This window comes from Erythrolamprus reginae, chromosome 8 (assembly GCF_031021105.1).
Source record: "Erythrolamprus reginae isolate rEryReg1 chromosome 8, rEryReg1.hap1, whole genome shotgun sequence".
NCBI classification, from domain to species: Eukaryota; Metazoa; Chordata; class Lepidosauria; order Squamata; family Dipsadidae; genus Erythrolamprus; species Erythrolamprus reginae.
Window position 1 is genome coordinate 14,254,718 of NC_091957.1, and position 126,945 is coordinate 14,381,662.

Here is a 126,945-nt window from a genome sequence, read left to right on the forward strand (position 1 = left end):
GGATGGATGGCCACACCACCAGACTGGTCCCCAGGTGGCCACTCATTCGCCCTGCCTCAGCAATGCTGGTGGCTTCGGGAGATCCTCCTCCTGTCCCCACCAGGCTATCATCTCCTGAAGCCATCAGGACAGGGAGGGGGTGAGGCCTGGTGTGGAGGGCCCAAGAAGCTGTGGCAAGCTGGAGGTGGTGGACTTGGGTCACTGCAAGCACCCCATGTGCTTCCGGTGCTCAGTGTGGATGCAAGAACTCTGCAGCATCTGCTACTATGCTGTCTGCTGAGAGGAGCTGGCCTAGGTGAGCATGGCCAGCTGGGGAGGAGTGTCGGGGAGCAGGGCCACCTGGATCATTGAGCCTCGGGGCCGCTGCCAAGGAGGCGACTGGGGCATAGAACCTCTTCCTCCTCCTCTGGGAGCAGTCAATCTAGGAGGCCTCTGGCCTGGTGGCCTCAGGAGCAGAGGGCATCCTGGAAGACCTTCCTGCACTTGCTGGTGGTGCTTCATGTGGCTGCACAGCTTGCTGGGCCCCTCCCCCTCCCCTCTGGACCAGCATCTCCCAAAGCCACCAGCATTGCATGCAGCCTCTGTGCTGAGTCTGAGATGGGCAGTAGCAGCCCTCTCCCATCTTTCTCCCACTGGGAGGGGGGAAAGGAGGGAGGATTCTCTATTTTTGGCATAGGAACCAAACCCAAAAGAAACTGGTGGGGAGAAAAAAGGGGTTGGGGATAGGAATGGGGGAAGGGCAATTTTCTTGTCATTTTAACTCCATAGCAACATCCTTCCCAGCTACTACTTTCTATGTTCAGTTGGCAGCACTTCTTTTTAAAGGTTAATAATAATAATAATAATAATAATAATAATAATAATAATAATAATTTATTGGATTTGTATGCTGCCCCTGTCCATAGTCCCCTTCTTCCTGGGAGAGAGTAGAGCAAGGGCAGGGAGATTAAAAGAAGACTTTGCCCAAGGTGGTGTTTCTCCACAATTTCACTTCCCTCCATCACACCACACAATATTGGACACTCAGCCATTTCACACTCTAGGAATCCCCAATTCTGGTATACCAAATTAATCTGAGAAAATATTCTCAATTTTCACACTCCCATCCAGGGGTGGGCTGCTGCCTTGACCAGGGGGGAGACACATGCAGTGGGGTAGTGAAAATGGAGCTCCACCCCAGAGCACTCAATTTACACTGAAAGATGTTGAAAGAAAATTCAGGGCGTCCTGCATATGCCACACCCACAGTATGGTAGTAAACATTTTTGTAGCCCTTCACTGCTCCCAGCCAATAAGAATTAAGGTGGGACTGGAACTCTCCTGGTGTTTGGCTCAGTGCCCCAGGAGGTTTTCATGCATAAAGCAGGCAGGACTAGAACTCAAGTCCCCTGATGATTGGTTACAAGTCGCCCATTTGGCTGTCATTTGATGGTGGCTGTCATGTCCCTAGCAACAGCAGGGGGCGATATTCGGCAGGAAAAGAGTACGATCCTGATTGGTAAGCAGGGCAGTATAAATAACCTGCCATTTTGTAAGTTGCTCTCTTTCTGTGGTAATTGTTCTCCCAATAAAGTTAGTTATTGCATCGGCTGTCTGCCTCTCTTGAATACACTACATTGGTGACGAGGATGTTCTTTGATATAGAGGCTCAGTTTTACAATCAGCATTTCTGAAATAGAAGAGAACTGTGGGGTAAATAACAATGTCTACTCAAATTACATTTCCCCCATTTGACCCTCAGGCCGAGTCGTGGGAGGCATACCTCACCCGTTTTGAATGTTTTTTGATTTCTAATGAATATAAAGACCTATCGGGGGATCGCAAGAGGAGCTATTTTCTAAGTTTCTGTGGCTCTGATATGTTGGAGAATGCTCTCTCCCTTTTTGCCTCTCATTGCATCCATGATATTCCTTGGGAATAATTCCTTTCCACATTAGAAAATCATTATCCCCCCCCCCCACCTTCTAGATGTGATAGACAGTATGCATTTTATCACCGGAATCAGGCGGAAGGGGAAACAATTAATCAATATGTGGCAGCCCTCTGCTGGGATGCAAAATCCTGTGAATTCCATAACTTAGATGATTACCTTTTGGACAGGCTTGTTTTTGGAGTCAGAGACACCCGCCTCCGTCGCCAGCTTTTGACAACGTCAGATTTAACATTTGCGGCAGCACTGAATGAGGCGAGAGCTGTTGAAATGTCTACTCAATTACTGGCTGAAATGGATCTACCAGTTGCTACAGCCTCCACCCACAATACAACAGCCACAGCCGTTTTGCCAGCAGACATAGAGCAAAGTTTGCTCTCTTTCTGTGGTAATTGTTCTCCCAATAAAGTTAGTTATTGCATCGGCTGTCTGCCTCTCTTGAATACACTACAATGGCATCAAATCTTCAGTGATTAGGCAAAATCCTTCATCGGGCTTTAATCCCCGACTGCCCAGGCATTCCTCGCCCCCTGTCAAAAGGCTCCTTTTGCAGTTGCCCCTCCACACTGCCCTCTTCCCCTCACACAAACAGACAGTTGTCACACATCTCTGCCCCACTGCCTTGCTTCCAGGTCAGGCAGGGCCAGCACTGGTAGGGGGTCTGTCTGAACCCACTCCCCTCCCCCTGCTGACTTTCTCCCCCCGCTCCTTGGGGCTGGCCGAAGAAAGTGGGGCTGAAAGGAGTGGAGAGGATGTGATGCCAGGGCAAGCGGGCAGGTGAAGGTTGTAGAGCCAGTTTTGGGAGGAGTGGATCAGCCCTGCTGGACTCCGTCCAAGATTTTTGTGGTTTGTTTTAAATTTGGATTAAGGGAAGAAGAGTCTGAAGCTCTATGTGATTTTTTATTTATTTTTCTTTGTTCTTTGTTCCTATTGATTTATTTTTTTGCTATTTCCTCTTTTTAGTTAAGAGGGGATTGGTCTCTTTTGGATGTTTTGTGGGGCTGGGCTGGTAAATTTTCTATTTTTCCTGATTTTCTTTTGTCTGTTTTTTTTTTTTTTTGCTTTTTGCTTTTGCTTTTTTTTACCCATTTTAATTGACCCATTCGGTGAATTAGACTTTTGGATTACAAATAAAAATCATTATTGTATTAAAAATTCGGGATTTACAATGCTAAGCAATGGAGAACTTTATAGCCCATCTGCATTCAACAGCCTTCTACAACAGAATCATCAAAAACATCAGAGTCTATGGCCTTAAACCCTTATAAAGTCACTCCATGATGATTTGAAAAAAAATTTAAAAGAAGTAAAGGAGATTATTGGGAAAATGAAGAAAGAATTCAGAGAAGAAAGTGGAAGAATTAAAGAAGAAATTGACATCAGTGGACAAAGTCTCCGGAGAGGGGCGGCATACAAATCCAATAAATAAATAAATAAATAAATAAACAAACAAACAAACAAACAAACAAACAAACAAACAAACAAAAAAATAAATAAAATAAATAAATAAATAAATAAATAAATAAAATGAAATGAATAAATAAATAAAATAAATAAAATAAATAAAATAAATAAAAAATAAATAAATAAACAAACAAACAAACAAACAAACAAACAAATAAATAAATAAATAAATAAATAAATAAAAACCAAGAGTGAACAATTATCTCCCTGGAGATGGAGTGATCTGATTACATTGGGAAACAATTTGTAACACAATTTCTGTTGAGTTTGATTTTTGAGCTTTTTTATAGTTATTTAGGCATGCTGATTTCAAAACTGTCACAGATTTAGGACAATGAAATTGCTGTTCCCCAGTGTTATTATTTAAGCTTTCAAAATATAGAGGAAGAGAAAGGTGAAAATTTGCCAGAGGTGGTGGCAGAGAGGTTGGCAGAAGCGATGGAACAATTCAAAGAGAAAATATTAAATGAGATAGATGAGGCCTTCACAGTTCACACAAGATATGCAATGAGAAACAAACTACTTTGAGAAGTTCATGTAAGATTTAAAAAGACAGAGATACTACAAATAACCAAAACATTGTACTGAAATGTGAAAATAAAGAGAAAATGGTGTTGAGGCAAATACTCAGAAGAGTAAGAGTTTTGAGAAGAGAATACAATTTTTAAAGAGAACTATTAATTATAAAAGAAAGAAAGAATATTGGTGACATAGCAAGAGCAAAGACACAGATTAGATTCCATTGAAAAAGCAACAACATTTTATGAACAATTTTGAGGACCATTGGATGAAGGGAAAGGGGGAGAGGCAAGAGGGACAGGATACCAAGAGGAAGATGCAAAGGAGAAAGAAGAAAGAACAGAAAAACAAGAGGAAAGAGCAATGGAAGAAAGGGCAAGATCGAAAGAGGCAAAGGATCAAAGAGAGACAAGAGCAACTGGATCAAAAAAGTAATAACTAAAATATGGAAGATGAAATTAAAACAATATCAATAAATACCTTTTATTCAAATAGACATTTATCATGGTCTGGGATTGATATGATATGGAATCCACACCTCAGCCCTAGGCCATAATGGGGCAGAGCCCCTCACCAGCCCTCACCAGCCCTGCAAGACCAGAGGGACCCCCCTCTATGGGGCACCCCACTTCCCAGAGTAGGAGGAAGAAGCACCTGGCTGCCACAGGAGGAATCGGACGCAGTGGTCCAGGCTGACTTCCCCTCCGCACTGACCTCACCTGACCTACCTGGCCTGTAGGTGCTCAAGGCTCATCTTGGAGGGCCACCTATCATCACCTGTGACATCAGAGCCCCTCTCCCTCCCAGCCAATTACTAGGAGGCCCCCTCCCTCAGAGGTGGGCTTTCTGACAGCACCTGAGCTGTCCAGATGAGATGGGGCTCCCCCTGCCTTCCTCTCCTCCAACACCCCTCCCTCCCTGCCCAGGGAGGAAGGAAGACCCCCTGCAGACCACTTGGCGCTGTTTGTCTCCTCCTCACCTGCAAAACTCTGTCCAAATTCAGCCCGTTGGAGGCTGCTGGGCCGGCAAGAAGGAAGCTAGACACGGGGAGTCCCCCAGTCTTGGCCATCTCGGTATGAAGGTTATCAGAAAGCCCCCAGGTAAAGCTGACCCAGAGACCTTGGCAACATTGTTCAGAAGAGGTTGCCATTGCCTCTTTCCCAGGGTTCTGAGAGAGTGGCTGGCCCAGAGTCTCCTAGCTGGCTTAACGCACAGGGCAGGACTAGGACTAAGGGTCCCCTGGGATTTAACAACCACGACACCCAACTGACTCTGGCGAGATCCACACAGCTCACTGAACCTGGTCCCTTCATCAGTGGCTGCATTTACCTTTCCAATTTTTAACCATGGTTTGTTTCCTGAGGTTGAACCTGTTGGCTGAAGAGTCAGTGGATTATGGTAACTCTGAAGTAGGTTAATTCATTGGAGAGAAGCTGAACAATAGTATGGACAGGTACACAGGCAATCCTCGACTTATAACAGTTCATTTAGTGATAGTGACCGACCAAAGTTATAACAGTACCAAAGGATAGGAGTTATTAAGGAGGGAGCAAGTCACCCTAAACAGGGCAGCTGGGCAGGATTCTGCAGACACAGTCAGGCCAACATTGTATGTATGTCTTGTCGACCTGATTACCACTTTGTAAATCTTAATATGAGCTTTTACAAGTGTTCGGTCAGATTTGGATCTGGTTTTCCTCCAACGCTTCTCTAGACTTCTGGCATTTCATTCCCCAGAGCTCCTTGGTGAACCAAGGATATCTCCAGGGTCTATTGCCTCAGAGAGGCCACAAAGGCGCAAAATGGTCTAGAGCCCCCATCGCAACGGTATTACCAGGCTGCAGCAAGGACTCTGCCGAACTGTGTACAAGAGAATCCGGTAAAACCCTAAGCGCCCTTTGAAAACCTTCTGAATCAGGGAGAGGGGCGGGGCCAATGGCCACGGCAACACGGAGCTGCCCTCGGTCTCTAGAGGGTAGCTCTGAATCCCCACCATCCGGGGGTCTCGGTTCTAATGAACCGGACCTGATCCTCCCTGGAGGGGAGATGACGTAGGGGATGCTATCGGGGGCCTGGTAGGGGGTCGGCAAACCCCCACCAGGTGAACTGACCTGGTCTCGTGCCGGCGGTAGTGCGAGGCCAGCCAGGCAGCCATGTCTGTGCCGGCACCAGCCACTGGAGACAACGCAACGCAGGTGATTGAAGAAGACCAGTAACATCTGGAAAGGGAATAAAAAGCAAGCATTGGCATGGTGAAGAAATTTTAAGCGGTGTGCTGCTGAGTTTGGAGTGCTAAGGAAGCTAATTGGATCTGTTCGAGAATTGGTTACGATCATGACAAGAGAAGCCGGAAATAGATAGAAGTATTCTGGTCCAATGCCATGTAGGGCTTTGATTCTATCCTTTTCATTTTTAATTTTTTATATGAAGCAATTAGTAATTAGGTTGGTAATTGGATTAATTAGGCAATATTTGGTAATATTTTTGGGTTTATTTTTTCCCCTTTGACTACGCTACTGTAAGAATTTTTCAAATGTTTTTTTAAGTGTATTTTATTAATAGACATTAATTATTTGTAAAGGGTATTGATTATATATGAAAATTCATATGGAAGTGATTAGGAGACACTTGAAACATTTCAGCCTATTCAATATGAGATACTAGAATTTGGAACAGCTTAAATGGGGTCTTAGCTAATAATATATTTCTATAGCATTAAAAAATTGGGCAGCTATTTTTATTCATATGTCAAAAGTGAAGGTGATAGCATTGTATTCTATAATTTCCTGAAATTGATTTATTGTAAAACAATTTGATGTTGTTGTTATAATTTTTATTGTACTGTGATTGGAGAGAAAAAAATAAAAATAAATCTTTGCCAAAAAAGAGAGAAAAACTTCTGGATCCATCAGGCATCTGGGGCGGAACCTCCTAATCAGTTCCGCCTCCCTGCGGGGAAGGATTGGAGCCTTAAAATCAAGACACAGTATAAAATGACCTGACCATGACAAAGGTAATATTTCTAAGCCCACTAATATCAGATCATAACTGCTCTGAGAGGAATACCATGTCGAGAGTGTGCCCCCTCTCATGGGTTGGCCCTGAACTACTTGGGCCAGGTCCATGGTTGCCATGGTGGCCATGAACTCCTGCGCCAGCCCAGAGGATTCACCAAGTGATGGTAGATTAAAAATCCCAAGACAATAAATCTGGGGGACTCCACCGCCAACCTGGCTACCTCCTGGAGTAGCACAGTGATTCAGTGGTCCACGACAAACTACTCCTAAAACTCAAATCCTATGGCATCTCAGGATCCTTCCACAGCTGGATTACAGCATTCCTGTCAAACAGACAACAAGTGGTCAAAATAGGAAGCACCATATCCACCCCCATCCCAGTTAAAAGCGGTTTTCCCCAAGGTAGTGTATTGGGACCAACGCTCTTCATTCTCTACATCAATAACCTTTGCGATTACATCACAAGCAACTGTGTCCTCTTCGCCGATGATGTAAAACTCTTCAACACCACCGATAACACAACTACTCTCCAAAAAGACCTGAACTCTGTTTCTGAGTGGTCTAACACGTGGGAATTCCAAATCTCAACTAGCAAATGCTCTTTCCTACACATTGGGAAAAAGAATCTGAACTCCAAATACGAACTGAATAATCAAATTATCACAGATAACCCCCACTCGGTTAAAGACCTCTGTATACTAATAACAAAAGATTTAAGTGCCAAAGCCCACTGCAACAACACAGCCAAGAAGGCTTCAAGAGTTGTAAACCTAATCCTATGTAGCTTCTGCTCCGGCAATCTCACACTACTTACCAGAGCTTACAAAACTTTTGCCAGACCCATCCTCCAATACAGCTCATCCATTTGGAACCCATATCGCATCTCAGACATTAACACCCTTGAAAATGTCCAAAGATACTTCACCAGAAGAGCCCTTCACTCCTCCACTCGAAACGGAATACCCTACGAGACTAGACTTTCAATACTGGGCCTAGAAAGCCTAAATCTAAGATGCCTTAAACAAGATCTAAGTATTGCCCACAAGATCATAGGCTGCAACTTCCTGCCTGTCGGCGACTACTTCAGCTTCAACCACAACAACACAAGAGCACACAACAGATTTAAACTTAATATTAACTGCTCCAAACTTTACTGTAAAAAATACGACTTCAGTAACTGAGTTGTCGAAGCATGGAACTCATTACCAGACTCCATAGTGTCATCCCCAAACCCCCAACACTTTACCCTTGGATTATCCACGGTTGACCTATCCAGATTCCTAAGAGGTCAGTAAGGGGCGAGTACAAGTGTACTAGAGTGCCTTCCGTCCCCTGTCCTATTGCTCTCCTATATCTCCTATACCTTACTTCTATTCCTATATCTCTTCTTCTATTTTTTCATTGATATGTTCTATTCCTATATCTTCTCTTCTCTTCTTTCTTAGATATATATTTACTATGACTATATCCTCTATAACCTTCATCATGTATTTTACTATGTGTATACCCAGTAAACCCTTATGGTGTATTGGACAAAATCAATCAATCAATAAGTTGGATTTTGCATATCAACTTTCCATCTCTGCAACACAAGGGTCCTGAGCTCCTCTTCCTTCCTTCCCTCCCTCCCCTCCCCACAGGGGGTGAGAGGCTTCCTTTGTTTCTCTATCTCTTTTCACTCATTTTTAATCCTCTCCCCCACCTCTCTCTCTCTGATTTTTTTAACTATGCAAAGTTCAAAAAACTTTTTTCATTAATGTTGATTTTGTTCTTGGTGTCTGGCCACACTATTGCATCAGCCCTTTTGTGGTGGTGCCCTTTACCATTTATTTATCCATTTATCCATTTATCCATTTATCCATTTATCCATTTATCCATTTATCCATTTATCCATTTATCCATTTATCCATTTATCCATTTATCCATTTATCCATTTATCCATTTATCCATTTATCCATTTATCCATTTATCCATTTATCCATTTATCTATCTATCTTTCAGAATAAAGTAAATTTTGGTTCCAACTCAGCTGGAAGCTATTTCAGATCTGTGGCATTAACTGGCCCAAAGAGTTTTGTCTTTAATCACTATGCAAACAAATATCAGATTTATTTGTTTCTTCAGCCACACGTGCTGTGTATTCCCTCCAGGGTTAGTTTTAAGCATGGAGCTCCCAAACCCCTCAATTCTAGATGACAGATTTAATTCCATCCGTTCCCCTGTTATTATGAACCACATGGGGATTGTTTCCCTCCAGAGAAATGCCCAACAACCTTTGAGTCCAAGAAGTAGTTGAATTATCCAGGGATTTCTCCTGAGAGGGAGAATTATGATAAAAGTTCTACTCTGCTCTTTGGCTGAATCCTCCAGGGAGAGTTTAGGCAGAGAAATATGGAGTTTTGGGACAGGCAAAGTCTTTGCTCTTGAATGTACATCTCTATCCTTTCCACATGAAGCTGAATGTTTCTCTATGTTTCAATCAGGAAAGGAACTGGATGTTCCATCCTGTGATAATCCTTTTGAATTCTTCTTTAGAAATAGGAAGGGGCTTGATTGTTTCACCCCATGAATTATGGATCTTCTGCTTATCCTTTGGATGCTGCTTTTGTTCCATCCAGTCTCTGGGAAGCTGAGAAGGAAATGCACACTGAGTTTGGAGCACCATGATGGAAAACAACCACAGAGCTTTTACAGGCCAGGAGACCATCTCATTGGTATAGTCATCACTGGAAAGGAAATATCGCATACTAAGTTGCTTTTCAATGTGGCTCCTTCTCTTCAGTTTGTTTTCCATGATCCGTAAGTCATAAAGGTGATGGAGTTGCACTCCTTCCATTTTAACATTCTTCCTCTTTTCTGTTTTTTGTTATTTTTCATTTATTCCTATATTGGAATGTGTTTAATTTCCTGAATTATACTGATTTCCACTGCTTCCTTCTTTTGTCTGATTTTGTGAAAGAGAACTCAAAAAGAGGTCTGAGAAAAAGCTGAAAGGGCTGCAGATTATTTTCCTCTCTCTGTTCAATCCTTAATTTATTACTTGAATAATGAATTTTATTTAAAATGGTGTTTGAACAACTTATAGTTGCCGTACCTCAGCCAACTTCCATATTTGTGTAACTGACCATTGCTTTTGGTTCAATGTTAGTTTAAGGCTCAGTAGCCTTGTGGAGGATTATAAATTAAAAGAAGTATTGTTGTTGCTTATTAATTATAATAACACTTTTTTTACAATAGGGATATTTATGGTTATTTATATGGCTTACGATTGATTTTCAACATTCAAGTCCTCAACAAGAATTCCCAGCTCCTGCACAATCTCACACTTGGCTACAACCTCCATGACAACTACTTGAGCACTTTCCATACTTCAGAAGCCTTGCTGGACATTCTCTCCACTGGAGAAACCAATGTCCCCAACTACAGCTGTGGAAAGAAGGAGAACCTTCTCACTCTTTTTGATAGAGCTGACAGGGACATCTCTATCCAGATGTCAATATTAGGAGGCACCTACAAAGTCCCACAGGTTTGTGTATTTTTCTCCATCTGATAAAAGTAAGTATTGAGTGACCAATCATGTCTTCTCTGTGGAATTCAAGAGTTGCTTTTCTCCAAATTAGCAAAAATGAAAATATTTTACCACATTATGTTCATCTTGAAATTAATCATAAAAGGCCTGAAATGCAAGCAATACATTCCCCAGAGAAGACATTCTACCAACTATTTAACTGATCAAAAAATATCCCTGAGGCCTCTATTGGGATCTTCATTTTCATATATAAATAAGACCTAACCTATCCACACAGAGTGAAGTTGACAATAGTAGCATTTTATGTATCTAAGATATGGAATAAAAAGGACTCCAGCAATTATGGGGCCAAATCGACTAGCAAATATTGTGTCTAAAATTTATGCCATGATCCTCTTAGTTAAACTTAAGAAAAATGCATTTCTTGCAGAAGAACCAGAATGTTTTAGGTAGAGTTAAAAGCTATATAGATTTTATAAGAAATAATGCATGTTAATAATCATATCGGTATAGATATGAATGATTTACTGGACTAAAATAGAATAAAACAGATAATAAATGTTATTTCATTTGTTGACAAAAATTGCTAAATTAGTGAACCAGGGAAATGCAATGCACATAGTATACAGCATTTGGATTTCAGAAAGGTTTTGACAAAATAAATCACAACCTATTTCTCGGTAAGCTAAAGTTATGTGGGATAGAAAGCACCATGCCCAGATGAAGTCAGCCTGTGGTCCTTAATGGAACTACATCTGCATAGAGAGAAACAAGCAGTTGGGGACCCCAAGCTTCCATTTTAGGCCCAGGATTCTTCAGCATCTTCATGAATGATTTAGGACATGGGAGAAATGGTGAAATCATCAAATTTGCAGACAACACTAAAGTGGCAGGAATAGCCAACAGCCCAGAAGGTAGGCTGAAGATCCAGATGGATCTAGATAGACTTGAACCCTGGGCCTATCTAACAAAATGTAATTCAATGTAGGGAAATGTAAAGTTTTACACTTAGTATCTTAGAGTCCTAGTGGGCAATCACTTAAAAATGGACCAGCAATGTGTGGCTGCAGCCAAAAAACCCAAGAACATTTACATTAACAGATGGATAAAATCAAGATCATGTGAAGTATTAGTACTGCTTTATAATGACTTGACAAGACCACACTTGGAATTCTGCAGCCAATTTTCATCACCATATTATAAAAAGGATGTAGAGACTAAGATGATTAAGGGACTGGGGACTAAAACATATGAAGAACAGTTGCAGGAATTGGGTACCAGTATGTCTAATTTAATGAAAAGGATTAGGGGTGACATAATAACAATGTACAATATTTCAGGGGCTGCCACAAAGTAGAGGGGGTGTTAACCTATTTTCCAAAAACCAGAAAGCAAGACAAGAAACAATGGATTGAAACTAATCATGGAAAGAAACAACTTAGAACTAAGAAGCCCTTTCCTGACCCTTAGAACAATTAATCAGTGGAATAACTCTCCAGAAGTTGTGGGTGCTCCAATACTGGAGGTTTTTAAGAAGAGACTAGACAGCTACTTGTCTGGAATAGTACAGGGTTCCCTGCTTGATCAGGAGATTAGATTAGAAGACCTCCAAGGTACATTCCATTATTTTATTCTGTTTTAAGTTCTGTTATGGGTACACATGTTTAACATGCTAAATACCCATTGGAACACACTAACAAAATGATATTATCATATGATATTATCATACTTACACATTGGATTGTATAGCCTGTGAACAAGACTTGGATTCTTTTGCCATAATAATTGTCTGATAATTAATAAATCAAGCTCAACGATTGAACATGGGAAATGACATTGTAGCCACATTTAATCAATCAATAGACAAAGTAAACTTTTCCTTACCTGGTCATTTTCTCTGAGATTGAATCTTGGATCCTCATCATCAAAGGAACTCAGTTAGAGAAAGGGCATGAATGAAAGTAGTGCTTAAATGAAAACCTCATACCTCTTCAGCTTCCTCAGTCCCAATTATCAAAGTATCTGAGGCCAAGGTTTTCCCCATATTCTCACATCAATCTGATATTTGGGGCTTCAGAGAGAAATCACTAGCAGAACCAGCCCAGTCACAGCCTCTGAGGAGTATCCTGGGGTGAGTAAAAGGACTTCAGAAAATATGGATATTGAAATAACATTTAATCTATAGAAACCAACAGACTCCGAAAACAGAAAAAGTTCAATTAAATCTTAGATTATACAACTGACAAATCGTATTAGAAACTGAGGTCTTCATGTTTTTTGTATAATTGGAGCTAAAATATATTTCCAGAAAAAAATTGGGATACAGAAACAGAAAAAAGATTTATTTATTTAATTATTTAATTGGATTTATATGCTGCCCCTCTCCGAGGACTCGGGGAGGCTTATAAGATGCATCAATCCTCAAAAATTGTAATAGGTCCTTTATTGGAATATAATACTTCAAATCAGCATTTCAATGTGTTAATCTAATTGTGTTAAATTGTAGAGGTGATACAGTAATATTATTCACATTGTTTAGCAAATGCACTTCAGCAAAGCCTTTGATATGGTTCCACATAAAGAGCTGATAGATAAATTAGTGAAGATTGGACTTAATCCCTGGATAGTTCAGTGGATTTCAAGCTGGCTGAAGCATAGACATCAGAGAGTTATTGTTAATGGCGAGTATTCTGAGCAGAGACAGGTTACAAGCGGTGTGCCACAAGGGTCTGTTCTGGGTCCTATTCTTTTTAATATGTTTGTGACTGACATAGGGGAAGGTTTGGTAGGGAAGGTTTGCCTATTTGCCGATGACTCTAAAGTGTGCAATAGGGTTGATATTCCTGGAGGGGTCTGTAATATGGTAAATGATTTAGTGTTACTAGATAAATGGTCAAAGCAATGGAAACTGCAGTTTAATGTTTCCAAATGTAAAATAATGCACTTGGGGAAAAGGAATCCTCAATCTGAGTATTGCATTGGCAGTTCTGTGTTAGCAAAAACTTCAGAAGAGAAGGATTTAGGGGTAGTGATTTCTGACAGTCTCAAAATGGGTGAGCAGTGTGGTCGGGTGGTAGGAAAGGCAAGTAGGAAACTTGGCTGCATAGCTAGAGGTATAACAAGCAGGAAGAGGGAGATTGTGATCCCCTTATATAGAGCGCTGGTGAGACCACATTTGGAGTACTGTGTTCAGTTCTGGAGACCTCACCTACAAAAAGATATTGACAAAATTGAACGGGTCCAAAGACGGGCTACAAGAATGGTGGAAGGTCTTAAGTATAAAACGTATCAGGAAAGACTTAATGAACTCAATCTGTATAGTCTGGAAGACAGAAGGAAAAGGGGGGACATGATCGAAACATTTAAATATGTTAAAGGGTTAAATAGGGTTCAGGAGGGAAGTGTTTTTAATAGGAAAGTGAACACAAGAACAAGGGGACACAATCTGAAGTTAGTTGGGGGAAAGATCAAAGGCAACATGAGAAAATATTATTTTACTGAAAGAGTAGTAGATCCTTGGAACAAACTTCCAGCAGACGTGGTTGGTAAATCCACAGTAACCGAATTTAAACATGCCTGGGATAAACATATATCCATTGTAAGATAAAATACAGGAAATAGTATAAGGGCAGACTAGATGGACCATGAGGTCTTTTTCTGCCGTCAGTCTTCTATGTTGCTATGTTTCTATAGTTTTTTAATTTGTTTATTATTTTTCATTTTTATTATACAATAAAAATTGAATGAAATGGTTAGCCAAGAACAAAACAGCCTTTCAACTAGAAAAATACCTGACAATGGGTCTGACCCAATACCATAGAACAGCACTCACTAGAGCAAGATTTGAGCAGTTAGATTCTATGGTCATTCTCGCCGCTTCCCAGCTGAGTCCTGAAGCGAATTGGCTTCAGGACTCAGCTGGGAAGCGGCGAGAATGAACGGCGTGGGTGGGCGAAGGGCGTGCGGGCAGGCAGGCGGTGGACAAGCCGTTCGCTCGCGCCGCTCGCTCGTGCCGCTTCCGAGGAGTTTACGTGGGCGGTGGGGAAACCCCAATCTTCGGCTCCTCGATGCTGCGGAAGTAAAAACACCATCTGCGCATGCGCAGATGGTGTTTTTACTTCCGCAGCACTACTTCGCGAAAAACCGGTCATTGCGAGGGGTCCTGGAACGGAACCCTCGCAATACCCGGGGGATCGCTGTATATGTAGTTTCTGGAACCACTAAATTTATAGTCAGGGCTGTTCAGATGAGAATACGTTTTATAGAACATATTGGGGTGGCATGCAAAGGAGATGAACTCACTTAAGAATATTTTATATCAGTATCTTAGATTTGTTTAATATAATCCTTTGCACGAGTTATATTCTCATGTTTTACTACTCAATTTTAGCATATTATACTACATTTTAACTTATTATTTGTTCAAATTCCCTCTATTTTAGCCAATTTTATTGTATTTTAACCAGTCACAGTTCTATGACGACCGATGTGGTCCTTTTCCTCGCTTTGATATGGTTGATTGACTAATCAAATAAAGTTGATATTGATTGATTGATTGATTGATTGATTGCTAATACCCTATCTTTAATATTTCAAATAATGTCTAATTAAAATTGTTCTAATACATTCATGAGAACCAGGTTGGATTTATTAAAATCTAATATTTTGGATTTGATCTGACCACCAATATAACACAGCATTCTTCATTGCTTTTTTTAGATCACTTATGATATTGCTTCAGAGGCTCAGATTGATAAAAGCAAATTCCCCTTTTTCCACCAGATGACTCCCAAAGAAGGATTCCAGTACCCAGTCATTGTGCAACTGCTCGTCCATTTCAGATGGACCCTGATTGGCCTCTTTGCTTCAGACACATCGAAGGGAGAGAATTTCATGAGGACTTTCACTACTACGTTTGTCAGGAATGGAATTTGTGTTGTTATATCACATCGATTCTCAAAAACTGAACACACAGCCCCCCTCGGGGATGCCCTCTCTAAGTGGAGACAAGTCAATGTCTTTGTTCACTTCATTGAATATGATTCCATTTGGGACAGATTTGTTCCTTTCCATGAAACATTTCTGCGCTTGCCAGGACCCATTGGAAAGAAAGTCTGGGTCCTCACAAATTTTGGAGGGTATACAGTATACAAGCCCAGACTTCTCAAATACATCCACAGTATTTTGAATTTTCGTTATTTGACCAAAAAAAGGCCAAAAGGTGATGCCTTTGAATCCGATTTCTTTGTGGAAGAAAAATTTCAAGATCATTATTTTCACTGTTCTCTTTCAAAGAACGTCTTTTCTGTCAAAGGCCGCAAAAGATGCACCCAGAAAGACCCCCTCGAGACCCAGGAGAAAAGGAACAGAGAAAGGATCAAAAATTATTATTACTATTACACTATCGTGAAAACTCTGGCCCATGCTTTGAATGCTGCATATTCCTCCAGATTGAGGAGGAGAAGGAAGGAGGGAGAAAAAAGATTGGGGTTTCCAAGGCTGCAGCCATGGCAGGTAGGGGGTCCCATTATGGATCCATAACCTTGTTTGGAGAAGGAATCCAGAGGAGAAGGAGGGGAACCAACTAAACAGTGTTTTAATAAGAAAGTGAACAAGGAAACACAATCTGCGGTTGGTTGGGGGAAAGATCAAAAGCAACGTGAGAAAATATTATTTTACTGAAAGAGTAGTAGATGCTTGGAACAAACTTCCAGCAGACATGGTTGGTAAATCCACAGTAACTGAATTTAAACATGCCTGACATAAACATATCCATCCTAAGATAAAATACAGGAAATAGTACAAGGATGGTCCATGAGGTCTTTTTCTGCCGTCAATCTTCTATGTTTCTATGGATCTGACCAATTTAATTACTCAGGGAATAATGGGTCCAAAGCAGTGGGGGCTTCCTGCATTTTTACTACCACTGTGGGCGTGGCTTATTTTGTGGATGTGGCTTGATGGTCATGTGACCGGGTGAGGGTGGCTTGGAAGTCCTGACTGGGTGGGAGTGGCTTCATGGTCATGTGATTCAGCAGGTGAGGCTTGGTAGTCATGTGACTGGGTGGGTGTGGCCAAATCAATGTCACTCATGTCAAGGGGTGCCTCGCCTGGCCCCTCCCCTCCCAGCCATTCCTTGTTACACCCAGCCACAATGAATCTACAGTACTGTAAACATGTTGTTCATCTTTTTTTCAAATTGATTATCTACATACTATTGATGTACTTTCATGGACCACTGAAAGGAGGAAATGGCTCATATGCTTTGCCCAAGAGTGTGATAGGCAACAGGCTTTAAGAGGCTGCCAGAAAGAGGGGGGGCAATTTTCCAAAGCACCAGAAGGCAAAACAAGAAGCAATGGATTGAACTAAACAAAGAAAGAAGCAACCTAAAATTAAGGAAAAATGTCTTGACAGTGAGAACCAATATAGGTGTCAGCTGCCACAGTCAGAACTTAAGATAAATAAAACTCAGAGTCCTTTTTAAAGGTTCAAAAGTGAATTTATCAAAATCAGAACTGGAAGCATCTTAGTCAAAGCAAAGACTGGAGAAAAAGGTGCGATACATGTGTATATCAAACCCCCTTTTCCACCCCCCTTGGGAAAATGGCCAATCCCTAGTGTCCATGACAGTCAGGTAGATGTATCTTCATCCCACATCACATTTATGGAATGTACTTCTAATGGTCTCCTTCAGGTCACCTGGTTTCGAGGAAAACGAAACTTATCTCTCTTCATAGGGCCTCCTGCTCTCTTTCCCCCCCTCACCATTACTGTTGACCCTTCCCTGTTACTATTGGCAACCAAGCGTAGAGATGCAGAAAACATAGCGAAGGTTGACAATAGGTGTACAAATATTTCGGTCATAATTTCGCATATAAAATAGCCATTTGTGTAATACATTGTTCAAAACAGTAATTTGTGTTATGGCTGATGTGGCTGATTATAGAATGGACTAGCATATTAAGTTGGACTCATGCAACCTGATGTACAGCAGCAGTAGGGGAAAAAAGGAGAGTCGCTCCATGCCAAAGTGGTCTGGGCTGCGATTTTTTTCCATTCATGAAGCCCTCACTCCACCCTCAGCTGATATGAAAAGGCGTCATGCGGCAATAATAACCTTGTAACTCTCCCTCGGCTTTCCAATATTTTTAAATCCCCCCTCCTGTCCTCCTCCTCCTTGGAAAGTAGCAGGGAGACCAGCACTGGCAGAAGTTGCGGGGGGGGCTTTTCCTCCCCCCCTTTTCTCAACAGCTGATTGGCTTGTGTTTGCCTAGCCTGAGGCGGGGGGGCAACCCAAGAAGAATAGCGTGGGGAACACGAAGCAAATTGTCACCCTGGTGAGTGACACTGGTGAAGTTGTAAGTTGAAGACTTAACAGCTCACTTGAATGATGATGATCGTTCAAGCCACACCCACCTGGTCACATGGCTAGCAAGCCACTCCTACCCAGTCACATGACCATCAAACCACACCCATAAAATAAGCCACACCCACAGTGTGGCAGTAAAAAATTTGGCTGCCCATTACTGGGTGTGCTTGGAAAAGGTTTCAAAACAATGATTTCTGCCTCGGAAAAAAGACATTCTCTGGTGGATAATTTTTGCCTGGGATTTCGGTGAGCTGATTCCAGTTCCAGCAGTCCTTGGAAGAAGCCAATTATCTAGGCCCTCAACAGTCAGGTTTCAGGACCAGCTACAGCACGGAAACTGCTTTGGTCACGTTGATAGATGATCTCTGGCGGGTCCGGGACAGGGGTTTATCCTCTGTCCTGCTGCTTCTTGACCTCTCAGCAGCTTTTGATACCATTGACCATGGTATCCTTCTGCGGCGGCTGGAGATGTTGTGAGTGGGAGGCACTATCCTTCAGTGGTTCTCCTCCTACTTCTCTGGTCAGCCGCAGTTGGTATTAGTGGGGGTCAGAGGTTGATCTCTAGGTCTCTCCCTTGTGTGGTGCCTCAGGGGTTGGTCCTCTCCCCCCTGCTATATAATATCTACATGAAACCACTGGGCGAGATCATCCAGGGACACGGGATGAGGTATCATCAGTACGCTGATGATACCCAGTTGTACATCTCCACCCCATGTCCTGTCAACGAAGCAGTGGAAGTTATGTGCCGGTGCCTGGAGGCTGTTAGGGTCTGTATGGGTGTCAACAGACTCAAACTCAACCCTGATAAGATGGAATGGCTGTGGGGTTTGCCTCCCAAGGACAACTCCATCTGTTCATCCATTACCCTGGGGGGGGATTATTGAACCCCTCAGAAAGGGTCTGCATCTTGGGCGTCCTCCTCAATCTGCAGCTAACATTAGAGAACCATCTTTCAGCTGTGGCGAGGGGGGCGTTTGCCCAGGTTCACCTGGTGCACCAGTTGCGGCCCTACCTGGACCAGGAATCACTGCTCACAGTCACTCATGCCCTCATCATCAAGATTTGACTACTGTAACGCTCTCTACATGGGGCTACCTTTGAAGAGTGTTCGGAAACTTCAGATTGTGCAGAATGCAGCTGTGCTTTCCCAGATATGCCCATGTCACACAAACACTCCGCAGTCTGCATTGGTTGCCGATCAGTTTCCGGTCACAATTCAAAGTGTTGGTTATGACCTATAAAGCCCTTCACGGCATCGGACCAGAATATCTCTGGGACCGCCTGCTGCCGCACGAATCCCAGCGACCGGTTAGGTCCCACAGAGTTGGCCTTCTCCGGGTCCCGTCGACAAAACAATGTCATCTGGCGGGACCCAGGGGAAGAGCCTTCTCTGTGGCGGCGCCAATCCTCTGGAATTAGGATTTCCCTCACCCTCCTTGCCTTTCGCAAACTCCTTAAAACCCACCTCTGCCATCAGGCATGTGGAAATTGATTCCCCTGGACTGTTTCCGCTTTATGTGTGGTTTGTCTGGGATGTATGACTGTTTTTATATTAAGGGTTTAAATGGTTTTTTAATCATTGGATTTGTATTATGTTTTGTTGTTGTGAGCTGCTCTGAGTCTTCGGAGAGGGGCGGCATACAAATCTAAATAATAATAATAATAATAATAATAATAATAATAATAATAATATTCTTGAATGATAAATGGACTTTGTTTTATTTAGGCCAAGTATGGTGCCTTTCCTAGACCTTGTTGATATTTCGGAGAAAAGAAGAGAAAAATAAATCCTTTTTTCCTTGCCATTTAAATTTGCTTTTCACTGGGTGTGCTTTTATCAGTAAAGAGTATAATTTTACCAAGCAATAAGGAACATTTTGAGTCGGGGTGTGTGTTTCTCTCTGAGTGGCGTGGATAGAACTGATAGCTCTCAATGTTCAAGTTTGTCAAGATCCTTCTGCATCTTAAGCCTATCTTTTAGAGTGTTGCCTATTCCTGCCAGCTTGGTGCCATCTGCAAATTTGATGAGTTCCCCATCTATCCCCTTGTCCAAGTCATTGATATTGAAATTGAAGACTACTGGGCTTAAAACAGAACACTTCCCTCCATGTAAATGCAATTCCATTGAGGACTACACATTGAGTGTGGTTGGTCAGCTAGTTTCAAATCCATCTGGCGGTGATGCTTTCAACCCACTTTTTTCTACTTCACCTAGTAGTAGGTTATGATCTACTTTATCAGATGCCTTACTGAAGTCAATGTAAATTATATTGACAGTATTTTTTCTCAAAATTTTTAATTCACCTTTCAAGATACTGGCAGTATTATTTAACCATATTTAGAGATTAGACAATTGTAGAAGTAAGATTCAATGTTGGATAAGAAATAAAGTTTTCTGTATGTTCCCATTCTAGTTTCATCCCTTTCTTGAGAAGAATGAATTTTGGAATATTTCAGACTTTAAAGTGCACTTGGACCAAAATGGAGAGATAACAGCAGAACTGGCCATTTACAGCTTCTTCGTTCTCTCCAGGGTCAGAAGAGAGATTCTGGGATATTTTATAAGACAGAGACTTTCTGTCAACCAAAATGCTCTTTCACTGCTAAAGTTGCTCAATAAGGTGGGAGAAATTTTGGTGTCTTTTCTGTTTTCCAAAGCTTGAGGTCCCATTTCAAGTGGGGAAAGCCCAGAGTTTCTGGGACAGTTGGCCTTTCATGCCATTTAGTGTCATCTAATGGGAATTCTTCAATAGACAGGATTTAAGTGGAGTAGCTTTACAATGTTTTATGGAAATCTTTCAAGATCTTACTGGTCAGAGGTTTCTTTCTTCATCATAGTTTTATTCTACATTAAAAAACTGAATGAAATAAAAATTCCCTAAACCTTTTACAGCAAATTTTATTCTCGGTTTTAATATGAATATATCATCATACTTAAATATTTTTCTGCAATTCCATCCCTTCAGACTTTATTAAATAGAAAAGTAATGTAATGTTAAATTCCAAAAACAAATGTGAGGAATTAAATGAAGAATCTGCCAGTTGTTGTACCTCCTGCATCTGTTTAGAAGGAGGCTACTTGTCTCCATCCATTTTTACCTCCCTTTTCTATGGATGGAGAGTCCTAATATCTTTCCTGTGACATTCCTTATTTTTCTGCTCAGTCTCTGCCTCAGTCCAAATGTGTGGAAAGTTGTCATCCTGGATTTGTCAAGAGGGCTCGAGAAGAAGAGCCGGTTTGTTGCTATGACTGTGTTCCTTGTCCAGAGGGGACCATCTCCATTCAGAAAGGTGAGTGACAATGAGGAAAATGGGAAGTTTTGTGGAACTGGATCCATTCAGAACGTTTTCATGAAAGTGCAAGTTAAAAGGCAGATTGAAGCTCCCTTGGTTTTTTTTTTAACCTGCACAATTTCTTATCTAAAAGGAAGTTAAGGAAAAAGACTTTGAAGGAGGGTTGGGAAGAGATGGGAGTAGGGTGTGGCAGACTGGGAACGCTTTACTAACAGCAGAGGAAATACCTCTTACCCTTTTAAGTTTAGATAACTGCTGCTAATTTACCTTTCTATGAACATCTGAAATCTTTGAAACTTGATGAATTCTTTCAGGTTCACCTTCTGAAAGACCTTGCAATTCACCTCCCCTTGAGGATCACTGAGAAGCTGTCACTTTTCCATAATGTAATGGGGGGAATTTATTACAAAAATATTCTTCCAGTCACATAGATCAATTGATCAGTCAAAATAGAGCAGGAAGGAACCCTGGAGGTCTTCTACTCCACCCCCCTGCTCAAACAGAAGAACTTATACCAGTGATGGCAAACCTTTTCGGCACCGAGTGCCCAAATCAGATCACACATGCAGGTGCGTGCAGATGGACATGCTGGAGCGCTGGACACCCAAAGTCCAGCTGGCCAGCATGCACATGCCTGTTTTGGCCATTTTTCGGGCCATTTTCAGGCTTTCAGATAATTGTTTGGACCATTTTTCTGGCTGTTGTAAAGCTTGAAAAATGGTCTGAAAACTATTTTTCTTTTGGCTATTTTCTGGACCATTCTTCAGGCTATTTTCAGGCTGTTTTCCAGTGTTCCAGTGCGTGCAAAGACTGGCATGTGCACTGGAAATCAATGGCACACGTGCCCATAGTGAGGGCTCTGCATGCCACCTCTGGCACCTATGCCATAGATTCACAATCACAGACCTATACCATTTCAGACAAGTGACTGTCCAGTCTCTTCTTTAAAACCTCCGATATTGAAGAACCCAAAACCTCTGGAGGCAAACTGTTCCACTGGTTAATTGTTCTCAGTGTTAGAAAGGTTCTCCTTAATTCCATATTGTTACAGGATACTGTAGGCTTCCTCCAAGTCCCTTTTAAAAACTGCCATGGGGCAGGACTCAGGATGTTCGCCTAAAAAGATCATATGATTCATTAATAACTTCTAATAATGTATGTTCTTATAAAGATTCTAAACATTACATAGGAAATAATTAACATCCTAGGACTTCCCTCAACTTCATATACCTAGATATATATTTAAAAATATCCTTCTTATTGGAATTGTTTAGAAATACTTCTCGGAAAATGTTCTTGGAATTAGGTGTTGTCCAAAAAAGGTATTTCTTTTAATGTAAACCCCACCCCAAAAATATTAAAGATATATTGTTCTTTACTTTTCAGATACTGAAAAATGCACCAAGTGTCTGGATGATAAATATCCCAATGATGAACGAATCCAATGTATCCCCAAAGTTATAACTTTCCTGTCTTATGAAGAACATCTGGGCATTATCCTGGTCCCATTTGCTCTATTCTTCTTCCTAATTACAGGCCTTGTTTTAATCATCTTCATTAAGTACCGAGAAACTCCTCTTGTCAAAGCCAACAACCGGGACCTTTCCTACACCCTCCTGATCTCCCTCCTGCTTTGTTTCTTGTCGTCCTTTCTCTTCATTGGTCAACCAAGGAAAGCCACCTGCCTTCTCCGACAAACAGTTTTTAGCATCATCTTCTCAGTTGCCATTTCTTCTCTCTTGGCCAAAACCATCACGGTGGTGCTGGTCTTCTTGGCCACAAAGCCAGGAAACCGAGTGAAGAGATGGTTGGGGAAGAGCTTGGCCAATTCGATCATCCTGTCTTGTTCTGCTGTCCAAATTTTCATCTGCTCCATCTGGCTGGGAGTTTCTACCCCCTTCCCTGACTCTGACCTACACTCCCAGCATGGAGAGATCATCCTGCAATGCAATGAAGGGAATGTTGTCATGTTCTACATTACCCTCAGCTACATGGGCTTCCTGGCTGCCATCTGCTTCGTAGTAGCTTTTCTCGCCAGAAATCTACCTGGAACCTTCAATGAAGCCAAGCTGATCACCTTCAGCATGCTGGTCTTCTGCAGTGTCTGGGTGACTTTTGTGCCTACCTACCTAAGCACCAAAGGGAAATATATGGTGGCTGTTCAGATCTTCTCCATCCTGGCCTCCAGTGCTGGTCTGTTAGGTTGCATCTTCATCCCCAAGTGCTATATTATCATTCTGAAGCCAGACCTGAACACAAAGGAGCAGCTTACATCCCGAACAAATGTAAAAGCATGAAATATAACAAAGCTATGATAGTGGAAGAATTATTAAGCTTTCTTTTATTTGAAAGAAAATATTAATTGCTTCTCCTTATATAGAATCCAAGAAGAATATATGTCTTGTTTCTTTAATCTCCTTCTCTTTCAGCTCAATAAATCCTAATAAAGAGAACTTTCTGAAGGCAATTCAAAAGAATTTGATGTTCAGCAACAACCAATGGACCTGATGCCTTATAAAAATAATTTGAGCAGGTTTTCCGACTGACAGAGCCTGAAAAATGTGTGAGAAAAGAGCCTGAATAGGAAAAATGAAAAATTGCAAGCTGTGGGAAACAAGCATACAAATCCAATTAAATAAATAAAACAAGCTCCAGTCATGTTATGCAATATTCTGTGTGACAACCCATGAAATACGCAAATGATGTGAAATGCAGGGTTTCACCTGCTCTCTGCTTGGGAGGAAAATCTGCACTATTAAGTGGTTCCTTCTTGATGTCCTGGTGAGACCTACTCTAGAGAAAGTGTGGATCACAAAAGGCAACTGGGATTTTATTTTGTGGTCATTGTCTAGCTCTGTATTTTTATTCCCCTATTCAAGAAATAAGAGAGCAATATCTGACTATGTTCATGTCCATTGATTGTTCACTCTACCACGTGTACATAAAGCATTTCTCAGTTCCTCTTCCATGCCTGGTTTATCTATGAAAGGTTGGACAATATGTCCAGAGACAGATGGAATTGAGGTCACAATGAGCATAGAGAGGCCTCTGGTTCTCCCACAAGCAGAAGAAAGAGACTCTGCCCAACACGCAAGGGGTATTTTCCCAGAACTGAAGTTTCCTCCATCACATCAGACAGTGTTGGACACTTAGCCATCCCTCCAACTAGGAATACCCAATTCTAGCATCAGAACATCTGAGATATCAGGATTTGGAATTCCTAGTTTGAGGGGTGTCTGATGTGATGGAGGAAAGTTTAGTTCTGGGGAAACTCCTGCTGAATGTTGGGCAAAGCAATAGTATGAAAACATTAATATGAGAATATTCATATGAGAAAATATTTCTAAGTTTCATTCTCCCAATCAAAAAGTACTAAGGCAGGACCCAGAACTCAGGAGTCTCCTGGTGATTGGCCCAAAGTCCCCCAGGAAGTGTTGATGCCTAAGCGAGGATTAGAATTCAGAGCCAGCTGGCTTTCATGGGTAAAGTAAGACTAGAACTCAAGTCCCCTGATGATTGGCTCCAAGTCCCCCATTTGGCTTTTGTTGGAAGGTTGGATTTAAACTCCCGGATTGGTACAAAGTCCCTCATGTGGCTTTAACCCTGCTGTTCTATTCGGGTCGTATGTGACCAGAAGCCAAGTTTGAGTCCCTGTAAAAAATTTTCCCTGCATATCTGAAACTTGAAATTCCATGAGTTTTCATCATTTCAGGGGTTCTCTCTATGAGAATTTTTTTGGGGGGGTGGGGGGTTTCTTTCTTGCTGAAAAAAAAAAACTCCCTAATGTTATGTTCCCGGGTCTATTTGACCCGGACTGCAAATTGATCATTTTAGGTACTTATATTTGGTCTTTTTGAAAGCTTTTTTCACCTGGAAACATGTTTGAACATTTCTGCACACAATGGAATGAAAATTGAATGGAAAAAATTAATCCTTATTGGTTTATTTTGCACATAAATGTGCCTCCCCCCCCGTTTTTGTGAATTTCTTTTAGGTTTATTGATAATTTTGCCTGCAAAATGCATTCTATTTTACTAAAGTTGGTGTGGGATTGGTAGCTTGAACATTTCTGCACATAATGATATGAAAATTGAACTGAAAAAATTGACCCTTATTTGTTTATTTTGTCACAAAAGCACCCCCCCCCGGCTGTGTGCAATTCTGTTCATTTATATCTTTATTATGCTGCCATTGCCAACATTTCTGAAAACTTTATGCATTATATTACAAGTCTGAACATTGCTAATCACAACAAAATCAAATTTGAAATGAAAAAATTATGTTTACTTGTTTATTTTGTTCACAAAAGCTCCTCCCCCCGGCTGTGTGAAATTATGATTGATTTATTGCATTCTGCACATAAACAACAAACATGCCAGTTTTAATTTACTATAGATTTATTGATAACAAATGGAACATATAAAATCACAAATGAAACAGAACAGAAACAGTTTCTTTTATATATACAAAACGTTTGAAAATATTTAATGCTTGCTGCAATGAATACAATAGTAACAGGTATGTGCTTTGCAAATGTATTTTTTACAATTAATACAAGTAAGATTAGTTTTATTGTCATTAGAAGATGGACATAAGCCACATCTCCTCCTTTTTGTGCTGGGAGTGCTGCTGGTGGAGGGTATGGGGTTTGTTTCCTCCTGAGCATGCTGCTGGGTAGCCTGCATTATGGCTAATGCTTCTTCACATCTGGGCTGATATTTTCTGGCTTCTAAATATGGCTGTATTAGAGACATACCTAATTCTTCCAGGAATAGTCTTCTCTTATGAAGCCTTTTTTTATTCCAATTTGGGTCTATGTCTGACCATAATACAAACGAATTATATGCTGAAACATCTATAATATTATAAAACATTATCATGGGCCACCGGTTTGTTTTTCGTTTGCATGTGTATGTGGATAATGCTTGGTCCAATGTATCCACTGCGCCTTTTGTGGCATTGTAAGATAATATCATTTCCGGCTTTTTGTCTGGCCTTCCGCTAATATTATCATCGTGATGCATGGTTCTCATCAAAATCACTTGTTTGGTTTTTTTTGGAACGTAAGACACAATAGATGTTTCATTACTGAAATAAAAAGTGGAACTAAATACCTCTCTTTTGGCAAGGATGCCTACTGGTAACTCTGGCTTGTTCTTCCTAACAGTGCCCAGCATGGTGAGTTTTCGTTTCAATAACAGTTGTGCCAAATTATATGATGTAAAAAAATTGTCACAGGTTACCTTTTGCCCTTGCAGGCCATAAGTCAAGTCTAAAACAACTTTCAAAGCCAAATGTTTTGTAGGACCTTCTCCAGGGATCCTACCAGTGTAAACCTGCGCATTATAAACATATGAGCTTTTACTATCACACAATGTCCATATTTTAATTCCGTATCTTGCTGGTTTACTTGGCAAATATTGCCGAAATGGGCACCTCCCTTTGAATCCCACCAGTTGCTCATCAACTGTTACACACTCACCTACATTGAATAGTGTTGGAAGAATTTCAACCCATTTGTTCCATAAATCTCTAATTGGCGCCAGTTTATCCACAGCCCTTCTTTGACTTCGGTCTTTTTTATCATCAAACCGCAACACTCTGGAAATATTGTAGAATCTTTCTACAGACATTGTAGCTCTGAATATGTGGCGGCCTGAATGTGCAGCCCATAAACTTCTGCACGATTCGCCGTATGATTTATACACCCCGGCTAAAAGAAGCAAGCCAATGTATGCATGTAGGGTGGCTGTATCTATTGGATCCCAATTAGCACCATAAATATTTTTTCCCTCAATGTTGGACATTTTGATTATCATATCTGTAATTGTAACATTTAGGAATAATAGAAAGGTTGATAATATATCAGATGCTCTAGAAATGGCAAATCTGGTGGGACCAGGAGTAGATGTAATTACATTTGCAGCAGACAGTTTTCTGGTGTGGTTATATTTTGAAAACCAAGTGACATCCCTGTTTTTGGAAGGGATTCCTTGCACATCTGGAACAGGTGTTTCTGGTTCTTCTGGTTCTTCTGCTTCAGAATCAGAGTTTTCAAATCTGCTGTCCCCATCACTGATGTGATCCTCCTCTTCAGAAAGGTTTTCCTGTGTGAAGTCATCCTCAGAAGAGGCGTTGGCAACCTCTTCAAGTTCTGCTTCTGTTAGTGGTCTTTTGTAAGGCATACTTTCTGTAATTTGTAAAAACATTAATTATAAGATCTGCCCCCACAAAAAGAGAACATGAATGATGCAAAAAAATCCACAGAAAGCAGGAAAAAATAGGTTTGTCACATACCAGATAAAGATGCAGTTTATTTCCAAGGTCAACTCTGTGAAACAGATGCAAAGTACTGAATCTAGGCAAAAAAAAAACATTTATGTCACATGCAGCAGAAGGTAACATCCCAAAGAAAAACATAGCTGTTTTACTTACCAGAGAAATAGACTTGGATGAATGACTGAAAACTGGTCACTCTGTTATATAGCTGTCCCTCTAATGGTTTGAAAGATTGACAAAGGATGTAGGATATTGCTTTCAGAAATATTTTAGCAGCCGAGGGGGGGGGGCTTATTTCTGATTTTAAAAAACCAGTAAGAATCATTTTTTTCAGTTCCTTTATATTTTTCTTATATTCAGAAATGTTCAAGCTACCAATCCCACACCAACTCCAGTAAAATAGAATGCATTTTGCAAGCAAAACTATCCATAAATTGAAAAAACTTTCACAAAAATGGGGGGGAGGCACATTTATGTGCAAAATAAACCAATAAGGATTAATTTTTTCAGTTCAATTTTCATATCATTATGTGCATAAATGTTCAAGCTACCAATCCCACACCAACTTTAGTAAAATAGAATGCATTTTGCAGGCAAAATTATCAATAAACCTAAAAACAATTCACAAAAACGGGGGGGCACATTTATGTGCAAAATAAACCAATAAGGATTAATTTTTTCCATTCAATTTTCATTCCATTGTGTGCAGAAATGTTCAAACATGTTTCCAGGTGAAAAAAGCTTTCAAAAAGACCAAATATAAGTACCTAAAATGATCAATTTGCAGTCCGGGTCAAATAGACCCGGGAACATAACATTAGGGAGGTGTTTTTTTTCAGCAAGAAAGAAACCCCCCACCCCCCCCAAAAAAATTCTCATAGAGAGAACCCCTGAAATGATGAAAACTCAAGGAATTTCAAGTTTCAGATATGCAGGGAAAATTTTTTACAGGGACTCAAACTTGGCTTCGGGTCACATACGACCCGAACAGAACAGCAGGGTTAATTTCCCAGATCGTCAGCAGGCACAACTTCTCCCTTCCCATTGACCAGTGATGGCAAACCTTTTTTGGTTCACATGCCAAAAGGGAGGGGTTGGGTGGCTAGCATGCATGGTGTGCCGACACCCCTTCCCTCCCCCTGCGCATGTGCAATCCCCCCATGGTGCCCCCTGTGCATGCTCATAGGTCTTTCTGAAGCCTGGTAGGTTAAAAAAGTCACCAAACTGACAAACCAGAAGTTTGGGGAAATGCACTTCCATTTTGCTGTAGTGTTGGTTTTTTCCCCATCCCCAATCCCATACGCATGTTATCACTAGAAAGTAGAACATTCAAAAAGGTTGACATTCAGAGAAACCAGCCCTCAATAGACACATAACGTTAACTTTATATCCGCTAACCTGATAGGCAGGTATCACGCTGGACAGTAAAATATATCAGAGAGAAAGTAAAAAGGAGCTTGTGAAACATCGCTGTGCCCAAGCATCCTTTCAGCACCCGGACACCTGTGGGCAAGGGTATAGTTCACATGGGTGCATTAACACCCCTCCAATCTTGGCAAGAAATGACAGCAGGCATGGAAATTCCACCTCACCTTGTCTGCAGTCACAGTGGATTCAATCAACCCAGATCCTGCCGTCCGGATTTCTGCAAAAGTTGGACTGGCCAGGCTGCAGCCGAAAAAGCCAGATTTAAAAAGAAGGGGAGGGGTGAGGAGGGCTCTGTGAGGGAGGGGGAACGCATCCAGCCCCAAAGTCCTCCGAAGAGGGCAATGTCTCTAAATGAGGGGTAGAGGGTAGGGGGGCCGGCCAGGAAGGACGTCTTTGTGACGTCAAAGCTCCCCCCATGGAATTCCCTATTGGGATTCCCCACCTCCTTTCCAGCCTCCCAACTGGCCCGACAGCTCCGCAGCTCTTTTGAAAAGCTAACAGCCGGGCGGCGGGGCTTCTCAGCATCTTCCTGAACCCAAACGCCACCCCCAAACTTTTGTCGAACTTCCGGGTTCGGCATTCAGGAGAACGCCAAGAAGCCCCCTGGCTGTTTCAAAAGGCGACAGCCAGGCGACGGGGCTTCTCGACGGCCACCCGAACCCGAACATTTGCCGAACTTCTGGGTTCAGCATTCGGGCGGCGGGTTTGTAAGACGGAAAAAGTTCGGAAGAAGAGGCAAAAAATTTTCGAACCCCGGGTTCGTATCTCGGATTGTTCGTATGGCGAGGTGTTCGTATCACGAGGTACCACTGTAGTTGTAAAAAAAGTATTCTGCTACAGTGATATTTTATTAAACAATATAATACTACACCATTTGGTTCAGAATATGTTTTTCCTTGTTTTCCTCCTCTAAAATATAGGTGTGTCTTATACACTAGTGCGTTTTATACACTGAAAAATAAGGTAAATAGAAAAAATAATTAAAGTTAAAAAGGAGCAAACAAAACAATACTCCAAGCTTAATCAACCCTTCTCAAACTCCAATTTCTTTAATCTGAGCAGAACTTTGAACTGAACGCTTTTATTTTTTATTTTCTTGTATTTCCTGGTCTGTCGGTATGATGGTGGCAATGTCCCAGGGTTATGGGAACATCTTTTGGGATCTTCTGACAAGCAATTGCAGGGATTCACTTAGTGACTGTGGCAAGAAACGTGGTAAAGTGAGGCAGAACTCATAATAACTGTCTTACTCAGAAGATAGAAACTTTGGCCTCCATTGGGGTCAGAACAGAAGTCAAGGATTATCTGTCTGACCAGTGCAGATCAGGGGTCCATTTTGAAGCTCCACAGAAAATATCTAGGGGGGAAGGCAATTTGTCCTTGACTTACAACGGTTCATTTATCGACGATTCGAAGTCACAAGGGTCCTGAAAAAAGTGACTAATGCCCCTTTTTCACACTTACGAGCTATGCAGCAGCCCTTCTAACCGATCCATGCTGAGGCATGAAAATGTGTCACTCAGACATTATACTTTTCTGCCCACACCAAAAAAAAAATTAGAGAGAACATTGATTGAGAGACCTTAAAGCTGCAGCTGATGGAAATCTCCAGGTAAGGCCGGTACTCTTGGAATCTTCCCTAGACACAGGTAAAAAAGAAGGGATGTTGACACCTTTATGTCCCCCCCAAGAGAAGTGACGCTTCCCTCCTGTGCCCCCCTTCCAAGAGCTTCAAACTTGGCGCTGTTGCTGCCGCTGCTCTTCGGTCCTCTTACCTCTGGCAGTTTCTGCCCTGTCCAACAGCTGCAACCCCAAAGGGAGAGAAATTCACCCCCAGAGTCCCGGGGTGGCTGACCCCTCCCAAGAAAGGCTCCCCCACTGCCCACCTTGCCTGCCTGCCTTGCAGACTTTTGTGGGGAGGGGCCGAATGCAGATGCTCCCCCCCAAGACCCCAAGAGGCAGCTTCGGTCTGTGGGAAGGGAGATGTTGTGCCTGGTGACAATGCAGGGACTCAAAGCCACATGAGGGACCGTGCCAATCCTGGAGTTTGAATCCCACCTTCCAACAAAAGCCAAATGGGGGACTTGGAGCCAATCATCAGGGGACTTCGAGTTCTAGTCGTATTTTAGCCAGCTGGGTCTGAGTTCTAATCCTCCCTTAAGCATGAAAACTTTCTGGGGGACTTTGGACCAATCAACAGGAGACTTCTCAGTTCCAGTGCTTTTTGATTGTAGGAGTGAAACTTGGAAATATTTTCTCCTTTGAATATCCTCATATTAATGTTCTTATATTATTGCTTTGCTGAACATTCAATAGGTGTTTCCACAGAATTAAACTTTCGTCCATCACATCAGACACTCAGGCATCCCTCAATCTAGGAATCCCCAATTCTGAGATCCCAGATGTTCTGATGCCAGAATTGGGGATTCCTAAATGGAGGGATATCTCAGTGTCCAATATTGTGTTGTGTGATGGAGGAAAGTTCAGTTGTGGGGAAACACCTGTTGCGTGTTGGGCAAAGTCGCTTCTTTCTGCTTGTGGCAGAACCAGAGGCCTCTCTGGGCTCATTGTGAATCTTAGACTGACCTCAGTTTCATCTATCAGAGCTTTTCTTATTTGCAAAGGGATTTGATTCTCAATGAGGAGCCATTCTAAAACATAAAAACTGGTTTCTAATTCATCAGCAACCTCTGTGGTTGGAGAGCAGAGCAGCTTCCATGGGTGGTTCTTCCTAGAAACCCAGGTGTTCCCATCCTTGCTCACCTCCTTCCTGGACCTGGATGAAGATTTATTTTATTTATTTATTTATTTATTGGATTTGTATGCTGCCCCTCTCTGTAGACTCGGGGCGGCTAACAACAGTGGTAAAAACAACATGTGACAATCCAATACTAAAACAGCTAAAAACCCTTATTTTAAAACCAAACATACATACAAACATACCATACATAAATTGTAGAAGCCTAGGGGGAAAGAATATCTCAGTTCCCCCATGCCTGACAAAAGAGGTGAGTTTTAAGAAGCTTACGAAAGGCAAGAAGGGTGGGGGCTATTCTAATCTCTGGGGGGAATTGGTCCCAGAGGGCCGGGGCCGCCACAGAGAAGGCTCTTCCACTGGGTCCCGCCAAACGACATGCAGCATTGAACGCTCCTGTCACAGTCTGTGATGTCTTTCACACATAAACCAGGCATGGTAAAGGAACAAAGAAATGCTTTGTGTACATGTGGCAGAGTGAACAATTAAAGGACCTGAACATTGTTAGATATTGCTCTTTTATTTATTTCTTAAATAAGCTAGATAATGACTCAAAGTGAAATCCCTGTTGGCTATTGTGTTCCACACTTTCTCTAAAGTAGGTCTCATCAGGACAGCAAGAAGGAACCATTTAATAGTGGTGCAGATCTGCTTCCCAAGCAGAGAGCAGGTGAAACCCTGCATTTCACAATATGACTGGAGCTTGTTTCCCACAGCTTTCATCTTGCCATTTTTCCTATTCTTTTTTCTCACACAGAAACACCTTTTGGCTCTGTCAGTAGGAAAACCTGCTCAAATTATTTTTGCAAGGTGTCTGGTTCATTGTCTGCTGATTAACATCAAATTCTTCTGAATGACATTCACAGAGTTCTCTTAATTAAGAGTTTCTGAAGTGAAAGGAAAGGGAATTAAACAAGCATATACATATATTCTTTGATTTCTACATACTAGCTAAGTAGAATTAATATTTTCTTTCAAATAAAAGAAAACAATTCTTCCAATATCATAGCGGTGTTATATCTCATGTTTGTACATTTGTTCTGGCTGTGAGATGCTCCTTTGTGTTCAGGTCTGGCCTCAGAAGGATAATGTAGCACTTGGGGATGAAGATGCAGAGCACCAGACCAGCACTGGAGGCCAGGATGGAGAAGACTTGAACAGTCACCATGTATTTCCCTTTGGTGCTCAGGTAGGTGGGCACAAAAGTCACCCAGACACTGCAAAAGACCAGCATGCTGAAGGTGATCAGCTTGGCTTCATTGAAGGCCCCAGGCAGATTCCTGGCCAGGAAAGCCACTGTGAAGCAGATGGCAGCCAGGAAGCCCATGTAGCTGAGGGTGATGTAGAACATGACAACAGCCCCTTCATTGCATTGCAGGATGATCTCTCCATGCTGAGAGTGGAGGTCAGAGTCAGGGAAGGGGGGAGAAACTCCCAGCCAGATGGTGCAGATGACCATTTGGACAGTAGAAGAAGAGAGGATGATGGAGTTGGCCAAGCTCTTCCCCAACCATCTCTTCACTCGGTTTCCTGGTTTTGTGGCCAGGAAAGCCAGCACAACTGTAATGGTTTTGGCCAAGAGAGAAGAAATGGCAACTGAGAAGATGAGGCTGAAAACTGTTTGTCGGAGAAAGCAGGTGGCTTTCCTTGGTTGACCAATGAAGAGAAAAGAGGACAAGAAGCAAAGCAGGAGGGACACCAGGAGGATGTAGGAGAGGTCTCGGTTATTGGCTTTGACAATGGGAGTTTCTTGGTATTTAATGAAGATGATTAAAACAAGGCCTGTGGTTAGGAAGAAGAGTAGGGCAAAAGAGACCAGGATGATGCCAAGAAAGTCTTCATATGACAGAAAGGTTATAACCTTTGGGATACATTGGACTCTGATCATATTTGGATATTTATCATCTGGACACTTGGTGCATATTCCTGCATCTGAGACAAAAAATATTCTCTTATTATTTTCTCCTTTTATCTTTCAAGAAATACCTTATTTGGACATGTGGTATCAGGAACATTATCCAGGACCCATTTATTAGTATCCCCATTGAGAGAAGATAAGAAGTACAAGATTTTTTATTTCATCGTCTATGAAAGTGAGAGAAGAATTGGGATCCAAATAATTTCCCATGTGATGGTCGGAACCATTGTAGAAACCTTTATTATTTGACATATGCAATGAATCAATTCCACTTCCTTGCGTCCAGTGTCGCCCACCTTCCTGAGTGGAGAAAGTCCCCTCCGGACAAGGAACGCAGTCGTAGCAGCAAACTGGCTCTCCTTCTCGAGCCTTCTTGACAAATCCAGATTGACAACTTTCCACACATTTGGATTGAGGCAGAGACTGAACAAAAAAATATGAATGCCAAAGAAATTGTATTAGGATTCACCATCCATGGAAAATGGAGGTAGGCATGGACATTACCCAAATAGTCTCTAGGATTCACGTATATAAATTTGAAATAGCAATAGCATTTAGACTTATATACCACTTCATAGTGCTTAACAGCCTCTAAACGGTTTACAGAATCAGCCTCTTGTCCCCAACAATCTGGGTCCTCATTTCACCCACCTCAGAAGGATGGAAGGCTGAGTAAAACTTGAGCCGGTGGTGAGATTTGAACTACTGAATTACAGCTAGCAGTTAGCTGATGTAGCCTGCAGTGCTGCACTCTAACCACTGCGCCACCCCAGTTCAGTGAATTCTAAGTGATTCAAAATAATTTTAGGAGATGCAATTAGTGCAGATTCTTCATTTAATTCCTTCCTTTTGCTTCTGGTATATCATATAGCAATAAAAGCAGTAGTGAACATACACTATACATTATATCAATATTAATACTTACTAATAACGATCTCAACTATTACACTTTCTCTCTATATATACAAAAATATACTTACTACATTATACATATACACCTCCTATTATCTTCTTACACAATGTCGTAATACCTAAAAGCGTCTGCGCTATACGCAGATTTTTTTTTCTCTTTTCACATTTTCTATCTTTTCTTTTCATACTTTTATTTCCCCCCCCTTTTTTTTCCAACCCTCTTTCTCACTAATCTCGTACCTTTTTGTCTTTACTTTCCACATTCATAAAATATTTTCATTCATTTGCTATCACCTAACATATATAGATATATATGAATATTAGAAATTGATAGATTATTGAAACGAGATGTAAGATTCATTATTAAAATTTAAGATAACTTTGATAATAGTAAGGATATTGCTCATTTACATTGTTTAAGAAACACAATAACGATACTAAGAAATATACGTGCTATGATTTATAATCTACAATGTACAATGTTATTACTTACCCAAACCCCTTGATTGTGTATTCCCCTTCCCCATCTTCCCCCTTTTTTTCTTTTTCTTCTGTTCATCCTTCCCTACCCCCCTACTTCCCCTTTTTTTTCTTTATATTTATAAATAAAGTATATATTTTTTAAAAAGCAGTAGTGGGTTGCCAGCAGTTTGGCCCACATATGAGAACCCATAGTGGCGCCGACGGAAGGCTCCACCCACCCACACCAGATGCTCCTGCACTTGTGCAGAAACATCACCCATGAACACACATGAGCAAACAGGTAGTGATGGGACTTGCAACCTATTATTGAATAAAGGACCTTTCTAATTAATAAAATCTGGAGGGATGGAATTGAAAAAAGATTTAAGAAGTAAGTGGATTTCCTCATCATGGCCTGTGATGAAGAAAGAAACTTCTGAGCAGTAGGATCTGGAAAGTTTTCTTCTAGAGTATATTAAGCATTCCAAAGCTGCTCTCCTTTGAAAGTGATCCAGAACTGCCTTGAACTTAAAATACAAATGAAATATTCCATAGAAACTAGAACTGTCATTTGGAGATGTTTTTTGTTGATTTGCATATTTAGTTCTTCAATTTTTGTGTTTGCCATATTTGGAGAAGTAAGACTAAAACTGCCTACCTAGTTTCTAGAACTGGAATGAGATGAGATGGGAAGGAGATCATGAGAATATGTTCCTCAAAAAGCCAAAGGACTCATCTAAGTAGCATTCCCTTTCAGTTTCTCCTTTGTAACTTCATATATGAGGAATGGCTCTCCTTTGGATCCAGGTCTTGTTGCAGTGCTTTAGCTTTCTGGATCAGGGCACATCAGAAGAGCCATTGTGACTTCATGTGAACTGAATGCCTCGGAGCTCCTTCCTAGGAGCAGAAGGCCTTTTGCTCCATCCCAGGATGTGTGTGTGTGAAAGGGAGGCATGGATAACTCTGAGCATGTTGAAGAACATCCCAGACTATGAACACTTTCCTCAAGCAGGACAAGATACAACTTCTTTCCAACAGAACCCAAAAGACCTCCTTCCAATCTTGATTTAACATATTTTTGGAGGATAGTTCACACCCTTTTCCCCCTTAAAAGATGGTGAAATGTTGGTGTATATTATGGAACTTTTTTTTTTTTTTTTGCAAAAATGGGGTGCACAGGGAGTTTGAGAGGCCTGCAAAGTGCTCCTGAATCCCGAAAAGGATAAAAATCTTTATTTTTCTTACTTACCTCTTTGAAATCTTGGTGTGTCTAATACACCAGTGCATCTTATACTCCCAAAAATATGGTAATGTCCAAACCCTAAATTCAAACACTGGTCAACTGAATTGCCTTTTTCTTTGCTATTTGTGTACAAGAAGTAAACAAAACTGATGCAATTAGCAAGACACTCCCCAGCCCTTCTGGGTTTCTAATGGAGTTACTAAATTGTAAATACTACATAAAATGAATAGCACTAAAACCTCCCAAGCAGTCTAAAAAACCATTCAGGTTTCTACTCCCCACATTCAATTCAACCCAAAAGTCAACAACCTTGGGGACAAAGCTGAGCTCACTTGAAGTAGGACCTCAGAGTTTGGAAAACAGAAAAGACATCATGGTTTCACCCACCTTGTTGAGCAGCCTAAGCTTTGTAAGAGCTTTTGGGATGATAAAAACTCTCTGTCTTTCAATAATCCCCATAGTCTGTTTCCTGAGATCTTCATTCGGGAGAACCAAGTAGCTCGCAATGGCCATATCTGCTGCTATTTGTCCATTTTGGTCCAAGTAGAGTTCCATGTTGGAAATATTCCAAAACTCATTCTTCTCCAGAAAGGGATTAAACTAGTATTGAAAAATCCAATAATTTGAAAAGTAGAAAACTTTTGTTTCTTGTCACCGATTTGAATACATAATGGGTCCTTTAACAACATTTGTTTCTTTCATATTGCAAGAGATAATTTTAAAAATTGAGATATATTTTCTCCCTCTGGGCCTGTCAAGAGTTTGTTTAAAGTACTTGATTCCAGATTGATTCCATTTTCTTTCATGTCCCCCTTATATTGTGATTGTATCTGAATATAAGGCAGCCAATCAATAGCTATATTTTGTTTCCCTAGTTCATCTCTGCTTTTAAGTTTTGCAGTTCTGTCCAACAAATCCATATATTTCATCATTTTATTTTTGTCAAATGTATTTGGATATATGAATGCTTCCATTTTTGAAAGCCAATTTGGAATCTTAATATTGTGTTTACTTTTTATTACCAACCAAATTGTAATTAATGTGTCGCTCACCATATGTCTCTGAAAATATTTGGGTATTTTTCCTTCATTCCATAGGAAAGAGTGCCAACCAGCTAATAGGTCATGACCTTCTAATGTCATTAGTTGAGTATTTTTTAAGTCAACCCACTCTTTTACCCATGTTAATGCTGCTATAGTCTGGTGAAGCTGCCAATCAGCCTCTGCTTTTATTGTCTTGTAAATCTATTTTTTTTATTCTTGGTTTTTTATTTTGCCAAATATTTACTACCACACTGTGGGCATGGCTTATTCATTTTATTTCAACATCTTTCAGTGCAAATTGGATGCTCTGGGGTGGAGCTCCAAATTTTGCTACTGGAACTACGTTCCTGACCGTTCCCGTAGGAGCCCATCACTGGCCTTTTGCCTTGCTCTGGCACTTCAAAAGGGAAGTGTCAGCAGTCCGACCCAGCTGGGAACTGCCAGCAGCAAGAAATCCTTTACTTCCTGCAGGATTTCTTCCCACTGGTAGCTCCTAGGTGGGACAGCTTTGGCCCATGACTCTGCACATGCGCAGGAAATTGAAGGGTAGGCGTGGGCACATCCCCACCCCCATGCTTATTTATTTATTTATTTATTTAGTTAGTTAGTTAGTTAGTTAGTTAGTTAGTTAGTTAGTTATTTAGTTATTTAGTTATTCAGTTATTCAGTTATTCAGTTATTCAGTTATTCAGTTATTCAGTTATTCAGTTATTCAGTTATTCAGTTATTCAGTTATTCAGTTATTTAGTTATTTAGTTATTTAGTTATTTGTGTGCTGCCCCTCTCCGTACACTCGGGGCGGCTCACAGCAATAATAAACAATATATAACAAATCTAATAATTTAAAAGAAACACTAAAATCCCCATTATTAAAAGCAAACATACACACAAGCATACCATACATAAACTGTATAGGCCCGGGGGAAATGTTTCAATTCCCCCATGCCTGACGGCAAAGGTGGGTTTTAAGGAGTTTACGAAAGGCGAGGAGGGTGGGGGCAGTTCTAATCTCTGGGGGGAGCTGGTTCCAGAGGGTCGGGGCCACCACAGAGAAGGCTCTTCCCCTGGGTCCCGCCAAACGGCATTGTTTAATTGACGGCACCCGGAGAAGGCCAACTCTGTGGGATCTAATCGGTCGCTGGGATTCGTGTGGCAGAAGGCGGTCCCGGAGATATTCTGGTCCAATGCCATGAAGGGCTTTATAGGTCATAACCAACACTTTTAATTGTGACCGGAAACTGATCGGCAACCAATGCAGACTGCAGAGTGTTGGTGTAACATGGGCATACCTAGGGAAGCCCATGATTGCTCTTGCAGCTGCATTCTGCACGATCTGAAGTTTCCAAACACTTTTCAAAGGTAGCCCCATGTAGAGAGCATTACAGTAGTCGAACCTCGAGGTGATGAGGGCGTTCCCTCCCAAGCGTTCCAATAGGGCCACAAATGGCTGCCCATTTCTGGACCTATGGCAGTGGAAAGCAAAATGTGTGAGTCAGAGGGAGGCCCACTCCATGCAAGGAGACCAGGCTTTGTAAGCAAAGCCTCCTCAGAAATATGATGGGTGACCCATCTAGGTGAAAGGGAAGTACCTGTGGGCTGCAGGACCAGTGGGCGAGGCTGGGCCAGTGAGAGATCCATGGAGGTGGCAGAGGCACTGGTGGTGGGCAATGGACAGTTGCTGGGGTTCTACACTCTGCGGGGAGCATGGCAGCCACCCAATGCTGAAACACAGTCAGCCTGTGAGACAAGATGGTGCTCATCACATGTCAGCTGCATGCACATGGGGGCAGGGCAGGAGGCAGAGGGGGCTGGCCCATCACTGTCTCTAGGACAGCCCCATGGACCAGATCTAACCATATTACAGGCCGAATGTGGCCCATGGGCCTTGATTTCAACATGTCTGTTTTAAGGCAAAGCACAAGCAGACATAAATCAGAGAAGCTTTAATTGGGATTCCTGCAGAGAGGAAGGGTTGGGCTAGATAGTTTCACGGTCTCCTTCAAATTTATAAGGGTAACATTCCAATGTTGATCACAAAACCATACATAAAGGAATTTATTTTTAAAGTACATAACAGCATTTTAAAATGAGCTATGTTGAAAATGAACATTTATCTGTTATGGTGTCTATTCTTTGGAGCATCATCCTCTGTGGAATTAGATTGGCCGAATCTGTCCAACTTTTGCAGCATACGTAGGTTGAAGTGTTTCCCCTCCTTCTCCTTTTGATTCCTTCTCCAAAGGAACTCAGATTGGGACCCCATACCTGCCATGGCTGCAGCCTTGGAGACCTCGAGATCTTTTCTTCTTCCTTCCTTCTCCTCCTTAATCTGGAGGAATAGGCAGCATTCAAGGCCTGGGCCAGAGTCTTCATGGTGCTATAATGTTGGTAGACATTTGAGATCCTTCTACTGTTCCTTTTCTTCTGGGTCTCCAGAGGGGCTTTCTGGGTGCATCTTCTGCGGCCTTTGACAGAAAACATGTGCTTGGAAAGAGAGCAGCGAAAATTATGGTCTTCAAACTTTTCTTCTACAAAGAAAAAGGGTTCAAAGGCTACATCTTCTGGCCTTTCTTTTGGAAAAATACCAAACCTCCACATACTATGGATGTATTTGAGAAGCCTGTGCTTTTTTATTTTATACACAATAAAAGTTGTGAGAATCCACACTTTCCCTTCAATGATTCCTGGCAATCTCATGAGTATTAAATGGAAAGGAAGAATTCTGTCCAAAAGGGAAACAGCTTCCATGAAGTGAACGAAGACATTGGCTTGTCTCCACTTAGAGAGGGAATCCCTGAGTGCTGCTGTATATCCTGTTGTTGAGAATCGTTGTGATATAATCACACAAATTCCACTCCTGACAAGCATAGGAGTAAAAGTCCTCATGAAATTTTCTCCTTTCTGTGTGTCTGAAGCAAAGAGGCCAATCAAGGTCCATCTGAAATGGAGCAGAAGTTGGACAATTGCTGGGTATTGGAATCCTTCTTTGGGGAACATGTGGTGGAAAAAGGGGAACTGACTTTTATCACTCAGAGTCTGTGAAACAAAATTATCTCTGATCTGAAAAAACAAGGAGGAATGTTGTGCTATATAGGGATCAGACCATGCCCAAAATATTAGTTTTCAATTAATCCAACCTCATTCTGTTGAACATATTAGAATAGTTTATTTGGCCATTATTTACAATATTAACAGAATATTAACAACACTGTGTGTAAAAATGGAATGTAAGACACAAGTTAAGTAAAAAAAAGAATAACATTATAATATAAATCATATTACTGTATCACCCCTACAAGTTATCACAGACTTACATGTGTAAATCTCAAATGAAATGTTTTATTCCAATAAAGGATCATGCTCTCTGTTATTTTTTGCAGATTGCAACCTCTTCCTCTGCTTCAATAACCCAGATTCTCTGGGGAACCATCTTTCTACCTTCTTCTCCAGCTGTACAAGACACAGGGAGACTGCAGCTCCTAATACAATTTGTCAGTTGTACCATCCAAGATTGGTCTTTATTTGAAATTTGTCTTTTCTGATAGATACAATTTTGGGAGTCTGCCAGTTTCCACAGCTTTAATTTTAAAGCAATATTAATATAGTCTGACTTTGGGCAAAGAAGTAATGTAACTTTCGAAATCTACTCTAAAAGCAGCAGTTGAAGTCCCTTTATCTACTCCTAAGACACTCCTCAGTTGCAGTAATAGATTAGTTCTACTAGTGATTTCCATTTGAAGCCCCAAACATCAGCTAAATATAAGAGCATGACAGAACTTTGGCCTTATATACTTTAATATAAGTTGGGACTAAAGAAGCTGGAGAGCTATGAAGTGTAAATTTAATGCCCTTCATCTAAATGAGCTCCTTTGATGATGAGGGATCCAAGATTCAGTCTCAGAGAAAACTTCCTCAGGTAAAGAAATAGGTTAATTTGCTCTATTGGCTCATCTTTGAATAGCCATCTGTGGCTATGATGTCCTTTTCCAAAGACCAAAACTTTGGACTTTGATTTATTAATGAGCATAAAACTATGACAATACAATCAAAAGCTCATTACAACCTACACAATTGAACATATGATAATAACCTCATATTACCAGCGTAGGTCAGGGTGTTCCAATATGTATTTAGCACATGAGACACGAGGACTTCAGGATCCTTCATTAGTACAGGTGATCATTAATATCTAGACTGGATAACCAGGGTTCAAATATACACCTTTCCCTTCCTCCTTGGTAAGTATCAGTCTTTCTTATCAGGGCTCCATTGAACCCACACCTCCCTCACAAATAATGGCTTGGAGAAATGGCCAACAGGCTGAGCTCCATTTTAAGGATAATCAATTTACTCCATAACATTTCTGCATTTACTGTGTCAAATGCTGCACTAATATACATAAAGCCAGCAAAAATGGTTTATCTGACTGACATATTTTGCAATTATTTCAAGATATATTTTTTTCAATATTAGATTATTAATTTATTATACAAATTTATATAACTCTCCCTAAAAGTTCTTGTTTTTCTTCCCTGTCTTCTTCTATCCACTCTCAAATTTACTTAAGAGAAATGTGGCATAAAATTTAGCCATATTACTAACAAATTAACAGAGTTGGAAGGGACCTTGTAGATCATCTAGTCCAACCCTCTGCCCAAGGAGGGGACCCTACATCTGACTCTACCTAGGATCAAACTCCACCTCTAGGCCACAGTAGAGTTATCTGATAATAGTAACTGTAATTGCCAATAGAGGGTCCTACTTTTGATTTTGATCTATTAATGGTCAGAGAATTATGACAATATGATCCAAAATTAATTAATAACCCACACAACATATAGTAATATCATATTATCACTGTAAGTCAGAGACTTCCAATATGTATTTATCACATGAGACATGAAGACTTCATTAGTGCAGGTGAGTCATTAATATTAATATGTGGACTGTATAACAAACGATCAAATATGCACCTTTCCCTATTTCCTTGGTAAGTATCCTCCTTCTCAGGGCTCCATAGACCCCAAACCTCCATCACAAACAAGGAGAATGGGCTAACAGGCTGAGCTCAAACACTGCACTATTATACCAATATACAAACCCGGCAAAAAGTAGTTTATCTGAGTGGCATATTTTGTAATTTTTTTTTTCAATATTACATTATTAATTTGTTATACAAATTTATATAACTCTCCCTAAAATGTTCTTGTTTTTCTTACCTGTCTTCTTTTTCTATTCACTCTTAAATTCACTTAAGAGAAATATAGCATAAAGTTTAGCCACAATAATAGAAACAAAGAAGTCTGACGGCAGAAAAAGACCTCACGGTCCATCTAGTCTGCCCTTAAACTATATTCTATATTTTATCTTAGGGTGGATATATGTTTATCCCAGGCATGTTTAAATTCAGTTGCTGTGTATTTATCTGCCACATCTGCTGGAAGTTTGTTCCAAGGATCTACTACTCTTTCAGTAAAATAATATTTTCTCATGTTGCTTTTGATCTTTCCCCCAACTAACTTCAGATTGTGTCCCCTTGTTCTTGTGTTCACTTTTCTATTAAAAACACTTCCCTCCTGGACCTTATTTAACCCTTTAACATATTTAAATGTTTTGATCATATCCCCCCTTTTCTTTCTGTCCTCCAGACTGTACAGATTGAGTTCATTAAGTCTTTTCTGATACGTTTTATGCTTAAGACCTTCCACCATTCTTGTAGCCCGTCTTTGGACCCGTTCAATTTTGTCAATATCTTTTTGTAGGTGAGGTCTCCAGAACTGAACACAGTATTCCAAATGTGGTCTCACCAGCACTCTATATAGCGGGATCATAATCTCTCTCATCCTGCTTGTTATACCTCTAGCTATGCAGCCAAGCATCCTACTTGCTTTCCCTACCGCCTGACTGCACTGTTCACCCATTTTGAGACTGTCAGAAATCACTACCCCTAAATCCTTTTCTTCTGAAGTTTTTGCTAACACAGAACTGCCAATACAATACTCAGATTGAGGATGCCTTTTCCCCAAGTGCATTATTTTACATTTGGAAACATTAAACTGCAGTTTCCATTGCTTTGACCATTTATCTAGTAAAGCTAAATCATCTACCATATTACATATTAATTCCATATTAACAGAGTTGGAAGGGACCTTGTAAGTCATCTAGTCCAACCCTCTGCTCAAGCAGGAGACCCTACATCTGTCTCTACCTAGGATCAAACTTCACCCCTAGGCCACAGCTGAGCTTTCTGATAAGATTAACTGTAATTGCCAATACAGGGTCCTACAATGACGGATTTTTTAAAATAACAGAAGAACTGGAGGAAAATCTTTTCCTGAGATATTATTGCTCTTCAGATCTTTTATAATGAATTTCAACATGAATATAATAAAATTAAAAAATAGTTAACATACTTGCTAATATGGAGAAAAACACCACCTAAATTCCATGGAGAATGTATTGCAAGTATTGCTCATCCTCCACCACCACTCACTTTACCAGAAAGAGAAAACAAGACACAAACCTGCGAGAATTTGTAAAGTGCTGCCAATGTTGACACCTGAATGGAGATGTCCCTTTGAGTTCTATCAAGAAGAGCCAGAATATTATCCTTCCTTCCACAGCCATAGTTGGGGACATTGGCTTCTCCAGTGGAGAGAATGTCCAGCAAGGCATCTGAAGTCCGTAAAGTGCTCATATAGTTGTCATGGATGCTGTAGCCCAATGTGAGGTTGTGCAGAAACTGGGAATTCTTGTTGACGATTTGAATGTTGAAAATTAATCGTAGGGTGTAAAAATAATCATAAGAAAATGTACTGTAGAAAAATGCCCAAGTCATTATCAAGAATAACAAAATATACTTTTTTTAAAAAAAATGCAAACCTCTTTCTGATCAATTATAAAAGTGATCAAACTAGGCTGGTCTGAGGCAACTACAACTGTTTCAATAACCACCTTAAACAAACTTCAAGTAATGAATGGAGAATTTAACTGGGAACTCATTACCGGACTCCATAGTGTCATCCCCAAACCCCCAACACTTTACCCTTAGATTATCTACGGTTGACCTATCCAGATTCCTAAGAGGTCAGTAAGGGGCGAGTACAAGTGCACTAGAGTGCCTTCCGTCCCCTGTCCTATTGCTCTCCTATATCTCCTATACCTTTCTTCTATTCCTATATTTCTTCTTCTATTCTTTCATTGATATGTTCTATTACTTTATCTTCTTTTCTATTATTTCTTAGATATATTTTACTATTAGTATCTCCTCTATAACCTTCATCATGTATTTTATTATGTATATATAGATATATACCCACTAAAACCCTCATTGTGTATTGGACTAAATAAATAAATAAAATAAATAAATAAAAAAGGAAAAATCATCTGGAGTTCTTTCAGGTTTTTCTCAGCCCCAGTTTTGGATTTGAGTGTTTTCCGCAAAATGAGACAAAAGAGGGAACTTATGGGAATTAAAATCATTCAGGAAATTAGACTGGCCCTGCACTATGAAAATAAGTGAAATAAAAAGAAAAGGAGAGAGTTAGAACAGCATGGAAGAGATGTAACTTCCAATACCCTGAATGACTTACGAATCAGACTGAAGAGAAGGAGGACTATTGAAAGGCAATGCTGCATCTGATATTGTTTTTACAGTTGTGATCATACTAATGAGATGGTCTCCTGGCTTGTAAAAGGTCCATGGATTCTGTCCATCCTGGTGATCCAAACTGATGACACACTTCATTCTAAGCTTCCCAGAGACTGGCTGAGAGGTCAGCAGCATCAGAAACAGAAGCCGGAGGTCCATAATTCATGGGCTGAATCAATCCCCTGATCACTTCTAACTATGAACAAGAATTGGAAAAATTTAGACACCGTCAGAAGGTGGAAATGCCAGAGACTTTTCTGACTCAGACAGAGACAATCAGAGCTTCACCTGGAAAGGAGAGAAAGGTACATTCAAGAGCACAGACCCAAAACGTCTTGCCACACAGCTTGGCCTAAGATATGTATCCTTTACTGATGTAAGTTGTCTTCCATATTGCTTCAAAATGACATTCAAATCAAAGGTACAGAAATCTCAGAGGCCCAGAGAGTCATGATTACAGTGAGAAGCAACTTCTCCTCTTGGGATCCTGAACTTCTTCTGGGCTCCATGTGCAGAGGAGAGGCTGGAGAAAACCATCTGAGAGGAAAATAACAGATACACCCCTATGGCCACTGTTGTGTTGGGAGTTGTTCCTGTCTGGATATGTCCAGAAAATGACAATGCAGGAAGAGAAATCACTAACAAGGGGTTTGAATTCTGCTTTCCTTCAACATGGCTTCTTGTTTTCAGAGATTGCTGTGGAAGGCCAATTATTAGGGTTATTAGGTTAATTATGTCAACCAATGTCACTTTTTTTTTGTCTTCAGCTACTGGTGCCGTGTATTGCCTCCTGGGTCAATTTCAAGGATGGAGTTCCCAAACCTCTCAATTTTTCATGACTGATTTAATTCAATGTCTGCCCCTATTATGTGAATCACGTGGGGATTATTTATCCTTCACTTCTCTGTAGAAAAATAGCCAACAATCTAAGAGTCCAAGAACTCGCTGAATTATCCCAGGATCTCTCCTGACAGGTGGAATTATTATCGTCCAAGTTCTTTGGTTGAATCCTCCAGGGAGAATTTGGGCAGAGTCTCAGAGTGTCAGAGGGTGGGGGGCAGCTTCTCTCTTCTCCCACTGACCCTGAAGGCCTCTGGATGGAAACATTTCCTGCAGGAGATCTTGACTTCAGGGAAAAAAATGAAAAAAAAAGATCAGGGCTGCCTGGATTCCTTCCCATCAAAGTTTGCTCTCTTGGGGAAAAGAAGGGCTGAGGGCAAAGGGAGCCCCAAAGACGCCCCTTTTTCTATCTCTGCTTTCTTACCATTGAATGGGGTGATAGTTCTCCTGGAGTCCCTTGTATTCCCTCCCCCCAAAATTCCTCTTTATGCACAGGAGGGTCAACTGGTGACGTCAATTGGTGTTGGGCCTTTCTCGTGAACTGAGATTACCTTCTCCGTGTCCCTCATCCATTCCCCGCACCCGTCAGATCTCAGGCCACTTGGATTGTGTGGCATAAAGGAGGCCAAAGCGCATCTCTCCTGCCTCCAGCTCACAAAGGGAGCTGCTGTGGCTGGCAGTGACCATCAGGGGGCAGCCTCGGGAGATAGAGCAATCCTGGCAGCCTGTGAGCTTCAGGAGGGAACTGAGCAGGTGCATCCATCTCTTGCCCTTCTCGCTTTCTCTCATTTACTGTGCATATGGAACTGGCACGATTCTGGTAAAAATCAGCAGTTTTTTGCTTCCACACCTGCACGGAAACAAATAAATTGGTGATTTTTGCTGCAATCTTGCTACCGGAAAGACGTTCATCTGAGATTTCGGCTGCTGCACATGCGCAGCAGCTGAATCTTGCCATGGTGCCTACACCGAAAGCTAGGGCTAGCAGCAACAGTGGCAGGCCTGAGCTTCAGCCGCATTGCCTTTTCTCTGCTCTCCCATGCTGCAGGCATCTCTCAGCGCATGCAGTGATGGTGCTCTGAGTGAGCCATGGCCTTCGGGAGCAGTGCTGTGCTCCTAAAGGTCATGACTCACTCAGGGTACCCTAGCCATGCTGAGAGATGCCTACAGCATGGGAGAGCAGAGAGCAGGACGCATGGCTGGAGCTTGGGGCCACCCACGCGGCTCCCCACACCACATGCCATCTTCTTGGCGTGGGGAGGGGGAAAGGAGGTTATGCAAACACCAGAATGAGGGCCCAAAAGGTAACGGCGGGGCGGGCCACCCGCCGCAGAGCCACCGCTTGTGGCAGGGCGGATAGTGCCTGATGGAGCAACAGGGCAGTTGGCAGATGATGGAGTGGGTGGATGAACGGGCTGTTTGCAGCAGAGCCGCTGGAAGCTGGAGGATGGTCGACGAGCAGTGGTGGTCACTTACCTTCTTATTTTTGCCAATTTTCAGCCTTTTTTAAAAATATATTTTTATTAAAAAAAATTGACAAACCAACACACAAACAACATTTAACATTTACATTTCCCTATGTACATAAAACAAAAGTTGATTTTTTTACAATTCCATTTACTATACATAATAGTCTTTTACTGCTAGTTTCTCTTTTTCCCCCTGATCCAGTTATACAATTTTTCCCATATTCTGTAGTAATTTTTATTTTGTTGATTTTGTATTTCGTATGTTAATTTACTTAATTTGGCGCAGTCTAATATTTTTTTAAATTACCATCTCTTCATTTGGCTTCTTTTCTTGCTTCCAGATTTGCTCAAATGCCAATCTTTCCGCTGTAAGTATATGAGTTATTAAATAGTAATTTTCTTTACTGTGTTGTCCTCTAATTATTCCCAGTAAATACATTTCAGGTTTCATCTCTAATTTATAATCTAATATTTCTTCCATCCAGATCTGAATTTTGGTCCAAAATTTCCTTGCTTCCAGGAATAGCCACCACATGTGATAATAAGTTCCTACCTCTTTTTTACATTTCCAGCATTTGTTGTTTGTATTGGAATGAATTTTAGCTAATCTTGCTGGGGCGTAATGCCATCGGAAAAACAATTTTCAGCCTTTTGCATGGAAGCAAAAAAACCCCCAGAAATCTCATGTGCACGAGCGTCCTTGCATGAGATTTGGCTTCTGCACATCTGCAGAAGGCAAATCCCATGCTGGGTGTGTGCACGCGTGTACATAGGCTACTGGTCTGGTTTGGTAGTGCTGGGAATGGTAGCCTGTCACTGCTTGTTTTCCAACCTGATGGAAAAGCACTGAGGGGGGAGGGACAAAGACTTTAATTTAATTTAATTCTTTTATTTGTTTTGTCAAGCATATATAAGATAACTGATAAAAGTATAAACATTTGTATCTTTATGGACACCCCTTAAGGCTTCCACGATTTCATACACCCCCCCTGCCCTTTGCACCCATGACGCCCCCTCAGCCCCACCCTCAGGAGCTAAGGGGCTGCAAGATGGTCTGGCAGGGGCCAGGAGGAGCCTTCCCAGGATGACAATCTGCAATGGGGGGGAGTTTTCCACTTGATGCCATGACAGTTTAGATGCTCTTTGGGAGTCCAAGAAAAAGCCTTGCCTTTATAGAGGGTCTCCCCAGCATTGCCAGATGACAGACTCAGTTTGAGCTTCCTGTGTTGGTGCAGAAAAAACATTCTTTGTGGTGATTTTTTGATGACGTTTTTGATGTTAGGTGATCATTTTAGGTTGTGAGATATGACAGATGTTAGAAATTTCAAGGTCTCTACCGTTGCCCAGTATTATTTTTTTATTTATTTATTCATTTATTCATTCATTCATTTATTTATTTATTTATTTATTTATTTATTCATTTGTCCAATACACAAATACTTAGGAAGAAAAATAGACATGTAGTAATATATATAAGGGTAAAGTGAACTTAGAGGAGAGAATATATGAAAGAAAGAAAATATATATGATAAGTGAGAGAAAGGAAAGACAATTGGACAGGGGACGAAAGGCACATTAGTGCACTTATGTACGCCCCTTACTGGCCTCTTTGGAACCTGGAGAGGTCAATCGTGGAGAGTATAAGGGAGAAATGTTGGGGGTTAGGGGTTGACACAATTGAGTCCGATAATGAGTTCCACGCTTTGATAACTCGATTGTTGAAATCATATTTTTTACAGTCAAGTTTGGAGCGGTTCATATTAAGTTTGAATCTGATGCGTGCTCTTGTGTTGTTGCGGTTGAAGCTGAAGTAGTCATTGACCATTAGGACGTTGCAGCATATGATCTTGTGGGCAATACTCAAATCGTGTTTTAGGCGCCGTAGTTCTAGGCTTTCTAGGCCCAGGATTGTTAGTCTATTTTCGTAGGATATTCTGTTTCGAGTGGAGGAGTGAAGGGCTCTTCTGGTGAAATATCTTTGGACATTTTCAAGGATGTTGATGTCTGAGATGTGGTATGGGCTCCAGACAGATGAGCAGTAGTCTAGGATGGGTCAGGCAAAAGTTTTGTAGGCTCTTGTGAGTAGTGAGAGATTGCCTGAGCATAAGCTGCGTAGGATCAGGTTAACAACTCTAGAAGCTTTTGTAAGAGGTGGTAGGATGGGAGGGTTTCTCCTAAGGTCTACCACCATTTGTACTGTTTTGTGTGTGTTCAGTTCCAGATTGTTCCGGTCGCACCACGAGGCTAATTGCTCAGCTTGTATGCAGATTTATCATTGTATCGAATGAGACCAATCACTGTTATATCATCTGCAAACTTCAGTAGTTTAACAGATGGATTGTTTGAGATATAGTCATTGGTATATAGAGAGAAGTGGCGAGAGTACACAGCCTTTGGGTGGGGGGCTATGCTAATTGTACAGGTATCTAATGTGATTTTTGCCTGGCTTCACATGCTGCTTTCTGTTAGGAAGCTTGTGATCCACATACATAGGGAGAGGGGTGGCATACAAATCTAACAAATAAATAAATAAATAAGTGTGTTCAGGTACTGCTGGCTGATTTAGTTTAGTTTAAAAAATGTCTGGTATGATGGCGTTGAATACTGAACTAAAGTCTATAAAGAGGACTCTTGTGTATGTATTTGGAGATTCAAGATTACTATTATTATTATTTATTAGATTTGTATGTCGCCCCCTGTTGTAGGATGTAGAGCGGAGCCATATTAACAGCCATATTTAACCACTACATTTAGCTCTTCTGCCACAGTCCATGATGCAGCTGCCTTTAGACAGGATCCGTTCAACCTCCTCCTGGAGAGAGTCACAAGGTCCCGTTTCTCTGGACATTGTGTCCAGCCTTTCACAGACAAACCAGGTGTGGAAAAAGAATAAATAAATGTTTTATGTAGAAATGGCAGAGTGGACAATTAAAGGACCTGAACATACTCAGATATTGTTCTTTTATTTCTGGAATAAGGAAAGGCAAAAAATACAGAGCTAGACAATGTGAAATCCCAGATGAGAGTAGGTCCCATCAGGACATCAAGAAGAAAACACTTAATAATTGTGCAGCAGAGAGCGGGTGAAACCCTGCATTTCACATCACTTGGGTATTTCATGGATTGTCACAGAGATTATTGAACAACATAATTGGAGCTTGTTTCCCACAGCTTCCATCTTGCCATTTTTCCTACTCAGGCTTTTCTCTCACAGAGAGACATTTTTCAGCTCTGTCAGTAGAAAAAACTCTCAAATTATTTTTATAAGGTGTCCGGTACATTGCCTGTTGATGAACATCAAATTCTTCTGAATTGTCTTCAGAGAGTAATCTTTATTAAAATGTATTGAGCTGAATGGAAAGGGAATTAAAGAAACAAAGACACACAATGTATTCTTGGATTCCTGCATACTAGCTAAATATAAAGAAAATTTTCTTTCAAATAAAAGAAAACCTAACAATTCTTCCAATATCATAATGGTGTTATATCTGAGGTTTTAACATTGATTTTGGCTGTGAGATGCTCTTTCGTGTTCAGGTCTGGCCTTAGAAGGAAAATGTAGCACTTAGGGAAGAAGATGCAGACCAGCAGACCAGCACTGGAGGCCAGGATGGAGAAGACCTGAACAGCCACCATATATTTCCCTTTGGTGCTCAGGTAAGTAGGCACAAAAGTCACCCAGACACTGCAGAAGACCAACATGCTGAAGGTGATCAGTTTGGCTTCGTTGAAGGCCCCAGGCAGATTCCTGGCCAGGAAAGCCACTGTGAAGCAGATGGCAGCCAGGAAGCCCATGTAGCTAAGGCTGACATAGAACATGACAACATTCCCTTCATTGCACTGCAGGATGATCTCTCCAGGCTGGGAGTGGAGGTCAGAGTCAGGGAAGGGGGGAGAAACTCCCAGCCAGAGGGAACAGATGATAATTTGGACAGTAGAACAAGAAAGGATGATGGAGTTGGCCAAGCTCTTCCCCAACCATCTCTTCACTCGGTTTCCTGGTTTTGTGGCCAGGAAAGCCAGCACCACTGTGATGGTTTTGGCCAAGAGAGAAGAAATGGCAACTGAGAAGATTATACTGAAAACTGTTTGTTGGAGAAGGCAGGTGGCTTTCCTTGGTTGACCAATGAAGAGAAAAGAGGACAAGAAGCAAAGCAAGAGGGAGACCAGGAGGATGTAGGAGAGGTCTTGGTTGTTCACTTTGACAATGGGAGTTTCTCTATATTTAATGAATATTATTAAAACAAAGCCTGCGGTTAGGAAAAAAAATAGGGCTAACGAGACCAAGATGATGCCCAGATATTCTTCATAAGACAGGAAGGTTATAACTTTGGGGATACATTGGATTCGTTCATCATTAGGATATTTATCATCCAGACACTTGGTGCATTTTCCTGCATCTGTGGGGGCAAAAACCACATTCCCTTACTATTCCTTCCTTTTACCTTTCAAGAAATACTTTGTTTGGACAAAAAGTGACATCAGAAACATTGTCTAGGACACATTTATTAGTATCTCCAGTGAGAGAAGATAATAAGACTTTTTTTTAACCCTGCTGTTCTGTTCGGGTCTATTTGGCCCGAAACAAAGTTTGAGACTCTATAAAAAAATTTCACTGCATATCTGAAACTTGAAATTGCATGACTTTGCGTCATTTGAGGGGTTCTTTCTATGAGGTTTTCTTTTTTTGTTGCTTAGTTTTTTCTGGGTGCAAAGACTATACACTTGTTCTGTTCCTGGGACTATTTGACCGGGACTAAAAAAAGGGTTGATTTCAGCTACTGTAATTTTTTTAATACCTATTGCATTGGTGTACTAATTTGAACATTATTGATCATAAACAAATGAAAAATGAAATGAAAAACATTAATGTTTCTTTGTTTATTTTGCTCAGAAAGCACACACACACCACGGCTGTGTGCCATTTTGTTCATTTAAATATAGATTAGGCTGCAAGTTCCAAATTTTCTCAATACCTTTTGCATTGGTATACTAAAAAACAACCACTCACAGTAGCTAAAAACAACCTTTTTTTAGTCCAGGTCAAATAGACCCGAAACAGTATGAACACTATAAGTGTACAGTAAATGTGAACATAACAGCAGGGTTAAATTAATTTTTGTTTAATTGTCTATGGAAGTGAGAGAAGAATTAGGACACAAATAATTTCTTCTGCAATGTTCAGAACCTCCATAGGAATCTTAATTATTTGTTGTATGTAATGAATCAATTCCACTTCCTTTCCTCTAGTGTCACCCACCTTCTTGAGAGGAGAAGGTCCCCTCTGGACAAGGAACGCAGTCATAACAGCAAACTGGCTCTCCTTCTCGAGCCCTCTTGACAAATCCAGGATGACAAATTTCCACACATTTGGATTGAGGCAGGGACTGAGCAGAAAAAGAAGGAATGCCAAAGAAAATGTGTTAATACTCTCCATCCATGGAAAACAGAAGTAGGCATGGACGGTGTTGTATATACTCCTGGTCAGTTGGAGGATGGTGAAGACTTAGATGATTCTGATACAGATAGTATTTATGAATTAGTGCCAGGCCCTGGGTTACAGATATCAGAACAGGTGGGAGGCCAGCCACAGGATGTTGCTATGAGTCCAGACTCCAGTGAGGAAGAGACAGACAATCGCTGGTTAAACCCTCACTTCAGAAGAGTTCAAAAACACAAGGAGCAAGTGTTAGGGAAAAGATATTAAAGGGAGGAATGGGTTAATTACTGGAGTGATGTATTCATCACGTCAGGGTGCCAGCGGGGAAGAAGGTCGGAGTTTTTCAATGTTGTAAATCCATCATGGACGTGTGTCATTTTGGCTCCTGGGTGAGTTAGCTTATTCTTTGTTATTTCACAGCTATTTCTGGTGCTTTTGTATATACATAAATCTTAAGATAAGGGAGGAGGCATGGAGGAATGTTTGTGTGCTCTAATTGCTAAAGATAAAAGAGAGAGGAGTGTGACTGTCTGTAATGCATTTTGAATACGGAGGAGAGGAGAATAAAGATGGAGTCTTTCTTTATGAAATCCTGCATTCAGTAAGCGTTATTCCCAATGTAACTGAAGTTCTACCAGAATCCAGAACAGTGTTGAAAAACTCCCTTCTGAATTAAATAAGAAATTCAACCAGCCAGTTCAGGATGGCCAATTTAGTTAATGATGTCCACACTTTAACACAAACAGTAGTTGCGTTGCAGGCACAAATCATCGCACTGCAAAATCAAACCACAGCCCCCATTCAACCACAAGTCATCATTCAACCAAGGCCAAAGATTTACTTAGCTAATCCATCCATTTTTACAGGGGCAAGAGATAAACTTGATGTATTTTTACAAGAATGTCACAATTTTTTCAACTCTCCAGAGGACTTTGCTAGGGATGCTATGAAAGTCTCTTTCATTATAAGCCTGTGTAAAGGTGCTGCATTTGAGTAGGCAATGCGTTACTCCCAATTTAACTGAATCCAGAACAGACATTACCCAAGAAGTCTCTGGGATTCATTTCAATAAATTTGAAATCTCTAAGTGATTCAAAATAATTTTACGAGATGCAATTACTTTAATATATTATCCTCCTTGCTTCTGGCATATCATATAGCAATATAGGAGTTTTCTACTTAATAAAATCTGAGTACAGTGATACCTCTACCTACAAACACCTCTACTTACGAATCTTTCTAGATAAGATTTTTTTGCCTCTTCTCAAGAACCATTTTCCACTTACAAACCCGAGCCTCCGAAACTGTAATCGGAAAAGGCAGGGAGAAACCTCTGTGAGGCCTCTCTAGGAATCTCCTGGGAGGAAACAAGGCTTGAAAAGGCAGGGAGAAGCCTCCTTGGGGCCTTTCTAGGAATCTCCTGGGAGGAAACAGGGCCAGAAAAGATGGGGGGAAGCCTCTGTGGGGCCTCTCTAGGAATCTCCTGGGAGGAAACAGGGCCTCCATCCTCCCTGTGGTTTGCCCAATCACACACATTATTTGTTTTTACATTGATTCCTATGGGGAAAATTGCTTCTTACATACCTTTCTACTTAAGAACCTTGTCATGGAATGAATTAAGCTCATAAGTAGAGGTACCACTGTAGATGAAATTGAGAAAAGATTAACCAGACCATACAAAACTTTTGCCAGACCAATTCTTGAATACAGCTCATCTGTGTGGAACCCACACTGCATTTCAGATGTAAAAACTCTAGAAAATGTTGTTTATTAGAAGAGCCCTCCACTCCTCCACTCGCAAGAGAATATCCTATGCAACTAGACCTACAATCCTAGGTTTAGAAAGCTTAGAACTATGTCACTTTAAACACGACCTAAGCATAGCCCATAAAATCACCTGCTGCAATGTCCTTCCTGTCCATGACTACTTCAGCTTCAACCACAACAACACAGGAGCACACAACAGATACAAACTTAAAGTAAACGTACTTGACAAAACAAAATAAATAAATAAATAAATGAAAGCCAGGACTTCCTCATCATGGCCTGTGATATAGAAAGAAACTTCTGACCAGTGGAATCCAAAAAGTTTTCTTCTGGAATATATAAAGCATTCCAAAGCATTCCTTTGAAAGCGGTCGAAAACTGTCTCAAATTTAAAAAATAAAGGAAATATTTCTCAGAAATTAATATTGTCAATTTTAAAGAAGATATTCTTTGTTGGTTTGCATACTTATTTGTTCAGTTTTTCTGTCTGCCATATTGGAGAAGTCAGACTAAAAATTATTCCCTAGAGCTAGAGTGAGATGAAATGGGTATGAGATCATGAGAATATGTCCCTCTAAAAAGCCAAAGGCCTCATCTAAGTAGCATTTCCTTTCAATTTCTCCCTTGTAATTTCATAGATGAGGAATGGCTCTACTTTGGATCCAAATCTTGTTTCAGTGCTTCAGCTGTCCGGGTCAGGGCACATCAGAAGAGCCATGATGATTTCATGTGAACTGAAGACCTTGGAGCTCCTTCCTAAGAGCAGAAGGCCTATTGTTCCATCTCAGCATGTGTGTGTGTGAAGAAGAAGAACATCCCAGACTATGAACTTCTCTTTCAGGGAACACTTTCCCCAGGCAGGACAAGATGGAAAATCTTTCCAATGGAACCCAAAGGACCTCCATCCAATCATGATTTAATTTAACCTGTCCAAACCTGAATCCAGACACTGGTCAATTGAATTGCTTCTTCTTTGCTATTTGTGTACAAGAAACAGACAAAACTGATGCAATTAGTTGCACACTCCACAGCCCTTCTGGGTTTCTGACGGAGATACTAAATAGTAGATGGTCCTCAAAATGGAATAGCACTGAAACCTCCCAAGCACTCCTAGAAAACCATCAGATTTCTACAGCCCACATTCATTTCAACCTGAACATCAACCACACTGGGGAGAAGGCTGAGCTCACTTGAATTGGGACCTCAGAGTTAGAAAAACAGCAAAAAGACGCCCTGATTTCACCCACCTTGTTCAGCAGCTTTAGCGGTGTAAAAGCCTCTTCTCTGATAATAAGGCTCTGTCTTCTAAAATACGCCAGAGTCTCTTTCCTGGCATCCTCCTGCAGGAGAACCAAGAAGCTTTTGATGGTTAGATCTGCTGTTATTTCTCCATTTTGGTCCAAGTAGAGTTTAAAGTGGGAAAGATTACAAAACATGTTCTCGTCCAGAAAGGGATGAAACTAGTATGGAAATATCAAAGAATTTGAAAAACAGAAGACCTTGTTTCCTATCACAGATTTAAATATTTCTTCTACAATTTTCTATCTTTCAAATATGCTTAGTTAGGAGAACATTTTTCTCCAAAAGCAAACAAAAATTGTTCAGCAAGATTTGTCAATCACACACTGAGAAGATATATTGATAAAATATAATTACACAATTAGTCAATTATAGTGAATCTTCTAGTGGCGAGAGTACACAGCCTTGGGGGAGGCCTATGCTAATTGTAAATGTATCTGATGTGATTTTTCCTAGCTTCACCTGCTGCTTCCTGTCTGTTAGGAAGCTTGTGATCCACTTACAAATGTGTTCAGGTACTGCTAGCTGATTTAGTTTAGTTAGAAGAATGTCCGGTATGATGGTGTTGAATGCTGAACTAAACTCTACAAAGAGGACCCTAGTGTAGGTCTTTGGAGATTCAGGATGTTGTAGGATGTAGTGCAGAACCATATTAACAGCACCATCTGTCGATCTATTTTCTCGGTATGCAAATTGCAGGGGGATCTAACAGTGGATCCGTGATGGTTTTCAAGTGGGACATCACTAGCCTTTCAAAGGTTTTCATAACTACAAATGTTAGAGCAACTAGTCTGTAGTCATTGGTTTGGGGGGGAGTGGGGGGGTGGACCCTAACAAGGTTAGGAACTCTTTCCAAAAAGTGGAAGTAAATTGTACCCCCTGGTTGGAGTTGATCCATTCAGGCATCCCATGGAGCCTGTACATATGTTGAATAAACAGTTGAGCCAAAGCTTTAGCTGACAGGATCTTCTGGCAAGGCACGAAATGAACCTGTTTGGAGAAAAGGTCAGTAATCACCCAAATAACCGTATTACCCCCACTCTGGCAATTCTACAATAAAATCCAGGTGAAAGGAAAGTGCCTGTGGCCTTCAGGGCCAATTGGCGAGGCTGGGCCAATGAGTTTGCCAGAGAGGCAATGGATGCACTTGTGATAGGCACTGCACAGCTGATAGGGCTTTACACGCTGTGGGGAGCATGGCAGCCGCCCGATGCTGGAGCACAGTCAGCCTGTGGGGCAGGACAGTGCTCATCGCATGTCAGCTGCATGAGACACCATTGAGGGACACCATTGATGGGGGAAGGGGGGGCTTCATTAAAAATTTGGTCTATATGGAGCAAATTTTTTTTCTTTTTCTCTCTCCCTTTCTTTCTTTCTCTTTCTCTCTTCCTTCCCCTCTTTTTTCTCGCTCTTTCCCTCTCATCCTCCCTCCCCTTCTCTCTATTTTTTTCTCTATATTTTTTTTCTCTCCCCCTCCTTCCTTCCTTCTTTCTCTTTCTCTCTCTCCCTCTCTTTTTTCTCTTTCTTCCTCCCTCTCTATTTCTCTCTCTCTCTCTCCCTCCTTCCCTCCCTCCCCCTCCCTTTCTCTCTATTTCTCTCTCTCTCCCTCTTTCTTTCTTCCTTTCTCTTTCTTTCTTTCTTTCTTTCTCTCCCTTCCTTCCAGCCTCTATTTTTTCTCTCTTTTTCTTTCTCTCTCTTCCTTCCTCCCTGTGCCATGGTCTAGTGGGGGGGGAAGGCAGAGGAAAAAGAGGAGGGGGAGAAGGGGCTCAGCAGCCCCCTTCTCTCTCCCCCCTCCTTCCCTCTCTCACTCCCTTTCTCTCTCTCTTTCTCCCTTTCTATTTCTCTCTTTCTCTTTCCCTCCTTTTCTTTCTATTTCTCTCCCTCTTTCTTTTTTCTTTCTTTCTTTCTCTTTCTTTCTCTCCTTTCCTTCCTCTCTTTTTTCTCTCTCTCTTTCTCTCTCTCTTCCTTCCACCCTGTCTCTTTTTCTATCGCTCGCTCTCTCTTCCTCCCTGCCTCCCCCACTGTTTCAGCGAGGCTAAGATCAGCAAAAGAGTGATCCAAAGTCTGTTTTAAGGTGGTGCCATGGTCGAGTCGGGGGAGGGAGAAGGGGCTCAGCAGTGGAGCCTCCCAAGTCTTTCTCAACCAAGGAACCGGCCAAAAGGACACGAACTGCCAAGGTTTGTCAAACGCCTGGCCACTTTGGCTTTCTCCTACCAGCAGCCAGCTCTGCCTGCCTCTTCAGGGATCCACCCGGGTCATATCCAGGAGGATGTCTAGGCCAGTGGGGGCAGCTTGATGGGAGGCTACCCAGCCTGGAGACAGCCACGAAGACCAACTGCCATGCCGGCCACCTCTGCGCGGCAGTTGATCTTTTAAAAAAAGCAGGACATTTTTCAAACACTGTGGGACACGGGACAAATGATCAAAAAATAAAAATAAGTCTAGTCAGCTCATGCATACAGGAATTTATTTAAAAATGCATAACAACCTTTTAAAATGAACTATGCTGAATATGAAAATTTATCTGACATGGTGTCTGCTCTTTGGAGAATCATCCTCTGAACAATTAGAGATGCCAAATCTGTCCAACCTTTGTAATATAAGTAAGTTTATTTATTTTATTTATTTATTTATTTATTTATTTATTTATTTATTTTGTCCAATACACAATGAGGGTTTTAGTGGGTATATATCAATATACACATAGTAAAATACATGATGAAGGTTATAGAGGAGATACTCATAGTAAAATATATCTAATAAATAATAGAAAAGAAGATATAGGAATAGAATATATCAATGAAAGAATAGAAGAAGAGATATAGGAATAGAGGAAAGGTATAGGAGATATAGGAGAGCAATAGGACAGGGGACGGAAGACACTCTAGTGCACTTGTACTCGCCCCTTAAAACGTGGTTAGATGCCACGAAGTAAGTGGCAGAGCCTTAACCATATGCGTGTTGCATTTATATTGGGACCCCATACCTGCCACGACTGCAGCCTTGAAGACCCCAAGATCTTTTCTCTCTTCTCCCTTCTCCCCCTCAATCTGGAGGAATAGACAATATTCAGGGTCTGGGCCAGAGTCTTCATAATGCTGTAATGTTGGTAGAGATTTTTGACCAGGTTCATATTCCATTTCCATTGGGTTTCCAGTGGGGCTTTCTGGGTGCATCTTCTGCGGCCTTTGACAGAAAACATGTATTTTGAAAGAGAACAGCAAAAATAATGGTCTGCAAACTTTTGTTCCACAAAGAAATGGGGTTCAAAGGCATCATCGTTTGGCCTTTTTTTGGTCAGATAACAGAAGTTCAAAACACTGTGGATGTATTTGAGAAGTCTGCGCTTGTTTAATGTATACCCCATAAAATTTGTGAGGATCCAGACTTTCCCTTCAGTGGGTCCTGGCAAGTGCAGAAATGTTTCATGGAAAGGAAGAATTCTGTTCCAAAGGGAATCATATTCCATGAAGTGAACAAAGACATTGACGTGTCTCCACTTAGAAAGGGCATTCCTGAGGGAGGCTGTATGTTCAGTTTTTGAGAATCGTTGTGATATAACAACACAAATTCCACTCCTGACAAGCATAGGAGTAAAAGTCCTCATGAAATTCTCTCCCTTCTCTGAACCTGAAGCAAAGAGGCCAATCAAGGTCCATCTGAAATGGAGGAGCAGTTGAACAATGATTGGGTACTGGAATCCTTCTTTGGGGTAGATGTGGTGGAAAAAGGGGAATTTGCTTTTATCACTCAGAGCCTCTGAAGCAGTTATATAATTGATCTGAAAAAGCCATGAAGAGTGCTGTGTTATATTTGGGGTCAGATTAAATCCAAAATATTAGATTTTATTACATTCAAACTGATTTTCATGAATGCATTAGAATATTTTGTAATTAGACATTGTTTAAAATATTAAAGGCAGAATATTAGCAAGATTGTATAATAAAAATAAATAATAATAAACAAATTTAAAAACTATAAACATTACATTACATATTACTGTATCACCTGTACAATTTACCACAATTAGATTAACACATTGAAATGCAGATTGAATTGTTATATTCCAATAAAGGGCCTATAATAATTTTTGAGGATTGTTGCATCTTTTTCTGTTTCTGTATCCCAGATTTTTTCTGGAGGAATCTTTTTAGCTTCTTCTCCAATTGTATAAGAGCCAGGGAGACCTAAGAATCCGAACCTCATATATAAACTGAATAAACAAAATCTCACAGCCAACCCCCACTCAATAAAAGACCTTGGAATACTAATATCAAATGATCTAATTGCAAAAGCCCACTGCAACAATATCACCAAAAAGGCTTCTAGAGTTGTTAACCTGATCCTACTCAGCTTCTGCTCTGGCAATCTCAGGCTTCTCACCAGAGCCTACAAAACTTTTGCCAGACCCATCCTTGAATACAGTTCATTTGTCTGGAACCCATACCACATCTCGGACATCAACACCCTTGAAAATGTCCAAAGATACTTCACCAGAAGAGCCCTTTACTCCTCCACTCGAAACAGAATACCCTACGAAAGCAGACTATCAATCCTAGGTCTAGAAAGCTTAGAACTACATCGCCTAAAACACGATCTACCGTATTTTTCGCTCTATAAGACGCACCTGCTGATAAGACGCACCTAGATTTTAGAGGAGGAAAATAGAAAAAAAATATTTTGAGCCAAAAAGGGGAGAGGAAGAGAGGAAGGAGTGAAAGAAGGGAGTGAGGGAGGAAAGAAGGGAGGAAGGAAAAGGAAAGCAAGAAATGGAGGGAGGAAAGGAAGGAAGGAAGGAAAGAAAGAAAGAAAGAAAGAAAGAAAGAGGGAAGGAACAGGAACAGAGGAAGGAAGCAAGGAAACTTATGAAAGGGGAGAGTAAGAGAGGAAGGACTGAAGGGAGGGAGGGAGGGAAGAAGGTAGGAAGGAGAAAGAAAAGAAGAAATAGAGGAAGGGAAGGTAAAAGAGAGAAAGAAAAAGAGCAAGAAAGAAAGCAAGAAAGAGAGAAAGAAAATGAAAGAGAAATAAAAATAGAGGGGGAATGAAAGAAATGGAAGGAGGGAAGGAAGGAGAGAAAGCAAGAGAAAGAAAGAAAGCAAGAGAAAGAAAAAAGAATGAAAGAGCAAGAGAGCAAGAGAGAAAAAGAAAGAAAGAAAGAAAGAAAGAAAGAAAGGCAACTTCAAAGAAAGGCTCACTGAGCATCTCTCACTCTCTCTCTTTCTATCCCTCTTTCTTTCTTTCTCTTCCTTTCTCTCTCTCCTCTTCCTTTATCTCCTCTCTCTCCCTCCCTCTCTTTCTCTCCCCCCTCTCTCCCCCTTTCCCTCTCTCTTTCTCTCTCTCCCTCTCTTGCTATCTCTCCCCCTCTCCCTCTCTCTTTCTCTCCCCCCTTTCCCTCTCTCTTTCTCTCTCTCCCTCTCTTGCTAGCTCTCCCCCCTCTCCCACTCTCTTTCTCCCTCTCCCTCTCTCTTTCTCCCTCTCTCTTTCTCCCTCTCCCTCTCTCTCCCCCTCTCTCTTTCTCTCTCTCCCTCTCTCTTTCTCACTATCTTGCTGTCTGTTGCTCTCACTCACTCTCGTTCTCCGTTCTTCTTAGCGGTGACGCGCGCACGCCCTGCCCGCCTCACCTTTGCCGAGAGCTCTCATCAAGGGGGTTGTAGGAGAGGCGGGGCCGGCGGCAAAGGTGATATTCAATGTCGGGGGCGCACGGGCGGTTGCAGGCGTTCCCTATCTCCCTGCTAGCCCACTCGGAATATTCAAAATAAGAAAAACCTTCGCCGGCAAAGGCTTTTCTTATTTTGAATATTCCGAGTGGGCTAGCAGGGAGATAGGGAACGCGCCAACCTCCCGTGCGCCCCCGACATTGAATATCGCCTTCGCCGGCCTCCGCTGACAAAAGCCTTTGCCGGCATTTCCTCTCGGCGCAGCGGCGGGCGGAGAGAAGGAAGGGGGGGCAGCGGCGTCCCTCCTGGCCTTGGCGGGCCGCCCGACCCTCCCCACCTCCTGCAAACGCGGCGGGCGGCGGGGGGAGAGCGAGGAGCCGGTTCTGGCGGGCGCGGGGCTTGGCTGGCTGGCTGGCTGGCTGGCGTGGGGAGCGCCGCTGGTGGTGAGGAGGGAGACCCTCCTCCGGGAGGGAGGGGGCCAGGCAGCAGCTAGCCAGCCAGCCGGCGGGATGGCGCTTCGGAGTTCGCAGCCTCCCCCCCCCCCTGCCTGCATCTTCGCTCCATAAGACGAGGCTGATTTTTCTTCCTACTTTGGGAGGAAAAAAAATGCGTCTTATGGAGCGAAAAATACGGTAAGTATTGCCCACAAGATCATATGCTGCAATGTTCTACCTGTCAATGACTATTTCAGCTTCAATCACAACAACACAAGACCACGCAACAGATTCAAACTTAATATTAACCGCCCCAAACCTGACTGTAAAAGATATGACTTCAGCAACCGAGTTGTTGAAGCGTGGAACTCATTACCTGACTCAGTAGTGTCAACCCCTAACCCCCAACATTTTTCCCTTAGACTATCCATGATTGACCTCTCCAGGTTCCTTAGAGGTCAGTAAGGGGCGTGCATAAGTGCACCAGTGTGCCTTCCATCCCCTGTCCAATTGTCTCTCCTTATCTCATTTATCTTTTCTTCCTCTAAATATGTTCACCTATACTTTTATATCTTTTCTTCTATTCTTTTCTTTATTTATATTACTACATATCTATTCTCTTCAATATGTATTATGTATTGGACAAAATAAATAAATAAAATAAATAAAGTTTCTAATATGATTTGTCAGTTATATAATCCAAGATTTCTCTTTAATAGAATTTTTGTTTGTTTTTTCAGAATCTGTCCGTTTCCATTAAATTTTATACTGTTACCCATATTTTCTGAATTTATACAAAGCAGAATTGTGTAAATTCCTAAATCAGCTCTGAGGGCATTAGTCCAGTAAATTATTCATATCTATACTGAATAACAAGGGTTCAAATTCTTTCCCCTCCCCCTTGGTAAGCATAGATCCTTCTTCTCCTGGCTCCATTGAGCACAAATCCCCCTCTCAAAAAAGGGTTTGGATCAGGGCCAACAGGCTGATCTCCATTTGGAGGGCAATTTATTTTATCCATCATATTTCTCTGTTTATTGAGTCAAATGTTGCACTAACATCTAGAAAGCCTGCAAACCTTATTTTATTTCACTGACATAGATTAGAGATTTCAAGACAAATTTCAGCCAATATATGATTATTAACTTATGCATTATTTCTTCTTATTATTATTATTATTTATTATTATTTATTCGATTTGTATGCCGCCCCTCTCCGAAGACTCGGGGCGGCTCACAACATGTAACAACAAATCAGAAATAATCTAACAATTTTAAAATGTTTAAAGATTTAAAAGACCCCATATACTAACAGACATACACACAGGCATACCATATATAAATTAAACATGCCCAGGGGGAGATGTTTCAATTCCCCCATGCCTGACGACAAAGGTGGGTTTTAAGGAGTTTACGGAAGGCAGGAAGAGTGGGGGCAATCCTAATCTCCGGGGGGAGTTGGTTCCAGAGGGCCGGTGCCACCACAGAGAAGGCTCTTCCCCTGGGGCCCGCCAACCGACATTGTTTAGTTGACGGGACCCGGAGAAGGCCCACTCTGTGGGACCTAATCGGTCGCTGGGATTCGTGCGGCAGTAGGCGGTCTCGGAGATATTCTGGTCCAATGCCATGAAGGGCTTTAAAGGTCATAACCAACACTTTGAATTGTGACCGGAAATTGATCGGCAGCCAATGCAGACTGCGGAGTGATGGAGAAACATGGGCATACCTAGGTAAGCCCATGACTGCTCTCGCAGCTGCATTCTGCACGATCTGAAGTTTCCGAACACTTTTCAAGGGTAGCCCCATGTAGAGAGCATTACAGTAGTCGAACCTCGAGGTGATGAGGGCATGAGTGACTGTGAGCAGTGAGTCCCGGTCCAGATAGGGCCGCAACTGGTGCACCAGGCGGACCTGGGCAAACGCCCCCCTCGCCACAGCTGAGAGATGTTTTTCTAATGTGAGCTGTGGATCGAGGAGGACGCCCAAGTTGCGGACCCTCTCTGAGGGGGTCAATAATTCTCCCCCCAGGGTAATGGACGGACAGATGGGATTGTCCTTGGGAGGCAAAACCCACAGCCACTCCGTCTTATCCGGGTTGAGCTTGAGTCTGTTGACACCCATCCAGGCCCCAACAGCCTCCAGGCACCGGCACATCACTTCCGCCGCTTCGTTGACTGGGCATGGGGTGGAGATGTAGAGCTGGGTATCATCCGCATATTGATGATACCTCACCCCATGTCCTTGGATGATCTCGCCCAGCGGTTTCATGTAGATGTTGAATAGCAGGAGGGAGAGGACCGACCCCTGAGGCACCCCACAAGGGAGAAACCTAGGAGTCGACCTCTGACCCCCCACTAACACCGACTGCGACCGGCCAGAGAGGTAGGAGGAGAACCACTGAAGAACAGTGCCTCCCACCCCCAACCCCTCCAGCCGGCGCAGAAGGATACCATGGTCGATGGTATCGAAAGCCGCTGAGAGGTCAAGGAGCACCAGGACAGAGGATAAACCCCTGTCCCGGGCCCACCAGAGATCATCCATCAACGCGACCAAAGCGGTTTCCGTGCTGTAACCGGGCCTGAAACCTGACTGCTGGGGACCTAGATAATCGGCTTCTTCCAAGGACCGCTGGAGCTGGAGTGCCACCACCTTCTCGACAACCTTCCCCATAAAGGGAAGGTTGGAGACTGGACGATAGTTGTTAAGCACAGCTGGGTCCAGGGAGGGCTTCTTGAGGAGGGGGCGCACGAGCGCTTCTTTATAGAGTGATGGAAAAACTCCCCTCCCCAAGGAAGCGTTGGTAATCTCCTGGGCCCAGCTCCGTGTCACCTCCCTGCTGGCCGAAACCAACCAGGAGGGACACGGATCCAGTAAACAGGTGGCGGAACTCACAGCTCCAATGGCCTTGTCCACTTCATCAGGTGTCACCAGATCAAACTCTTCCCAGACAGGTGGACAAGTACGTGCCCCAGTCACCTCGACTGACTCATTGTCAGTCGACTCTGTTTTACAATTGGAGTCGAGATCTATATTGCTTTTAACTCTACCTAAAACATTCTGGTTCTTTGGCAAACAATGCATTTTTCTCAAGTTTGATTAAAAGGGTCATAGCATAAATTTTAGCCAAAATATCTGCTAGTACATTTGGTTTATAATTGCTAGAGTCCTTTTGATTCCACATTTTACATAGATAACTACTATTGTCAGCTTCAATCTGAGTAGATAGGGCAGGTCTTATTTATATCTGAAAATAAAGGTGCCAATAAAAACCCCAACAATTAGGGATGTTTTTTGATCAGTTAAATAGTTGGTGGAATGTCTTGTCCAGGGAATGAATTGGTTGCATTTTAGGCCTTTTATTATTAATCTCAACATGAACATAATGGGGTTGTCAGGCTAAAGCCATCGCTTGATTTGGAGACTTTGGCCTGCCACATATACTAGAATGTATTAGTGCTGTGGAAATTTGGGAGGGGTTGTAGAGTTGTAGCCATAACAAATTCCTTCTAGATTCTCAAGATCATCCTTTGTTCAGCACCTGCCCAGAAGTTGATGGGAGGACAAGATGGCAGAACCAGACTGGGCCATGTGATGAACTTGTGGATGTAGGAACAAGGGAATGAACTTTAAACTGAGTGGATAAATCCAGGTGACTTCAGATTTGGGCTTCTGCCAGATATGCCACCATGGCTCTGTTAATAAATTAGAACTTGGAGGAAGGACGTGCCTCAGATTCTGATTTAAATTTGGATGCTATTTGGAATGCTGACAGGGCTAAAACATTAACATTTTTGCTAATATGGAGAAAAGCAGCTTTTGAATTCCATGGAGAAGACATGATTGCACCTATTGCTCACCCATCACTTACTTTTACCAGATGGAGAAAAAGACACACAAACCTGAGGGACTTTGTAGGTGCCTCCTAATGTTGACATCTGGATGGAGATTTCCCTTTTTGCTCCATCAAGAAGGGCCAGAAGGTTATTTTTCCTTCCACAACCGTAATTGGGGACATTGGCTTCTCCAGTGGAGAGCATGTCCAGCAAGGCTACTGAAGTATGGAAAGTGTTCAAGTAGTTGTCATGGAGGTTGTAGCCAAGTGTGACATTGTGCAGGAGCTGGGAATTCTTGTTGATCATTTGAATGTTGAAAATGAATTTTATGCCCACTGAAAGCCCATAAATATTCCTATTGTAAAAAAAGGTGTTATTATAATCAAGAACAACAACAAATACTTCTTTTAATATATAATCTTCCACAAGCCTACTGAGCCTTAAGCCAACATTGATCTAAAAGCAATAATCATTTACACAAATATGGAAATTGGCTAAGGTACAGCAACACCAACTTGTTCAATCACTACTTTAAATAAAATAATAAATTCATTATTCAAGTGATAAATTAAAGGTTGAACAGAGGGAAGAAAATAATCTGCAGCCCTTTCAGCTTTTTTTCAGATCCCTTTTTTGAATTCGAGTCTCTTTCACAAAATCAGACAAAGGAGAGAAGCTGTTGAAATCAAATAATTCAGGAAATTAGACATATTCCCTAATATAGGAAAACAATGAAGAAAAAAGAGAAAAGAAGGGGAGTGTTAGAATGGAGGGAGTGTAACTCCATTACTCTGAGTGACTTACGAATCATGGAAAACAAACTGCAAATAAGGAGCCATGTTGAAAAGCAACTTTGTATGCGATATTTCATTTCCAGTGATTACTATACCAATGAGATGGTCTCCTGGGCTGTAAAAGCTCCTTGGTTTATTTCCATCTTGGTGCTCCAAACTGAGCGGGCATTTCATTCTAAGCTTCCCAGAGTCTGGATGGAACAAAAGCAGCATTAGAAGCAGAAGCAGGAGGTCCATAATTCATGGAGTGACTCAATCAACCTTCTTCCTGTTCCTAAAGAATTAGAAGTCAAAGGATTCTCACAAGGTGAAATATGATCTAGTGTTTTTCCTGATTGAAATCTTTCCAGAAAAACATTCGGCTTCATGTGGAAAGGAGAGAGATGTAAATGCAAGAGCACAGACTTTGCCTGTCCCAAAACTCCATATTTATCTGCCCTAAGTCTCCCCTGGAGGATTTGGCCAAAGAGCAGAGCCGAAACTTCATAATTTTCCCATTCAGGAGAAAACCCTAGATAATTCAGCCATTTCTAGCATTCAAACACTGTTGGGCATTTCTCTGGAGGAAAACAATCCCCATGTGGTTCGTAATAACAGGAGGAGATGGAATTAAATCTGTCATCTAGAATTGGAAGGTTTGGGAGCTCCATGCTTGAAACTAGCCCTGGAGGGAATACACAGCAACTGTGGCTGAAGAAGTAAATAACTCTAATATTTGTTTGCATAGTGATTAAAGACAATACTCCCCGGACCAGTTAATGCCAGAGCATGCCACAGATCTGAAATAGCTGCCTTCTGAGTTGTAACCAAAATTTACTCTATTTGGAAAGCTAATGCACCACCAGAAAAGGGCTGATGCAATATTGTGGCCAGACTCCAAGAACAAAATCAATTATTTTGTTAATGAAAAACAATGATTTTGTTAATGAAAAGCAGGGGGGAGAAAAATTGAGTGAAAAGAGATGGAGAAACAAAGGAAGTCTCTCACTCCATATGAGGAGAGGAGGAAGGGGTGGAAGGAGGGGATGGGAGCTCAGGACCCTCGTATTGCAGATGGAAAGCTGATTTGCAAAATCCCACTTCTATCTTCCCCTCTTGGGAGAAAGAAGCTGGGAAGCCTCATGTTGGGGAAGGGAAGCAGATCTGCAAAATCCCCCTCCAAGTTCCATCTTCTGAGTCTTGGAAACAGAGGGGAGACCATATCCCAGGTTGCCAATGGTAGGCTTCTACTGGTTTGAACTGGTTTGGTTGAACTGTTAGCTCCCACTTCAAGCCAAGAATGAAACAGTTCTCTTATTTCTGGGACAGTAAGCCTGCCTGCGCACCCCTGGGTTATACTGGGGGGCGTTTGCCCAGGTTCACCTGGTGCACCAGTTGCGGCCCTATTTGGACCGGGAGTCACTGCTCACAGTCACTCATGCCCTCATCACCTCGAGGCTCGACTACTGTAACGCTCTCTACATGGGGCTACCTTTGAAAAGTGTTCGGAAACTTCAGATCGTGCAGAATGCAGCTGTGATAGCAATCATGGGCTTTCCCAAATATGCCTATGTTACACCAACACTCCGCAGTCTGCATTGGTTGTCGATCAGTTTCCGGTCCCAATTCAAAGTGTTGGTTATGACCTATAAAGCCCTTCATGGCACCGGACCATATTATCTCAGCGACCACCTTCTGCTGCACGAATCCCAGTGACCAGTTAGGTCCCACAGAGTGGGCCTTCTCCGGGTCCCATCAACTAAACAATGTCGCTTGGCGGGACCAATGGGAAGAGCCTTCCCTGTGGCAGCCCCAGCCCTCTGGAACCAACTCCCCCCAGAGATTAGAATTGCCCCCACCCTCCTTCCCTTTCGTAAGCTGCTTAAAACCCACCTCTGCCGCCAGGCATGGGGGAATTGAGATACTCTTTCCCCCTAGGCCTTTACAATTTTATGCATGGTATATCTGTATGTATGTTTGGTTTTTATAATAATGGGTTTTTAACTGTTTTTAGTATTGGATTATTATTATATGCTATTTATTACTGTTGTTAGCCGCCCTGAGTCTGTGGAGAGGGGCGGCATACAAATCCAATAAATAAATAAATAAAAATAAATACTGGCATTTATTGCTGCTTCTGAAGCTCAGCTGATCAGGGGCAGCAAATGGAATAGCCACTCCTCAGCTGTTTCCTTGCAATTTTCTTTGTTTTCAATTTTTTTATAAACTGCAAAGCGCATGCTCAACGAACCAGTTGTTAAACCAGTAGGATCCCAGCCCTGCATTGGGCAGTCAGGGGAAAGCCAAGCCCAGACCCATAGAGAAGGTCCAGGATGGCCAGGAAGGGGAAGGGGATCTGGGACATTCCTGGGAAGAGATTAACTAGGTTTATGGGTCCCAGGGTTGAATGTTGGGGGGATGCTGCCCTCGGGGTTTCTCCAGATTTGGTTGGGCTCTGGATTTTGCTCTTTATTTGGCACCCCCTCCCCCTTTGGCTTGGCTCCTTCCATCAGGCTGAGCACAGGGAAGCTCCCAGGTAACCGTCTCTTCCCCCTCTTTGATTGGCTACAGGGTTGTTATGACGAAGGGGGCAGACCAGGAATAGAGGCAGCTACTAAAAAGAGAGTGAGGGTGATTTTTTTTTAAAAAAAGAAAGAAAAAAGTTGTTATTTTTTCCAACAAACAATACATTATCAATCACAGTGTGTCGCTTGGGTACAACATTTTAAAGCAACATCTTTTCTCTCAGCACTATTTTGTTAATGTATAAACAACTCTACTTTTACAATTGAATTAAACTTATCCTCTTTCAAAACCTTTCCCTTTCATCTTTTTAACTTTATATCTTTTTATTTATATTCATTTTCTATCATTTTTATATTCATTTTTATATTCATTTTCATTTTCCCAAATGTTCCCATCCATCATAATGCTCTGATTCTTCTTTCCCTTTGATTGCCATTGTAAATCTGTTCGTTTCTGTACATTCCAGTATTTCCTCTCTCCTTTTGTAGGTATTCCACCTGATTTCCAATTTTGTGCAAATACAATTCTCACTGCAGTTATTACATGAATAATCAAGTATACAATTTTTTTACCAAGTCAGAAAAATATTGATGTACCCCTCCTCCAGGATCCTATTTCAAGCCCTCCAGCCCTCGTGTTGGTGAAGCTGGCATCAGTTGCAACTGGGTCAGGCTAGTGTCTGGGGGCAGAGAACAGGTTATGCATCTCCCCAAGTGACTGTGGCATGCCCCGCACCAACAGGGGAAGGAAGAAACTCTAGCAACAGCGAGGCGCTGGAGAATCAGCCCCAGTGACTTCTCCATCCCCCACCGTCACTCTTACATTCTCAGGCCAGGAGATGAGTGACAGGCAGGGGAGGGTGAGTGGCGGGGCCAGCCAGTGGTTAGATCACCCAACAAGGAACCGCATGTAGTTCCAGAGCGGCAGGTTGAAGACACATGATGTAGACAAACAACTTTCAAGATGTTACCTTCATGGAAAAGAACTTGAAGAGTTCATCACTTGTTGGCCAGTTTTGCATAATGCACAAACTATGATTTGTTATGGAATCAGAAGAGAAACATGCTACAATTATTTAGTTACCTTTAACCATGATTGTGTTTAGGAAGCCATCTTGGTTGGTTCTTAGAACACTCTAAGCCAACCCTGAGTAAAGCCTGCGAATTCAGACTCTTCCTGGCCCTACAGACTTGGGCAGAGTCATAAAACCTTCCCAGATTCCAAGTGAGGCTCTTGGACCCAAAACCTCCCTGGATCAGGAATGATGGGCAGGACTTGTTCCAGGAACATTCCCTTCGCTATTTCTATCCGATTCTATCCACTGAGCCCATTGACTCCTCCTTATGAAATATAAACCTCTGTAAACCTCTGTGTTTTGCATCTGCATTATTATCCAACCTTTGCTAACTGCATAGCTGTGGCTGAGGATAATGGGAGATGGTCCAGGCATTGGGAATGTGTGCATGGGAAGGCACCTTGGGGATATTCTCTCAATTCAGAACTTGGATTTGGAAAGAGACTCTTGAAAGCAGCAGCCTCCATTCGTTCTCCCAACGCCTGGCAGGAGATAGAGAGAAAAGAAGCTCACAACCACATGTTCATTTTGTCAATTGGTTGGGAGTCACAATCAGCCATTCTGCTGTGGTGAGAAGCCCCAGTATTCTTAGGTATGGCCTAACTAGGAAATTCTGGAAACCAGCATCCAAAGGCATCTGTGAGGCTGCAAGTGGGACAGAGAGGATCAAAGTCACCAGTTTGAGCATCTGAACACACAGAGACAAATCTCTGCAAGGCTCCATCAAGTGTTGTCCAGACATTGTGGAAGATCACAGATCCCTTCCATCCACAAAGCTTCATTTTTGCCTCTCTCACATGAGCCCAACTCTATTGCCTGAATGCCTATCTGTGAGCTGCTGAACAATAGTTGATAACGAAGTTGGGGACACTTTTGTTCCTGTAAAGAATAGAATAGAATAGAATAGAATTCTTTATTGGCCAAGTGTGATTGGACACACAAGGAATTTGTGTTCACAAATATTCATACAACACACAACAGGGAAATGTTATTGCAGTCACCTTGCAAGACAAAACCTAGGTGTAAGTGAAGTATCCAGAGAGTCTTTCACAAACCACAGCTCTCCTCTTTCTCTCTCTTGGAGTAAATCCAGAAATAGGAGTGAGATCATTTCTGACTGAGAAAGAGCATCCTCCCCTCTGGCCACAACAAGGCTTCAGGGAGACAAGGCAGAGACCCTCATGGACGAGAGCAGCCTTGTCATGCATCAGCCTGGCAGTCAAAAGCCTGAACCCAGAGGTACACAGGATTTGGTCTGCAGGCCCTGAGGGTGGAAGCTGAGGGACGTTCAGTGGGAGATCTTTCAAGTGGTGGACCTGGGATATGGACCCTCCTCTCAGCCCCTCTCTCTTACTCAGACCCCCAGTTGTCCTTCTAAGGGGGACATGTTTATTAATTGTATTTATTTAAGAAAATGTATATGGCCACCCACTAGTATTACCATGACTGATCCAGATAAAACAAGAACAGAGAGACTCCCAGCTATACCTTCAAAGTACTTGTAGTGTTTTTGGTTTGGAAAGGCTGGGAATGTCAAAGAGGTCCTACCCCCCCAAGTGCCTCCACACAACCAGAGAAAGGGAAACCAGGTGCCCCCAAATCATCTTCTAGGTGGGCATGGCAAGATATCAATTTGCAACATCCATAATGCTATGGCACCTCTACAAGCGTAGCTGCAAACCTCCCAGCCCAATATTTATTAAATAAACTAAGAGACTTCAAAATAGAAAGGATCTCAGTGTCTTACATGAAAATGGAATGACAATACAGAAATAATTCAGGAAAAATAAAAATTTCTATCCACTCTATAACTTTCTCCTTATTGACCCAATGAGGGTTTCACTACCAGCCTCTTAGTCGGCTCTTATCCAGAAATTGACATTGCTAGAAAAGATGGGAAATGAAATTTCACTTCAAGTACAAGCAATGTTTAAAATTGACCCCAATTTAGGATTCATATATGGAGTCTGATATAAAAGAAAATGACCAACAGACCTGCTCTAAATATTAGCCAGGGTTCAAAGGTGGTGATTACTTCCTTGGCACTAGAAGACAAGCAGCACTAAAGCTATGGGACCTCCCCCTGGAGTGGCCCCCAATTCTAGGCTCTGGGAGACCTTCCCCAACAGTCTCTGAAAACAAGAAGCCATGTTGAAGGAGAGCAGAAGTCAATCCCTTTGTTAGTGATTTCTCTTCCTGCATCGTCATTTTCTGGACGTGTCCAGACAGGAAGGACTACAACCCACAACAAAACAGGGGCCATAGGGATGTATCTGTAATTTGTCTTTCACATACTTTTCTCCAGCCTCTCCTCTGCACATGGAGCCCAGGAGAAGTTCAGAATCCCAAGAGGAGAAGTTGCTTCTCACTGTAATTATGATCCTCTGGGCCTCTGAGATTTCTATACCTTTGATGTAAATGTCATTTTGAAGCAACATGAAGATATCTTGCATCAGAAAAGGATAAATTTCTTAGTCCAAGCTCTGTTGCAAGAGGTTTTGGGAGAGGCAGGGTCTGTGCTCTCAAATGTACCTTTCTCTCCTTTCTAGGTGAAGCTCTGATTGTCTCTGTCTGAGTCAGAAAAGCCTCTGGCATTTCTACTTTCTGACCGTGTCTAAATTCTTCCAACTCTTGTTCATGGATAGAAGTGGTCAGGGATTGATTCATCCCATGAATGATGGACCTCCGGCTTCTGTTTCTAATATTGCTGTTCTCTCAGCCAATCTCTGGGAAGCTTAGAGGGAAGTGTGTGATCAGTTTAGATCACCAGGATGAACAGACTCCATGGATCTTTTACAAGCCAGGAGACCATCTCATTAGAATGATCATAACCGAAAGAATAGTATCAGATACAGCATTGCCTTTCAACAGTCCTCCTTCTCTTGAGTCTGATTCGTAAGTCATTCAGGGTCATGGGATTACATCCCCTCCATTTGCAGTTCTAACTCTCTCTTTCTTTCCTTTTTATTTCACTTACTTTCATAATGCAGGGCCTGTCCAATTTCCTTGTTTTGATTCCCATGACTTCCCTCTTTTGTCTGATTTTGTGGAACAGACTCAAATCCAAAACTGGGGCAAAAAAAAGCTGAAAGAACTCCAGTTAATTTTCCTTTCCCAGTTCAATCCTCAATGCATCACTTGAAGTCTGACTTTTGCTTCAAGTGATTATTGAAACAGCTGTAGTTGGCTTGGACCAGCCCATTTCAATACTTTTATAATTGATCAGAAAGAGGTTTGCATTTTTTTTAAAAGTATATTTTGTTACTCTTGATAATAACTTGAACATTTTTTCTACAGTACGTTTTCTTATGGTTTTATAGTTACCCTACGATTAATTTTCAATATTCAAATCACCAATGAGAATTCCCAGCTCCTGCACAACCTCACACTGGGCTACAACATCCATGACAATTGTTTGAACACTTTACGCACTTCAGATGCCTTGCTAGACATTCTCTCCACTGGAGAAGCCAATGTCCCCAACTATGGCTGTGGAAGGAAGGATAACCTTTTAGTTCTTTTTGATAGAGCTTATAGGGAAATCTCCGTCCAGGCGTCATCATTAGCAGCACTTTACAAAGTCTCACAGGTCTGTGTGTGTGTTTCTCTTTCTAGTAAAGTGAGTGGTGGGGGGGAGGAGGATGAACAATTTTGTTTGTTTGTTTGTTTGTTTGTTCGTTCGTTCGTTCGTTCGTTCGTTTATTTATTTATTTATTTATTTATTTATTTATTTATTTATTGGATTTGTATGCCGCCCCTCTCCGTAAACTCGGGGCGGCTAACAACAACGATAAAAACAGCATGTAACAATCCAATAATAAAACAACTAAAAAAAACCTTATTATAAAACCAAACATACACACAAACATACCATGCATAACTTGTAATGGCCTAGGGGGAAGGAATATCTCAACTCCCCCATGCCTGGCAGTATAAGTGAGTCTTGAGTAGTTTACGAAAGACAGGGAGGGTGGGGGCAGTTCTAATCTCTGGGGGGAGTTGGTTCCAGAGGGCCGGGGCCGCCACAGAGAAGGCTCTTCCCCTGGGGCCCGCCAAACGACATTGTTTAGTTGACGGGACCCGGAGAAGGCCAACTCTGTGGGACCTTATCGGTCGCTGGGATTCGTGCGGTAGCAGGCGGTTCCAGAGGTAATCTGGTCCAATGCCATGTAGGGCTTTAAAGGTCATGACCAACACTTTGAATTGTGACCGGAAACTGATCGGCAGACAATGCAAGCCACGGAGTGTTGAAGAAACATGGGCAAATCTTGGAAGCCCCACGATGGCTCTCGCGGCTGCGTTCTGCACGATCTGAAGTTTCCGAACACTTTTCAAAGGTAGCCCCATGTAGAGATAGTTGCCATATCTTCTCCAAGGAATTCAGGAGATGTTTTTCTCCATATATAAATAGTTAAACATGTTAACTATTTTTATTCTATTATATTAATGTTCAAATTCTTCATAAAAGATCTGAAGAGCAATATTGTCTCAGGGGAAGACTTTCTTCCAGTTATTCTGTTATTCAAAATTCATCCATCATTGTAGGACCCTCTATTGGCAATTACAGTTACTATTATCAGATAACTCTACTGTGGCCTAGAGGTGGAGTTTGATCCTAGGTAGAGTCAGATGTAGGGTCCCCTCCTTGGGCAGAGGGTTGGACTAGATGACCTACAAGGTCCCTTCCAACTCTGTTAATCTGTTAGTAGTATGGCTAAATTATATGCCATATTTCTCTTAAGTAAATTTGAGAGTGGATAGAAGAAGACAGGGAAGAAAAACAAGAACTTTTAGGGAAAGTTATATAAATTTGTATAATAAATTAATAATCTAATATTGGAAAAAATATATCTTGAAATAATTGCAAAATATGTTAGTCAGATAAACCATTTTTGCTGGCTTTATATATATTAGCGCAGCATTTGACACAGTAAATGCAGAAATGTTATGGAGTAAATTGATTACCCTTAAAATGGAGCTCAGCCTGTTGGCCATTTCTCCAAGCCATTGTTTGTGACGGATGTTTGGGTTCAATGGAGCCCTGATAAGAAAGACTGATACTTACCAAGGAGGAAGGGAAAGGTGTATATTTGAACCCTGGTTATCTAGTCTAGATATTAATGATCACCTGTACTAATGAAGGATCCTGAAGTCCTCATGTCTCATGTGCTAAATACATATTGGAATGCCCTGACCTACGCTGGTAATATCAGGTTACTATCATATGTTCGATTGTGTAGGTTGTAATGAGCTTTTGATTGTATTGTCATAATTTTATGCTCATTAATAAATCAAAGTCCAAAGTTTTGGTCTTTGAAAAAGGACATCATAGCCATCTTTCCTTACTTGGGGAAGTTTTCTCTGAGACTGAGTCTTGGATCCCTCATCATCTAAGGAGCCCATTTAGAGGAAGGACATGAATTAATCTAGTGCTTAAATTTAACCTCATAGATCTCCAATTTCTTTAACCCCAACTATTAAAGTACTGTATATAAGGCCAAAGTTCTGTCATGCTCTTTTATTGAGCTAATGTTTGGGGCTTCAAATGGAAATCACAAGTAGAACAATCCTATTTCTGCATCTGAGGAGTGTCTTGAGAGTAGATAAAAGGACTTCAGCTGCTGCTCTTAGAGTAGATTTTTGAATTTACATTACTTCTTCTTTGCCTAAAATCAAGCTATGTTAGTATTAGTTTAAAATTAAAGGTATGGAAACTGGCAGACTCCCAAAACTGTATCTATAAAAGACCAATTTTGGATGGAACAAACTGACAAATTGTATCAGGAGCTGCAGTCTCCCTGTCTCTTGTACAGGTGGAGAAGAAGGTAAGAACATGGTTCCACAAAGTATCTGGATTGTTGAACCAGAGAAAGAGGTTGTAATCTTCAAAAACAACATATAGCCGTGATGGTGGACCTACGGCACGTGTGCTACAGGTGGCATGCAGAGCCATATTGGAGGGCACACAAGACTTTGCCATATTTCACCTCCAGCGCACATGTGAGCACTGGTCAGCTGATTTTCAGCCTTGGGAAAGGCCTTTTCATCCTTCGGAGGTGAAAGCCCTGGAGGCAAAAAAATAATTCCCCAACAGACAAACCAGAAGTTCAGCAAAAGGCACTTCCAGTTTCCTGTTGTGTTGTTTTTTGCACTCTGGGGGATTCAGGGAAGCTTCCCGAAGCCCCGGAGTGCAAATAAAGAACAATGGTCAAACTACTAGCCCCATGTAGAGAGTGTTGCAGTAGTCGAACCTCGAGGTGATGAGGGCATGAGTGACTGTGAGCAGTGACTCCCTGTCCAAATAGGGACACAACTGGTGCACCAGGCAAACCTGGGCAAATGCCCTCCTCACCACAGCCGAAAGATGATGCTCTAATGTTAGCTGTGGATCGAGGAGGATGCCCAAGTTGCGGACCCTCTCCAACAGGGTCAATAAACTCCCCCCAGGGTAATGAACGGACAGATGGAATTGTCCTTGGGAGGCAAAACCCACAGCCATTCCGTCTTTTCAGGGTTGACTTTTAGCCTATTGACACCCATCCAGACCCCAACAGCCTCCAGGCACCGACACATCACTTCCACCGCTATGTTTATCCCAGGCATGTTTAAATTCAGATACTGTGGATTTACCAAGCACGTCTGCTGGAAGTTTGTTCCAAGCATCTACTACTCTTTCAGTAAAATATTTTCTCATGTTGCTTCTGATCTTTCCCCCAACTAACCTCAGATTGTGCCCCTTTGCTATTCTGTTAATATTTTAAACAAACTATTATGATATGTTCATTAGAACAAAATTGGATTAATTTAAAGCTAATATTTTGGGCTTGATCTGATCCCTATATAATACAACATCCCTGCTTGTTTTTTCAGATCAGAAATACCTTTGTTTCAGAGACTCTGAGTGATAAAAGCAAGTTCCCCTTTTTCCACCAGATGCGTCCCAAAGAAGGGATCCAGTACCCAGCAATTGTCCAACTTCTGCTCCATTTCCAATGGACCTTCATTGGTCTCTTTGCTTCAGACACAGAGAAGGGAGAGAATTTCATGAGGACTTTTACTCCAATGCTTGTAAGGAGTGGAATTTGTGTGATTATATCACAACGATTCTCAACAACAGGATATACAGCAGCTCTCAGGGATGCCCTCTCTAAATGGAGACAAGTCAACGTCTTTGTTCATTTCATAGAAGCTGTTTCCCCTTGGGACAGAATTCTTCCTTTCCATTTAATACTCATGAGATTACCAGGAATCATTGAAGGGAAAGTCTGGATTCTCACAAATTTTATATCATACGTTATAAAAAAGCACAGACTTCTCAAACACATCCATAGTATTTGGAACTTTGGTATTTTTGAAAAAGAAAGGCCAAAAGATTCTGCCTTTGAACGCTTTTTCTTTGTGAAAGACACGTTTGAAGACCATTATTTTCGCTGTTCTCTTTCCAAGCATGTCTTTTCTATCAAAGGCCGCAGAAGATGCACCCAGAAAGCCCCTCTGGATACCCAGGAGAAATGGAACAGAACAAGAATCCCAAATCACTACCAATATTACAGCATCATGAAGACTCTGGCCCAGGCCTTGAATGCTGCCTATTCCTCTAGATCAAGGAGGAGAAGGAAGAAAGGAGAAAAGATCTTGGGGTCTCCAAGGTTGCAGCCTTGGCAGGTATGGGGTCCCAATATGGATCCATCAATCTGACTTTCTTTGGAGAAGGAATCCAGAGGAAAAGAAAGGGTACCACCTCAACCTACTTATGCTGCAAAAATTGGACAGATTTGGCCAATCTAATTTCTCAGAGGATAATGTTCCAAGGAATAGACACCATGAGAGATAAATGTTTGTTTGTTTATTTATTTATTTATTTATTCATTCATTCATTCATTCATTCATTCATTCATTCATTCATTCATTCATTTATTGTTAGAGTTGAAAGGGACCATGCAGGTCATCAGGTCCAACCCCCTGCCTGAGCAAGAATCTCTCTTCGTAAGTCTTGGTTTCAAGTCCCCTAATCAGTTTGGTTGCTCTTTTCTGCACCTTCTCCAGAGTTTCAATATCTCTTTTGAAGTGTGGTGACCAGAACTGGATGCAGTACTCCAGATGTGGTCTGTCCAGGGCGTAGTATATTGGTATTAATACTTCCCTGGTCTTGGAGTGTATCCCTCTGTTGATACAGCTTAGGATTGTGTTGGCTTTTTTGGCCACTGCTGCACATTGCTGGCTCATGTTTAGTTGATTATCCACCAAGACTCCAAGATCTCTTTCGCAGTTACTGCTGCTAAGTGGGGTTTCTCCCATGCTGTATGTGTGTCTAGTTTTTTTTTTACCAAGGTGAAGGACTTTGCTCTTGTCGACGTTGAACATCATATTGTTATTGTGGGCCCATAGTGCTAATCTGTCTAGATCTTTCTGTAGTTTGAGCCTGTCCTCTAGGGTGTTGGCTACCCCTGCCAGCTTGGTGTCGTCTCCCAATCAATTGGTATTTTGATACTGTTTTCATAAACACACTAAGTTTGGTATCCCTCATTTTTCTTCCACTGATTATTAATCTTATTTGAGATACTATAGTTTATCAGGACATAAATATCAGATATTTTTCCACTGCTTTTTTTTCATGCACTCTTTTATATTAGGAAATCAGAAATAATTCCTTAGAAACTTGATACTGTTTAAGATGCATCAAATTAGTTTTGTCTATGAATTATTTTAAATAGTGCTTCAAATCTTGAATTACAAAGATTTATCAACTCTTCTAACTCTTCTCCCTTAATGACAGCATAGAAAAATGGATCACCCAGGAGAAGTTATTATTCATAACTACCCAGTGTTATGAGAAATATTAAAACATTACCAATTATTTGAGTACAATTTTATGACAGATTTTATCCATTTAATCATCAACTTCTTATTTAATTTTCTAATCACATCACAAAATTGTTTATTAGTACTTCACTGAAATCAACTTATATTAGAAACATTGCCATAATCTGGGAGATTTGCAGTGTCAGACATACAAACTTCTGTTAAGGTAGCTTTACAATGAAGTTGAATTAGTTCATCTGGTGATGTTTCCTGTCTGGTCTTCTAGGGAGAAGATTAGCCTGACAACTTTCTTATTGGCTAATCCATGCTTTCTGATCAACCTGTTGTTTTCAAGGAGTTTATGAATAATCTGTTATTCATTTTATTTGTCACTTACTCTAGAAGATCCACAATAATTGACCAGTTGTATCAATTATATTTTCCCAATATATTTCTTCACAGTATATGATGGATGAATCTTGCTGAACACTTTTTTTCGCTTATGAAGATAATGTTCTCCTAGCTAAGCATATTTGAAAGTTGGAAAATAGTAGAAGAAATATTCAAATCTGTGATAAGAAGCAAAGATTTCTGCTTTTCAAATTTTTTGATGTTTCTATACTAGTTTCATCCTTTTCTGGAGAAGAATGAATTTTGGAATATTTCCAACAGTAAACTCTACTTGGACCAAAAAGGAGAAATAGCAGCAGATCTGGGCATCTCTGGCTTCTTGGTTCTCCCGAAGGAGGATCTCAGGAAAGAGATTCTGGGGGCTATTCAAAGACAGAGACTTTTTATCAAACAAGCTGCTCTTACAGAGCTTAAGCTGCTCAACAAGGTGGGTGAAATGCTGGTGTCTTTTCCCTCTATTCCAAACTCTGATGTGCTACTTCAAGTGACCCACCTTTGTCCCCACGGTGGTTGACCTTTGGGTTGAATTAAATATGGGGAGTAGAAAATCAGATGGTTTTCTTAGACTGCTTGGGAAGTTTCAGTGCTATTCTATTTTGTGTAGTATTTACTATTTAGTATCTCCATTAAAAACCCAGAAGGGCTGGGGAGTATCTAGCTAATTACATCACTTTGGTTTACTTCTTGTGCACAAATTTATGATTTGATTTGATTTGATTTGATTTGATTTGATTTGATTTGAATGCCGCCCCACTCCGTAGATAGCAAATAGCAAAGAAGAAGGCAATACAGTTGACCAGTGCCTGAATTTAGATTTTCGACAAATAAAATTACTATATTTTTCGGAGTATAAGATGCACTGGTGTATAAGACTCATCAAACTCTCTGTGCACCCCATTTTTGCAAAAAATAGGTTCATATGACACAACAATATTTTCATCTGCTTTTAAGGGGGGAAAGGTGTGTCTTATCCTCCCAAAAATATGGTAAATCGTGAGTGGATGGAGGTCACTTGGGTTCCATTGGAAGGAAGTTTCATCTTGTTCTGCTTGAGAAAAGTGTCCATAGTCTGAAATGTTCTTCAACAGACCAAACCTGGTCAGAGTTATCCATGCCTCCCATTCACGTACACACACCCTGGGATGGAACAATATACCTTCTGCTCCTAGGAAGGAGTTCCAAGGCTCTCAGTTCAGATGCAATCATAATGGCTCTTCTGATGTGCCTTGACCCAGACAGCTAAAGCACTGAAACAAGACTTAGATCAAAAGGATAGCCATTTCTCATCTATGATATCTCATGATGTGAATGATATGTATGTTTTGATTGGATTGCTGAGTCGTGGGTTTTAACTGGGGTTATTGTTTTAATTTATACTTGACTTCTTTTTATTGTTAAATGTATTATTTTTATATTGTTGTAATCCGCCCTGGGTCCTTCGGGATCGGGCGGCATACAAGTTGAATGAATAAATAAATAATAAATAAATGATCTCACACCCATCTCATCTCACTCCAGTTCTAAAAACTAGGCAGCCAGTTTTAGTCTGACTTCTCCAGTGTGGCAAACTCAAAAAATGAAGAAATAAATAGGTAAATCAACAAAGAACATCTTTAAAATTGAGAGTCCCAATTTCTAAGAAATATGTCCTTTGTATTTTAAGTTCAAGGCAGTTTTGGACCACTTTCAAAAGAGAGCAGCTTTGGAAGGCTTTATATACAGTGGCACCTCTACTTAAGAACTTAATTCGTTCCGTGACCAGGTTCTTAAGTAGAAACATTCTTAAGTAGAAGCAATTTTTCCCATAGGAATAAATATAAAAGCAAATAATGGGTGCCAACCCATTAGGAAAGAAATAAAAGCTCAAAATTTGGGTGGGAGGAGGAGGAGGAAGAAGAGGAGGAGGACAGTCACTGCCGAAGGAAGAAGGTAAGGTGGTGGAATCAAAAAAATCCAAAACTGTAAGGCTTAAAAAAAAGAGGGACTCGGAGGACCAAGCGTGAGGCTGCCTCCCGTACACTGCGCCAGAGAAAGAAACCCAGGCAGGCGAGAGCGGGGGAGACCTCTCGCTCCTTTGACCAAAAGGCAGCAGCTGCTGCTGCTGCTGCTACCTGCTTCCTCTTCCTTCCCATGCTGAAGGGCTCCCCTCTCCTCTCACTCGTTCGCTTCATAGCCGGCGCCTTTCCTTTAGTGTGGTGACTCCTCGGTTTGACTGAAGCAGCAAAGTGCCCCCTTTCGCCTTTCCGCATCCAGATGCTCCGGGAGGCAACCTCGTGCTGGGTATAAAAAATATTGAACACCGTGTTCTTATCTAGAAAAGTTCTTAAGTAGAGGTGTTCTTAAGTAGAGGTACCACTGTACTCTAGAAGAAAACTTTCCAGATCCTACTGGTCAGAAATTTCTTTCTTCATCACAGGCCAAGATGAGGAAGTCCTGGCTTTCACTTACTGCTTAATATTTTCTCACTTCCATCCAGCAGTGGTCCACCATTGCCCAGTACTCTCGGCATGTGGCGCAAGTGTGGCTCACTCCTGGAATGAGATTCAGCTTCTTGAGCATGCGCAGAAGCCAAATCTCACGTGAGAATGCTCGCATACACAAGATTTTGCCTATTTTTGGCTTTTTTGTTTCCGTGCATGTGCAGAAGCACAAAAGGCCAAAAATAAGGTAATGACCTGCTCCGCCACTGCCCGCCCTCCCCCCGCACTGCAGCTCGTGGCGGCCTGCTCGCCCTCCTACTGTTTTGGGGCCTCCTTCACCTTGCTCGTAAAGGGGCCACGGCAAGAAAGTATACGATCTGCAGGCCGGCGGCCCCAAGGACCGGCCGCATGGTTGCTCTGTGCTCTCCCATGCCACAGGCCTCTCTCAACGGGGCAATGGTGTCCCGAGCAAGATATGGCCTTGACAAGGCCACGACTCGCTTGGGGCGCTATAGCCCCGTACGCCAAGAGATGCCTGCGATATGGGAGGGCAGAGAGCAGGCAATGTGGCCACAGTACGGCGCATGCACAGTGGCCGGTAATGGAGCTGAAAGCGCAGCACAGTTCTATTTCCGGTACCGGAACCGTTTTCCCCCCTGCTTCCATCCCTACAGGTTTTATTAAGTAGAAACGTATTCAGTAATGGTTTGCAATTCTACCTGTTTGCTCATATGTGTTCATGCATGATACTTCTGCATCTGGGTGGAGCCTCCTGCCACACTGCCACTATGGGTTCTCAGGTATGGCCAAACCAGTAGCAAAACGAAGGAATTAAATGAGGAATCTGCAGTAAATGCATCCCCTAAAATTATTTTCAATCATTTTGAATATCACCAATTTATCTACATGAATCCCAATGACTACTTAGGTAATGTCCATGCCGACCTCCATTTTCCGTGGATGGTGAATCCTAAAACGTTTTCTTTGGCATTCTTTGTTTTCTGCTCAGTCTCTGCCTCAGTCTAAATGTGTGGACAGTTGTTATCCTGGATTTGTCAAGAGGGCTCGAGAAGGAGAACTACCTTGCTGCTACGACTGCATTCCTTGTCCAGAGGGGACCTTCTCCACTCAGGAAGGTGGGTGACACTGAGGAAAGGAAATGGAACTGATTAATTACATACGTCAGATAATAAAGGTTCCTATGATGGTTCTGATAATCACATAGGAAATTATTCGGGTCCCAATTCTTCTCTCACTTTCATAGATAATTAAATAAAAAATACTTCTTATCTACTCTCAATGGAGGTACTAATAAATGGGTCTTGAATTGTTCCTGATACCACATTGTCCAAATAAGGTATTTCTTGAAAGATAAAAGGAGAAAATAGTAAGAGAATTTTTTTTTTGTCTCAGATGCAGGAATATGCACCAAGTGTCCAGATGATAAATATCCAAATATGATAAGAGTCCAATGTATCCCTAAAGTTGTAACCTTCCTGACTTATGAAGAACTTCTTGGCATCATCCTCGTCTCTTTTGCCCTACTCTTCTTCCTAACCACAGGCCTTGTTTTAATCATCTTCATTAAATACCAAGAAACTCCCATTGTCAAAGCCAACAACCGGGACCTCTCCTACATCCTCCTGGTCTCCCTCCTGCTTTGCTTCTTGTCCTCTTTTCTCTTCATTGGTCAACCAAGAAAAGCCACCTGCTTTCTCCGACAAACAGTTTTCAGCCTCATCTTCTCAGTTGCCGTTTCTTCTCTCTTGGCCAAAACCATTACAGTGGTGCTGGCTTTCCTGGCCACCAAACCAGGAAACCGAGTGAAGAGATGGTTGGGGAAGAGCTTGGCCAACTCCATCATCCTCTCTTCTTCTACTGTCCAAATGGTCATCTGCTCCATCTGGCTGGGAGTTTCTCCCCCCTTCCCTGACTCTGACCTCCACTCTCAGCATGGAGAGATCATCCTGCAATGCAATGAAGGGGCTGTTGTCATGTTCTACATCACCCTCAGCTACATGGGCTTCCTGGCTGTCATCTGCTTTACGGTGGCTTTCCTGGCCAGGAATCTGCCTGGGGCCTTCAACGAAGCCAAGCTGATCACCTTCAGCATGCTGGTCTTCTGCAGTGTCTGGGTGACTTTTGTGCCCACCTACCTGAGCACTAAAGGGAAATACATGGTTGCTGTTCAGGTCTTCTCCATCCTGGCCTCCAGTGCTGGTCTGCTGTTCTGCATCTTCATCCCCAAGTGCTACATTATCCTTCTGAGGCCAGACCTGAACACAAAGGAGCAGCTTACGGCCAGGAGTAATGTGGAAATCTGAGACTAAGGAATTTCAGCTCCAAACTGTTCCTCATACATGAGTGAGGCAACATTTTTTAAAATAAATAAAGACTGTCTGGATGATTGTGAGGAAACCAATTTCTTGGAGGAATGAGAATGTGTTAACAAGATGGAAATAAAGATTTAATGCATGTGGCAACCTGTATGTTTTCATTTCTCAATAGATTTTATTCAAACTGCTGTGGAAATGTAAGACCTAGACAGACTAACGCTGTGGGCCCATACCAACAAAATGATGTTTAACGTTGAGAAGAGTAAGGTCCTACACCTAGGTTAAAAAAACCTAGACACGCATACAGTCTGGTAGAAACCTCACTTAGCAGTAGCGACTGTAAAAGAGATCTCGGAATCTTGGTGGATAATCAACTAAACATGAGCCAGCAATGTGCAGCAGCAGCTAAAAAGGCCAACACAATCTTAAGCTACATAAACAGGGGGATACACTCCAAGACCAGGGAGGTATTAGTACCACTCTATAATGCCCTGGTCAGACCACATCTGGAGTACTGCATTCAGTTCTGGTCACACTTCAAAAGAGACATTGAAATTCTGGAGAAGGTGCAAAAAAGAGCAACTGAAATGATTAGGGGACTAGAAACCAAGACTTATGAAGAGAGATTGCTGGAACTGGGCATGGATAGCCTTGACAAAAGAAGGGCCAGGGGGGACATGATAGCAGTGTACAGGTACTTGAAGGGTTGCCACAGAGAGGAAGGGGTCACACTATTTTCCAGGGCACCAGAAGGCCAGAAGAGGAACAATGGTTGGAAGCTGACCCAGGAGAGATTCAACCTGGAAATAAGGAAGAACTTCCTGATGGTCAAAGCGATCAACCAGTGGAACGGCCTGCCAGTGGAGGTTGTGAATGCCCCAACTCTGGACATTTTCAAGAGACGATTGGACTGTCATTTGGCTGGGGTGCTGTAGGATTTCCTGCCTGGGCAGGGGGTTGGACTCGATGACCTGCAAGGTCTCTCTCAACACAAATTAATTAATTACAATACCCTAGCCAAATGACAGTCCAATCTCCTCTTGAAACTGGGCATGGATTAATTAATTAATTAATTAATTAATTAATTAATTAATTAATTAATTAATTATGTGCCAAATCTTTAACCTTGACCCACAACACAGCAAAAGCCTTTCCGCAACTTTGTGTTGTGCACCAGTTGCGCCCTTTCCTGGATCGGCACTCCCTGCATTCACTCAGTCAGTCCCTGGTCATCTCCTGGTTGGACTTTTGAGAGTTGTCTTTGTGGGTGAAGGAGAGAAGTTGAGGAGGGCTGGGGGCTTAAAGCCAGGGAGGGAACGAAAGGGAAAGTGAGAGCAGCGGGCGAGGAGGGAGCAAAGCGCCTGAGAAAGGCGGCAGAGGAGCTGCAGAAGCGAGTTCAACGGGCAAAAGAACCGCCGTTCTCCTGGGGTGTCTCCAGCACTAAGCAGGGATGCTGAAGGTCTCACCTGGAGGATGACCAGGGTGTATTTTCCCCAAAGAAAATCAGGGCCCTCTGCACCACCACCCCTTCTCAAAATTCCCAGCTCCTCCTTTCCTTCGCTCTGCCCAGCAGTCCCCAAATACTGAGAGCTCCACAACCTTTTGCCGGCCACTGCTATTCCAGCCCTTCTGAATGAATGAATCCTAAATTGGAGCTGGTTTTAAAATTGTTTCTGCCTGAAGTGAGATTACATTTCCCATAATTTCTAGCAATATAAAATTTTGGATGAGAGCTGTCTAAGAGGCAAGAAAGTGACAGTCTGTGGACTATATCATTGGGTAAATAGTGAAAGCTATGGATATAATTTTTTTGCCAGTCTCTGTTGTCCTTCATAGTTCATTGAAGACACACAGATCTTTTCCATTTTGAAATTTATTAGTTTATTAAATAAACTGTATGCTTTGAGGTCTGCAGGTCATATTGTGGGGGTGCCCACTGGTGGTGGATGGTGCAAAGGGGTTTTTTGCCACACCCACCCAGAAAATTATTTGGGGAATTGGTGACCCTCCCCTGGTTGTGTGGATGTAGTTGGTGGGGTGGGACCCCTGTGATATTCCCATCCCTAAGGCTGTGTAAGAACCTACACAAAGACCTCCGAGGGCTTTGAAGGAACTGTTGGGAGTCCCTGTGTTCCTGGCTTATCTGCTTTGCTTTCCCAGAGATTATATTTCTTGTCTCCAGGCCGATATTATTAAGCATGACTTTGCCTAGAGGGGAGAACTGGGTGGCCTGAGTGAGAGGGGGAGCTGAAGGGACAGGCAGGCCCACCTTTACAGTGAAGAGCAGATAATGGCCCATAGCCCAGGTTATCTCCCATTGAACGTCCCTCAGATTCTCCTCAGTGCCTTGATAGCAGATCTTTGGCAGCTCTGGTGTAATATATCAGACTAAGTCGGTCAGCCTTCAATTAACTTGTTTATTTGCAAGTTAAACAACGGAACAGCAATGCGTAGCAATAATAAACGTAGAATACACAAACAAGAACGCCTCATAATCTTGACAGCTCTATTTATATAGCAGCTGTCAGCCCCAACAGCCAATCCGGACACAGGGAATTTCCCGCTTTTGTTGTCGCCCAATCCTGGGCAACTTCCCTGTTGCTGAGGACATAACACCCCTTCCTACCTGGCATGCGCAAACATAATCTTTTAGGAAACCCGGAGGTTTGCGCAGCCTCGATGATCTTCTTGGTTCTGTCGTTTCTTTAGCGGCCCCGAGCACTTCCTGTGTACCAGACGACTGACTGGTCCCCTCCGTGGTCTCCGGATCCTGTGGTATGTTTTGTGTGGAATCAGTTACCAATGGAGGTAGACTGACTGGTTCTGTTGGTGTGGCAACAGGATTTCAAACAGTTGGAGCTGTAACTGGGGTGAAAACTAGTGGTAACGTTGAAATTGATGTCCCTTCTGGGTCTGGCGGTGGCCTTTCTTGGAGGCTGTTGGGGCCTGGATGGGTGTCAACAAACTCAAACTCAACCCAGACAAGACGGAGTGGCTGTGGGTTTTGCCTCCCAAGGACAATTCTATCTGTCCGTCCATTACCCTGGGGGGGGGAATTATTGACCCCCTCAGAGAGGGTCCGCAACTTGGGCGTCCTCCTCGATCCACAGCTCACATTAGCAAAACACCTTTCAGCTGTGGCGAGGGGGGCGTTTGCCCAGGTTCGCCTGGTGCGCCAGTTGCGGCCCTATTTGGACCGGGAGTCATTGCTCACAGTCACTCATGCCCTCATCACCTCGAGGCTCGACTACTGTAACACTCTCTACATGGGGCTACCTTTGAAAAGTGTTCGGAAACTTCAGATCGTGCAGAATGCAGCTGCGAGAGCAATTATGGGCTTCTCCAAGTATGCCCATATCACTCCAACACTCCGCAGTCTGCATTGGCTGCCGATCAGTTTCCGGTCACAATTCAAAGTGTTGGTTATGACCTATAAAGCCCTTCATGGCACCGGACCATAATATCTTCGGGACCGCCTCCTGCCGCACGAATCCCAGCGACCGGTTAGGTCCCACAGAATGGCCTTCTCCGGGTCCCGTCGACTAAACAATGTCATCTGGCAGGACCCAGGGGAAGAGCCTTCTCTGTGGGGGCCCCGACCCTCTGGAACCAGCTCCACCCTGAGATTAGGATTGCCCCCACCCTCCCTGCCTTTCGTAAACTCCTTAAGACCCACCTTTGCCGTCAGGCATGGGGGAACTAAAACACCTCCCCCTTGCCCATGTTGTTTTGTTGATTGATTGACTGTGTGCCTGTTTTTTATATATACTGTTTTTTATGAGATTATTAATTTAAATTGGAACTGGATGGGTGGGCATTGGATTTGGTATTGTGTACTGTACTGTTTTTTATTATTGTTGTGAGCCGCCCCGAGTTTGCGGAGAGGGGCGGCATATAAATCCAATAAACCTAAACATAAACAGGTGTGGCGCCGAGCCTCTGACAGCTCGTTTAATTCATTTGCCTGGAGATACACTTCGAAGCGCTGAAGCTTCCCATGTCTCCGTGGCCTGATTGAATAATTCAAAATCAGCGGGGCTAGTGTGAGAACGAGCCATCGTTAATACTTGCGGAGTTAGAGTTGTTTACTTGAAACAGTGATTACGCGTGGGCGGTCTCTTCCCTCGTCGCCAATGTAATACATCACTAAGTTGGTCAGCCTTCAATTAACTTGTTTATTTGCAAGTTAAACAACGGAACAGCGATGCGTAGCAATAACAGAACGAACGTAGAATACACAAACAAGAACGCCTCATAATCTTGACAGCTCTATTTATATAGCAGCTGTCAGCCCCAACAGCCAATCCAGACACAGGGAATTTCCTGCTTTTGTTGTCGCCCAATCCTGGGCGACTTCCCTGTTGCTGAGATCATAACATCTGGGTTCAGGCCAGGCTGTTCCTCTTGAATGCCAAGCTGAGGGTAAGAAGGCTGCTCTCCTCTATGATGTCCTCTGCTATGTCTCACTAAAGCTGGTTTCTGCCCAGAGGGAAGGAAGCCCCTTCTCCATCAGAAATGTGCTCTACTCCAGCCCAGTGGAGACCCCAGAGAAGGAAGGAGGGGTGGCTGTTGTCATCCGTGGTGGTTTGTTACAGGCTCTCAGGAACTGCACCTAGGCCTGGGTTTTGTCTCATGGGGGCTGTGAGAACATTTGCTTGGCCTGGTGAAGAGTGTTGTGTGAATAAGGGTCCTTGCAGCTTATTTAGGAGTCATTTTCTAGCTGCTCTCCACTGAATAAATGTCCTTTGGGGCTCCCATAATTCATTCACCCATCAGCCAAAGGGTTCTGCCTGAGGAAACAAACCATGTTCAAACGTTGGAAAAATGAATACAACCATGAGTGAAATGACCAGGTCAAATGGATTGCCTGGATATCAGCAGAGCCAGTTTGTGACTGTCTGGCTTCTGGTTGTCTATAGCTTCCACAAATAAAATCAGCAGACTCTGGTTGATGTGGGACTTCTGCTGTTGATTGGAAAATCGTTTCTTTCCCCTAAAGAAGAAAATCTCCTTGATTCCCTAGGATCCTCCAGTGTTCCATATCCCCCTCCTACCCACCTGCACTTAGGGAGGTGACCCCATGTTAAACCCTCCCCCCTTGGAGGCCCTTCACTTCCGAGATCCCTGTGGGGGAGGGAAGACACACACACCCCCGCCCAAGGCTCCCCCTTTGCCACCTCTGTGACACACACCCCATCTACCCCACAACCAGCCCTCTGGGGATCCAGGAGTGGAGGGGGAGACCTTCCCCGTCCAGCTCTGGCTTTGGGGGTCATTAGCTCGGCCGGTCTGAGGAGAAAGCAAGACCAGGGGGGAAAGTATAAAGTTTCATGCACAGAAGAGAATTTTTAAAAGGATGAAAACCCAAAACAAAACCCTCTTTCTACCAGACATTCCCGCCACAAAATGGAGGACACCGCGGCTTTAGCTGTCCCTATCATTGCCTATAGAGGGCATTCTCTGTATGGCCTTTAAAGATGAAATTGGGCAACAATTTGTCCAGAAATATATCGGGTCACCTGCTTCTGCAGGGGGTTGGACTAGAAGACCTCCAAGGTCCCTTCCAGCCCTATCATTGATTCTTTGTTTTAATATTCCACTCCATATTGTACGATAGCTAATTAAAATGACGTTGATCCTTTCAATGTATAATCAGTCAAAATTCAACAGCCGGAGCGGGCTAGGAATTTTTCCCCGACCGTCCAGTTACAAAAGAACGGGCGGGGGTTTCGCCTCTTCAGGCCGGGAAGGAGGCAAGGAAGAAACGGGAGTAGTTTCTGGGCACAACCGAAAGCCCGAAGGCGCCTCCTCACCAGTTTTCACGAAAGGACTCTGTGCGCATGCGCGTGCGCAAGGACCGGAGATCCCGGGCGGAACGCCTCTCTCCGTGCTTTCGGGTTCCGGAGGACGGAAGTTTTCCCCTTGCAGGCTAGGTGAGAGGCCTGATGGGAGGGGGGACGTGGTGGGGGCTCCGGGAAGGCAAGGCCGTCAGCGGCGCAGGAGAGCGGCCGCCTCCTTGGGAAGCTGGGCGGGGGCAGCGTTGAGCCGGAGGGGTTGGGCGGCGGCGCCCCCTGTCCCGCGGCTCCCCCCTCAGACAGGGGTCGCGGACCTTTGCAACTTTAAGCCCGGCGGACTTCAACTCCCAGAAGTCTCCAGCCAGCTGGAGTCCGCCAGGCTTAAATTTGCCCAGATTGAAGACCCTGAGAGTGAGGGCCACGTGGACACGTCTGAACTCCCCATTTCCTAGATGTTGAATTCTCTCCCCCCCCCCCCCTCCCCGAGATTGTAGGGCCTGATTTCTGCCGTATGGAGAAACCGGACCCTTTCCAGGCCTTGAGCACAAGCGCCTTTCCCGGCTGCTGACTTTGCCAGCTGGGAATATTCTTCAGGCGGATTCTTTTTCATTCAGAGGGCTGTAAAACACCGTGAAGCGGTATTTAAGTTTAAATGCTATTTCTTTTGGGATAGCTACCTGTCCGAGTTTCTCCCTTGGGCCCTAAACGTTGGACAAACAGTTAAATACGAGTCTTTAGGAGAACTGATTTTTAACAAGGTAAGAGAGATCTAACACGATGAAATTCAAGCTAGAGAAATATAAAGTCTCACATTTAGGCAAGAAAAACCAAAAGTACCCATGTAGGCTGGATGAAACCAGGCTTAATAGCAGTAACTGAGAGGGACCTTGAAGGCTTAGTGGACAAGCAGTTAAATAGAAACCACCAATCAAGATCAAGAGAGGTACTATACCACTCTATAAAGCCTTAGTAAGACCACACCTAGGATATTGCATCCAGTTTTGGCAACACACCTGATCAAGAGCTGCAACTCACAGTAACTTGCAGGATGGTTCTAATCTTTGCTGAGCAGGATGTGCTCAGTCCCTGGGAAAACAGGGCAGGATGAGGCCCATTCTTCTCTTTGTTCTGATGCTGCAGGCAGCAGTTATGCTGAGACTTCGTCTTTTGACCTGGGATGTCAAGGACACCCTGCTTCGGTTGCAGGTCACCGTGGGGCAGAGTTACTCCGCCGAGGCCCAGGCCTTTGGCCTTCAGGTACCTGCTGAGGCGCTCAACCGCTCCTTTCCCCAAGCTCATACATCCTATAGCCAGCGTTTCCCCAACTATGGCTTGGGCCAGGGTCTCAGCTCCAAGCAGTGGTGGCTTGGGGTTGTCTTGGAGACCTTCCAGCTTGCCGGAATTCATGACAGTGCTGTTCTCTTGCCCGTTGCTGAAAAACTCTACCGAGATTATAGCAGCCCAAAGAACTGGGAACTGGTCCCAGGTGCCATTGAGATGCTCCAGTGGTGCCAGCAACAGAGTATCCCCATGGCGGTGGTCTCCAACTCTGACCGGAGGGTGGAAGAGATCCTGAGCCGGTGTAACCTCCGACAATATTTTCAGTTTGTCTTAACCTCGGAAGAAGTGGGGTTTGCCAAGCCAGACCGGCGGATTTTTCTGGAAGCCCTTCGCAGTGCCAAGGTGGAACCCCAGTTGGCTGCACACGTGGGGGACCATTACGTGAATGACTACTTGGCTGCTAGGAAGGCTGGGCTACACAGCTTCCTGTTTAAAATGGCAGGGGGGGCAATTGAGAGCGACATGGAGGTGCCAGAAAACCACCTCCTATGTTCGCTTTTAGATCTGCAGGGTCGGATAGAGAAAGGCTAGAAGTAAATGGCTGGATTTTGGCAGTTGTTTCCAGTAGAGGAAATTGCAATTTTAACAAATCTTAACACCGATCCAAAGTAAGTCCAATAAAATCTTATATCCCTGCTTATAAGAGTCTGCATTATCCCTGTCCCATATTTCTTCTATTAGAACAATGGAGTTGGACTTACAGGGTGATGCAAAACGTCTTCGAGAAACGGAGGGGATTTATTTATTTATTTATTTTATTTATTGGATTTGTATGCCGCCCCTCTCCGTAGACTCGGGGCGGCTAACAACAATAATAAAAAACAGCATGTAAATCCAATACTAGAACAACTAAAAAAACCTTATTGTAAAACCAAACATACATACAAACAAACAAACATAGCATGCATAAATTGTAAAGGCCTAGGGGGAAAGAATATTTCAGTTCCCCCATGCCTGATGGCAGAGGTGGGTTTTAAGGAGCTTACGAAAGGCGAGGAGGGTGGGGGCAATTCTAATCTCCAGGGGGAGTTGGTTCCAGAGGGCCGGGGCCGCCACAGACAAGGCTCTTCCCCTGGGCCCCGCCAAACGACATTGTTTAGTTGACGGGACCCGGAGAAGGCCCACTCTGTGGGACCTAACTGGTTGCTGGGATTCGTGCAGCAGAAGGCGGTCCCTGAGATAATCTGGTCCGGTGCCATGAAGGGATTCTAACATGCACATATGTGGTGCCACTCAATTGCTGCCAATAGGAAAAGAAAATGTAACAGGCATAATGGAGTGGGGGGTGGGGAGTGGGGGATATTACTTTGGAGTATTACAGAACAGTTTTCTTATTCCAGACGAATTTACAGACTGAACGTGCAGCTGTGATTGATTTGTGAAAGGTTTCTTGATGTTCCTTCACATGGATTCCCAAAAGTGCTTTTTCAAAAGGCAACTGGATTTCTTTGTTTTTCCCTTGAAAGGAAAAGCAAAGTCCAGTTGACTTTTGAAAAAGCTGTTTTGGTGGAACAATCATGACCGGGATAATTGAGAATGTCTACAGCTGTGGTGGCAAACCTGTGGCACGTGGAGTCATATCAGGACACACGAGGCATTGCCCTATGTGGCCAGCTGATTTTTGGCCCTCCAGAGGGTGGGGGAAAGGCTACTTTCACTCTTCCCAGGCTTAAGGAAAGCCTCCGGAGTCTTTGGATGGTGAAAAACAAGCCCAATGAGCCTAGTGGAAATTCAGAAATGAACTTCTGGTCTGCCTGTTGGATCATTTTTTGAGGCTCTGCAGATTCGGGAGGCTTTCCTGAATCCTGGGGGAGGCAAAAAATGACCCAATGGGCCTACCGGAAGTTTGGAGGCTTCAGTGAGGCTTGCACGTATGCACAAGGATGTGTGTGTGGAGTGCAGGGGTCGGTTGTGCACGCATTTGTGGGGGGCAGGGCATTGCATTATAGGCACGCATGTGCTCATGCCCTTTTGGCACCTGAGCAAAAAAAAAGCTTCGCCATCACTGGTCTATAGACTTTACATGGAATCTTTCAACCCCAGCTCTTTTTCAAGCACCCTAGCATGTTATCTTTTGCTAATGATACAGAGAGGGGGGCCGCCTTTCCTTTTCTTTCTTTTTTCTTTCTTTCTTTCTTTCTTTCTTTCTTTCTTTCTTTCTTTCTTTCTTTCGTAAGCAGTCCTAAAGCAGGAGTCACAAGTTGAATTTTAATGCCAGATCAATAAAAGGTAAGTCCTTCCCTCACCTTCCCAGAATTGGTCTCACACCAAAGTAATGTTTTGATCAGCCATGGCCAGGACTGGGTCAATGGCAGCAAAGGCTTCCTGGTGCCCATAGAGAATGGCATAGGATTCGTGGTGATAAAGCTCACCTTCACCCAGGTCAACCAACACCTGCTGATCATTGTGTGAGGACTTTGGAACCCCAGCAGGAAAAGATCCAGGAGAAGAGATTGTAGCCCCAGAGGGCTTCAGGGCCAGCCCCCTTAATACTGCAATGAGACTAAGAAATGCTTAATTTGTGTGTGTGGATCTTGCACAGGAGGATCCTCAGCCCCTGGGCCAATGACTGAAGCAAGCAGAGTCATCTGGGTCTATCCTCTAGGCCAGTGTTTCCCGACCTTGGCATCTTGAAGAGTTCTGGACTTCAACTCCCAGAATTCCCCAGCCAGCGAATGCTGGCTGGGGAATTCTAGGAGTTGAAGTCCAGATCTCTTCAAGATGCCAAGGTTGGGAAACACTGCTCTAGGCCACCTGGGGGATGAAAGTCAACGTTCTCTTGTCGATGAAAAAGGCCAAGAAGAAGCCAACTCTTTTCTCAGCAATGTGAGCAAAGTGACCAGTGGGAAAATGCCAAGCAGAGTCAGGGAGTTAATATGACACTTTACAAAGATGATCAGGGGTCTGGAGGCTGAATTGCATGGTGAAAACCACTAAGGGAACTACATACATTTAGCCAAAGAGCGGGCTTAGAAGAGACAGGATAGCCATCTTGCAATACTTAAAATGCTGCCGCAGAGAAGAGGAAGTGGGTTTATTTCAAAACAGCATTTTGAACAAGAACCAATGGACAGAAACACTGGAGGGAGATCCAACCTGGAAATAAATCTGACAGAACAATTTATCAGTGGAACAGCTTGCCTCCCAGAGGTGCTCCAGTGCTGAAGGTTTCCAAGAAAAGACAATGTTTTGTCCAGGATGCTATGAGATTCTTACCTTGGGCTGGGAATCGGACTTCAAGGTCCCTTCCAGCCCTAGGGGTCTCTGATTTAACCCATGGTGTGCAAGACTAAGTCGTCAGCCATGGACTTGATCCAGGGCATTGAGTAACCTGGCAACTCCATCGCCAACAGCTCTGCTCTCCCTTATGCAACCAGGCAGCTGGGTGTAAATGAACTTTGTGTTGACCCCAGTGCTGTGCCGGGGTGGGGGGAGCACCTCACCTGAAAGTCTACCTATTAAACAGTACTGAGTAAGGCGGAGAACAGTATCCACTGGGCCCAAAAATTGATTCAGCACCACACATTGTTTCCCACTGACAGGTTCTACTTCAGTCCACTTTAAAAGTTTAAGTTTAATCAGATTTGTATGCCGCCCCTCTCCGCAGACTCGGGGCGGCTCACAGCAATAGCAATACTATGTAAGACAAATCCAATATTTAAATTAATTTAAAAAACCCCACAAGTTAAAACCAATCATACACACTAGCGTACCATGCATAAATTTTATAAGCCTAGGGGGAAGGAACATGTCAATTCCCCCATGCCTGACGACAGAGGTGGGTTTTAAGGAGCTTACAAAAGGCTAGGAGGGTGGGGGCAACTCTGATATCTGGGGGGAGTTGGTTCCAAAGGGTCAGGGCCGCCACAGAGAAGGCTCTTCCCCTGGGTCCCGCCAAACGACATTGTTTAGTTGACGGGACCCGGAGAAGGCCAACTCTGTGGGACCTAACTGGTCGCTGGGATTCGTGCGGCAGAAGGCGGTCCCGGAGATATTCTGGTCCAGTGCCATGAAGGGCTTTATAGGTCATAACCAACACTTTGAATTGTGACCGGAAACTGATCGGCAACCAGTGCAGACTGCGGAGTGTTGGTGTGACATGGGCAAATTTAGGAAAGCCCATGATAGCTCTCGCAGCTGCATTCTGCACGATCTGAAGTTTCCGAACACTTTTCAAAGGTAGCCCCATGTAGAGAGCATTACAGTAGTCGAGCCTCGAGGTGATGAGGGCATGAGTGACTGAGAGCAGTGACTCCCGGTCCAAATAGGGCCGCAACTGGTGCGCCAGGCGAACGTGGGCAAACGCCCCCCTCGCCACAGCTGAAAGATGTTTCTCTAATGTGAGCTGTGGATCGAGGAGGACGCCCAAGTTGCGAACCCTCTCTGAGGGGCTTAGTGACTCCCCCCCCAGGGTGATGGACAGACAGATGGAATTGTCCTTGGGAGGCAAAACCCACAGCCACTCCATCTTATCTGGGTTGAGCTTGAGTCTGTTGACACCCATCCAGACCCCAACAGCCTCCAGGCACCAGCACATCACTTCCATTGCTTCCCCGACAGGACAAGGGGGAGTGGATCTGGGGCCAGACTCCAGCTGGTTCTCACAGGATGATAGGTCATCCCTAGGCCTTAGAGTGGATGGACTGGTGCAGAGCTGCTGCTACTCACTTCCCCAGAACAGCCGAAGTCCAGAGCCATTATGTTGCTGGATGCCTAACTCCTTTGCTTTGTTTTGTGGGGCTGCAGGATCCCCTCCTCTTTGCGCAACAAAAGGGGGGGGGGGGTGTAGCACTGAGTCTTGATGGCAAAGCCCAGCTGGCACCCTCAGGAGGCACTTTTTCTCCCTGAGGTTTGTCTGCAATTTCCATTGTCCCCACAAGATGGCAATGTTGGAGAAGGATGACATTTCCAGTTATGAGGAAGTGTCCCCCCCCCCTCCCCCCCCACCCTTTCCCAGACAGGTCTATCCCGGCAGCCTTGTCTACCCAAATACACAGGCAGCCACTTTTGCAACACACTGTTGAATTTATATTTAACTTTATTTCTTTGTCAGTAAATATAAATTCAACATTTGTGAGAAATGGCTGGGTGTGTGTGTGTGTGTGTGTGTGTGTATACAGTGTATATATATATATATATATATATATATATATATATATATATATATATATATATATATATGTCACATGTTTTTTTGCTGAATTTGAAAATTAAGAGAGACTAGATCTATTTCGGCCTTATTTTGGCCTCATCAGCTAGCCATACCCACTGGGACTTGAACCTGCAACCTTTGCCTTGTAAGGCAGAGAATTATCCTCTAGGCTACAGTATCCAATCCCTTCAGCTCTGCACCAGGGAAGGGTTACATATTTTTGTGTCGAATATACACACACACACAGTAAAATACATGATGAAGGTTATAGAGGAGATACTCATAGTAAAATATATCTAAGAAATAATAGAAAAGAAGATATGGTAATAGATCATATCAAGGAAAGAATAGAAGAAGAGATATAGGAATAGAAGAAAGGTATAGGAGATATAGGAGAGCAATAGGACAGGGGACGGAAGGCACTCTTGTGCACTTGTACTCGCCCCTTACTGACCTCTTGGGAATCTGGATAGGTCAACCATCAGCCCAGATGACCTCCTTCGGTGCAGCTGAAAAATGAACGTTTGGAGGGTGGCTTTGTTGCGGAGGGGGGGGAGAGAGACAGCCACAGGCCTCCAGCTTCAAACCACGCTCCCTTCATTTGGTATATACTCAGTGAAGGGCTACCAAAAATTTTACTACCACACTGTGGGCATGACTTACTTTGTGAATGTGGCTTGATGGTCATGTAACTGGGTGGGAGTGGCTTGACAATCGTGACTTGACCAAGGATTTTCCAAGAACCTCAAAACAATACCCATATCAATGGACTCAAAACAAGCAGGTCATCCAATTCACCCGCATCCTAGAAGTGAGCAGCTATAGAACAGTGAAATGATAGAAACATCTCACGCAGAAGTTTGAAAGCACATCTTGAGCATTGTCCTAAAGGTGCCTTCATGATTAAAATGGCCACTCGCAAAATAATCACTTACTCAAAGGCAACAATCTAAAGTGTTCCTTGCTACTTTCACAGCCTAAGTGAACATCCCAAAATGCTTCATTCCACATAATGGTCTTAACCCTCCTTCCCACAGACTAGCAAACAAAATCAAGGTTTCTGGGAAAACATTAGCTTTCAAGCATTATTCATTTTATTTTCTAGAGCGGGGGTCCCCAAACTTTGCAACTTTAAGACTTGTGAATTTCAACTCCCAAAATTTGAGAACCAGCAAATGCATTTTGTGCTGGCTGAATGCCCCCCTTTTTCCAAAGCACCCCTCAGAGCAGGTGAACAAGTGTTGATTAATGCACTCCAGATACCAGGGCGTTAATTGATTTCTCTAAGAACTGGGTTGAGTCCAGTCCGCAGAAGGAAGCCATTTCTTTCTTTCAGCAACCTGGTGTGTTTAACTTTGGCCTGCAAAAGTAAAGGAGAAGCAGTGTAATGTAGTGCGCTATTCCTTTAATAGATTTATATGCAACTGGTACTTCAGAAGCCAACTTGAGTCCCTACCATTCGAATCACTTAAGAGCAAAGCAGACCTGCATAACATTTGAGCCGAGACGAGCGTGCTGCCAATGGAGAATCCAGGAACCCAGAATTGGATAGGCTGCAAAATTCAGACCTACCAAACATTGCCCATGGTGCTGCTTTTAGTTGCATCTGCAGGCCTGGAGAAAGTCCCTTGATCCTCACACCAGGGGCTGAGCGCTCACACGCAGACGCAGAGAGTAGAGCAGTCCAATTTCGCAGGGGCTCCTCCTTGGCCGGCTTTCTTGTTGACTTTGGGCAGCAGGAGGACAAAAGACATGGCCAGAGCACAGTGGTAGAAGCTATGTACATAGGTGTAATCCCAGTCCTAGGAAAAGGCAGAATTGGTCAACATCAGCATCAACAAAGCCCACACCTTATTCTCTGTATTCTGGATCTCTGCTGCATTTGTGGAATGGAAAAAAAAAAGCTTCATCCAGCTGTCAAAAATCCATATGCAGAAAACATTTAACCAGTGGTGAGATTCAAATAATCTAACAACCGGTTCCTTATCCGGGAACTGGGTGGTCATATGACTGGGTGGGATGTAGCCCTCTGGACATCACTCATGTGAAAGGCATAGAAACATAGAAGACTGACGGCAGAAAAAGACCTCATGGTCCATCTAGTCTGCCCTTATACTATTTTCTGTATTTTATCTTAGGGTGGATCTATGTTTATCCCAGGCATGTTTAAATTCAGTTACTGTGGATTTATCTACCACGTTTGCTGGAAGTTTGTTCCAAGGATCTACTACTCTTTCAGTAAAATAATATTTTCTCATGTTGCTTTTGATCTTTTCCCCAACTAACTTCAGATTGTGTCCCTTTGTTCTTGTGTTCACTTTCCTATTAAAAACACTTCCCTCCTGGACCTTATTTAACCCTTTGACATATTTAAATGTTTCCATCATGTCCCCCCTTTTCCTTTTGTCCTCCAGACCAGTGTTTCCCAACCTTGGCCACTTGAAGTTATTTGGACTTCAACTCCCAGAATTCCCCAGCCAGCATTTGCTGACTGGGGAATTCTGGGAGTTGGAGTCCAGATATCTTCAAGTGGCCAAGGTTGGGAAACACTGCTCCAGACTATACAGATTGAGTTCATTAAGTCTTTCCTGATACGTTTTATGCTTAAGACCTTCCACTATTCTTGTAGCCTGTCTTTGAACCCGTTCAATTTTGTCAATATCTTTTTGTAGGTGAGGTCTCCAGAACTGGACACAGTATTATTCCAAATGTGGTCTCACCAGCGCTCTATATAGCAGGATCATAATCTCCCTCTTCCTGCTTGTCATACCTCTAGCTATGCAGCCAAGCATCCTACTTGCTTTCCCTACCGCCTGACTGCACTGCATCTCATCTGGCCCAGCCTCTCTTTGCCATGCCTGGCCCCACCACTCCCAGCCACTCCTGGTCAAGCCTGGCCGCTCACCTCAACTGAGCAGGTAGTTTTCAAATAACCAGAATGCTCACCTTGTGCAAATAAATAAGAAACATCTTGACTTCAAGCCTGATGCACCATGCAAAGTATTACTGCTCATTCTAGTCTCCTTTCCTACTAACAGGACCTTCCCAGATTGTAATTTCTACAACCTTTCTTGTCTTTTGCGTCATTCTATGGGAGATTATTCTGAAATGTTATCTGTGATGTTTGCAGCTTTACAGGTTTGTTTCCTCCAACCCTGTTTTCACATCCAATTCTTACAAGTAATTTTGATATTCCTTCCTTTTAAACATAGTAGTGGTTACAGTGCTGACCTACAGTGGGGGGGGGAGTATTTAATCAGACACCAATTGTGCAAGTTCTCCCACTTAAAAAGATGAGAGAGGCTTGTAATTGACATCATAGGTAGACCTCAACTATGAGAGACAACATGAGAAAATACATCCAGAAAATCACATTTAACAAACTTAAACAGGTGCCATTCCTACAGGTAATGAGTGGGGACAGAGGAACCTCTTAAAGAAGAAGTTACAGGTCTGTGAGAGCCAGAAATCTTGCTTGTTTATAGGTGACCAAATACTTATTTTCCACCATAATTTGCAAAGAAATTCGTTAAAAATCAGACAATGTGATTTTCTGGATGTGTTTTCTCATGTTGTCTCTCATGGTTGAGGTCTACCTATGATGTCAATTACAGGCCTCTCTCATCTTTTTAAGTGGGAGAACTTGCACAATTGGTGTCTGACTAAATACTTTTTTGCGTTTTGACCGGACAACCTTACCTACCTCAAAGAAAAACCTCAGCATTACAGCCAAGGCCCCAAAGCAGAAACCGGGCCCGACCTGCTGCGTGTAGACGCTCTTATCTGGATAAAGCCCTTTCTTCTCCTTCATCTTTTGCAGCTGGAGAGAGAAGAGAGATTGCTGGTTGGTTGGTTGGTTGGTTGGTTGGTTGGTTGGTTGGTTGGTTGGTTGGTTGGTTGGTTGGTTGGTTCATTCATTCATTCATTCATTAATTAGATTTGTATGCCGCCCCTCTCCAAAGACTCGGGGCGGCTAACAACAATGAAAAGACAATGAAAACAAATCTAATATTAAAAATAATCTAAAAAACCCCAATTTAAAGAACCACTCATACATACAAGCATACCATGTATAAATTCTATAAGCCTAGGGAGAAGTGAAATTTCAATTCCCCCATGCCTGACGACAGAGGTGGGTTTTAAGGAGCTTGCGAAAGGCAAGGAGGGTGGGGACAACTCTGATATCTGGGGGAGCTGGTTCCAGAGGGTCGGGGCCGCCACAGAGAAGGCTCTTCTGGGTCCCACCAAACGACATTGCTTAGACTTTTTTCTCCAGTCCAATTAAACCGTGGTGACACATAAAGAATTCCATCAAGCAGTTTTACTTGTAGGGACATATTTTGTATCCCTCCAAATCTTATTAGAATATAGAGTTACGCTGAAATGTGGGGTCCAGTGGGGTTGCCAGTTAGGACTTTTTATTACCTGCTAAGAGAATTCAGTTTCTGTTCAATTTTGCTAAGTTGGGAATGGGGTGGGGCTAATATATGGGAGTGGGTTAATTTGTGAAGTCCTTAAGTTGGAGCTCCACCCCAAGGCTACACTGCTCTTTGCAGGCCCCCAATGAAACCTGCTGGACATACCAGGTTCCCACTTGAAGACATTCAAAGAAGGAATTATAATTCCAAGCTCAAATCATCCATTCTGTTAGAAAGTTCCTTCCACTTCTCCCAGTAGAATGTACTTCCTATCATCTAAATCCATTATCCTGGAAAAGACATTGATGGTGGCCTTTCTCACTACAGCATTTTTTCTGATAATTAGAGAATACCGTCATGTTCCCCCATTCAAGCCTCTTTTCTAATGGTGAAACATCTCCCGGACTTCATTCTCTCTTCACCATTCCTAGTTTTTTGATTATCATCTTTTTCTTGGTCCAATCAAGATCATTTTGAAATTTATTTCAGTTCTGAGCCTTTCCCCCACCCTAACAATGAGATGTATTCTAGATCATGGGTGTCAAACTCAATTTCATTGAGGGGCATATCAGGGTTTTGTTTGATCTTAGGGGGAGGGGGCATGGCCAGGGCGGGCGTGCCCAACTCAACATCACTCATGTTGGAGTGCCTGTGGTGGCCCAAGCTCTCAGTCAGCAAAAATGGGCTCCTGAGGTCAGCTAAACAGAGCTTGGGAGGGCTGCCCATGGCCCTCGCCCATGGCCTTTCGTAAACTTCTTAAAACCCACCTCTGCCGTCAGGCATGGGGGAACTGAGACATCCCCCCTGCCTATGTAGCTGTATGTATGATATGTTTGTGTGTATGCTTTTATATATATACATATACATGGGAAGAAACCCGAATATACCAAGACCATCATATATATATATACATACATACATACACACAAACATATCATACATACATGTGTGTGTGTCACATGGTTTTTTTGCTGAATTTGAAAATTAAGGGAGACTAGGATAGATCTATTTCGGCCTTATTTTGGCCTCATCAGCTAGCCATACCCACTGGGACTTGAGCCTGCAACCTTTGCCTTGTAAGGCAGAGAATTATCCTCTAGGCTACAGTATCCAATCCCTTCAGCTCTGTACCAGGGAAGGGTTACATATTTTTGTGTCGAATCACCCTGGTGTATTGAAGGAACATCACAGCTCCTTATTTGCCTCTCGGCCCAACCCAGGGCCATTTCCAAGGCAGTTAATTTTATTGATAGCCGACAATTCTATCTGTATGTGTCACATGTTTTTTTTTTTTGCTGAATTTGAAAATTAAGGGAGACTAGGATAGATCTATTTCGGCCTTATATTGGCCTCATCAGCTAGCCATACCCCACTGGGACTTGAACCTGCAACCTTTGCCTTGTAAGGCAGAGAATTATCCTCTAGGCTACAGTATCCAATCCCTTCAGCTATATATATATACTGGGGGTTTTAGGCTTTTTAATGTAAAATTGTTATTTTAAACTTTAATATTAGATTTGTTACTGTATATTGTTTTTATCATTGCTGTGAGCCGCCCCGAGTCTGCGGAGAGGGGCGGCATACAAATATAATAAATAATAATAAATAATAATAATTTTCGGCTGTGAGGGCCACCTGCAACTCTTTGCCAGAGAAAACATGGCCCTCCCCAGCTCCATTTTCTCTGGCAGGCACACCAGGGGCTGTCCCTTGGCTGTTTCCAAAGCAGTCCCATGGGCCAGATGTAAGGACCCTGCAGGCTGCATCTGTCCCCTGGGCCTTGAGTTTGACACCCCTGTTCTAGATGATCATTTTTGCTTCTAGTTTGATTAATTGCTCAGAGGACACCACTGGGGGCTGCAAAAGCTGCAAATGTTGCCCATTCATGAAATGAAGCCACAGTAGGACACTGTTCTAATAGAACGGTAGTTGGTGGTGATTGGGAGTATCCTATCCACACTTTTATCAGGAAACTAATCCCTCCCTGAAATTGGGATACTTTTATTTTTAAATTCTATTCCTTTTTTAAAAAAAATACTTTATTAATTTTTTCATTAAAAAAACATACAGACATACAAACATTTAAACACATAGTAGGGGTTACAATTACCCCTCTCTTTTTAGAAGTTAATTTTTAATACAGAAAAAAGAATATATTCTTAAATCATTAAGTCAACATGTTAGTCTAAATTCTATTCTTAAGTTCTTAGATTTCAATCAAAGTGACTCTTCTGTGCCAGCCCTTTTGTACTATGACAAAAATGTGGCCTCACCCATTTGACCGTTATGATGAGAACTGCTGTGCCAATCGGTCCAGAGTAGACACCATATCCCCATCGGTCCTGGTAGATCCTGACAGCTATGGTAAGCACTCCAAACATCACCAAAGTTGATCGTTTGGGTTCGTCAAACTCTGCCAGAGCTAATAAAATGACAAGAATTGAAGGACAACGTCATTTAAAATTGCAACTCTTACCAGTACGCTTTTAAAAGTTCCTTGGAACAGCACCTAGTTGATCTGATTAAAAAATAATAATAAAAGGTTGGTTAGATCTGGTTGGTGCTTCCGTGGAGCCAGTTGGAGAAAGGGAGGCTAATGGGGAACCTCCAAGGTTTTAATATCAGGGGCTGCCACAGTGAAGGCCAGATAAGGAATAATTAATGGAAACTAAACAGGGAGATAGTCAATCTGGAAATAACGAGAAATCTCTAACAGTGGAATCAACCACTCAACAAAAGTTGCCTTCAGAAGTTGTGGGAGATTCATCACTGGAGGCTTTCAAGAAGAAACTGGAGTGCCATCTGTCAGAAATTGTGTAAGGTCATTCATTCATTCATTCATTCATTCATTCATTCATTCATTAGATTTGTATGCCGCCCCTCTCCGTAGACTCGGAGGCTCACAACAACAATAAAACAATATACAACAAATCTAATAAATAAATAAATTTAAAAGTCACTAAAAAAACCCTTATTAAAAAGCAAAAACATACACACAAACATAACCATAACTGACCTGATGGAATATCATCTTAATTATTTCCTATATTTTTTGCACTCTATAACTTTGGCCTTCTCCGGGTCCCGTCAACTAAGCAATGTCGGTTGGCGGGACCCAGGGGAAGAGCCTTCTCTGTGGCGGCCCCGACCCTTTGGAACCAACTCCCCCCAGATATCAGAGTTGCCCCCACCCTCCTAGCCTTTCGTAAGCTCCTTAAAACCCACCTCTGTCATCAGGCATGGGGGAATTGACATGTTCCTTCCCCCTAGGCTTATAAAATTTATGCATGGTACGCTAGTGTGTATGATTGGTTTTTAACTTGTGGTGTTTTTTTTTTAATTAATTTAAATATTGGATTTGTCTTACATTGTATTGCTATTGCTGTGAGCCGCCCCGAGTCTGCGGAGAGGGGCAGCATACAAATCTGATTAAACTTAAACTTAAACTTAAACCATGCATAAACTGTATAGGCGAGGGGGAGATGTCTCAATTCCCCCATGCCTGACAGCAGAGGTAGGTTTTAAGGAGTTTACGAAAGGCAAGGAGGGTGGGGGCAACTCTAATCTCCGGGGGGAGCTGGTCCCACCAAATGACATTGTTTAGTCGACGGGACCCGGAGAAAGCCAACTCTGTGGGACCTAACCAGTTGCTGAGATTCGTGTGGCAGAAGGTGGTCCCGGAGATAGTCTGGTCCGATGCCATGAAGGGCTTTATAGGTCATAACCAACACTTTGAATTGTGACCGGAAACTGATCGGCAACCAATGCAGACTGTGGAGTGTTGGTGTAACATGGGCATACCTAGGGAAGCCCATGATTGCTCTCGCAGCTGCATTCTGCATGATCTGAAGTTTCCGAACACTCTTCAAAGGTAGCCCCATGTAGAGAGCATTACAGTAGTCGAACCTCGAGGTGATGAGGGCATGAGTGACTGTGAGCAGTGAGTCCCGGTCCAGATAGGGCCACAACTGGTACACCAGGCGGACCTGGGCAAACGCCCCCTCACCACAGCTGAAAGATGGTTCTCTAAGCTGTGGATCGAGGAGGACGCCCAAGTTGCGGACCCTCTCTGAGGGGGTCAATAATTCCCCCCCAGGGTTATGGACAGACAGATGGAATTGTCCCTGGGACGCAAAACCCACAGCCACTCCGTCTTATCAGGGTTGAGTTTGAGTCTGTTGACACCCATCCAGACCCTAACAGCCTCCAGGCACTGGCACATCACTTCCACTGCTTCGTTGACTCGACATGGGGTGGAGATGTACAGCTGGGTATCATCGGCATACTGATGATACCTCACCCATGCCCCTGGATGATCTCACCCAGCGGTTTCATGTAGATATTAAATAGTAGGGGGGAGAGGACCGACCCCTGAGGCACCCCACAAGGGAGAGCCCTCAGGGTCGACCTCTGACCCCCACCGACCCAAACCGACTGCGACCGACCGGAGAGGTAGGAGGAGAACCACTGCAAAGCAGTGCCCCCCACTCCCACTCCAGCCGGCGCAGAAGGATACCATGGTCGATGGTATCGAAAGCCGCTGGTAAATAAATAAATAAAACCTAGAGCAGAGCTCAGGGACTTGAGGCACTCTTTCTTCTTCCCTTCTTTCTTCCGTCCTATGTGATCAGATAGAATCAGCATGTCTCTTAGACAAGGCTACACGATTGGACCCAGGAAACATGACTTTCCTTAGGAACAGCAGCACCCAACAGCCCCAACTCAGATCCCTCTTTTAGATGGACCTTGAAGACCTAACGCGGATCCTGGCTTTGGCTTAGAGCAGTGGTTCTCAACCTTTCTAATGCCGCGACCCTTTAATACGGTTACTCATGCTGTAGTGACCCACAACCATAAGTCTAGCACCAATTCTCCCAACAGAGCTTGAAGCTGATTGGCAGGGAGGTCAGAGGGACACCCCCACTGTCAACGCCTGATTAGTTGGATTGTAAAAATATACTGCTCGAAGAAATAAAGGGAACACTCAAATATCACATCCTAGATCTGAATGAGTGAAATATCCTCCTGGAATACTTTGTTCTGTACAAAGGTGAATGTCCACAACAACATGTGAAATTGATTGTCCATCAGTGTTGCTTCCTAACTGAATAGTTTGATTTCACAGAAGTTTGATTTATCTTGGAGTTATATCGAATTGTTTAAGTGTTCCCTTTATTTTTTTGAGCAGTATATTTTTACAATCCAACTAATCAGGCGTTGACAGTGGGGGTGTCCCTCTGACCTACCTGCCAATCAGCTTCAAGCTCTGTTGGGAGAATTGGGGCTAGACTTATGGTTACTTAAGATACTTTGATTTATCTTGGAGTTATATTGTGTTGTTTAAGTGCTCCCTTTATTTTTTTTGAGCAGGGCGGCAGAATAGAAATTTAGAAATTTACCTTTTCTCATGGTCTTAGGCAACCCCTGTGAAACGGTTGTTTGACCCCCAAAGGGGTCCCGACCCCCAGGTTGAGAACCACTGGCTTAGAGATAAGGGCACTCCATCTGAGAGGGGTGGGTTTGTGTTGCTTCCACAATCTGCTTTGTTTTGTGGTCTGGCATATTTTATTTTCCAAAATAGAGAACAACCGTGTTGAAAGGGGCCGTAGACTAGAGAAAGATTGCAAAGAATATCCTAGGCAGTTTGGGTTGTTCCCTTCTCCTTCAGATGTCCTTAGAGCCTCTCTCCCCAACACACACACCTACTCAAAAGAAACAGCCCTTCTGGCTTACCAATCAGTGAGACCCACATGGATAAGGCGGTTCCAAAGATGCTGAAATATTGCAGCAGATCGTACTTCATGAAACAAAGGAAGGTGAGCCCGGGGCCTTCACAAGCATGGCAGACCTGGTGGGAAACAGTGGCTTGTTTATTTCCAGAGTTTCTGTGATAAAAAATTGCAATTTTAAAAAGTTGCATCGGAAGTTGCCCTTTACTTTGTCAGGTTATTCCAGAGAGTTGGTGCCATGGCAGAAAAGATCCTGATCATCTGTGGACAAAAGCTCAGAGGACAGAGGTGAGTTGTAAGATACTTTGCAATTTATGTCATTGGAAACTGAAAGCAGTTCTGAAACGAGAATGTTAACCCATGCAGAACTTGAACTTGCCCTCCAGAAACCCAGGCAGAACTTGCCCTCCAGCTCCTTGCCTGGCTTGACTGTTTTTTAAAAAATCCTTTAATTAGGTTTGCATGCTCCTGACCCACCTGGACCAGAGGCCTTCTTCAGAAATAAACAGTTGGGTGTTTTAATGGATAAAAAAAGGAGTCACCACTATGCAGGAACTGTATGTTAACAGTTTTCTGTTCCATTTCTCTCAGATGTGCAGACTACTGTTTTGGAAAGAGCTCCAACCAATGCACTGGGGAGAAAGATAGGTGGGTGGGTGGGTGGGTGGGTGGGTGGGTGGGTGGGTGGATGGATGGATGGATGGATAGATAGATAGATAGATAGATAGATAGATAGATAGATAGATAGATAGATAGATAGATAGATAGATAGATAGATAGATAGATAGATAGATAGATAGATGTGTGAGAGGGAGGGAGGGAGAGAGTTAAAGAGTTGAAATGGTTTCCACGAAAACTTCGCCTATGAACATCCTGCAACACCAAATAAAGCAGAAGAGTTGGAAAGGACCTTGGAGGTCTTCTAGTCCAACCCCCTGCTTAGGCAGGAAACCCTATGTACCTGGTTGCTTCTAGTGGCACCAAAAACCTTCTGTAAAACTATCCTTGGTATTTAGATTAGATTAGATTAGATTTATTGGATTTATATGCCGCCCCTCTCCGAAAGCTCGGGGCAGCTCACAACAATAATTAAAAAAACAGTACACAATAACAAATCCAATGCCCACCAATCTAATTACAATTTAAAATTAGTAATTTCATAAAATAATCCCAATATATATAAAAAACAGGCACACAGTCAATCAATCAACAAAACAGCATGGGCAAGGGGGAGGTGTTTTAGTTCCCCCATGCCTGACGGCAGAGGTGGGTCTTAAGGAGTTTACGAAAGGCAGAGAGGGTGGGGGCAATCCTAATCTCAGGGTGGAGCTGGTTCCAGAGGGTTGGGCCCCCCACAGAGAAGGCTCTTCCCCTGGGTCCCGCCAGATGACATTGTTTAATCGACGGGACCCGAAGAAGGCCGACTCTGTGGGACCTAACCGATCGCTGGGATTCGTGCTGGGATTTCCCTTCTTGTATGTAAAGGATTTCCCTAGGCTGTTAAACAACTTGCTTTTTTTCAGAGCATGAAAGGCAAAGGTCCCTGGTTGAACTGAGACTTGGTTCAAAATCTATCTATCTATCTATCTATCTATCTATCTATCTATCTACCTACCTACCTACCTACCTACCTACCTACCTACCTACCTACCTAATTAATAATAATAATAATAATAATAATAATAATAATAATAATAATAATAATATCTATCTATCAGATTTCTATGCCGCCCTTCTGAGACTCATCCAGAATTTAACAATCGTAGCCTGTTACAGCAAAAAGAACAAGCCTCAGATGAGTGTTATTACAGGGGGGGAGATATTAAGTAAATATATTGTGAGAAAAAGATAGATGAAAAAAAGCACACAGCAGTTACATACATTATTTTCATCCAATAATAATAATAATAATAATAATAATAATAATAATAATAATAATAGTAATAGTAATAATAGTAATAATAGTAATAATAATAGTAATAATAGTAATAGTATTATAATAATAGTAATAGTAATAATAATAATAATAATAATAATAATAATAATAATAATTTATTAGATTTGTATGCCGCCCCTCTCTGCAAACTTGGGGTGACTCACAATAAGAAAACAGTATACAATAAACAAATTTAATAGTTAAAAGAAGAAGAAATAACTAAAAGCCCATTATATAAAACCATACAACACAAGCACACCATACATAAAACTATATAAGCCTGGGGGAAATGTCTCAATTCCCCCAAGAATACACACTCGCCCTCTCTCTTTTTCATGAATGAGAATTCTTTGCTAAAAGGGTTAGTGGGAAGGAGGACTTACCAAGACAAAGAACATGGTGAAGAAGTAGACCATGGCCTCCATGTGGAACTGCCTCTTGGCTGCGATGCTGATGGTGGGGAGGAAAACCAGGCTGCTGACGGTGGGCAGGAGGAACTTGGCAGCTAAAGAGCCCATTGGGAGGAAAGCAGCTCCTACCCCCCTGAGGGCTGCCTGGGAGACTGGGGAGACAAGGCCAGGCCCTGGGTATGCTGGGGAGGGAAGGCAGCTGGGACTGAGGACAGAGGCCTCACATGCCTCTCTACTCTAAAGAACAGCTGCTGGGAGCCCACCGGCTGCTCCTGTTCTTGGGTTCCACTTGAACAAATGGCCCCTTCCGTCTCCCAGGAGGAGGCTTCCCTCTGGAGCCAGCTGTCTTTGGAGCAACTTTGGAGCAAATGGGGGGGAGAGGAGGAAGAGGAGGAGGAGATGATGATGATGATGATAATGGTGATCACACTTGCTTGTTGACTGAGCCTTTTGGAACAAAGTGGGGCAAATGCAGGAGGAGGAGAGATCCAAGATCTGGCCCAGGGCAGAAGTAGATTTTATCTGCGGAGGGTTCTTCTCTCCCCACCCCCAAAGGAAAAAAAGGTCCTTGCTCCAAGGAGATTTTGGGAGGGGTTGCTGAGGACAGACTCCCGGGCACGTGGTTCTCAGCTGCCTGGCCCCAAAGGACCAGATGCTCTCCTGCCTTGTCAAATCTGTTTCCCGGCCTCTTTAGGAGCTCGCTACTAGGCACAGCAAAGTACCAGACGGCATCCTATATAAGGAAATACAAATGCAAGTAAAACACAATTAAGACATGGGACAATGTAATGACATAAATTCCAAAGCTTTATTCTTTCTTATTTATCAGATATGTACAGTATGCCAACCAACTCCCAACCTAAAAAAAAAACCCTTAAAATAAAAACAAGAATTATTTGTTTGTTTGTTTGCTTGTTTGTTTGTTTACTTACTTACTTACTTACTTACTTACTTACTTACTTACTTACTTACTTACTTACTTACTTACTTACTTACTTACTTACTTACTTACAATATGTGCCGCCCCTCTCCGAGGACTCAGAATAACTCATGTAGAAGGGATCTTGGAGGTTTTCTAGTCCAACCCCGTGGTCAAGCAGGGAACTGTATGCTACTAATTAATTCACCATTAAGTAATTGTATACCTATTCAAAAACATTATGAACTACAGTGGTACCTCTACTTAAGAACGCCTCTACTTAAGAACTTTACTAGATAAGAACCGGGTGTTCAAGATCTTTTTGCCTCTTGTTAAGAACCATTTTCTACTTAAGAACCTGAGCCTGGAAAAATTTCCCAGGAAATTTGAGAGTGGCACAAGGCCTGACCGGTTTCCTGCCATTCCCCCTTTAATCCAGGCCATTTTGGGCTTTTCTGGGCTGCCAGAGGAGCCTTTCGGTGGCGCTTAAGGAGGCTTTGGCAGTCCAGAGCGAATAAAGCATTTTCCTTTCTCTGGGGGCTTGAAGAGTGAATAAACCACTTCGCTGCGGTGACTCCCTCGCGCTGCCTCCCACATACCCGGTGCAAGGTTGCCTCCCCGAGCAAAAGGGGGCGCTTTGCCCTGTCCAAATCAACTCAGCTTCAGCCAAACCGAGCAGTCACCGCAGTGAAGGAAAGGCACCGGCTACAAAGTGAGCGAGCGAAAGGAGAGGGGAACCCTTCAGCATGGGAAGGAAGAGGAAGCAGGTAGCAGCAGCAGCCTTTCAGTCAAAGGAGTGGGAGGTTCCCTCCTCTTGCCCACCTGGGTTTCTCTCTCTGGCGCAGTGTATGGGAGGCAGCCTCACGCCAAGTGTATGGGAGGCACATGCTCCTCCTCGCCGCCTAAGAGTCCCTCCTTTTTTTTTTTAAGCCTTAAAGTTTTGGATTTTTTTGATTCCCCACACCTCACCTTCTTCCTTTGACAGTGACTCTTTTCCTCCTCTTCTTCCTCCTCCTCTTCCTCCCACCCAAATTCCGAGCTTTTATTTCTTTCCTAATGGGTTTGCATGCATTATTTGCTTTTACATTGATTCCTAGGGGGAAAATTGCTTCTACTTACAAACTTTTCTACTTAAGAACCTGGTCACAGAATGAATTAAGTTCTTAAGTAGAGGTACCACTGTACTTAGATGAGGGAATAGAAGGGGAACTTAAATTTGCAGATGATATTAAGGTGACAGGCATAGCTAACAATCTAGAAGATAGGTTCATGATCCAGATGGATCTGGACAGGCTTCAACCATGCGCCCCATCTAACAAAATGAAATTCAACGTAGAGAAAGTAAAGTCTTACACTTGGGCAAGAAAAACCAAAAGGACACGTACAGACTGGGAGAAACCAGGCTTAAGAGCAGTAACTCTGAGAGGCACCACTCCTGAACATGGATTTAAAAATTAATAGCTCTGTGCGTTGTGTGTTAAAACAGATCTCTCACAATTTAATGTTACAGAGTGCTTTTCCATTTATGTAAAGAAACCAAAATCAAGTCTTTCTGTGCTTCAGTTGCAAATGGAAAGACAGATGAAACAATCTTATGCTAAACTGGATGTAAATGAAACAAGAGAGTCCCAAAATTCAAAGAATATGGAAAACAACTCATAATTGGCTCACCAAAATTATAAAAGAGAGGATAGAATACACACCAGAAGGTTTACTCTTAGGAATTTGGAAAAGATCTTATACCAAACAAACGCTCTTCCTCATAACACATATAAGCACTGCAGTCAGAATCTCATTGGCACAAACATGGAAAAATGAACAAACTTCATCTGAGAGTTTAATTATTGATAAAATATATAAATGTATTGAGATGGATGAAATGACAAATTCAATTAAGGGGATTGAAAGTAAAAAATCTAAACGAATTTGGGAAAAATGGCACGAATGGATTAGAAACAAAGGCTGAAAATGTAACAATACAAAGTATCAGTATACAAAAGAAGGATAATAATTACCTTAGAAAGTATGACTTTTATTACTCTTTTTCTTCTCAATGTATCTCTATATTAATTAGTAAATTTACTTATGATAATTATATGTAAATATACAAAATATAAAGAAATGCATCAGAAAGCTAATAGAAATGGATTAAGATCTGTTAAACTAGAACAAAACATGTGAGAAATACTGCTTTTACTCCTTATTCTTTTACTTTTTTTCTTTCTTTTTTCTTTTCTTCTTTTTTATTTCTGGAAAACAATAAAGATACTTTATTTAAAAAAGAAAGAAACAAGAGTGTCCCATAATGTGAAAGAAACCTACGTTAAAATTTGGGAATGGATACCATGGTTGAATGAGTCAAGTTAATTATATTTAAAAGATATTTGGTCTAGGTTGTAGACATAGCATTACATTTCTTCAAAAAAAATGTCTCGGAATCTTGGTGGCTTAGTGAACAACCAATGGAATATGAGCCAGCAGTGTGCAGCGGCAGCCAAAAAAGTCAATACAATCCTAAACTGCATTAACAGAGGGATGCAATCAAGATCAAGGGAGTTACTAATACCACTCTATGAAGCCTTAGTAAGATCACACCTAAAATACTGCATCTAGCACATTATAAAAAAGACGTTGAGACCAGTGTTCCCTCTAAGGTGCACGGGCGCGTGGCTGCGCATCCAAAACCAAACCGCCGTGCAGCCTTTTCCAAGGCTGCACAGCAGAGCCGGGCACTGGAGTTGGGGGAGGGGAGTGGCAAGAAAAGTGCAGGGAAGTTTTCCGCCCGGGAAGGTTTTTCTCCTTCGAATGTCGCACACACGCGCGAGCTCCTCATTCCACTGCCAGCCCACCATGTGTCTCTGTGGGGGGAGGCTCAGTGCCCTGCCGCAAGCTTTAAAGAGAAAGGCAGAGAGAGGGCAAGGCAAGAGCTCCAGTTTGAGCAGCGCCGCAGGAGTGTGTGTGTATGTGTGTGTTCTGTGGGAAAAAAGCAGTGGTCGTTCCCGTTGCTCAGCTGATGGCGCTGCCCAAACCGGAGCTCTTGCCTCGCCCTCTCTCCACCTTTCTCTTTAAAGCTCGTGGCAGAGTGCTCAGCCTCGCCCCTAGAGGCACATGGCAGATCACAGAAGTTGCCCTGAGCCAGCCCTGCGCCCGTCTTGTGTACAAGCTCCCCATTCCACTGCAAGCCCACCATGCGCCTCTAGGGGGGGAGACTGAGTGCTCCAGTCTGGAATGATGCTTTGTGTGTGTGTTTCTGTGTGTGCTCTGCAAAATGCAATCTGGGGAAGGATCTCTTTGCAATGAATTGCTCCGTCCTGACCTTACTCAGCCTTTTTTAAAATGCACTTTTTAAAGGGGTGGTGATGGAAAGGGGCTGATTTTTAAGTTTGGGCCCTATATTTGCACCACTGCATCCTGGATGGCCCAAGAGGCCCGAGGTTGTGTTTTGGGGTTTTTTTGCACACACACACACACTTTTTTTTTTTTTGCAATTTTAAGAGTTCGCCGTTTCATTTCTGAAGCCTTGGTGTTTTTCCCCTTTTTTTTGGCAAGGGTTGCAGGCAGTGTTCCCTCTAATTTTTTGGGGGGGTGGGCGGAAAAGTATAGTGTCTGAGCGGCAGTCCCTTCAGAACTGGGCGGCACAGAAATAATAAATAAATAAACAAACAAACAAACAAATAAATAAATTTTAAAAACCACCCTGTTTTGCCTCAGAGAATTTCAAAATAAAATACTGTACCGTGTGTCTATAACAGTGAGCTCATAATAGGGCAACTCTATCAATATCAAAATGCCACTTAAATAGTTGAGCTAGTTTCAAACTAGATTTTGATTTTCTTTCTCTCTTCCTTACTCCCATTCTTTTTCTTTCTCTTTTCCTTCCTCTCTTTTTTCTATCTGTTTCTCTCTCTTCCTCTCTTCCTCTCTTCCTCTCTCTCTCCTTCCCTCTCACTCTTTCCCTCTCGGCTTCTGGGCAGGTTTGAAAAACTCTGAGTTGATGATGATTTTTAAGTGAGCGATTGCTCACTGCTCAGCTTAGAGGGAACTATGGTTGCAGGTTTTATTTTGCTGGGCCTAAGATTGAACTGTATCCCCAAGAGAGAAAGGGATGTCCAGGGGCTCTTGATCCACTCAGGCCTCTGGTGAGGAATTGGGATTTATTTATTATATTGATTGATCGATCAATCAATTTCTATTTTAATCAATCCAAGATTGCCAAAGAATTTCTGTAATTGACCTCCTTGCCCTCAGAACAGTTGGTGGGTTATTTAGAGAGCATATATCTCCCTCCACCCTGTGATGGCACACAGAAGGTCTGAGAAGACACGTGGCAGATTCCACAAAAGTAAGAATTGGGGTGGACCTTGGAGAAGACCCAGTCCTGCCCAGAGCAGGAATTGCTGAAATGTCCCTGACAGATGGCTCTCCCAATTCTGGGCAGCTCTTATTCATAGGGAATTCTCTGCAATACTTTCTGAAGTCCAACCAAAACCCACTTTGGTTTGGGGTGTGGTTTTTTGGAAACTTTTTTATTTGGTTTTCAAAATATAAAATTTAAAGAGAAATTCAAAAAAAAGTAATGGAAAACTAGAAGGAGAGGGATGGAAAAGAAAAAAAAATGGTTAAAGAGGGAAAAGGGAAGAAGGCACCAACTTCCAATTTTCTTTCTTTCTTTCTTTGTTTATTTATTTATTTGATTTTTATGCCGTCCTTAGACTCAGGGCGGCTTACAACATGTTAGCAATAGCACTTTTTAACAGAGCCAGCCTATGGCCCCCACAATCCGGGTCCTCATTTTACCCACCTCGGAAGGATGGAAGGTTGAGTCAACCTTGAGCCGGTGATTAGATTTGAACCGCTGACCTTCAGATCTATGGTCAGCTTCAGTGGCCTGCAGTAGAGCACTCTACCTGCTGCGCCACCCCAGCTCTGTTAGCACAGTCACAACCAACACTTTTTGTGTTAGCAAAAGCCTTACTTACAAAAAGTAGCCCATTGCCTGGCTAGGGCTTCTGCAAATATAGAAGAATAATTAAAAACAGCAGAAGACGCAATTATAAAGTTGACAGAACTAATGGAAATGGCAAAGCTGACCCATTTGGTAGAGGAAAAAAATAATAAACACTTTTTTAAAAAAAGAGAGAATTGAATTGAATCAAATTGAATACTTATGTTGCCAAGGTTGGGAAACACTGCTCTAAATGATGATCCGTCTGTATTCAAAGGTCCCATTGTTGTTGTTGTTGTTGTTGGTAGTAGTAGTAGTAGTAGTAGTAGTAATAATAATAATAATAATAATAATAATTTATTAGATTTGTATGTAGTAATAATAATAATAATAATAATAATAATAATAATTTATTCGATTTGTATGCCGCCCCTCTCTGAAGACTCGGGGAGGCTCACAACAATAATCAAGACAATATAACATTGCAACAAATCTAATATTAAAAGAGAACAATATATAAAAGCCCAACAATTAAAAACCATGCAACACATACATACCAAAAACATAAAATATAAAAGCCTAGGGGAGGTGTCTCAGTTCCCCCATGCCTGGTGATATAGGTGGGTCTTGAATAATTTACAAAAGACAAGGAGGGTGGGGGCCATTCTAATCTCCAGGGGGGAGTTGATTCCAGAGGGCTGGGGCTCTTCGGAGAGGGGCGGCATACAAATCTAAATAATAAATAAATAAATAAACAGAGAAGGCTCTTCCCCTGGGGCCTGCCAAACGACATCGTTTGGTCGATGGGACCCGGAGAAGGCCAACTTTGTGGGACCGTATCGGCCTCTGGGATTCGTGCGGTAGAAGGCGGTTCCGGAGGTATTCTGGTCCACTGCCATGTAGGGCTTTAAAGGTCATTACCAACACTTTGAATTGTGACGGGAGTGTTGTAGAAACGTGGGCAAATCTGGGAAGTCCCACGATAGTAGTAGTAGTAGTAGTAGTAGTAGTAGTAGTAGTAGTAGTAGTACTTGTATTCGCCTATAAGTGTGGCCCCCTGTTGTTCTTGCTGGCCTTTTTTGAGCCTTTCCTGGGCACCTCCCCAGAGGCTGGTGGTACCTGAGTGAGGTCCCTGAAACTGACATCCATGGAGGAAGAGCATGCAAATGCCAAGGGGATGCACCAGACCCCTGGGGCCCAATGGGAAGAGAAGCTGGGGATGATACCTGCGGTGCAGAGGAAGTGGAGTCTTGCTGGAGACTCCAGGCAGCCGGCTAATTGGATAATATTCCCTTGTGGTGCAGTCGCTTACCGGTAATTGCAGTTGCAGTCCAACATCTTACTTTTGAGATTTCCACATAAGTTCCTTCTGGTTTTTTTCATCTTTGACAGTTTACAGATGCTCCCTTAGACAGAAAGCTTTTTTCTGACCATTAAGTTAAAGGATCCTGTGAAAAAGTGACTGTATTCAGTTATGCCCACCACCCTCGGAAATCATGTGAAGAAAACGAACCTCAGGAACATCTGTTGAAACTTGTTTTGGGGAAAAAAGTGAAAGAAAAAGGCAATTTTCTTTTCAAGTCCAGCTGCATTCCTAAGGAGGACACGGATCTCCTCTTGTATTTGAATTGGCAGCAATACGGAGGTGATCTGTCATTTAGTTCTTCCAGAACTTTTTTTTTTCTTTTAACATTTCCTGGTGGATCCCATCCAAACACTAATCAGGGCCAACCCTACTTAGCTCTTCCGACCAGACAAGGCTGGACAATCTTGCACCAGCAGGGAACTGGCAGGAGAACCTCATTTATTTCTCTGTGCAGAGCAGCTGGGACTGGGCTGCTCTCTCCCCACCCCCAGGCTGTTTCTCTGAAATCCCTAAGCAAGCTATGACCTCCTGCAACCCATCACAATTTCTCATGGAATCCTAAGACCAGTGCCAGTTGCTGCATCCGATGCCTCAAACAGATTTCAGGAACTCTTTGCCTACAAGCAGCTGCTTGGCTGGCACCCTCTGCTGTTCTAGTCCTTTTATTGCTTGTCGGCTGATGAGATGTATATACAGAGATGTCTATACAGATTGAGTTCATATCAGGAAAGACTTAATGAACTCAATCTGTATAGTCTGGAGGACAGAAGGAAAAGGGGGGACATGATCGAAGCATTTAAATATATTAAAGGGTTAAATAAGGTCCAGGAGGGAAGTGTTTTTAATAGGAAAGTGAACACAAGAACAAGGGGACACAATCTGAAGTTAGTTGGGGGAAAGATCAAAAGCAACATGAGAAAATATTATTTTACTGAAAGAGTAGTAGATCCTTGGAACAAACTTCCAGCAGACGTGGTAGATAAATCCACAGTAACTGAATTTAAACATGCCTGGGATAAACATATATCCATTGTAAGATAAAATACAGGAAATAGTATAAGGGCAGACTAAATGGATCATGAGGTCTTTTTCTGCCGTCAGACTTCTATGTTTCTATGTTTCTATGAGGGAGGAGGTGAGCGAGTAGGGCTTATCCATGTGCTGTCCTGGTACTTAGTTCCTGTTCTGTCGGGCTCTCTGGTAGACTCCTCCCAAAAATTCACAGGTACAAATTTCAGACACACACACGTTTGAAAATTCAAAACAATGTTCTTTATAATGAAAATTCACTTAAACCAAGCCCTCTTTTGGTATAGCAAAGAGCACTGGTCTCCAAACAAACTGGTAATTTGTACAAGTCCCTTATCAGTTCTGTGATACTTAGCTTGCAGCTGTGAGGCAATTCACAGTCCTTCTTTCACAAAGTGAAACACACTTTGCTCTGGTTTAGTTTCAAAGCGGGGGGAAATCAGTCACGAAACACAACGATCAGATAATCCTCCACGATGGCCAAACCCACAGGCTGCTATTTATAGCAGCCTCACTAATTACCACAGCCCCACCCAACCACAGGTGGCCTCATTTTCTTTGATAATAATCTCTCAGTTGTTGTTGCCTATGCATCGCTCTCCGCATGCGTGGCTGTATCATTAACTCTTGTTCTGAATCCAAGGAGGAGCTAGATAATTGATCTCCTTCTGAGCTGTCTGCCACACTCTCCTCCTCCCTGTCACTCATGTCTTCTTGGTCAGAGCAGCCTTCATCATCAGATTCCACCAGGGGCAAAACAGGCCTGCAGCATGTGGATGCCTCCCCCCATCCACAGTCCTTGGGGCAGGAACTGGGCCAGAGCTAACCACAACAGTTCCATCTGAACCGCTTGTGGGAATAATAATAATAATTAGTAATAATTAATAATAATAATAATTTATTAGATTTGTATGCCACCCCTCTCCGAAGACTCAGGGCGGCTCATAACAATAATAATAATAATGTTACAATGGAAACAAATCTAATATTAAAAAACAGCTAAAAACCCATCATTTAAAAACCATGCAACACACGCATACCATAAATAAAATGTAAAAGCCTGGGGGAGGTGTCTCAGTTTCCCCATGCCTGGCGATACAGGTGGGTCTTAAATACAAAAGACAAGGAGGGTGGGGGCAGTACTAATCTCAGCGGGGAGTTGATTCCAGAGGGCCCGGGCCGCCACAGAGAAGGCTCTTCCCCTGGGGCCCGCCAAACGACATCGTTTAGTTGACGAGACCCGGAGAAGGCCAACTCTGTGGGACCTTCTCGGCTGCTGGGATTTGTGCGGTAGAAGGCGGTTCTGGATGTATTCTGATCCGATGCCACATAAGGCTTTAAAGGTCATTACCAACACTTTGAATTGTGACCGGAAACTGATCGGCAGCCTTCTGGGGCCACCAGAAGTTGGGAAACAGGCCATTTCCAGCCTACACAGGGCCTCTGGGGCGGAAGGGAAGCTATTTTCGCCCTCCCCAGGCATTGAGGGCACCGGAGGGGAAAAATGTTCGCCATCACTGGACTAGCCTCTTCAAGCTTCTGCTTAGGCTGTTTCCCTACGGCAGGAAGACTGGAGCTGCTTTCTGCCTTTAAGATATTTCTCCTTTGTGGGAAACATTATAGCCTGCCTCTTTTTAATGTCAAGAATAGAAAATATTGTTTGGCACAGCCCTGTCCGGCTTGGAAAAGGTCTCTGGAGGCCCCATCAGCAAGGGGCATCCAAACGAGCCCTCATCCTAATCTCCCCACCACCACTTCGGCGGGCGCCGGCTCCGCACCTGGGAATCCCGGGGGAAGCGGCCGAAATCCCGAACACCCCTCACCCCATGTCGGGGCGGACGGGGCTGAGCAGCATCCTACCCGGCCCAGGCGGGGAGCGGGGGAAGCGCTCTGTTCTGAAGCCGCTGCAGGTGCCGGCGCGCTGCAGCGGTTTCCCCTCTCCGCCGCCTTGTTCGGGTCCCTCTCGGACGTTTACTCCATCGGCCTTGGCCAGGGACGCAGCTGGGGGAGGCAGCGCTGGAGGAAACGGGGGCAGCCGCTTCTCCCGCCTCCCCACCGGCTCGAAGCCTGGCGGCGGTACCGAAGGCGCTCCTCCTGGCGGGACGCCCCGCCGCCGCCTTTGAAGGCAGAAGGGAGGCGCGGGGTGGGGGGGACGGCCCGAGGGGGCGAGGCGTCGAGGCTTCTTCCTCCACCTCCTCCTCCGCCCGCCGCTCCCGGCCTCCGCAAACAGACGGGCAGCCGCGGACAAGCCCGGCGCTGAATCTCGCTGAAGCAGCTGGCAGGACGCTCTCCCTGAGGTAGGCTCCCTGCGCGCCCGCGGCCGACTTGCAAAGGAATCGGGGTGGAAAGGGGCTCCGAAGGGGTGTCGAAAGGACCCTTCCTCGCTGGCTGGCGGGGCACCGCCTGGCCCGGCGCAAGGCGCTCTGAGGTTACGTAACCCGCGGGCTGGCAACGCCGGGCAAGCGGCGGGTCGGCGCCTCCCTCGCCCCGCGGGGCACTGGCGGAGTGGGGCTGGCTGGCACCCCCCTCCTGGGCTCCAAAGCGCTCGGCGGTCGAGGGGTACACGCCCCCCCTTTACATCTCACGAACAAGGCGGTGGTCACAGCAACAGCGCCCCAGGAGGCAAGGTTGGCTAAGAGCTCAGGTGTCAGGCGGAGCCGCACTCGAACCCAGCACTCCCAGTTGCATGCAGTCTCACCGCTGCGCTGGACGGTTGAGTTGGGGCTTTATTCAGCCACAAGTGCATAAGTGGGCTGCACGCCCCCTTTTCCCCCAAGTAGGAGCATTCGCGTCCCAACTTAAATAGCCATTTTTAAAATATATATATAATTTATTAATTTATTGAAAAAGGAAGGGGGAAAAGGAGGGGTACAAAATCAAAGGGAGAGGGGAGGAGGGGGAAAGGGGGTTCAAATATAGGGAGTCTGAGAATAAGAATTACACAAATCCATTATACTGTATTCCATAATATATATATATACATTGTTACATAGCAATTCGTATTGTTACAGTAGTTTTATTCATGTTTCATTCTCGGTTTACATTCCCAATGTGCAAATATATAATTTATTGTCTATACCTTATGTTACTTAGTAAGTCTATTCAAAACATTGGAATATAATTAGTCTTACTGTGTTCCATAATTTTTTTCATCTGATATATATTATGTTTGAGAGAGGTTAGTAAGGGATTGTGATTTTTAGAGAGTGCTTAAAGGAGTGGGGATTGAGTAGGGAGGGGGAAGTGGAATGGGCAGGGAAGGGGATTGCCTGCACCAATAGCAGGCATTGAATTTTAAGGTCATTCTTGTTAAGAGGAAATGAAGATAGTAAAAAATGTAAGAGTTGACAGTAAGATAGGGTTAATTTTTTAGTAGTTATGTAGGTATATTGCTAGAATTGAACCCAGACAGATTTTTAGGTGTTTCGGATTCTAGATATCCATTGATACCATTTCTCCTAGGCCTTATAGAAGTCTATTTTTAAAGATATCGAATTGGGATTTCATTATAAGATATACAGTAATTATCTGAGTAAAAGTTGTATATTCTCCCCCTGAAAGAAACAGCCCCTTGTCAGGCATCCTGGGTGAATGAAGGCTGATGATGGGGTGTTGCTCTTCCCTGGCTCAAGACAAGTCTCCTCCCTACAGCTGGCCATGGAGGAGGTGGGTCTGGGTCACATCGCCCCAAGTTCTTTACTGGCAGCCAGTCCAGACCACAGATGGAATTTGCACCATTTGGAATGTGCAACGTCTTTGCTGCTGGTGGCAACAGCCAGAGATGAGCAGAGTTTTAGGAAGTTCAGTCTCCTGGCAGTCAGAATTGGCGGTGGGATGGGGTGGGGGGGCAAGAGGAGGAGACTTGAGTAAATCTTCAATCTTGGGCTGCAGAACAGAGGAGGTCGATGTATGGGAGCTTGTTGGGCTGTGCTCCTTTTAAAGAGCCTGTTTATACAAAAGTAAGCTGATAATGTTCAGCACTGCTAATTCAGTTTTAGATACATAATCTCTGGAAAGGATTTAAGAACTAGACATTAAAGTACTGTACTGCATAAGATGTCATTGCGTCTTATACACAGTACACAGCCATTTTTGGGCTCCCAAAGCCCTGCTCCCACACCTCATTTTTTGCCAAAAATGGGGTGCGCAGATGGTTTGGGAGGCCTGCAGAGTGCTCCTGGGGGCTGGGGTAAAACAAAAACACCCCCGTTTTGTGAAAAAATGCCACCCCTTTTTTAAAAGTTGGGTGTTTTTGCCCAGCCCCAGCCCCTAGGAGTACTCCGCAGGCCCCCAAAACCCTCTGCACACCCCATTTTTTGCAAACAAACCAAGTGAAAAATGGGTTGTTTTTTGTAAAAAGGGAGGCATTTTTGCCTTCTCCAGCCACCAAGAGCAATCTGTAGGCTTCCCAAACCCTCTGCCTGCCCCATTTTTTGTGAAAATGAGTGAAAAGCGGGTCTGTTTTATAAAAAAATAGGGTACGCAGATCGTTTGGGAGACTTTTTTTTCTTACTTACCTCTTTAAAATCTTGGTGCATCTTATATACCAGTGTGTCTTATAGTCCAAAAAATATGTTATATAACAAATGGAGAGTAAACTGTTTGCCAAGCCAGTGCTATGTCCACTGGTCAGCCAGTACAGTTTTCATTGTCTAGAAGAGCATCCCATTAAATGCCCCAGAGTGGAATGGAAGGGTGTGTTGAATGGGCAGAATCAGAGGTTTATGACCATCACAACAAACTTATGTTTTAATTTGGTTGAGACTATGATTTTACTCTATTTACATTGACCACTAAGGCTGCATGGAGCATTGAAAACAAATGCTCCGGAAGCATTTTGACTTCCCCTAGTTGTTTTGGCTCAGGTGTGTACACCTGTTTGTGCACCTATGAAAGCCACTGGCCGAAACCTTCAGGAAACCCTTTAAGCACGGTCTGTGGTGATTCTCAGTCAACCAGGTCATGGTTGTCACAAAGGTGCCTTTTTTGCATCCTTCTAGTGGACACATATAAACCTCTAAGTAACCTCAGTGACTCTCTGAAAGGATGCAAAGGACGAGCCATCTGCAAGGTGTATAAATCTTTCATATTCCCCCTATCTGTTCTATCCTGGGTTTTTCAGAGTGACACAAACAGCTAAAACCCACTATTTAAGCTTTGAATTACAGTATTTATTTGAAAAAGCAACATTTAGGAGCAGGATTCAGTCTTTTAAAAGTTCAGGGAGCATTTTTCTCTGCTGCAAAATTATGAGATAAGCTTCCGGGAAAGGCACCCATTTCAGAGCTACCAGCCTTCCAGCAAGATAAGACAGATGGGTCATAGAGTATAAAAATTAGCTCAACACATTTTGACAAGCATGCGGCTTCTAGCAAAGGACTTTTGCAAAGCAGGAATCAGGTTTTTTGGGGGGCTTTTCCTAGAGCCCCAAATCTAACACAGTGTCCATGAAATCAACATTGACACTCGACCCAGAATTTCTCAAGATCCTTTTCTTTTACAGCTGCTGGGAGTGGTCAGCAAACCCCATAGAGTTAAAGCTACAAATTGCTTCTGCTTACCATACAAGTGTTGTTGACAGCTTAGTAACCTCCTGAATCAAGCATCTAAGAGTGGCTCATCCACTCTAATGTCTTCTTCATCCTCTGACTGGGACCTATCCTCCAGTGACATATCTGTCCCCTCTGGTGGTTCCTCAGGTTCACTTAGGTCACTTTCTCCATTACTCTCGCTCTCTGCATCAGCTGGCACCCCCCCTACCCCCAGGGTATCCAGGGAGGGCTGGCTCATCCTCCTCAGAATCTGACATTACCGGAGGTGGTCGAGGAGTGCTCACAACACTATCCAGTCAGAACTGAAGAACCTTCTTGGATGAGAAGTGAAATCTGAATTTTCCACTCATAGAAACAATCAGCCTCCATGTGTCCAGTGATCACATTTGGAATACTGTGTTCAGTTCTGGAGACCTCACCTACAAAAAGAGATTGACAAAATTGAACGGGTCCAAAGACGGGCTACAAGAATGGTGGAAGGTCTTAAGCATAAAACGTATCAGGAAAGACTTAATGAACTCAATCTGTATAGTCTGGAGGACAGAAGGAAAAGGGGGGACATGATCGAAACATTTAAATATGTTAAAGGGTTAAATAAGGTCCAGGAGGGAAGTGTTTTTAATAGGAAAGTGAACACAAGAACAAGGGGACACAATCTGAAGTTAGTTGGGGGTAAGATCAAAAGCAACATGAGAAAATATTATTTTACTGAAAGAGTAGTAGATCCTTGGAACAAACTTCCAGCAGACGTGGTTGGTAAATCCACAGTAACTGAATTTAAACATGCCTGGGATAAACATATATCCATTGTAAGATAAAATACAGGAAATAGTATAAGGGCAGACTAGATGGGCCATGAGGTCTTTTTCTGCCGTCAGTCTTCTATGTTTCTAAGTTTCTGTCTCCCCACTTGGAACTCAACCAGATAGGTATTTCTTCCAACAGCGTGCAAGATTATTGCTTGAATATCAGATACTTGTTCCCAAATACCCAGAGGCTCTTTATTGCAGGGGTTTTGAATGTCTGGCTAAATTAAATACCCCTGCCACTGGATGGGGCTGGAAGCAACCAGTGATGCCTTCACTCTGCTTCTCAGTTCAATATTTCCAATAAACATGTTGAGAAGGATTCCTCTTCAAAAGCCTTCAGATTGAAACGACCTTTGTAGTCCTTCTATAATGATCAGGTGTTGCTACTTCTTTTGTTAGGATGAGGAGAGTCAAACACAGCTGGGACCACGGAGTTCCTCATGGCTGTTCCCACCTCAAGAGGACTCTTGTGCTTGCATTGTTCGTGGTGAATGCTGACATTCTGACCTTCTCACAGGTGAACATTTTCTTCTTGGTGATTTCACACAGAAGTTGTCTTTCATTTGTCTGCCGTGCACAAGTCCTTCCTCCTCCTTTTTTATTCTGTATTTCTTGAGAAAGGTTTATTTGTTAACTCCAGATGATTGAACTTTGGTGCATTCTCAATTGTCCCAGAGTCTGAACAGTAGAGAAGTATTCCACACTCAGCCCTTGTCCCACTGGATAGCAAGAAGAGCAGTTTGTGTGTGTGTGTGTGTGTGTGTGTGTGTATGCTGTGTTGTATTCAAGTGGAAGTGGAACAACCCTCTACCTGGGTCTTTGAATTGGAGCAAGGTGGTTGTGGTTTCTGCTCTTGACCAGTCCAAATTTGGGAACTGTGAGTTGCTTTGGCTGGTAACTTTCCACACTCCAGGCAAACAGCCTTGAAGATACCACAGACTGGTCCCAGGATGATCTCGTGTTCAACTGTCATCCCCCTCCCTAATCCCCACACAACATACAAATTTATTGCTGTCTTCCCTCCCCATCCATTGATAGCAGGAAGATTTTATTATTTATTTATTTGTTTGTTTGTTTATTAAATTTGTATGCCGCCCCTCTCCGAAGACTCGGGGCGGCTCACAACAGTAATAGAAACAATATATAATACAAATCTAATAATCAAAACTAAAAACCCATAACCCATAATTTAAAAAACATGCACACAACATACCATACATAAACAGTACAGGCCTGAGGAAGTTATCTCAGTTCCCCCATGCCTAACGGCAGAGGTGGGTTTTAAGGAGTTTACGAAAGGCAAGGGAGGGTGGGAGCAGTTCTAATCTCAAGGTGGAGCTGGTCCCAGTGGGTCGGGGCCACCACAGAGAAGGCTCTTCCCCTGGGACCCGCCAAATGACATTGTTTAGTCGACGGGACCCAGAGAAGGCCAACTCTGTGGGACCTAATCGATCGCTGGGATTTGTGCGGCAGAAGGCGGTCCCAGAGATATTCTGGTCCGACGCCATGAAGGGCTTTATAGGTCAAAACCAACACTTTGAATTGTGACCGGAAATTGATCGGCAACCAATGCAGACTGCGGAGTGTTGGTGTAACATGGGCATACCTTGGGAAGCCCATGATTGCTCTCGCAGCTGCATTCTGCACGATAGTGTGGCACTAAGCCTAAGATGTGGACCTTGACAATAAGTTATACTAGACTTAATTCTTAATAATAGAGATTGAATGATAGAAGGGGTTGAGGATTCAGTAACTTCGGGGAATATGACCATATGATATTAGAATTCAACATAATGCAGCACAAGTAATTGATCAAAGTCAAATGTGTGTTTTACAGCTGACTTTAACAAACTTAGAAAAACTTCAAGAAGGATTCCATGGGTGGAAGTCTTAAAGGGGCAAACAACTCAAAACACTTGGGGAACTCTGAAAAATTAGATTATAAAAGAGGGCTGGGGCCGCCACAGAGAAGGTTCTTCCCCTGGGCTCCGCCAACTGACATTGTTTAGTCGACGGGACCCGGAGAAGGCAACTCTGTGGGACCTAATCGGCCGCTGGGATTCGTGCGGCAGAAAGCAGTCTCGTAGGTATTCTGGTCCAATGCCATGTAGGGCTTTACCAACACTTTGAATAGCAGAGTGTGAAGGCCCTTCTAAGACCTAACATTCATTCCGCAAGGCAGAAGGCCTTAGGAACAGATTTCCATTGCACAAAATCCAAAATAAATGTTTCTTAATGCTAAGAACTGCCGTTTTAAATCATTGGCTTTCTTGCAAATACAATAAACATTTCTGAATGTTTTTATCTGGATGAAATTCTTCTTTAGAAGATACTTGGGAACAAACAAATATTGCTGAGTTACAAGAGCTGGGGAAGAAAAAACAACTTACTTCGGGTGTTGATGTAATATTTATAATACATGTCAAGATTGTGGTTTGCAAGCCCGGCGGGTCAGTTGTTCCCTGGGGTTGTTTCAGGCCAGGTTGCAGTCCAGCTCTTCCAAGAACCATTTAACTCAGCCATCAACCATCTGGAGCCTACAGACAAAGCCCCCCCCCCCTTCCCTCCTCACAGTCCCAGGGCACGCGGTTAACAGAGGCCATAGGCTCAGAGGGGTCGTTCATCTGCTGTCACAGTTTACGCAGTCTTGCAAGGGTTGACTTGGGAGGGTGGATTTTGGGGAGCCGAGGCACTCTGCTGAGTTGAGAAATTCACCTCCAAAGTCTGGAGATTCACACAGGAAATCATTGCAGAGCTACTTAAGGAGATGTTAGCCACACAGATAAAAGCTTGAATAGCAATTCCAGAGACTGAGGCTTGGTGAGTAAGTAGTTAGTTGAAGAACTCTCGAACAGGAGATTCTAAATTCCTGGGATTCTGCACATAAAGCCATAATCTAGTAATGGGAATTAAAACTGAATGTTATGGATGCTACTCCATTTTTTTAATCCCGCCTGTTCTGTCGGGCTCTCTGGTAGAATCCTCCCAAAAATTCACAGGTACAAATTTCAGACACACACACGTTTGAAAATTCAAAACAATGTTCTTTATAATGAAAATTCACTTAAACTAAGTCCTCTTTTGGTATAGCAAAGAGCACTCGTCTCCAAACAAACTGGTAATTTGTACAAGTCCCTTATCAGTTCTGTGATACTTAGCTTGCAGCTGTGAGGCAATTCACAGTTCTTCTTCTTTCACAAAGTGACACACACTTTGCTCTGGTTTAGTTTCAAAGCAGGGAAAAATCAGAACACAAAAAGTCAAAGTCGGTAAAGCAGTCACGAAACACAACGATCAGATAATCCTGCACAATGGCCAAACCCACAGGCTGCTATTTATAGCAGCCTCACTAATTACCACAGCCCCACCCAACCACAGGTGGCCTCATTTTCGTTGATAATAATCTCTCAGTTGTTGTTGCCTATGCATCGCTTTCCGCATGCGTGGCTGTATCATTAACTCTTGTTCTGAATCCAAGGAGGAGCTAGATAATTGATCTCCTTCTGAGCTGTCTGCCACACTCTCCTCCTCCCTGTCACTCATGTCTTCTTGGTCAGAGCAGCCTTCATCATCAGATTCCACCAGGGGCAAAACAGGCCTGCAGCATGTGGATGTCTCCCCCACATCCACAGTCCTTGGGCAGGAGC

General features: G+C 43.0%; 5 protein-coding genes and 2 pseudogenes across 7 annotated transcripts in view; 3 read left to right on the forward strand and 4 right to left on the reverse strand.

Moving 5' to 3' along the window:
• The first annotated feature begins 9,502 nt into the window (after positions 1-9,502).
• On the forward strand, positions 9,503-83,885 carry LOC139170726 (vomeronasal type-2 receptor 26-like). The gene is made up of 6 exons (XM_070758214.1): positions 9,503-9,729; positions 10,168-10,456; positions 76,799-77,593; positions 79,356-79,568; positions 82,571-82,697; positions 82,975-83,885. Exons 1-6 carry the CDS (start codon positions 9,503-9,505, stop codon positions 83,883-83,885), a joined length of 2,562 nt encoding a protein of 853 aa, XP_070614315.1.
• Positions 32,609-44,982, reverse strand: LOC139170725 (vomeronasal type-2 receptor 26-like; annotated as a pseudogene).
• LOC139171308 (vomeronasal type-2 receptor 26-like) lies at positions 50,597-66,585 on the reverse strand. The gene is made up of 6 exons (XM_070759414.1): positions 66,359-66,585; positions 65,621-65,909; positions 58,618-59,412; positions 55,580-55,792; positions 52,386-52,512; positions 50,597-51,525 (listed from the first exon to the last, which is right to left on the reverse strand). The coding sequence occupies exons 1-6, from the start codon at positions 66,583-66,585 to the stop codon at positions 50,597-50,599; spliced, it is 2,580 nt and encodes an 859-aa protein (XP_070615515.1).
• On the reverse strand, positions 58,540-58,598 carry LOC139171741 (U6atac minor spliceosomal RNA; annotated as a pseudogene).
• A 5,828-nt stretch (positions 83,886-89,713) lies between the features above and the next one.
• On the forward strand, positions 89,714-91,678 carry HDHD3 (haloacid dehalogenase like hydrolase domain containing 3). 3 transcript variants are annotated; one of them, XM_070758216.1, is made up of 2 exons: positions 89,714-89,830; positions 90,833-91,678. In XM_070758216.1, the coding sequence occupies exon 2, from the start codon at positions 90,842-90,844 to the stop codon at positions 91,562-91,564; it is 723 nt and encodes a 240-aa protein (XP_070614317.1). In that variant the 5' UTR covers positions 89,714-89,830; positions 90,833-90,841; the 3' UTR covers positions 91,565-91,678. The 3 variants fall into 3 exon arrangements, with proteins under 3 accessions (XP_070614317.1, XP_070614318.1, XP_070614316.1); XM_070758217.1 differs by lacking the exon at positions 89,714-89,830 and adding an exon at positions 89,941-90,450; XM_070758215.1 differs by lacking the exon at positions 89,714-89,830 and having other exon boundaries at positions 89,941-91,678.
• A 5,905-nt stretch (positions 91,679-97,583) lies between these two features.
• MYMK (myomaker, myoblast fusion factor) lies at positions 97,584-109,186 on the reverse strand. Its single transcript, XM_070758218.1, has 5 exons — positions 108,652-109,186; positions 106,337-106,451; positions 102,877-103,025; positions 99,889-100,005; positions 97,584-97,987 (listed from the first exon to the last, which is right to left on the reverse strand). Exons 1-5 carry the CDS (start codon positions 108,784-108,786, stop codon positions 97,841-97,843), a joined length of 663 nt encoding a protein of 220 aa, XP_070614319.1. The 5' UTR covers positions 108,787-109,186; the 3' UTR covers positions 97,584-97,840.
• A 9,967-nt stretch (positions 109,187-119,153) lies between these two features.
• ADAMTSL2 (ADAMTS like 2) overlaps positions 119,154-126,945 on the forward strand; it is a 41,392-nt gene continuing 33,600 nt past the window's right edge. Inside the window, exons 1-2 of the mRNA XM_070758911.1 lie at positions 119,154-119,234; positions 123,698-123,815. Coding sequence (XP_070615012.1) covers positions 123,699-123,815 — 117 coding nt within the window. The 5' untranslated portion in view covers positions 119,154-119,234; position 123,698. The remainder of the gene's footprint in view (positions 119,235-123,697; positions 123,816-126,945) is intronic.

Bases quoted from the DNA above. Each gene is read 5' to 3' on its own strand.
- LOC139170726 (XM_070758214.1), top strand. From the start codon at position 9,503: ATGGATCTTCTGCTTATCCTTTGGATGCTGCTTTTGTTCCATCCAGTC. The intron at 9,730-10,167 runs GTAAGTCATAAA...TTTTTACAATAG, and splicing joins CAGTTTGTTTTCCATGATCC to GGATATTTATGGTTATTTAT. The intron at 79,569-82,570 runs GTGGGTGAAATG...TTTTCTGCTCAG, and splicing joins AGCTTAAGCTGCTCAACAAG to TCTCTGCCTCAGTCTAAATG.
- LOC139171308 (XM_070759414.1), bottom strand. From the start codon at position 66,585: ATGGACCTCCTGCTTCTGCTTCTAATGCTGCTTTTGTTCCATCCAGAC. The intron at 52,513-55,579 runs GTGGGTGAAATC...TTTTCTGCTCAG, and splicing joins CGCTAAAGCTGCTGAACAAG to TCCCTGCCTCAATCCAAATG. The intron at 51,526-52,385 runs GTGGGTGACACT...TTGCCCCCACAG, and splicing joins GACCTTCTCCTCTCAAGAAG to ATGCAGGAAAATGCACCAAG.
- HDHD3 (XM_070758215.1), top strand. From the start codon at position 90,797: ATGAGGCCCATTCTTCTCTTTGTTCTGATGCTGCAGGCAGCAGTTATG.
- MYMK (XM_070758218.1), bottom strand. From the start codon at position 108,786: ATGGGCTCTTTAGCTGCCAAGTTCCTCCTGCCCACCGTCAGCAGCCTG. The intron at 106,452-108,651 runs GTAAGTCCTCCT...GTTTCCCACCAG, and splicing joins TCACCATGTTCTTTGTCTTG to GTCTGCCATGCTTGTGAAGG. The intron at 103,026-106,336 runs GTAAGCCAGAAG...TCATTTTATTAG, and splicing joins CATGTGGGTCTCACTGATTG to CTCTGGCAGAGTTTGACGAA.